The 144,179-nt window shown below is 44.9% G+C and overlaps 4 protein-coding genes and 3 non-coding genes across 7 annotated transcripts; 4 read left to right on the top strand and 3 right to left on the bottom strand.

Moving 5' to 3' along the window:
* The first annotated feature begins 15,788 nt into the window (after nucleotides 1-15,788).
* On the top strand, nucleotides 15,789-15,862 carry trnat-ugu (transfer RNA threonine (anticodon UGU)). Its single transcript has one exon. It is a non-coding gene; the product is annotated as a tRNA-Thr (tRNA).
* Nucleotides 15,863-29,503: 13,641 nt separating this feature from the next.
* On the top strand, nucleotides 29,504-65,476 carry LOC137364975 (histone H2B-like). The gene is made up of 3 exons (XM_068027847.1): nucleotides 29,504-29,641; nucleotides 48,203-48,358; nucleotides 65,132-65,476. The coding sequence occupies exons 1-3, from the start codon at nucleotides 29,504-29,506 to the stop codon at nucleotides 65,471-65,473; spliced, it is 636 nt and encodes a 211-aa protein (XP_067883948.1). The 3' UTR covers nucleotides 65,474-65,476.
* Nucleotides 42,403-42,485, top strand: trnal-uag (transfer RNA leucine (anticodon UAG)). Its single transcript has one exon. It is a non-coding gene; the product is annotated as a tRNA-Leu (tRNA).
* An 864-nt stretch (nucleotides 65,477-66,340) lies between the features above and the next one.
* Nucleotides 66,341-66,718, bottom strand: LOC137364990 (histone H2B 1/2-like). The gene has a single exon (XM_068027863.1). It carries the CDS (start codon nucleotides 66,716-66,718, stop codon nucleotides 66,341-66,343), a length of 378 nt encoding a protein of 125 aa, XP_067883964.1.
* A 28,219-nt stretch (nucleotides 66,719-94,937) lies between these two features.
* LOC137365004 (histone H2A-like) lies at nucleotides 94,938-95,327 on the bottom strand. The gene has a single exon (XM_068027875.1). It carries the CDS (start codon nucleotides 95,325-95,327, stop codon nucleotides 94,938-94,940), a length of 390 nt encoding a protein of 129 aa, XP_067883976.1.
* An 886-nt stretch (nucleotides 95,328-96,213) lies between these two features.
* Nucleotides 96,214-96,591, bottom strand: LOC137365016 (histone H2B 1/2-like). Its single transcript, XM_068027888.1, has one exon. It carries the CDS (start codon nucleotides 96,589-96,591, stop codon nucleotides 96,214-96,216), a length of 378 nt encoding a protein of 125 aa, XP_067883989.1.
* Nucleotides 96,592-112,217: 15,626 nt separating this feature from the next.
* On the top strand, nucleotides 112,218-112,291 carry trnat-agu (transfer RNA threonine (anticodon AGU)). The gene has a single exon. It is a non-coding gene; the product is annotated as a tRNA-Thr (tRNA).
* The last annotated feature ends 31,888 nt before the right edge of the window (nucleotides 112,292-144,179 follow it).

Below are 144,179 nucleotides of genomic sequence, written 5' to 3'. Positions count from 1 at the left end.
GGTTGACACCTCATTTTTAGGTCTGCTTGGTGCTGTTCCTGACATGCCCTCCTGCACACTTCATTGAACCACTATTGTTCCCTTGGCTTGATGGTAATGGTAGAGTGAGGGATATGTCAGGCCATGAGGTAACATATTGTGTTTAAATCCAATTCTGCTGCTGCTGATGGCCCACAGTGCCTCATGGATGCCCAGTTTTGAGCTGCCAGATCTGTTCATTTCTTCCCTCAGAAATAATTGGAAAACAAATTCCTAAGGAATGCATGAACTAAATAAAAAGGAGAGAGAAATAAATACTGACAAAATAGATGGCAGCATTTGGAAGGTAAAAAGATTTCAGTTTTATTATTGATGAGTGAGAGGAATATATCACACTTTGGGGCTTCTGGAAGTGGATTTACTGATAATCTGGGGAATTGATCGGAAACTGCTTCATAGTTGGTGAAACAAACTCCCGCCCTTGGGGTGGAGCCAACAGCTGCATCCGTCCAATAATAAACAGAGTAGAAGTACTGCATCAGGTCTTGTTCGCTCAGTTGGTAGAGCATGAGACTTTTAATCTCAGGGTCTTGGATTTGAGACCCTTGTTGTGTGGTTGTTCTTCCCTTTTTCAGACTTCATCGGCAGAGAGTTCAAGGAGTGTTTGAAATTAAATTCAACAACTTCATCAGATTTCAACTACCACCCCCCCCCCCGCGCCCCGGCCCCCTCCCAGTGTAGTTGACAGGACCCTCAACCTCTGCCCTCCGCCTTCCCCTCCCTCCCAGAACTGCGACAGGGTTCCCCTTGTCCTCACTTTCCACCCCACCTGCCTCCACATCCAAAGGATCATCCTCCACCATTTCCGCCACCTCCAGCGTGATGCCACCACCAAACGCATCCTCCCCTCCCCTGTCAGCATTCTGCTGGGATTGTTCCCTCCACAACACCCTGGTCCAGTCCTCCATTACCCCAACACCTCGTCCCCTTCCCAAGGCACCTTCCCATGTAATCGCAGGAGATATAATACCTGCCCTTTTCCCTCCTCTCTGCTCATTATCCAAAGCCCGATACACTCTTTTCAGGTGAAGCAGCGATTTACTTGTACTTCTTTCAATTATGTATACTGTATTCACTGCTCACAATGCGGTCTCCTCTAAACTGGGGAGACCAAACGCAGATTAGGTGGAACACCTCTGCTCAGGCCGAAAGCATGACCCTGAGCTTCTGGTTGCTTGCCATTTCAACACTCCCCCCTGTTCTCATGTCAACATTTCTGTCTTTGGCCTGTTCCAGTGTTCCAGTGAATATCAACGCAAGCTCGAGGAGCAGCACCTGGCTTTCGATTCAGCACTCTCCAGCCTTGTGGACTGAACATTGAGTTCAATAACTTCAGAGCATGACTGGTGTCAGGCAACCACAAGCATTAACACACTCTTTGCCTTTGTCCCAGGACAGCTTTGTTATTTAATCTCTCCTGCCCTCTGCCCTATCAAACACCTTCCCCTTTGTTCTCTCCCACATGCCCCTCCCCTTCACTTGTTTAAAACCTAATTCTTTTTTAACCTTTGTCTGTTCTGATGAAAGGTCACAGACCTGAAATGTTTTCTCTGTTTCTCTCTCCACAGATGCTGCCAGACCTACTGAATATTTCGAGCACTTTTTGTTTTTATTTCAGATTTCCAGCATCTGCAGTATTTGGCTTTTATTATGTCAGAAAGTCTTTCCTTGATTCAGGACTCTTACCTCTCTCCAGAATCTCTCTGCGAAAGATTGAACTTTATCTCATTTCACTCACAGCTCAGGGTCAGTGCTGCTCAGTGGGACTTCTGGCTGTCTCCCGCTTCACAATCCATCAGTACTGAGATAACAATGGGGAATATTACTCACATGTTGTGTTCTGTAACTTTTTACAAACACTTTAATGTATATATTGTCTTCCAAAGCAGTGACAGAATGGTGGCTTTAGTGTGTTGTTGAAATAGCTTTGTTGAGTTAGTGCTCGAATAACAGTTAAACAGTTCTTGGTTCAATCCCAGGTTTTGGCACTTTCAACCTCTCCTGTGTCTTTTTCTTTGGCTCAATTGTCAAGCTGCATGATTTACTCTGAAATTAGCACCAGAGAACCAAGGCACCAGCGAGCATGAGGAGCTGAAATTAGCACAGATCAAATCCACTTAATATTTCTGACTGAAGATGGTTGCAAATGCTTCAGCTTCATCTTTTGCACTGACGTGCTCAGCACCACCATCATTGAGGATGTGAATGTTTTGGAGCCTCCTCATCTTGTTAGTTATTTAATTATCCACCACCATTCACGACTGGATGTGGCAGGACTGTGGAGCTGTGATCTGATCCTGAGGGAGATATCCGTGCGTGGAGTGGCGGGATGTATGGAGAGTGATCCTGACAAGGGTGTCCGAGACTGGAGTGGAAGCTTTCTGTGGAGGTGCAGGAGTCCGCCATTCAGCCCCAGTGTTTTATAAAGGTTTAGCATAACTTATTTGCTTTTACTCTATGCCTCTAGTAATAAAGCCAAGTGTCCTGTTTGCTCTGAGCAACCTTTTCAAACCTTGATCAAAAAAGATTGGTGTACATTGTCTCATTCTTCCTCCCAAACTGTATCACTTCACACTTCTCTGTGTAAAATTTTATCTGTTATGTGAAAGCCCATTTTACCAGTGTGTTTAAGTTCCTCTGAAGTGTGTTACTGTCACTGGCATAGGACGCAATTCACGAGCATTCTTTGATGCTATCTCCATGTAAAGAGCAATCTTACACGCTCGCTCAAATGTGGGATTTTGTGCGTTTAGTATCTTTTCTCATCCGCCAAGATAGCACAAATCTGTCTCAAAATGTACGGTCTAAGAATGTGTCAAAGTTGCCCTGTAGTGATAAATTCTTCAGTGCCACAATGTACTCACCAACTGTTTCACTACTTTATGCTTTCTCATTCCAAATTTGTAGATTTCCGTAATCTCGCGTGTCTTCGGGTTGAGCCTCACTTCAGCAAAGAAACAGAAAATTATGATTCAAAGATTACACTGTCAATTATTCACTTCTCTGTCTTCTCCTGAACTTCGAGTTCAGATTTGTTTGTGAAGTTGAGTCACACGTTAAGAAAGCACAGTTTTTGTCTTTGTGAAGGAAGTGATTTGGGAATGGCTGTTTGAAACTGTCGCTTCTTGCACAGACATTCAGTGCAAATACTCAATCACCCACAATTTCCTCGAGAGAAATTTGTTCACAATTGCATTCGACATGGAAACTGCCTCAGCATTAATCTCACTGAAGCAGAGTGTGACCATGTTGTATGTTTCAGAGTGTTGGTGCCGTTATGTGTCACTTTTAACCGAGACTGGGACACAACACAAGGTTGATCCAAGGTTGGAATATATTATCATTCAGGAGCAAGAAAAATCGAAAGGAACTAAATAAGAAAACCCAGTGTCCAGATTTGCTCTTACCTTCCAAGAGTGGAGAGGCGAGGAGCAGAGCGGACCTGTGGGGGGAACACCGGGAGTGGAGCCTGTAAATTGACCCCGAGGATCAAGGCCCAGTCTCTTACCTTCCGGGAGCGGAGAGGCGAGGAGCAGAGCAGACTTGTGGGGGGAACGCGGGAGCGGAGCCTGTAAATTGACCCCGAGGATCGAGGCCCAGTCTCTTACCTTCCGGGAGCGGAGAGCAGTCGAACCTCTTCCAATGCGCTGGAATATTGAACAGAAAAGGCAAACAGTGACATCAGAGGAGAGCTGCAAGCCGATTGGTTGGTAAGTAGCAGCTGTTTGAATATCTTAAAAAATAAGGTGAAAGTTGTTTTTTTTTGTTGGGATAAAAACCTCTGGTGATTAGGTGAGTACTACTAAAGTGTTTTTTTTAAGGACTTTAGATTGAAGTGGGTAGAACAATTACCCTAGTATAATTAGTATTTTTTAATGAAGGTAGTAACTAATTAACCTAAGGGTAAGTCATGACAGGAGAGTTCAGCCCCGTGATATGCTCCTCCTGTGCTTTGAGGGAAATCAGGGACGCTTCCAGTGTCCCTGGTGACCATGTCTGCAGGACGTGTATCCAGCTGCAGCTAGTGGCTACCCGCATTACGGAACTGGAGCTGCAGGTGGATTTACTGTGGTGCATCCGCGATGCTGAGGACGTTGTGGATAGCATGTTTTGTGAGGTGGTCACAATGCAGGTAATGGCTGCACAGGCAGAAAAGAGATGGGTGACCACCAGACGGAGTAGCAGGTAGTGCAGGAGTCCCCTGTGGCCATCCCCCTCTCAAACAGATATACCGCTTTGGATACTGTTGCGGGGGGATGACCTCCCAGGGGAAAGCAGCAACAGCCAAGTTTGTGGCACCACGGAGGAAAAGTGTTGCAAGAGCTATACTGATGGGGATTCTATAGTAATGGGCGCAGATTGGCGTTTCTGTGGCCACAAACGAGACTCCAGGATGGTATGTTGCCACCCTGGTGCTAAGGTCAAGGATGTCTCGGAGTGGCTGCAGGACATTCTGAAAGGGGAAGGTGAGCAGCCAGAGTTCATGGTCCATATTGGTACTAACGACATAGGCAGGAAGAGAGATGAGGTCCTGCAAAGTGAATATAGGGAGTTAGGCAGAAGGTTAAAAAGCAGGACCTCTAGGGTTGTAATCTCAGGATTATTCCACGTGATAGTGAGGGTAGGAATAGGAGGATAAGGCAAATGAATGCGTTGCTGAAGACTGGCGAAGGCGGGAGGGCTTCAGCTACTTGGATCATTGGGATCTCTTCTGGTGCAGAGGTGACCTGCACAAGAGGGACGGGTTGCATCTGAACTGGAGGGGGACCAATATCCTTGCAGGGAGGTTTGATCGTACTAATCAGGAGCGTTTAAACTAGTCTTGCTGGGGGTGGGATCTAAAGTAGTAATCTCTCAGATGAGATGGTTGAGGCAAATGTAGAGGTTAAAGCAAGCAAGTCCAGTAGGCAGGCTGGGCAGGGGCAGGACAGGGAGCGTGGAAGGTCTGGTAGGCTAAACTGCATTTACTTTAATGCAAGAAGCCTTACAGGTAAGGCAGATGAACTCAGAGCATGGATCTGTCCATGGGATTGTGATATTGTAGCTATTACGGAAACGTGGTTGAGGGATGGGCAGGACTGGCAGCTCAATATTCCGGGGTACCGAAGCTTTCGGCATGACAGAGGTGGAGGTAAGAGAGGAGGGAGAGTTGCACTATTGATTCGGGAGGACATCACAGCAGTACTTAGAGAGGATATCCGGGGGGAATGTCCAGCAAGGACCTGTGGGTAGAAGTTAGAAATAATAAAAGGGTGATCACTTTGATGGGATTATACGATAGGCCCCCCAATAGTCAGAGGGAAGTGGAGGAGCATATATGTAGGGAAATCACAGATAGGTGTAGGAATTATAGGGTTGTAACAGTAGGTGATTTTAACTTCCCTAACATTGACTGGGACTGCCTTAGTGCTAAGGGATCAGATGGGGAAGAATTTGTTAAATGTGTCCAGGATAGCTTTCTGAAGCAGTATATGGATGGCCCTACTAGAGAAGGGGCTACACTCGACCTCCCCTTAGGAAATGAGGATGGGCAGGTGGTTGATGTGCCAGTGGGGGAGCACTTTGGGACCAGTGACCATAACTCTATTAGCTTCAAGATAGTTCTGGAAAAGGATAGGGCTGGTCCTCAGGTTGAAGTCCTAAATTGGGGGAAGGCTAATTTCGATGGCATCAGACAGGAACTCTCAAAAGTTGAATGTGAGAGGCTGTTTGCAGGTAAGTGGGAGGCTTTTAAAAATGAGATAGGAAGAGTTCAGGGCAGGCATGTTCCTGTTAGATGGAAGGGCAAGCTGACAAGTTTAGGGAACCTTGGTTGACGAGGGATATTGAGGTCTGGTCAGGACAAAGAAGGAGGCATATGTCAGGTACAGGCAGCTGGGATCGAGCGACTCACTCGAGGAGTATAGGGGATGTAGGACTACACTTTAGAAGGAAATTAGGAGGGCGAAAAGGGGCCATGGGATTTCCCTGGCACATAAGATAAAGGAGAATCCTAAAAGATTCTGTAAGTATATTAAGAGTAAAAGGGTAGCTAGGGAGAGAGTAGGTCCCCTTAAGGATCAGTGTGGCAATCTATGTGTGGAGCCACGGGAAATGGGCGAGGTCTTAAATGAATATTTCTCATCCGTATTTACCGTGGAGAAGGTCATGGAAGCTAATGAGTTCAAGGGAAGGAACACTGATATCCTGGAGCACATCAACATTACAAAGGAGGAGGTGTTGGAGGTTTTGAAGTGCATTAAGGTGGATAAATCCCCAGGGCCTGACCAGGTGTATCCTAGGATGCTATGGGAAGAAAGGGAGGAGATTGCTGGGGCCCTGGCAGAGATTTTTGTATCATCGTTAGCCACAGGTGAGGTACCGGAAGACTGGAGGATAGCTAATGTTGTGCCTTTATTAAGAAGGGCAGAAGGGATAAGCTAGGAAACTACAGGCCGGTGAGTCTTACATCAGTGGTGGGAAGGTTATTGGAAGGGATTCTGAGAGACAGAATTTATATGCTTCTGGAAAGGCATGGTCTCATTAGCGATAGTCAGCATGGCTTTGTGCGTGGGAAATCGAATTTGATTGAGTTTTTCAAGGAAGTGACCAAGAGGATTGACGAGGGCAGGGCAATGGATGTTGTCTACATGGACTTTAGCAAGGCCTTTGACAAGGTCCCACTTGGTAGGCTGGTCCAGAAGGTTCGAACAAATGGGATCCAGGATGAGCTAGCAAATTGGATGCAAAATTGGCTTGGTGATAGGAGGCAGAGGGTGGTAGTGGACGGTTGTTTTTCAGATTGGAGGCCGGTGACCAGTGGTGTGCCGCAGGGATCGGTGCTGGACCCCCTGTTGTTTTTCATATATATTAATGACTTGGATGTGAATGTAAGGGGCATGATTAGTAAGTTTGCAGAAGACACCAAAATTGGTGGTATACTGGACAGTGAAGAAGGTTGTCTAAGGTTACAACAGGATATAGATCAACTGGGAAAGTGGACAAGGGCTTGGCAAATGGAATTTAATGCAGACAAGTGTGAAGTGATGCATTTTGTGAAGTTAAGCCAGGGCAGGACATATACAGTGAATGGCAGGGCTCTGGGGAGTGTTGTTGAGCAGAGAGACCTTGGTGTGCAAGGACATAGTTCCCTGAAAGTGGCAACACAGGTAGACAGGGTGGTGAAGAGGGCGTATGGCATGCTTGCCTTCATCAGCCGAGGCATTGAGCACAAGAGTTAGGACGTCACGTTACAGTTATACACAACGTTGGTTAGGCCATATTTGGAGTACTGTGTGCAGTTCTGGTTGCTGCATTACAGGAAAGATTTGATTAAGCTAGAAAGGGTGCAGAAAAGATTCACAAGGATGTTGCCTGGTTTGGAGGGCATGAGTTATCAAGAGAGATTGGACAGGCTGGGTCTGTTTTCCCTGGAGCGAAGGAGGCTGAGAGGAGACATGATAGAGGTATATAAAATTATGAAAGGCATAGATAGCATAGATAGCCAGAGTCTGTTTCCCATGCGAGGGGTGACTAAAATTAGAGGGCATAGATTTAAGGTGAGAGGGAGGAGGTTTAAAGGAGATCAAAGGGGTAAATTTTTCACATAAAGAATTGTGGGTATCTGGAATGAGCTGCCTGAGGAGGTGGTGGAGGCAGGAACAGTAGTGACAATTAAGAGGCATCTGGACAGGTACTTGAATGAGCAAGGCATAGAGGGATATGGAATTAATGCAGGCAGGTAGGATTAGTATAGATAGGCATTATGGTCGACATGGATGCGGTGGGCCGAAGGACCTGTTTCTATGCTGTACGACTCCATGACTATTTGAGAATCTGAAGATCCGCTTGGGGAAAGCGAATCAGAGCAGAATGAAGGGTGAACTGTCCGACTGACCAGAAGAGATGAAGACACAGCTCAGTCAGCACGTTCCCCTGGTTTATGATGCTGGAATATTTCTCACACAGAAATTATTCAACCCAATGACAAACATTCTGACAGCTGATAATTTATGCGACTGATTTAAGGACTGTCTCTCATGTGGTCACCGAGTGACGGTGAAAAGATATTAAACTTTGTTCTATTCAGTCCAGCTGCGATGAACTTTGAATGTTTCCGCCTTTTATAAACATTATTTGAAGGGTCTCGGTAACAATGTTCAGTGTTGATGAGAGTGCGGTCTGGGTGAGCAGCTGCTGAGTGTGACAGGGTCAGGACTGGATGCAGGAAGTTCTCTGACAGTCTCTCTCTCTCTCTCTCTGATGGGTTTGAGTTGATTTACAACTGGCAGCTGTTGGTGTTTCGATAAATGAAGGAAGTTCTCTAACCATTTTTGGACAGACAGTGCAGCATAAGAATGTAAAGGGTTAATGCTGAAGACAGTGGGATCAACCTCTCCCACTGTCAGAGTGATGATGCAACAGTCACATGAGATGAGGTTTGGGAGAAGAGAGAGCAGCACCAAGGATGCCAGCTTAGGAGGCTTGATGAGTGTGCATATAGTATTGTGTAAATTAGAAAAGAGTTCTTAGTTCTTTCAGCAGGAAATGTGTCCAGATAATATTGAGAAACTCACAATTTTATTATTCAGGAGTTGGAACACAGATATTAATTCCAAGTGACAGTTCTGGGTTCATTTCACAAAAAAAGTAGTGAATAATATTGCTCACTGATTGAAATCCCCCAGTGAGGAGACAGTTAAACAGGTGATCTGTTGGGGCATCCTTCAATCCAAGGTTTCGGCAGCATTTCATCTCCCTTTTTGGTGAAATTCTCTGTTATTTGCAACTTTTTTATCCAGCTTTGATGATCAAGTGAAAAAACTGAAAAAAGTAAACAGTTCCATCCTTTCTTTTCTTCCTTCTTCCCTTCTTTCCATCAGTTTCTCTTTTCTGTCCCAGATCAATATAATGATGAGAATCCCAATTTAATCTGTTGTTTCTGGTGTTTTATCCATTCCAATTAAAATTCAACATTCCAATCAAATCTATTTGTTATTCCACAGTGTCTCTCCATGTGCTTTATTCTGTTGTATTCTCTCACAGTCTGTTTGATGATCAATGTTACATCTCACTCTCTGTTCTGGTGAAGATCAGAAGCAGTAATATCTGTTTACACCACCTGACAAGTCAGTCTGAGGCTGTGTCTCTCTGATCATGTGGAGTTAAAGCAATTCTTCCAGTCAGTTAGTTTAGTTGTCATTTCATGAGAAATTAGAAGTCATCATGACTTCGTCAGTGACATAATGGTTCAGGTGTCTGAGTGATGTTAATCATGGTGTGATCAAATGTTTGTATGTTCCAGTCTTTCCGTGGTGAGCTTTCACACTGAGTAGAAACGTGTTGGACATGGTCTGGAATGTTTCACACCGCTCCATTCCCAACAGGCCATCATGACCTGATGTGATGGAAATTTCATTTACTTACAGAAGTTACATTTCCATCATTGCACATCTGGCTGCACAGTCAGGATCTGAGCTGATGGTGACCATCACGCCAAAGCTGTTGACAAGGTGGCGGAGAGGTGAACATGATGGATTGCTAATCCATTGTGCTTTGCGCGTGTGGGTTCAAATCCCATCTTTGCTGTTAGTTTATGAACTGTCTAGTGCATTGTTGTTTCCAAGGGGGGAAATTTTGTGTTAAGTCGGCCTGCAAACCTGTTCTTGTCAATATCTTGGCGGCACAGTGACACAGTGGTTCGCACCGCAGCCTCACAGCTCCAGCGACCCGAGTTCAATTCTGGGTACTGCCTGTGTGGAGTTTGCAAGTTCTCCTTGTGTCTGTGTGGGTTTCCTCCGGGTGCTCTGGTTTCCTCCCACATGCCAAAGACTTGCAGGTTGATAGGTTAATTGGCCATTATAAATTGCCCCGAGTATAGGTAGGTGGTAGGGAAATATAGGGACAGGTGGGGATGTGGGAGGAATATGGGATTGGTGCAGGATTAGTATAAATGGGTGGTTGATGGTCGGCACAGACTCGGTGGGCCGAAGGGCCTGTTTCAGTGCTATATCTCTAAACTAAATATCTAGAAGGTGATTCCAGAATTGTTTATACTGAATTAAAATTGAGACAGACAATTGGAATTCTTCACCAAATTGGACTGGAATGAAGATCAAATTGGGATCACGAATAGGAGGAAGATTTTTCCCTCCCTCCCTTCCTTCCATCTTTACTTTCTCTGGATTTACACCAAATGAAAGACTAACGGGAAAAGCAAACGGCGAGGGAGCAGAAGCAGAACATTATCCTTTGGCAAGAAATTTATTTTCAAATCTTCTTGATAGATTAAGTGAGTGAGCAATGCTTTGGCAGATGGAGTTTAAAATGAGGGGTCATTTAGGACCTACGAAAGATAGATCAGAGTGTTTTTCATAAGTGGTGAGATGTTAGAAACTGGAGAAGCAGAGACCCGAGTGCTGAATCACTAAAAGCTAGTGGACTGGTAGAAAATAATGTGAAAGGCTAATGGAATCTGAAGATTGGAACTCATGTTGTAGTTATATAAAGCTCTGTGCTCCTGAAGTAAATGTCCAAGCCTGAATTGTGGGGAATCTTTGGAGAGTGATTTGGTTTTTATTCATTCTTGGGCGCGAGTATCGCTGATAAGTCTAGCATTTATTACCCATCCCTAATTGCCCTTGAGAATGTAGTGGTGAGCTGCCTTCTTGACCCACTGCAGTCCATATGGTGTAGGAACACCCACAGTGCTATTGGGGAGGGAGTTCCAGGATTGTGACCCAACAATAGCGAAGAAATGGCGATATAGTTCCATGTCAGGATGGTGAGTGACTTGGAGGGGAAACTGCAGGTAGTGAGTTCCCATGCATCTGCTGCCCTTGTCCTTCGAGGTGGTAGTGGTCACGGGCTTGGAAGGTGCTGTTGAAGGAGACTTGGCAAGTTACTGCAGTTCATATGGAGATGGTACACACTGCAGCCACTGTGTACTGGTGGTGGAGGAAGTGAATGTTTAAGGTGGTGGGTTAGGTTCTGATCAAGTGGGATGCTTTGTCCTAGATGGTGTTGAGCTTCTTGAGTGTTGTTGAGTGAGGTGTATTCCATCACACTCCTGACTTGTGCCTTATAGATAGTGGACAGGTTCTGGTGTATCAGGAGGTGAGATACTTGCTGCAGAATTCCCAATCTCTGACCTACGCTTATAGCCGCAGCATAGATGCGACTGGTCCAGTTTAGTTTCTGATCAATGGTAACCCCCAAGATGTTTATGGTGAGGGATTCAGCGATGGTAATGCTGCTGAATATCAAAAGGTGGATGGTTTGATTTTCTCTCATTGGAGATGTTCACTGCTTGGCACTTGTGTGGCCAGAAGGTTGCTTGTCACTTATCAGCTGAAGCCTGAACGTTGTTTTGGTCTTGCTGCCTGTGGGCACAGACTGCTTCAGTATCTGAGGAATTGTGAATCAGCAGGGAACATTCCCGCTTCTGACTCTTCTGAGTCAACAATGAAACAGCTGAGGATGTCTGGACCGAGGACACTACCCTGAGAAACTCCTGAGGCAATGTCCTGGGCTGAGATGATTGGCCTCCACTAACCACAACCATCTTGCTTTGTGCGAGGTACGACTCCACCAAGTGGAGAGTTTTCCCCCGATTCCAATTGACTTCAATTTTGCTAGGGATCCTTGATGCCACACTCACTCAAGGGCAATCACTCTCACCTCTCCTCTGGAATTCCACTCATTCGTCTCTGTTTGAACCAATCTGCAATGAGGTTATAAGAACAGAAGAAATAGTAGCAGGAGTAGGCCATTTTGCCCCTCGAGCCTGCTCCGCCATTCAATAGGATCATGGCTGACCTGATCATGGCCTCACTCCCACTTTCTTCCTGCTCCCCATAACCCTTGACTTCCTGGTAGATAAAAGTCTGTCGAACTCAGTCTTGAAGACATTCAATGATCCAGCCTCCATTGCTCTCTGCAAAGATTAATGAATCTCTGAGAGAAGAAATTCCGCCTCATTTCCTTCTTAAATGGAAAACCCCTAATTCTGAAACCGTGTCCCTGAGTTCTAGATTCCACCATGAGGGGAAACATCCTCTCAGCACCTACCCCGTCAAGCCCCCTCAGAATCTTATATGTCTCAATACGATCACCTATCATTTTTTCTCAGTTCCAATGAGTACAGGTCCAGCCTGCTCAACTCTCCTCATAAGACAACCCCTTCATCACAGGAATCAATCCAGAGAACCTTCTCTGAACTGCCTCCACTGCAAGGATATCCCTCCTTAAATAAGGAAACCAAAACTGTACACGGTACTCTTGGTGTGTTTTCACCAACACCCCTGTACATTTGCAGCAAGACTTCTCTACTTTTGTCCTCCATTCCCCTTGAAATAAAAGGTAACATTCCATTTGCCTTCCTAATTATTTGCTCTACCTGCATGCCAACTTTTAGTGATTCATGTACAAGGACACCCAGATCCTTCTGAACCGTAGCATTCTGTAGTCTCTTGCAATTTAAGTAATATTTTGCTTTTCCATTCTTCCCACCAAAGTGGATAACCTCACATTTTCCCATATTATACTCTACCTGCTAGTATTTGCTTGGAGCCGAGAGACCGTGGCAGAACCTAAACTGAGCATCGATGAGCAGATTATTGCCAAGTGTGTGGTGCTTGATAGCACTGTTGATGACATCTTCCATCACTTTGCTGATGATTGATAGTAGACTGATGGGGCGGTAATTGGTCAGATTGCATTTGTCCTGATTTTTTTTATGGAGAGGGCACACTTGGGCAATTTTCCACATTGTCAAGTAGATGCCTGTGTTGTCGCTCTACTGGAACAGCTTGGCTGAGAGTGATGCTAGTTCTGGAGCACAAGTCTTCAGTACTGGAGCCGGAATGTTGTTAGGGCCCATAGTCTTTGCTGTATCGAGTGCCTTCATATGTTTCTTGCTATCATGTGGAGTGAATCGAATTGGCTGAAGACTGGAAACTGTGATGCTGGGGACCTCAGGAGGCCGAGATGAATCATCCACTGAGCAATTTCTGACAGAAGATTGTTAGAAATGCTTCAGCTTTGGCTCCAGCATCATTGAGGATGGGGATGTTTTTGGAGCCTCCTCATCTCATCTGTCCACCATCATTCATGACTGGATGTGGTAGGACTAAGGACCTGTGATCTGATCGTGAGGGAGATATCCTTGCATGGAGTGGTGGGATCTATGGAGAGTGATCCTGACAAGTGTGTGTAAACCTGGAATGGAAGCTTTCTGTGGAGGTACAGGAGTAGGCCATTCAGACCCAGTATTTTATAAAGGTTTATCATAACTTATTTGCTTTTACTCTATGCCTCTATTAAGAAAGCCAAGTGTCCTGTTTTCTCTTAGCAGCCTTTTCAAACCTTCTAAGATTGGTGTACATTGTCTCTTTGTTCTTGCACCCACTTTAGAATTGTAACATTTCATTTATATGGCCTCTCCTTATTCTTCCTCCCAAATTGTATCACTTCACAATTCTCTGTGTAAATTTTATCTGCCATTTGAAAGCCCAATTTCCTTTTTTTTTTAAGCTCCCCTGAAGTGTGTTACTATCACTGGCACAGGATGAAATTCCCGAGCATTATTTGATGCTATTTCCATGGAAAGTGCAATCTGACACGCTAGCTCAAATGTCGGATTTTGTGTGTTTAGTATCTTTTCTCATTCACCAATATAAGCACAAATCTGTCTCATAATGTACCGTCTAAGAATGTGCCAAAGTTGCAATGTAGTGATAAATTCTTCAGTGTCACAATGTACTCACCAACTGTTTCACTACTTTTCTGCTTTCTGGTTCCAATTTTCTAGCTTGCCGTGAACTCTAGTGGCTTAGGGTTGAAATGTTCCTCTAACTTGGTGATGATTGTTTTGAATGGCACATCCTTTGCCTTGATGGGAGCAGGAAGCTTTGTTAGCTGGTCATACACTTCCAGGCTAATTTCCATTAGCAAAATTGCTTTCTTGCCCTCAAGAATTGCTTTATTCTGTGTCTTGACCTCCATATTTTCATCTTCACATTCCAATTAGTTATTAGCTCTGAAAAACATTTCAATTCTTTCAATATATGAACTGAATGGTTCTCGAGCCCTCTCATATGTTCCGAGCCATGTATCCCATGGGTGTAGCCATATTTTCACAAAATATCACTTTGAATCGGATGCACACTAAGACCCTGCGGCATCTCATTCAACTGAGGAGACAGTCTGTGGCCCAGGCTTCACACAATCCACCCAAAATCTCCACCATCCGAGCAGGTAGCTCACCAGGAGCTGGCTGATCTTGTTCACTGCCGTCCCTGCTGCTGTTTGCTGCCAATATTTTCGGACTTTTATCTCATCCTCATCACCATTTTCTCTGATATATTCAGGGGGCATCAGCAGAGAAAATGTACACCAAGTGTGGGAAGTGCAAGGAATTGTTTATTTACATCATTACCTCATGAACATAATATACAAATACATTACATGTGTGAATCACATCTTGATCACTATTACCTTTATACCAGATGTGTCTGAATAAATGGAACCCCGTCACAATAAACACTGTCACCTTTCAATGTTTAGCGGAGAGGTTTGACGGCCTGGTGTGTGTGATTCCCACATTAATGTGTTTGTACAAAGTTCGGAGAAAGACGGAGATATGAATAATTTGTTGGGAAATCTTTAAGCATATCTCCATGTCTCTCACGCACAAAGAACTGCAAACACATGGATTCAGAAAGAACCTGAGTGCAAAATCAACAGAAAAAAACACAGCCAGAGAGACTTGCAATAACCTGTTGCTCAGAGAAAGTACATGATGTTATGGAAGGGACTTTGAATTTTTTTTTTGTGAATTTTATTTTGTTGAGGAAATTTTAATCAAACTGAATAAATGTAAGACCAGGTCTTTTTCAAGAGGGCACTGAAAGTATTAATTTGACAACTATGTTGACAAGTTGTCACAACTCAAGCTAAATGAAGAACAGAATCCCTGGTAACGGGGAAATGTGGACAGAGAAGTCAGTCGTGCCTCTTGATTGGACAAGCCCGGCAGCAGCAGCGCGCACCAAAGAGGGCAGAAAAATCGCAAGCTTTTGTTTGGAGCAGTCATTGTGTTTTACCTTCTGGAGTGAGCAGCTGATAAAGTTAGCCAGAAGAAGTGTCAAGGAATGAGAGAAGACCGCAACCCACCTTGTTTTGCAGCAAATCTTGAAAAGACTCTGAGAAGTTCACTGTGTCAATTCGTCTCATATTCTGTCTTTGAAGAAAGCCTGCTAAAATTAATTCTCAACTCCGCCTCTAAATAAACTCTTCTAAAAGAACCTAGTGACCATTGTACATGTACTCGGAAATTAGACTGTATGTCAATTTTGGAACAACATATCTCATCTGCTGTTTTCTTCAGAAATGAGCAAGTAATCAGTCCAAGTGTTTTTTTTTTTGTCTTTAACAGAGCCCTGAATTGTATAGAAAAATCCCTTTTTTTTCAGTATGTGTGTGTGCGTGTGTTCAGCTGAGGTAAGAAAGGGACTTTAAATGTTGGTTAAGGTAAAAAGGGAACTTTTAAAATTTCCACCTGTGTGTTTATGCTTTACTTCATGATTAGTTAAAACTTGTTCTATAAGAAACTGATAATTTTGTTGTTCATTAAGTGTCTCCTATTCTGGGAAAAATAGAGAATATCAGTAAGTGGGAAAAGTTAAAATTTTTGTTGTGACCTGTGGAGAAGTGGGATGAGAATAAATAGTAACCACCTCAGATTTCAATTGCGACATCACTTGCGATCTGTCTCTGTAGCTTATTTGGTTAAAGTACCTGTCTTGTAAACAGGAGATCCTGGGTTCGATTCCCAGCGGAGCCTTATTTCATATTTGCAATATGCTTGAGAAGTTTCCGGATCAACATTTATGTCTGTGTCTTGTGAACTTTAACTTAGTATTCAAATTACATGATGAATTTCATTCACAGGAGATAACAGCCTTTGTGAAGGATGTGAGTTTGGAATGGCTCTTCCTCCTCGGACAGAAATTCAGTGCTGATATTTCAAAGGCAACTTCTTTGATACAAATTTGTTCACAGTTGCATTCGACCTGGAAAAAAAGCTCGACCCTAATCTCACTGAAGGAAAGTGTGACCGTGTTGTATGTTTCAAAGTGTATGTGTCATTATGTGTTGCTTGTAACTGAGACTGGGACACGACACAAGTGGGAGGGTTGATCTGAGGTTTGGAATATTTCTCAGTCAGGAACAAGAAAAATCAAAGGAACCAAATAAGAAAACCATTGTCTCATGTGGTTACCGAGAAACGGTGAGAAGATATTCAACTTTGTTCTATTCAAAACAGCTGTGAACTTTGACCTTTCCTGCCTTTTCTCAACAGTATTTGAAGTGTCTCGGTAACAATGATCAGTGTTGAGGAGAGTGGGGTCTGGGCGAGCAGCTGCTGAGTGTGACAGGGTCAGGACTGGATGCAGGAAGTTCTCTGACAGTCTCTCTCTCTCGCTGATGGGTTTGAGTTGATTTTCAACTGGGAGCAGCTGGTTTTTCGATAAATGAAGGAAGTACCCTCTCACCATTTTTTTCTGACTGACAGTGTAGGATAAGGGTGTAAAGGGTTAATGCTGAAGACAGTGGGATCAACCCCTCCCACTGTCAGAGTGATGATGGAACAGTCAAATGAGATGAGATTTGGGAGAAGAGAGAGCAGCACCAAGGATGCTAGCTTAGGAGGCTTGATGAGTGTGTATATAGTATTGTGTAAATTAAAAAAGAGTTCTTAGTTCTTTCAGCTGGAAATGTGTCCAGAAAATATTGATAAAGTCACAATTTTATAATTCAGGAGTCGGAACACAGATATTAACTCCAAGTGACAGTTCTGGGTTCATTTAACAAACGAAGAGAATAATATTACTCACTGCTTGAAATCCCCCAGTGAGGAGACAGTTAAACAGGTGATCTGTTGGGGCATCCTTCGATCCAAGGTTTCGACAGCACTTAATCTCCCTTTCTGGTGAAATTCTCTGTTATTTGCAACTTTTTTTATCCAGCTTTGCTGGGTGAGGGAAAAAACTGAAAAAAGTGAATAGCTCCATCCTTTCTTTTCTTTCTTCTTCCCTTCTTTCCATCAGTTTCTCTTTTCTGTCCCAGATCAATGAGAATCCCAATTTAATCTGCTGTTTTATCCATTCCAATCAGAATTCAACATTCCAATCAAATCTATTTGTTATTCCACAGTGTCTCTCCATGTGTTTTATTCTGTTGTATTCTCTCACAGTCTGATTGATGTTCAATGTTACATCTCACTCTCTGTTCTGGTGAAGATCAGAAGCAGGAATATCTGTTTGCACCACCCACCAAGTCGGCCTGAGGCTGTGCCTCGCTGATCATGTGGAGTTAGGAACATAGGAACATAGGAGCAGGAGTCGGCCATTCAGCCCATCGAGCCTGCCCCACCATTCAATATGATCATGGCTGATCGTCCACTTCAATGCCCTTTTCCCCACACTTTCCTCATATTCCCTTATGTCATTTGTATTTAGAAATCTGTCAATCTCTGCTTTAAACATACTCAATGACTGAGCTTCCACAGCCCTCTGGGGTAGAGAATTCCAAAGATTCACAAACCTCTGAGTAAAGAAATTTCTCCTCATCTCTGTCCTAAGCGGCTACTCCCTTATTTTGAAATTCCTTCCCTTGGTTCTCGGCTCCCCAACCAGGGGTCTTAGCTGCATCTACCCTGACTGTCGTTTAAGTATTTTGTCGGTTTCAATGAGATCACCTCCCATTCTTCATAAACTCTAGAGAATACAGCCCCAGTTTCTCCAACCTTTCTTCATACAACAGTCCCACCATCCCTGGAAGAAGTCTGATGAACCTTCGTTGAACTCCCTCCACGGCAATAATATCCTTCCTAAGGTAAGGAGACCAAAACTGTATTCCAAGTGCGGTCTAACCAAGTTTCTGTACAATTGAAGCAAGAATTCACTACTCCTGTACTCAAATCGTCTTGTGATAAAGGCTAACATACTATTAGATTTCCTAATTGAGTGCTGCACCTGCATGTTAGCTGTCAGTGACTTATTGACATGGACACCCAGGTCACCCTTATATTCTATACCTCAGCTAATAAAGAAAAGGATTCCATATACCTGCTGAACCACCTTATTGACCTGTCCTGCTACCTTCAGGGATCTGTGGACATTCGCTCCAACGTCCCTCACATCCTCTGCACCGTTCAGTGTTCTCCCATTAATTGTGTATTCCTTTGCCTTTTTTGACCTCCCAAATGCATCACCTCACCCTTGTCCAATTTGAATTCCATTTGCCACTATTCTCCCCACCTGCCCAGTCTATTGCTATCTTCCTGCAGCGTACAGCTATCCTCCTCGCTATCAGCAACACGGACAATTTTCATTTCATCTGCAATCGTCTTGATTATGCCCTCTACATTCATGTCCAAATCATTAATATATACCACAAAAAGCAGGGAACCTAGTTCTGAGCCCTGTGGAACACCACTTGAAACAGTCCTCCAGTTGCACAAACACCCGTACCCAATTCCTTTTTGCTTCCTGCCACCGAGTCTATTTTATGTCCAGTTTGCTACATTCCCCTGGATCCCATGTGCTTTTATTTTTTTTAACCAGTTTGCCATGTGGGACCTTGTCAAAAGCATTGCTAAAATCCATGTAGACCACATCAACTGCACTATCCTCACAATCCTCATTGTTACTTCTTCAAAAAATTTACTCAATATAGTCAGACAGGAGCTTCCCTGAACAAATCCATGCTGATGATACTTGATTAATCTGTGCCTTTCTAAGTGACAGTTTAAACTGTCTCTCAGAATTAATTCCAATAATTCACCCACTATTGAGGTTAGGCTGACTGGTCTTTAATTATTCGGTCTATCTCTTGCTTCCTTTTTCAACAATGGTGCAATGTTAGCAATAAAAACAAAATGTACTGCAAATACACAGCAGATCTGGCAGCATCTGTGGAGAGAGAAGCAAAGTTAACATTTCAGGTCAGTGACTTTTCATCAGAACAGATATGTTAACTTTGCTTCTCTCTCCACAGATGCTGCCAGACCTGCTGTGTATTTCCAGCACTAATAGTTTTTATTTCAGATTTCCAGCATCTGCAGAATTTTGCTTTTATTGCAGAGACCTCCAATCCTCTGACATCACACCTGTATCCAGTGAGGGATTGGAAACTGATGGTCAGACCTTCCACTATTTCCTCACTGGCTTCTTTTAACAGCCTGGGGTACATTTCATACGGCCCTGATGATTTATCCACTTTCAAGGATGCTCATCCCATTTATACTTCTTCTCCCCCTCAGTTTATCATGTCCAATGCTTCACACTCCTTCTCCTTAATTATAATGTCTGCATCACCCCCTCATTTGTGAAGACAGTAAAGTATTCATTAACAAACATACCAACATCTTCAACCCTGACACATAGGTTACTTTTTAGTTCTTTGATGGGCCCTACTTTTTCCTCTGTTGCCTCTTACTCCCATGTATTGAAGAAATATCTTTGAATTCGTTTTGATTTTGCTTGTCAAAATTCTTTCATGCTCTGTGTTTTTCACCACTGCTCCCAAATGCCTGTAGTCATGTCAAAGCACAACTTGTCAGAAGTGGGATTTAAACCCACCCCTCCAGAGAGCGTTATGATCTGAATGCACCATTTCAGACTGCTTGACCATCCTGTCTACCCCATGTGGATGCTTAATGCTGAGGTAGTTATCCATTCTTTGTGAAAGTATTTGTGAGATTGTGGAAATGTCTGGAAGAGGAAAGACCAGCGGAAAAGCTCGGTCCAAGGCCAAGTCTCGCTCCTCCCAGGCTGGACTGCAGTTCCCGGTGGGCCGTGTTCACAGGCTCCTGAGAAAAGGCAACTATGCTGAGCGTGTGGGTGCGGGAGCCCCGGTCTATCTGGCTGCTGTGCTCGAGTATCTGACCGCTGAAATCCTCGAGCTGGGTGGTAACGCGGCCCGGGACAACAAGAAGACCCGCATCATCCCCAGACACCTGCAGCTGGCCGTCCGCAACGACGAGGAGCTCAACAAGCTGCTGGGAGGAGTGATCATCGCACAGGGCGGGGAGCTGCCTAATATCTAGGCCGTGCTGCTGCCCAAGAAAACCAGCGCTCAGAGCTTCCAGAAAAAGGAAAGCGGCCAAAATGTCATCTAATAACCCAAAGGCTCTTTTCAGAGCCACCCATCGTCTCTGTGAAAGGGCTGATTACTGTCTAATTCCAGCATGTCAGTAACAGGACAGAATAAGATCTATTTAAAATGTTTAAGCAACTATTTCAGTGGCTTCTCACTTTCCCCCTGATCCCTGTGTGAAGGGGAATTACCAAAAGTCTAATTTATTCCTTTCCACACCAAGTTTGAGTTATTGGTCCCTTAAGGATTGCTGAATGGAGTCTTTTACCGCCAGTTACAGATAAGAAGTGGGAAAAAAAATGACAGGTTAAAACTGTGCGTAAAATAGCGCCAGGAATTTGTGGCGAAAATAGCGGAATAAACAAAGGTTTTTAAAGGTTGGTGGAAAATATTTTACGAACAACTTTAAATAGATTTTCCAGTAATCGCTTCTTTCCGACACTGAAGTTGGCGCCTTTTGCGAATTCAAACTTTCTGCCAGGTCGACAATTTAAACCAATGTAATAAAAACAAGAAATGCTGGAACCACTCAGCAGGTCTGGCAGCATCTTTGGAACGAGAAGCAGAGTTAACGTTTTGGATCCGGAACTGTTCGCACCCACACTGTTTGGGATCATCTTTTCCCTGCTGCTCTCATATGCATTCAAGTCTTCAGAAGAAGGAATTTTCCTCCACACATGATCAGGTGGCAGGTTGTTCAACCTTGCCTGTCTAAGAGCGAAGACCAAAGTACGGAAAGTCCTCATCAGGGAACTCCTCTTTGCTGACAATGCTGCATTAACATCCCACATTGAAGAGTGTCTGCAGAGTCTCATCGACAGGTTTGCGACTGCCTGCAACGAATGTGGCCTAACCATCAGCCTCAAGAAAACGAACATCATGGGACAGGATGTCAGAAATGCTCCATCCATCAATATCAGCAACCACACTCTGGAAGTGGTTCAAGGGTTCACCTACCTAGGCTCAACTATCACCAGTAACCTGTCTCTCGATGCAGAAATCAACAAGCGCATGGGAAAGACTTCCACTGCTATGTCCAGACTGGCCAAGTGAGTGTGGGAAAATGGCACACACAAAAGAGAAAGTAGAACTTAAGCTGTTGCTGTACCTGTTAGAAAGATAGTCTAAGTTACTCTGAAGCCATCTTCCAATGTCATCTACATGTAAGCAGGATTTTAAAGGATAAGATGTAGTTTTTAAAAGTCACTTCAATCTTACTCGAGTCTTTACAAAGAAGCCAGGTAAATATTGATAAAATGTCATATATATTTAGAGATCTTTTAAAAGCACTTCAATCTTGTTAATAAAAAGTCAGATGTAAATTTAAGAACTCTGATCAGGCCATGCTAAAAAGTTACATACAATTCAGAAACAAAATACAACATTTAAAATATCTGAACTCCCTCTGAAAGTTGACCCCTGCTGCTGGTGGTGTCTTCCTGGAATAGTGGAACTGTTGTGTCAACAGAAAAGTCCTTCCCGAGCAGGCCCAAAGCCTGTTGGTACCGGCTTTAATCCAACCCAGGTAAAAAATCAGGGTACATTGTGGGCAATGAGCCCAAATTGCTGAACTACAGGTCCCTGTCACTTTAAAGAGTGGGCTGGTGCGATTATGATCAGAGGCTCCTTTTAAGCACATTTCTCACCACCACAACTTCCAGATGCTGGTGTTAGTGTGTGCATGTACTGGCAGTTGCAGTGCTGTTCAGACCCTCAATAGCAGTGAAAGTCTCAGAGTTCACCGCTGTTGGGGCTGTAAAATCCAGGCCAATATCGCACAGTCCTGTTAGATTTGCTCTCCCTCTGTACAAAATCAAACTCCACACAGTGTCTTTCACTCACTCCTGTTTCCAGCCCTGATGGTGCAGAAATCCCCTCTCAAAGGTACACAATCCAGTTGATTTCTGATCAAATACTTCATTCCTCATTCAATAGAGGAAACAGAGACATGAACAGGAGTCAGGTGCAAGAAAGTTTCACCAACAGAGCAAAGAAAGGCACCAACAAAAGTCACACCTACTTTCCAAATCATTTCACTGTAATATTCTTTCACTTGTTTTGTAAGATGACTGCAATAAATCTGAAAATGAGCACCATGAGGTTTGTGTTCACTAGTCATTTGTTCTCCTGTGTTTGTCTGTCAGGTTTGTAATTCAATTTGTATTGGATTTTGAAGAGAATCTCTTTTCAGATGATTGCACATCGTATTGTGTTTAAAGCAACCAAATTGTAAAATGGAAGATAATGAATGTTTCAATACCTGTGTGACCAGATTCTTCCAATGCTTTTCAACAGTTAGATTGATGATGCTTGTAATCTGTATCCTGTGGAGAATGGGAGAGGAGAACAAAAACATGGTGCATGAACAGGACAGACTGTGTAAAATGGGAGCACAGAAATACTGCCACCTCATTGAAAGTTAATGAGATTTATTCGAAGTCAGACAATGAACAAGTGAATACATTAATTGTCCACTTTCAATCTAAATGGGACTGAGGTTCCAACAGAGAGGTTTTCTGGAAAATACTTGCTGCAGTTTTAAAATTGATGAACTGGAACATTTTATACTAACTTTCAAATAACTGGAGTGATTGTATAGTTCTCATAGTGGAGAGAAGGAGTTGTTTATAAATATAAGCAGAAAGACACATTTGCGGATTGGTGAATGAGCTTTAACTTTCTGAAATGTATTTGTCCATTGGTTGCAGGTCACTGGAAATTCTTTTTTACATTTCAATTGTAGCAGCAGCAGTTAGCAGCAAAATGTCTGATTAATCAGAGTAGTGGGTCTGGGAAACACTTAAACAGCCGAGACCCTGTAAAACAGAACTCCAAGTAATAGTTTAAATAAGGCACTGAACTGACAGAGCGGTAATGGCCTGCTCAGGTCAGGAAAAATACCCGACCCGAACGCGACAGAACCACATTGGATCAAGCCCGACCCGGCCCGAGTATCTCCATTTATTCCCACGCCTGAACCGACACGTGCCTTCCCCGACCACCGGAATGTTCACTTTACCTACCTCCCGATTCCGAATCTCCAGGAAGCTGCAGCATGAGCGCAATGACATCATCGAGATGCTCACTTGCTCACTGCGCAGACTCAGAGTTTCCCTCCTTAATGTCCCAGACTCCCAGCTTTGGTTGGCTTTTCAACTTTTGACTCTTATTAAACTCAACTTCCCAGCAGAGTTAAATGTAATACTTACTATGTGTGTCCAACCTGGACCCAGCCTGACCTGAACCTGGCCCGACCCGACCCGAGCCCAAAAGCCAGACCCGGAAGAGCGACCCGACATGACCCGAACCCGACACAGGTCATCGGTCCCGTCGGGTTCAGGTCGAGTCGCAGGCCTTTACAAAGTGGAGGTCAGATGAGGATTGAATTAATTTCAATCACTGAATCTAAACAAGAAGTAAATCTGTCAGGAATGGAACATTTTGCTTCATCTGTGAGCTTGTGGCACAAAGATAGTGCGTCCGATTACAAATCAGAAGATTGTGTGTTCAAATCACGTCAGGCTCAGTTGTGTTTTATAACAGCTCAATTCCTGGATTTTATATCAGAAGAGAGTTCGATCCATTGGAATGTTCAGTGAATGGTTGAAATTTAAGATCAACTTTAATAGATTAAAGTCCTGATTTCTGGTTCCATTTCCATGCTCAGTTCTTATTTCACACTGTTTTATATCAGAACAATGTTTCAGGGATGTGATGTGTCCATTGTTTGTCCAATCGCTCTGTCACCCAGTGTGAGAAATGAAACACAAACCGCCCAGCGTGCGGCTCAAACCCATACCTGGCTCTGTCTATAGGCCGCTTAGTTCAGTTGGTTTGGACGCAGTGTTGATAACAACAAGGCTGTGGATTTGATCCCCATGTGCGCTGTCACATGGTCAGTCATTAATTTGACACATTTTTGGAACACGTAAAATCCAACTTTTAGATGCAAACAAGTTTACATAAAATGTCAAAGGGAATTTATTTTGAATAACATCCATTGCATCTTTGTCACTGGTCTGGAGTAACACAGAATTCTTTCCAATTATCTTCCGTTTGCTGATAAACATTGAACTCGTGGCCTGTTCTCGTTAATGGTCACGAGCAGCAAAAACAGACAGAGTGAGTCTGACCACCGAGAGATGTGGAAAAGGCTTCAGTTTGGGACAAATGCAGCAAATCAAATGTTCATCCGGCCTCAAGAGAGTCAAAAACTGGGGAAAAGGACACAAGGAGATAGAGAATAAGCTACAGCAGACAATGTAAATATTTCCCATCTTTGATATCTCTCTATTCCAATCCAACCTTCAGAGTTGGGTAAATAATTTCAGTGTAAATTGTGCAGCTCAAGAGTCAAAACCAAAGGGTGATGCAGAATAAAGGAAAACTGCCAAAACCCCAGATTGAACCAGGGATCTTCAGTCTAACACACTCCCAACTGAGCTATTTCAGTCTCACAGGCTTGGGATGATAAGTGGCAAGTAACATTTGCACCACACAAGTGCCAGGCAATGACCATCTGCAACAAGAGAGAATCTAACCATCTCCCCTTGACATTCAATAGCATTGCAATCACTGAATCCCCCGCTATCAACTTCATGGAGGTTACCATGGGTAGCCATACAAATAACGTGACTACAAGAGCAGGTCAGAGGCTTGGAATCCTGAGGTGAGTAATTACAGTGCAGCTGTTGGCTCCACCCCAGGGGCTGAATTTGTTCTGTAAACCATGAAGCAGCTTCCTCTCAAATCCCAGGTTTATCAATAAATCCTCTTACATAAGCCCCAAAGTGTGATATATTCCTCTAACTCATCCATGACTCTTGACTCCCCAAAGCCTGTCCACCATCCACAAGGCACAAGTCAAGAGTGTGATGGAATAATCTCCACTTGCCTGGATGGGTGCAATTCCAACTCAAGAATCTCAACACCGCCAGGACAAAGCAGCCCGCTTGATTGGCACCCCATCTACAAACATTCACTCCCTCCACCATCGGCACACAATGGCAGCAGTGTGTACCGTCTACAAGATGCACTGCAGCAATGCACCACGACTCCTTAGACAGCACCTTCCAAACCAGTGACCTTTACCACCCAGAAGGGCAAGGGCAGCAAATGCAGGGGATACCACCACATGCAAGTTCCCCTCCAAGCCACACACCATCCTGGCTTGGAACTATATCGCCGTTCCTTCACTGTCGCTGGGTCAAAATCCTGGAACTCCCTTTCTCACAGCACTGTGGGTGTACCTACCCCACATGGACTGCAATGGTTAAAGAAGGCAGCTCACCACCACCTTCTCATGGGCAATAAATGCTGGCCTAGCCAGCGATGCCCACATCGCATGAATGAATGAATAAAAAAGTGAAGTCTCCCTTGTGTCATTGTTTTGGTAGAAAATATAACCCTGGTGGAATTGCCCCTCCTAATCACACCTCACTTCACAGAACATAGAAAATGGAGAAAATTTATGGCACAGAATGAGACCATTTAGCAATCGTGTCTGTGCCAGCTGAAAAAGAGCGATCCAGCCCAATCCCACTTTCCAGGTCTTGGGAATGGGATCTGAACAGATGTCAGAGCTCACATTATCTGAATGTTCTGTTGAAGTGTTGGTGAGCTGATATACCAGGGGAGATTCACACTGTTCGACACAGTGTGAAATACATTCAAGTATTTATAAAACATTGTAACATGTGAGTAATAATCCCCATTGATTTCTCAGCACTGATGGATTGTGAAGTGGGAGACAGCCAGAAGTCTCACTGATTCACACTGACCCTGAGCTGAGAATGAAACGAGACAAAGTTCAATCTTCAGCAGCGAGATGCTGCAGAGAGGTCAGAGTCCTGAATCAAGGAGAGACTTTCTCATACTGCTGTTGAATCTCATTTCAAACACTCCTTGAACTCTCTGCCGAGGAATTCAGAGCTGGAGAATGCCTGTAAAATCAGCCTAAAAAGGAGAAATTGTTTCCAATGGTAAAAGGGTCAGTAACCAGAGGATGTATTTATCAGGCGATTGAGAAAAGAACCAGAGGCGAAATGAGGAATGATTTTTATACGGTGATGTGTTGTGATCTGGAATGCACTGTCTGATCGGGACTTGAAAGCAGATTCAGTAGTAACTTTGAAAAGTGATAGGGGTAAATACTGGAAGGAAAAATGTACAGATTACAGGAAAAAGCTGAGCAGCAGGACTAATTGGATAGCACAACCAAAGAGACAGCACTGACACAATGGACCAAATGGTCTCCTTCTTTGGGTATCATTCTATGGTTTTATGAACATAATGTTGGTACAATTGCCTGAGTTGGAAGGGAAGTGAACCCAGATTCCGGGAATTCTAAACACCAGACCCAAACCAACTGAACAAGCCTGTTGTTTAATCTCTGTTTTTCACACCAGCTTCTCCTCGCTCTTTCTGTGTTTCCTGCCTGGTCTGTTCCGCTGACCTTCATTCCTGACACTCTCTTGAGAATGGCCAACTCACTGCGCCTCTCACTCACACCGTCACTCCACCCCTTCACCCACTTCCAAACCTCTCTGTTGAACAGCACCTCACATCTGCTCCTCTGCTCCATTAATATAACAGGAAAACATTTTCAAACAGACATCTCCAGACAGTGAACGTTCCAGTCAGACAAGGTAAAGATCAGATTCATTCACTTGAAACACAGAGAGAGCAGCTCTCCCTGTTCAGTCTAAGGAGCAGATGTAGTTTCACTCCCATTAGTCTTAGAGACATGAGCCAGAATTTTATGGGACCGTTGGAGACGGGAATGGAGGCTGGGGAGGGGGAGGGGGGGGTGTATAAAATAGGGATGGAAGACGTCGGACCGGATTTTTCTGTCGGCGGCTGACATGGAGGGCAGACTTCGCACATCCACACGGCAAGAAGGCATTTAAAGTATTTATGAGTCCAATTATCAGCAATTTTATTCACTGGATCCAATTGAACGAATCGCACACGGGAACCACGGGGCTTCAGAGCCTCGCCTGGTTAAAGGAGGTGACTGGGAGGTGGGAGCTGAGTGTTGTCTTCACTGGGAAGCTATCGGGTGAGGCAGCGTCACTTGGCAGCAATGGTGGAGGGGGAAAGGGCATCGGGAAACACTGTCAGGAGTGGGGGCCAATGTGCCAGCTCTGCGGGGGGAGCACCACCAGGGTGCCATTGGGGCAGTGCCACCTCAATGAGGGTGACAAGTGAGGTAAATGTGGCTGGATGTTGTTTACTGTGAAGGCCTTGCACTAAGGGAGGGGCAACTTGTCATGGGCCTCATTCACCCTGGATTCGAGGCTCCCATTGAGGAGGAGTAGAGAGGAAGCGCAGGCACCAGCAGGGACACCACAGCAGCTTGGGGGCCCATAGGAGTGTCAGCCTCGAACAGGAGGCTGGAGAAGGAGGCAGAGGAACACGTCAGCCGAGGTTCAACTACCTGCAGATGTCCGAGTGACAGTGTCTCCACAGAATGCACCTCTCCACGGAGGTTGTCACTGATCTCTCGGCCATGATGCAGCTGTGCCCCATGGGACTTGGTGGGCACCTAATGCCGGTATCACTGAAGGTCACCGTGCCACTGAACTTCTGGTCAACCAGATCATTGCGGGAATCCACTGGAGATATGTGAGGAATCTCACAATCTGTGGTGAATCAGTGCATCAAGGAGGTCACCAATGTCCTCTTCAGGAGGACCGGTGACTTTGTGCACATCGATCCAAACAGTCAGGCTAAGAGGGATATAGGATTCGGGGCCATCGCTGGATTCCACCAGGTGTAGGGTGTCATCGAATGCACCCATGTGACCATCATGGCTCCTGCAGACCAGCCAGCAGCCTTCAACAGGAAGGGCTTCCATTTGTTCAGTGTGTAACTGGTCTGTGACCATCACAAATGGATCCTACAGGTGTGTGCACAAATCCCGGGAAGCAGCCACAACGCCTGCATACCAAGGCAGTCGCAGGTGCCAGAACTTTTCCGTGGCCCCATGCGCTTTCTGAGATGGATCCTTGGAGACAAGGGCAACCCAGTGAGGACATGAGTACTGACACCTGTGAGGAACCCACACAAGGATGCAGAGGAGAGGTACAACACCTGCTGCGGGTCAACCCGAGCGACCATCAAGGAGGCCATTGGTCTCCTGAAGATGAGATTGAAGCGCCTGGATTGTTCCAGTGGAGTCCTTCAGTATGTCCCGGCGAGGGTCTCGTAAATCGCGGTGGTTTGCTGAGAACTGCACAACCTGGCACTACAGAGGGGTGAGGTGTTGACTCGTGAGGATATCATGGAGTGTGATGTCTCCTCTGATGATGAGGATGTGGAGGAGGATGCTGCTCAGGCAGTGCCAGATGAAGGACCTCAGGAACAGCAGGAAAGCCACCTTGAGATACACACAAGGGAGACACGAGGCACCCTTATACATTCACGTTTCCATTGAGCCTTACCACCTTCTGGAACCAAGGTAATAAATCCTGAGCTTCAAGCAGCCCTATTGTCACCTCTTTCCTTCTACACTACAGCGCCCAGGTACACATCGCACAGTGACAAGGCCGAAGCTTTGTGAGCTCGGGGTTTGGTCCCTCACTTCCAGCCCCTTGGGAGGAAGGGTTTAAATGAAGTCCCAAAGGGCATCAACAATAGGAAGGAGACATAGTGAGAGAACATCATTTCTTTCTTCCGTGTGACACCAAACGCAACCCTATCCATCTGGAATGTACATTCACCCGTGAATCCCTCAGTGAATCTAGGTGCTCTTCTTAAATCTTTTCCGGGTGCTCCTACGTGGTGCTCCCCCTGCTCTGTCAGCTGAGGTGGAGACAGGCTGCTGACCTTGCTGCCCCATGGCTTGGGATGACATTGGTGGCCGTCCTCTGGCTGCCTGAGGCCTGGAGGGCCCCGCACACTGAGGGCCTCCTGCACAGGTACAGGGACCCCCTCTGTCATCGAGGATGATGGAGGCACTGGCATCACTGGTGTCACTGGCAGAGGGACTTTCGAGCTACTGTCCATACCAGGAGCACGCTGAGAGGAGACCCCAGATGTAGCAGACAGCTGCTCCTCCCCCTTATGAGACACACTTGTACCTCCCTGCTGACCTGAGAGGGATGTGGACCTGGTGGAGAATTCAGGTGCCTCGTCCCCCCTCTCACCTTGTCACCGCTGGATGGAGCTCATGAACAAAGTGATGGAGTGCAGGTCTGCGCACATCTCCGGCAGCCACTGATTGGTCTGCTGGATCTGGCCCTCCATGAGAGTCACCAATCTCTCAATGGAGGAAGCCAGACACACCCCCATCAGAGACAGTGCAGCACCCAAGGCCTGGATGGGCTCCTCCATCGCCCTTGTTTGGGTACACATAGCCTCTGGAAACTCTGCCAGATGTTACCTGACCTCACGCTGCAGTTGCAGTATTTCCCGTGTTGCTGGTGACACCAGAGGCATGTCATCAGCCTGGGGCTCAGTATGGGCCTGGCCTCCCACAGACCGCCAACGGTCAGTGGCCTCGGCTGTCACAGCCTCCGTCAGCTGCCCGGGCCTGTCTGTGATGTGCTCATCAGTTTGCGTGAGCGTTTCTGTTCTTGTAGAGGGTGCAGGGGAATGATGTGATGGTGCACCATCTGAGGCTCCCTCCTCCTCCTCAGACGTGTCCGGCTGTCTCCCAGTCTCTCCAGCTCTTTGCTTTTGTCATTCATCTGGGCCTTCATGAGAAAACAGGAACATTGAAGGGTTAGGGTCTGCCCATCGTGACATTCCAACCACCCCTACTGTGCAGCTCCATTGATGCACTGGTGAACAGATGTGCAGTGTGGCTCCTTTGCAGCGGATGCTCCCTTGTGCCCCAGGAGATGTTCACTCACTCTCTTGGGTAGGTGTCCCTGTCTCTCCATCAGCTATGGAGCAGCTGTTTTGCTGCCCTGCCTGTTCCATGGCCTCCTCCTCCATCGGGATGAGGACATGGAGATAAGGCATCCACCGCCAGTCTTGACACACTCTTTCCGATTGTGGGATGTCTTCTCCTGCAGCCACTATGATGAACAAAGTTAGTCTCCCAGCGGGGACAAGCCCAACATCTCTGATGGTGATATTCCAGCAGTCCATGATGTGGACACACACATGCCTCCTGCATGCGGCCCCTCTTGAGCGACTGTGTGAGGTTATACAATGACTGACGTGTGCCTCGCGCCAAGATGCAGCCAAGCCTCAGGCAGCATGTCCTGCTGCCCTTCCCCAATACACATGACTGGGTGGTCACTCCCTTTCCACCAAACACTCCCTCTCACTCTGCCACATGCAATGTCCAAAGGGTCCAAAGTGTTTTGAGTTCTCACCTGAGCAGCCTGGATCAGGTCATTGACCCACTTACTGCACTGGATCCATGTCCTGGGGGTGAACCCACGTCTGCTGACCTCACCGACTATCTCCAGCCAGCTTTGCTTGGTCAGGTGGGCAGGTCTCCACCTCCCATCCCTGGGGAAGAGGATCTTCCACCTTTCTCTTGCCACCTGGAGGAGAACCTGCAGGGAGGCATCGATAAACCGTGGAACCATGGTCACTGCAGGCTCGCATTGAGCTCCTCACCCATCAGGCAGCAGAGGCAGCAGAACGGGTCCTGGGGCATCAGAGGCAGCAGAACGGGTCCTGGGACATCAGAAGCAGCAGAACGAGTCCTGGGGCAGCAGAGGCAGCAGAACGGGTCCAGGGGCATCAGAGGCAGCAGAACGGGTCCAGGGGCATCAGAAGCAGCAGAACGGGCCCTGGGACAGCAGAGGCAAAAGAACGGGTCCTGGGACAGCAGAGGGCTCTCAGGAAGACACTCCTTTAAACCAGGCAGCAGTGAATGCAGGGCTGGCAACCCTTTAAATATGGTGCCAGCATCTGACGTTGTGTCAGATGTCGGTGCCATCGGCACCTCGTTCCCTGCCTCTGGTCCTTGTTTACATAGGCCCCACGCCTCCCCTTCATTAATTGGTTGGCTGCTCCGTGATCGGAGTCGGTCGGCCACATATCACTCGTGTGGTGACGACACCCGCTTCCGGTGCCTCTGCCGAGAGCCACACCGTTAGTTTAAAATTCAGCCCATGGGGTCAAGAGTGGAAAATCTCCCCTCTGATTCTCTCTGCTTAAAATGAAGGAGACACAAAATTAAAACTGATGAAACCAGGGATTGTATCCTGGTTCTTCAATCTAGTGTTCTCCCAACTGAGCTATTCCATCCTCACTGTGAACTCATCTTCATTGGAGACAAATATAACTCCAGGTGGAATTTCCCCACCCGTTCATTCCTCACTTCAGGGGAATGGGACCCGACCAGATCGTGGAACTCAGATTATGTTAATGTTCTGCTCTTGATATCTTGTGTTTGAGACACTTTTATTCAGGTTCATGGAAAAATTCTTCCATCATCCCTTCTCCCACATTCTCTCTCTCTCTCTCATTCATTCTTTATTCCTCACAGTCCAGAAAGGGTTAGGAATCAGAGCTCACTCCCGAACCATCTGCACACAGACCTCTGTCTGTTACCCTGTTTGATCCAAGAGACCAGTCAATAAATTACACTCTTTATAAGCACAGAAAGCTGCCTCACAGTGTTGGACACAGAGTTAAATACACTGAAGTCTTTTGAAAAAAGTTCATCTTACGGGTTGTGTTACTGAGCCCACAGAGCAGGACGGGCCCAGGCTCCAGCCCCAGCCCAGCCTGTGCTGTGTCAGCTGATGTCACCTGGTGTGATACTGAGCCACATGGAGCAGGAAAGGGCCTGGTTGTACTCATGGCCTGTGTTGAGTTCACTGAACCCACCCAATGTGGCAGGAGCCACACAGAACAGAATGGGCCCAGGCTCCTTCCTCAGCCTGAGGAATGATACTTCTTCTCACACGGTGTTGTACAGAGCCTCACACAGAACAGGGAAATCACAGGCTCCACCCCCGGCCTGTGGTATTTTACTTTGTCACTCCTGGTATGGTACGGAGCCGCCAGAACAGGAAAGATCCAGCTTCCATCTCCGGCCTGTGCTGAATTAGCTGATCTGACCTGGTTGGCACTGAACCACAATCAGGGGAGGATGGGCCTAGGCTCCATGGCCTGTGGTGTGTTAGTTATTCTCATTTGGTGAGGTACTGAGCTCCATATAGATCAGGAAGGACCTGTGCTCAGTGAGCTGATCTCACCTTGTGTCGTCCTGAGACCCACACACAGAGCAGGACGGACCTAGGCCTAATCCTCAGCCTGAGTTTGATTAGCTGATCTCATCCAAAAGATTTTGATAAGGCTCCACACAAGAGGCTTCTCTACAAGATGAAAGTCCCTGGTATCAGTGGTAATATATTGATCTGGATTGGGAACTGACTGGCAGGACGTAGGCAGAAAGTAGTTACAGATGGATCTGGATCTGTTTGGAGACCAGTTCCCAATGGTGTCCCACAGGTATCGGTGTTGGGACTGTTGCTCTTTATTATTTTTATTAATGATCTGGATGTAGGTGCCGGGGGCACCATCTGTAAATTTACAGATGATTTGAAGATCTGTGCTAGTGTTCAGACTGTAGACGATGCTCGACTGTTTCAGGCTGATCTTAATGTGTTGGGAGATTGGGTTCATGACTGGTAAATGATGTTTAATTTGGGTAAGTGCAGTGTTATTCATGTGGACAGGGCGAATGCTCAACATTCATACACCCTTCAGGGAAAAACATTAAAGCAGGTGGAGAAAGAAAATAATTTTGAGCAGAGATCTGGATGTTCTAGTGCACAGATCTCTAAAGGTACAGCAGCAATGCTGTGAAGTGATAGCTGGAGCAAATAGAGGGTTGGGCTGCATTCAGAGGATAATTGCATATAAGATGAGGCATATTCTTTCATGGGATGTGAGCGACACTGGCAAGTCCAGAATTTGTTACCCATCCCTAATTGTCCTTGACAAGATGGCGGTGAGCTGCCTTCTTGAATTGCTGCACTCCATGTGGTGTAGGTACACCCACAGTGCTGTTAGGAAGGGAGATCCAGGATTTTGACCCAACATCAGTGAATGAACAGCGATATATTTGCAGATCAGATGGTGTGTGACTTGGAGGGGAGCTTGCACATGGTGGTGTTTCCATGCATCTGCAGCGCTTGTCCTTCAAGGTGGTGGAGGTCTTCGGTTTGGAAGGTGCTGTCTGCGGAGCCTTGGTGAGTTGCAGTCGTGCATCTGGTAGATGGTACACACTACTGCCACTGTGCGTCAGTGGTGAAGGGAGTGAATGTTTAAGGTGGTGAATGGGCTGACAATCAAGGTAGCTGCTTTGTCCTGAACAGTGTCGAGTTTCCAGAGTATTGTTGGAGCTGTACTCATCCTGGCTTGTGCCTTGTAGATGGTGGACAAGTTTTGGAGAGTCAAAAATCATAGAATTGTTACAGTGCAGAAGGGGGCTATTCGGCCCATCGTGTCTGCATAGAATCATTGAACATAGAAAGTTTACAGCACAGGAAGGCCAAATATCGGGCCACCCAGCGGAATCCCATTGTCCAGCATTTGGACCGTAGCCCTGCAGGTTCAGGCACTTGAGGTGCACATCCAGACTCCTCTTAAATGAGTTGAGGGTTTCTGCCTCAACTACCCTTATAGGCAGTCAGTTTCAGACCCCTCGCACCCTCTGGGTGAAACAACGTTTCCTCATCTCCCCTCTAATCGTTCAACGAATCACTTTAAATCTATGCCCCTTAGTCATTGACCTCCCTGCTAAGGTAAATAGACCCTTCCCATCCACTCTATCCAGACCCCTCACAATTTTATACATTTCAATCAAATCTCCCCTCAGCCTCCTCTATTCAGCCCCAGCCGATCCAATCTTTCCTCAGAGCTGCATTTTTCCAGTCCTGGCAACATCCTCGTAAATCTCCTCTGTAACCTCTCTGGTGCAATTACATCCTTTCTGTAATGAGGTGACCAGAACTGCACACAGAACTGAAGTTGTGGCCTAACTAATGATTGATACAGTTCCAGCATAACCTCCCTGCTCTTATATTCTATACCTCGGCTAATAAAGGAAAGGATTCCATCAGCCTTCTTAACCAACTTATCAACCTGTCCTGCTACTTTCAGGGATCTGTGGACATTCACTTCAAGGTCCCTCACTTCCTCTACACCTCTCAGTATTCTCCCATTAATTGTGTATTCCTTTGCCATGTTTGACCTCACCAAATGCATCACCTTGCACTTCTCCAAGTTGAATTCCATTTGCCACTTTTCTGCACACCTGACCAGTCCATTTTCCAGCTCTCCTAATGAGCATTTCACCTCGTGCCGAGAGCTGAATTATTCATTGCAGAATTCTCACTATCTGTTTTACCCTTGTAGCCACAGTATTTATATGAATGGTCCAGTTAAGCTTGTGTCAATGGTTACCCCCAGGATGTTGATGGTGGGGGGATTCAGCGATGGTAATGCTGTTGAACATCAAAGGGAAATGGTGACATTCTTTCTTGTTGGAGATGGTCATTGCCTGGTACTTATGTGGTGTGAATGTTACTTGCCACTTAGCAGCCCAAGCCTGAATGTTGTCCAGGTCTTGCTGCTCCTGGACACGGACTCCTTCAGTATCTGAGATGTCCCCAATTTGTCCTTTTATGAAACCTTGGTCAGGACTCACTTGGAATATTGTATCCAGTCTTGGTCTCCTCACATGATGGGTGATATTGAGGCTTTTGACAGGGTACAGAGGAGAGACATTAAACTAATTCCAAGTTTCAGACATCTTGGTTATCAAGTTAGACTAAAAGAGTTGGGACCCGACACCTTAGAGAAACCTAGACTGAGGGGTGATCCGATTGAGGTTCGTAAGTAATGAAGGGTCCAATTTAGCATGGGAGAGGAGTCATAATTGTATATTGTAAACGGCCAGATGTCACCCGGATCACATTAAATTTCATTTTCAGCAATGGGTTAATGAACCAGGATGGCCGAGTGGGTAAGGTGCTGGACTTGAAATCTAATAGTTGTATGTTGTGTGTGTTCAAACCCCACTCCTGGTATCTGTGCTTACAAAATGTTTCTTGTTGTTTCCCTGACTTTTGCCTTGCACCATCATCTCTTCTGTCATTTAATCACTCCTGCCTTCCAACCGATCACAGCTTCCTATTATTTGCCCCAGCACCGTTCCTTGTCACTGCTCTTGCTTATAAGCTGGTAAACCTTGAACTTAATCTCCTCTGTACCCTCACAATGACCTTCTCGTCTTTCCTGAACTGTGGTTCCTCACAGGATCCGCTGCCTCTCCGACTCCCCTCCAGGTAACTGAAGGCCCTGAGCCTGAGTCTTGCTTTATACGCTTGCTGGTAGTTGAGTCCTTGCATGTCCAGACTCCTCCAGGAAGGGCTTGCCATAATCTTCCAATCTTCCCTGGATAAAGGGATTGGAGAGTGGCAAATGACACCCTTATTCAAGAAAGGGTGTAAGGACAGTCCAAGCAACTCCATGCCAGTTAATTTAATATCAATGCTGGGTAAGGTTTCAGAAATGATAATCAGGGAAAATATCAATGGACTTTTAGAGAGGTTTGAGTTAATTAAGGATATCCAGCATGGATTTGTAAAATGCAGATCATGCTTCACTAATCTAATTGAATTTTTTGATGAAGGAGCAGAGAAGTATGATGAAGGAAATGCAGTGGATGTTGTTTCTATGGATTTTACGAAAGCATTTGATAAGGTATCACATAAAAGGCTGGTTAACAAAATTGAGGCTCATGGAATAGGAGGGTCAGTGTCCAATTGGTTAAAAAATTGGATTAAGGGCAGAAACATGCAAGTTGTAGTAAATGGTTTCTTTTCAGACTGGGGGATGGTAGACAGTGGTGTTCCCCGAGGGTCAGTGCTGGGATCACTGCTTTTCTTGCTATGTATAAAATATGTGGATCTTGGAATACGGAGTAGAATCTCAAAATTTGCTGACAATACCAAAATTGGAGGTGAGGCAAACAGTGAGGATGATATGAACCGCCTGCAATAGGCCATAGATAGGCTAGCAGAATGAGCAGAGAGGTGACGGATGGAATTTAATACTGTTAAGTGTGAGGTGATGCATTTTGACAGAAGGAATAGGGAGAGGCAATGTATACTTAATGGCACAGTTCTAAAGAGTGTTCAGGGACAGAGGGACCTGGGGATGCATGTGCATCGATCTTTGCAGGTAGCAGGGCATATTGAGAGAGCAGTAGTAAAATATATGGCATCTTGGGCTTTGTACAAATATACAAGCATACGAACATATGAATTAGGAGCAGGAGTAGGCCACTCGGCCCTTAAAGCCTGCTCCACCATTCAATAATTTCATAGCTGAACTGATGACCCACATTTCCAGCTACCCCTGACCACCCCCTTGCTTATCAAGAATCTATCTACATCTGCCTTAAAAATATTCAAAGACTCTGCTTCCACCGTGTTTTGAGGAAGAGAACTGCAAAGACTCACAACCCTCTGAGAGAAAAAAATTCTCCTCACCTCTGTCTTAAATGGGCGACCCCATATTTTTAAACAGTGACCCCTAATTTTAGATTCTCCCAGAAGGGGAAACATCCTTTGTACATCCACCCTGTCAAGACCCTCAGGATCTTATGTGTTTCAATCAAGTTGCCTCTTACTCTTCTAAACTCTGGCGGATACAAGCCAAGCCTGTCCAATTTTTCCTTGTAAGACAGCCCACCATTCCAGGTATTTGTCCAGTAAACCTTCTCTGAACTGCCTCCAATGCATTCACATCCTTCCTTAAATAAGGAGACCAGTTCTGTAGACAGTACTCCAGATGTAGTCTGACCAATGCCCTGTATAGCTGAAGCATAACCTCCCTACTTTTGTATTCAATTCCCCTCGCGATAAACGCGAGCATTCTATTAGCTTTCCTAATTACGTGCTGTACCTGCATACTAACCTTGGGCGATTCATGCACCAGGACACCCAGATCCCTCTGCATCTCAGGGCTCTGCAATCTCTCACCATTTCGATAATATACTTCTTTTTTATTCTTCCTGCCAAAGTGGACAAGTTCACACTTTCCCACATTGTACTCCATTTGCCAGGTTGTTGCCCACTCACTTAACCGATCTACATCTCTTTGTAGCCCCCATATAAGAACATAAGAAATAGGAGCAGGGGTAGGCCATTCAGCCCCCAAAGCCTGCCCCACCATTTAATAAGATCAGGGCTGATTTGCCCCAGACCTCAACTCCTCTTTCGTGCCAGCTCCTCATAGCCCTCAACTCCCCAATATTTCAAAAATCTATCTACCTCCTCTTTAAATGCTTTCAGTGATTTAGCCTCCACAACTCTCTGGGGTAGAGAATTCCAGACATTCCCTACCCTCTGAGAGAAGAAATTCCTTTGCATCTCAGTTTTAAATGACTGTCCCCTCATACTGGAACTATGTCACCTACTTTGAGATTCCCCCACTATTGGAAAGATCTACCCTGTCAAGCCCCCTCAGAATCTTATACATTTCAATTAGATCACCCTTATTCTTCTAAACTTTAATGTATAAAGGCCTAACTTGTTAGCCATTCTTGATAAGTCAACCCTTTCTCCCAGGAATCAGCCGAGTGAATCTCTTTTGACTGTATCCAATGCCAATATATCCTTTCTTAAATACGGGGACCAAAACTGTACACAGCACTCCAGGTGTGGCCTCACCAACACCCTGTACAGCTTTAACAAGACTTCCCTATTTTTAAACTCCAGCCCCCTAGCAATAAAGGTCAAAATTCCATTTGCCCTCTTAATTACTTGCTGCACCTGCATGCGAACTTTTTGTGTTTCAATCACAAGAACACCCAGATCCCTCTTTTTTGGAGTCTCTCTCTATTTAAATAATAGTCTGCATTTTGATTCTTCCTACCAAAGTGTATGACCTCACACTTTCCTACATTAAACTCCATCTGCCAAGTTTTTGCCCACTCACTCAACCTATCTATATCCCCTTGCAGATTCCTTATGTCTTCATGACAACATGCCCTACCTATTTTTGAATCATCAGCAAATTTGGACATATTACACTCTGCCCCCTCCTCCATGTCATGAATATAGATAGTAAATAATTGAACCCCAAGCACTGATCCTTGTGGCACTCCACCAGTCACATCCTGCCAATGAGAAAATGGCCCATTTATGCCTACTCTTTGTTTCAAGGAATTGGTAACTCGAATGTGCATCATCACTTCAGGAAGTGATGTCATACAGTATGTGACAGAGTAGGAGATGGGATGATCCCCGGTAAGATGTGCCTGTAATACTCTTCTGTAAATTGTATATAGTATTGTCAGTCTTCAATAAAAAAGTCAAATTATTTGTTGCCGTTGATCAGTGTGTGATTGGTAAGTCTGTGTGAAGAACAGGGGTTGGCAACATGTCTGCACATGGACACCAGTGTCCACGTTAAAACAGTTCGGTCCGTGACTGATAATTTCAGGGATGAGAAATTTCCCAGTGGCTTCTTCTTCCAGACCAGTCTGACTTTCAATCAAATCGCAGCCGTCAGTTTCACAGCTGACAGGTCCTGCGAGCAGAGACAACGTTTCAGAACCTCGGACAAGTTCGGAGCTTTCCGGCAGTTCTGATTTCATTGAAAAGCCCTCCAGAAAAACCCGAGCTTGTCCGAGTTTCGGAAGTGCTGTCTCTGCTCAAAGCACCTGTCAGCTGTGAAACTGACGGCTGCGATTTTTTAACAAAGACTAACCAGAAAGCTGAGAGTTCTCGCTCTCTGCAACTGTCAGAGAGAGGGAGAGAGAGAGAGGAGAGTAAGAGGGAGAGAGGAGACCGGGGGTGGGTGTCGGCAGAGAGAGAGGGGCAGAGAGAGAAAGGACAACCTGAAAGGTTTACCCCGTATCCTTAGATTATGACCCCTGGTTCTGGACTCACACCCAAATCCCATGAACGAATAAAAAAAGTCACAACTGTGATTGGCTCTTGTAGCGGACTCTGGTAAACAGACAATATTCGGAGCGCCGGCCCCAGACTGTTTAACACTGACTGAGCTGAGAAAATACAACTCACCCCCGAGAATCCGCAGCACAGACCGAGCGGAGAGGAAAACCTGTCCTGGGAACTCTACATTCAGGGAACAGTTTGTCCTGTGAATATGCAGATGTGAATATTGTGGAAGAGAGATTGTATTAAAGGGGAGGGCGGGTTAGTCTGAAGCCATTGTGTTTGTGGGTCCGCTCTCATCGCCGGATTTCAGAGTAATTCTTGTGTAAAATCAAATGATTTTCCAGTCAAAGAACCGCCCTGCTCCCTGCTCAGCCCCAAAGTGGGAATTCGGGATCATTTTTTTTTTATTTCAAGATTTCAGTTGAAAAGTAGAGAACATGTCAGCGAGGGGTGAGAGAGGGCGGTCAGTGCAGCAATAAAACCAGGTTAAATGGAAAATGGAGTCCTCAATCCAAGTGAAAGCTTTTCAACAGCAAACATACTGGAGTGAGAGACAGGAAAGATCTAGTCTGGAAGTCTAGAGTCTCTGAATTTCAATGGAATTGGAGAGTTTGTGAGGAGAGAGAAACACAGAGAGACAGCAGGAGCCGAGAGTTGACAGCAGCTTGTCTCCACCCCGTCCTCTCTCTGCCTTTAAGTTGCTCTGTGCCGCCATCACCGGCTTCATTTCTGACCCAGTTCACATTGACAGAGAGAATTTGTGCAGAGTCCCGGACATGACCGATAGTGCAGCCGCCCAAACGGCTCCTCCAGCCGCCGCCGCCGCCCAAGTCAAGACCCCCAAGAAGAAGAAGGCGGCTCCCCGGAACAAGCCAGCCGGTCCCCCGTTGGGCGAACAGATCCTCAAGATTGTGCCGGCTTTCAGCGATCGCAAGGGGATGTCCCTGGCCGCCATAAAGAAGGCTCTGGGTAGCAGCGGTGTCGATGTGGAGAAGCTCAGGACCCAGATCAAGCAAAGTATCAAGAGGAATGTGAACAAAGGCTCCCCGGTGCAGAGCAAGGGACAGGGAGCCTCCGGCTCCTTCAAAATCAGCAAGAAGGAAAACCCAGGGAAAAGTGGGAAAGAAGGTGAAGAAACCAGCAGACAAGAAATCTTTAGTGAAGAAACCAGCAGACAAGAAATCTTTAGTGAAGAAACCAGCAACCAAGAAATCTTTAGCGAAGACACCAGCAGATAAGAAATCTTTAGTGAAGAAACCAGCAGATAAGAAATCTTTAGTGAAGAAGTCAGCAGCCAAGAAATCTTTCATGAAGAAACTAGCAGACAAGAAATCTTTCATGAAGAAACCAGCAGACAAGAAATCTTTAGTGAAGAAACCAGCAGACAAGAAATCTTTAGTGAAGAAACCAGCAGCTAAGAAATCTTTAGTGAAGAAACCAGCAGCTAAGAAATCTTTAGTGAAGACACCAGTAGACAAGAAATCTTTAGTGAAGAAACCAGCAGACAAGAAATCTTTAGTGAAGAAACCAGCAGACAAGAAATCCTTCGTTAGAAACCAGCAGACAAGAAATCATTGGTGAAGAAACCAGCAGCCAAGAAAGTGACAACAAAGAAAGTAACAGCCAAGAAAACGAGCAGCAAGGCGGCGGCAACGCCAAATAAGGCGGTGAAGAAAGCAGCGCTTCAGAAAAAGTCTCCTGCGAAGAAGGTCAAAAAATGCAAGAGTGCGGCGGGCGGAAAGGCGCTGAAGAAAGTGCAGACATGGAAGAGCAAGGTCAAGCCGAAAGCAGTGAAGGCTCAGAAAGCAGGGTCTGGAAAGAAGTGAAAGAGCGCGGGAAACTTGTAAATATCTGAACACAAAGGCTCTTCTCAGAGCCACCCACATCTCTCAGGAAAGAGCTGATCCCCTGATCAAATGATCCCTGTCCCGGCCCCGTCTGCAGATTCCACATGGAAATGATTTGGAGTAAATCCAGGATCCCTGGTGACTCGCTGACATCCCCTCCACCCAGCCCTTATCCCACTCTCTGTAATAAAACAGAAGGACGTCCGGCCCTCACTCTAACTGGAGATGTGTTCGGTGTAGTCTCAGTTCACAAATTCAGGGGGAGAGTCCTGTAAGGTTGCTCGGTCACTCTGACTGAAACCGCCAGTTCCCCGGGGCTGCAGCCACTGACACTGCGGGGAGAGGATCCCCGACTCTATCCCGTCGCCGGGGGAACAAACAACTTTGTGTCCGGAGAATAGGGAGGGCCGGGGAGAAGGTACATATTAAAGCGCTGCAGTGGTCTCAGCTCCTGTGTGTGCACAACTCTCACTGATTCCGTCCTCTGGGAACAGTGCGGTTGAAACAGATCAGGTTAGGAGAGAAACACACAGCCCGAGAATGGCCTCTTTCTTCCTGCAGTTACTCTGTTCTGGGAGCAGATTCTCATTGAGAAGCGGCGCTCAGATCACCAGAGAGAAAAAAAAACACAATTCAAACTGTCCAAATGAAAAACAGAGAATTAACCCGGACACTTCCATTATTAAATTAATTCATCAGCTCCGAACCAGTTCCCGTTAATGTACCGGGATGGTCTCGGGATTTATCAAATCGAAGGCAGCGGGATTTATTAAATTGTTGATTGTACACCCTGTAGTTCACTTCTTCACTTAACTGGAGGGGGAGATGTGTGAGCAGAGAAACAGAGCGAAATCCAGAGAGGGAACTGAAAACACACCTGGACAGATGTGAAACAGGTCAATCCACTGTTCCAATAACTCCATCACTGACTCCCTCCTGACAGTAACTGGACCTTTCACAGAGACTGTGGGTGGCTCTGAAAAGAGCCTTTGGGTTATTAGATGACATTTTGGCCGCTTTACTTTTTCTGGGAGCTCTGAGCGCTGGTTTTCTTGGGCAGCAGCACGGCCTGGATATTAGGCAGTACCCCGCCCTGAGCGATGGTCACCCCTCCCAGCAGCTTGTTGAGCTCCTCGTCGTTGCGGACGGCCAGCTGCAGTTGTCTGGGGATGATGCGGCTCTTCTTGTTGTCCCGGGCTGCGTTCCCGGCCAGCTCGAGGATTTCAGCGTTCAGATACTCGAGCACAGCAGCCAGATAGACCGGGGCTCCGGCACCCACACGCTCATCATAGTTACCCTTTCTCAGGAGCCTATGAACACGGCCCACCGGGAACTGCAGTCCAGCCCGGGAGGAGTGAGACTTGACCTTGGCCCGAGCTTTCCCGCTGGTCTTTCCTCTTCCAGACATTTCCACAATCTCACAAATACTTTCACAAAGAATGAATAATTTCCTTAGCATTAATAGCACATCACCGGCAGTCAGGATGGCCGAGCGGTCTAAGGCGCTGCGTTTAGGTCGCAGTCTCCATTGGAGGCGTGGGTTCGAATCCCACTTCTGACAAATTGTGTTTTGACTGAACTGGAGGCGTTTGGGAGCAGCGGGACAGAGCAAAGAGAAAGCATGAAAGAACATGGACAAGCAAAATAACAATGGACCCAAAGATGTTGCATCAAAACATTCGAGTAAGAGGCAACTAAGCAAACAGCAGGGCACAGAAAAGATCAAAAATGTAACCTTTGTATCGGGGTGGAAGATGTTGCCAATATCCTTAATGAATACATTCCTGTCTTCTCAAATGAGAGGGTGATGCAGATATTGTTATGAAGGAGGAGGAGTGTGAAGTATTGGACGTGATAACTTAAGGAGAGAGGAAGTCTTAATGGGAGGAGCATCCTTGAATGTGGATAAATCACCAGGACCAGATGAAATGTACCCCAGGCTGTTGACAGAAGCCAGGGAAGAAATAGTGGAAGGTGTGACCATCGTTTTCCAGAGGATTGGAGGTCTTGTAACGTTGCAATAAGAGCAAAATACCACGCAGATCAAGCATGGCTGAGCCTTTAGAGTAGAGAAACAGGGCTGAATTCCCTGAACCAGTGCTACAGCTTTCAGAATAGAAGGAGCCTATACAAATCTGATGGGTTCCACTTAAACAAAAGAGCTGGAGGTGTTGACAGGCAGAACAGATAAAATGTGGAGGAGTGTTTGAAGCAGATTCTGTGTGGTTACTGTAGTTGTACTATGGAGTTATTTCAAGGAGGTGATTCTGAATGTAATGGATCAACGTGGACCCATCCAAGGCAAAGGCACACTGAAAGTGGCAACACAGGTGGATAAGGTAGTCAAGAAGGCATACGGCATGCTTGCCTTCATCGGTCGGGGCATAGAGTATAAAAATTGGCAAGTCATGTTGCAGCTGTACAGAACCTTAGTTAGGCCACACTTAGAATATTGCGTGCAATTCTGGGCGCCACACTACCAGAAGGACATGGAGGCTTTGGAGAGGGTACAGAGGAGGTTTACCAGGATGTTGCCTGGTCTGGAGGGCATTAGCTATGAGGAGAGGTTTAAAAAACTCGGATTGTTTTCACTGGAACGACGGAGGTGAAGGGGCGACATGATAGAGGTTTACAAAGTTATGAGCGGCATGGACAGAGTGGATAGTCAGAAGCTTTTTCCCAGAGTGGAAGAGTCAGTTACTGGGGGACATAGGTTTAAGGTGCGAGGGGCAAAGTTTAGAGGGGATGTGCGAGGCAAGTTTTTTACACAGAGGGTGGTGAGGGCCTGGAACTTGCTGCCAGGGGAGGTGGTGGAAGCAGATACGATAGCGACGTTTAAGAGACATCTTGACAAATACATGAATAGGAAGGGAATAGAGGGATATGGGCCCCGGAAGTGCAGAAGGTGTTAGTTTAGGCAGGCATCAAGATCGGCGCAGGCTTGGAGGGCCAAATGGCCTGTTCCTGTGCTGTACTGTTCTTTGTTCTTTGTTCTTAGCTTCCCTGTGGTCCAGCCTGGTTGAATGGAACTGAAGCAAACAAATCATCCGGAAGAGGAAAAGATATGTAAGGCCATGAAAGCACAGAATTCAGATGGATGCAATACCAGATGGTATGGCAAGAGTGTAAAACAGCAACAGACTGGTGAATAAAACTTTCCCATTGAATAAGACAAGAGAAGAGAAGGGTAATAATAGTGTCAGAGGTGAGTTGTGATACTATTCACATTCTACCTTGATCTGAATAGGACTGTTGAAGGGAATGATTGAGAAGAATAGAGGAGAAATGAAAAGAAAGGAGAAATAAACAAAAGGTCTTTTGATTTTAGAATGCTTGTTTTTGGAAATGACAGACTGTAAAGTGTGTGTGTCAGAAGATATAGAGCGAAGTTGGGTATGACAAGATCACAGGAAAGTTGTGCCCTGAGACAAGGTGTGTGTTGACAGGAAAGCTGCTTTCTTTTGCACAATATGTAATTTATTCATAAAATTTGTGCAATTACATTGCAAAGCAGTTCAAATTTAATATTACATAAGGTACAATACAGATCAGTTTCTTTCAATAAAGTACATGAGGTATCTCACTATCCCTGCCTGCACAGGTTATATTTACAGTATTTACATTACACATCAAACATTCTCTGGTGCAAACAGCCCGAGGGGATTTACACAGGTTCCAGCCTCTCGCTGCACTCGGGCCTTAGACTGTCCCCTTTCTATTGAGACTCCATGGTGGCTTCCCCAAACTTTAATGCCGTCCCACAGCACATAGTCTTGGATGTTGCAATGTGCCAGTCTGCAACACTCGGTCATGGACAGCTCTTTGCACTGGAATACCTGTCCCACGGCCGGGCTCGTTCTTAACAGAGATCATTTCAAATGAACATTTCCTAAATCCGTGCTTTCTCTCTCGCAATAAGAGAACAGGATGTCTGGCAGATTCAGTGTGAGACGATAACACTGCCGGGTAAAGGCCGCTTTCCTACTCCAATCTTAACACAGGAGATTCCCCAAACAGCTGCAGTAAGGTGCTGTAAACTGCTGGAAGCGGATGTGTGTGGAAATGGTGATGTTACTGAGGAGGTTTCTTGGTATAGAATGGACTATGTTTAGGTGGGAATATTACTGAGTGTTAATTGTAGCGGGACCATATTTAAAAACTCTGGCTTTCTGGAAAGCCTTGACTATGAAGGTCGAGTCTGGAAGGGTTTGCGTGGAGAGCTGGGTTTCGGTTCTACTGTTAATAAAGGGTTTGAAATTGGCAACCCGGAGGAAACTGGAAGTGGAGCTGAAAGATGAGGGGCCGTTCTCTCTCTGTCTGTCACTCTGGGTGTCTCCTTCATTCTCGCTCTCTGTTTAATCTTCACTCTTGTCTCCTCCCCTCCCTGCTCTCACTCTGCCTTTCTCAGCCAGGTCCGGGCGGCCTGTAAAAAAAAGGAAGCTGACGAAATCAGTCTCTTTAATTGTGCACTGATTTGAGGCAAGAATTATCATGGTGGCTGTGGTGGGGAAGAGACGGTCGCCCACCTTCTCCTGGAATGTGTCTTTGCAAAGCAGGTGTGGAAAGGGATGCAGTGGTTTTTGTCGAGGTTCATCCCAAGCAGCTCGATAACACAGGAGTCTGTGCTCCACTGGCTGTTCCCAGGGACGCACACCAAGACAAACATCAACTGCTGCTGGAGGACTATCAAATCGGTGAAAGACGCCCTTTAGTCTGCCTGAAACTTGCTGGTCTTCCAGCGCAAAGAGTTGTCCACCACCGAATGTTGCAGACTGGTACATTCCAATGTCCAGGACAACGTGGTCAGGGACGCACTTAAGCTTGGGGCAGCCGCAGCAAAGGCTCAATGGGGAAAGACCACTGTGTAAGGTCCCCCCACCAAGCTGAGCGGAGGGGCTGGATCCATGGGAAACCCCTCGAACCGTCTCGGGAAAATTTTGTGTGCTGTAAATGTAGAAATGTATATGGCATGACAATGAAATGGAAGAGTTGTGAGGCAACTCGTGATTGTATAGAAGGAAACTGATCACCTTTGCACTGTTCGTATTTTTTGACTTGATGCTGTTTTGAACTGTTTGGGAATGTAATTTTTACAGATTTTTATGAATAAAGTATAGTTTGGAAATTAAAAAAAAAAGTCTGGCAGTATACCAGAGTATGGTCCATGAGGAAAGGCATCATCACCCTCATCTACAAGCGGAAGCGGGAGGGGGCAGAAATCAGAAATTGGCGGCTCATCTCACTGCTTAACATCGACTACAAGATTCTGTCAAAAGTCATTGCCAGTCGATTCAAGTCTGCTCTGGAGTTGGTGATTGACCCTGATCAGACCTGTACTATACCAGGCAGGAAGATCTCTGATAGTCTTGCGCTACTCAGGGAGACGATCACCTATGTACGGGACAGGAGGGTGGACACCTGCCTCATCAGCCTGGACCAGGAGAAGGCTTTTGACAGGATATCGCACCCTACATGATGGACGTACTTTCCAAAATGGGGTTTGGGGAGGGAATCTGCAATTGGATCAAACTGCTCCACACAAACATCAGTAGCGCAGTCTCAATCAATGGGTGGGAATCAGAATGTTTCTCAATCCAATCTGGAGTCAGGCAGGGCTGTCCTCTCTCCCCTGTCTTCTTTGTTTGCTGTATTGAACCCTTTTCTGAGTCTATTAAGAAGAATGCGAGTATCAGAAGGGTAACAATCCCAGGCAGTGGAGGCACTCAGGTTAAAACCTCCCTGTACATGAATGACGTCGCCGTTTTCTGCTTGAACCCGCTGCCTGTGCGCAGACTGATGAGCATCTGTGACCAGCTCGAACTGGCCTCGGGTGCCAATGTTAAACACAGCAAGAGCGAGGCCATGTTCTGTTGGAACTCAGCTGACCGATCCTTTGTCCCCTTCACCATTAGGTCAGACAACCTGAAGGTGCTGGGGTATGATTCGGAAGGGCCGGGGCGTGCACCAAAACCTGGGAGGAACGAGTAGCCAGGGTACAACATAAGCTGAACATGTGGGAGCAGCGATCTCTCTCCATTGTGTCAGGTTACTGTACGTGGTGCAGGTCTAGCCCATACTGCACTCCTGCACTGTGGTGATCACCTGAGCCATTTTACGCTTCATCTGGGGATCCAAAATGGACCAGGTCCCGAGGGACACAATGTTCAAACCTCTGGAGAAAGGAGGGAAAAATGTACCCAACATCGCCCTCATCCTGATGGCTACCTTTGTGTGTGGCTGTATCAAGCTGTGTGTAGACCTCCAGTACGCAAACTCCAAGTGTCACTCCGTGCTGAGGTTCTATCTGTCCCCAGTGTTGCGAAGGATGGGCCTGGTCATATTGCCGTGGAACGCTCCATCCAGTTGGACTGTGCTGTAACACCTATCCTTCATGGAAAAGTTTCTGTGGAAAAACACCTTTGACCACCAATCCATCAGGCACTGGTCTGCACGGAATGTTCTCAAGGCCCTACGGGAAAAGAAGATGGTGGATCCTGTCGGATGGTTCCCCGAGCAGACTTCCAAAGTCATTTGGCGGAATGCCCCATCACCAGAACTTTCAAACAAGCACCAAGATGTAGCTTGGCTGATGGTGAGAAGAGTCCTCCTCGTCCGATCCTTCCTGCACGCCCGAAGTCTCAACCCCTCTGCACAATGCCCTCGAGGTGGCTGTGATGGGGAAGAGACGGTTGCCCACCTCTTTCTGGAATGAGTCTTTGCAAAGCAGGTGTGGAAAGAGATGCAATGGTTTTTGTAGAGTTTCATCCCAAGCAGCTCTGTAGCACAGGGGTCTGTGCTCTACGGGCTGTTCCCAGGGACACACACCGAGATAAACATCAACTGCTGCTGGAAGACTATCAATTCGTTGAAAGATGCTCTTTGCTCTGCCTGAAACTTGCTGGTCTTCCAGCGCAAAGAGTTGTCCACCACCGAATGTTGCAGACTGGCACATTCCAAGGTCCAGGACTACGTGCTGAGGGACGCACTAAAGCTTGGGGCAGCTGCAGCAAAGTCTCAATGGGGAAAGACCACAGTGTAAGGTCCCCCCACCATAGTGAACTGAGGGGCTGGATCCATGGGAAACCCCTCGAACTGTAGCCAGAAATTTTTGGTTGCTGTAAAATGTACATGGCATGAGAAATGAAATGGAAGGGTTGTGTGCAACTCACTCCTGTATTGAAGGAAACTGATCTCCTTTCCACTCTCTGTATTGTTTGACTTGGTGCTTTTAGGAACTGTTTTGTAATGTATTTTTTTTACAGATTTTTATGAATAAAGTATATTTTGGAAGTTAATAAAAGAAAGTCTGTCAGAGGTAAAGGAGGGAAAGGACTAGACAAAGGCGGAGCACAGCGACACCGCAAAGTGCTTCCTGATAATATTCAGGGCATCACCAAACCAGCAATCCGCCGCCTGGCTCGCAGCGGATCTCGGGTTTGATCCATGAGGAGACTCGCGTGGTGTTGAAGGTTTTCCTGGAGAATGTGATCAGGGATGCGGTCACCTACACTGAGAATGCCAAGCGCAAGACGGTCACTGCAATGGATGTGGTGTTCGCTCTGAAACGGCAGGGCCGCACAACTCGACCCTTTCCAGCAAACACACAACAAAGGCTCTTCGAAGAGCCACCCACCGTCTCACAGAGAGAGCAGTGAGCTGGAAACGGGAGATGGGATAGGCTGTTCAGAACTGACTGCAATAAATCTGTGCTGTGTTCGGGTATAAAACTAGAATCCCCGAAATTGACATTTCAGTTGCAGCAAGGATGTGCAGTGGATTTGATTTTCTAAACGGGCTGTGTAAACAGTGCCCGAGACTCGACAGTTAGTTATTTCCCCAGTCGACACATGCTCTCAGTGAAAAGCCACATCACTCCTCCAGAATCGCTCATTGTTTTCATAGAATTTCAAAATGATTTCGCTGCAATGAGGGAATCCGGGAGTTTTGCAGCAGCCGTTGAATCGGTCACTGGAACCAGACCCACTTGTGATGTTATTTCCGCCGACACGTTGTTTCCTGCAGTGAAACTGACAGGGTTTGTGAAACTGATCAGTTTCAGCTCAATCATTCAGGGACCTGGAATTCCCGCAATTTGAGCCCGCGCTCACTTCTGATTGGTCACCCTCTTCCCATTCGCATTTCTTAACCAATCGCAGAGCCTCGCATTAGGGAGAATGCAGCAAATCATTGGCTTAAATTGTCGAAATTGGCACAACGTTTGAATTCGAAAAAGGCGCCAATTTCAGTGTCGGCAAAAAGCGAATTACTGGAAAATCTATTTAAAGTTGTTCGTCAAATATTTTCCACCAACCTTTAAAAACCTTTCTTTATTCCACTATTCTCGCCACAAATTCCTGGCGCTATTTTACGCACTGCTTTAACCTGTCATTTTTCCCCCACTTCTTATCTGGAACCGGCGGTAAAAGACTCCATTCAGCAATCCTTAAGGGACCAATAACTCAAACTCGGTGTTGAAAGGAATAAATTAGACTCTTGGTAATTCCCCTTCACACAGGGATCAGGGGGACAGTGAGAAGCCACTGAAATAGCTGCTCATAAACATTTTAAATAGTTCCTATTATGTTCTGTTACTGACATGCTGGAATCAGACAGTAATCAACCCTTTCACAGAGACAGTGGGTGGCTCTGAAAAGAGTCTTTGGTTTATTAGATGACATTTTGTCTGCTTTACTTTTTCTGGGAGCTCTGAGCGCTGGTTTTCTTTGGTAGCACCCCGCCCTGAGCGATGGTCACCCCTCCCAGCAGCTTGTTGAGCTCCTCCTCGTTGCGGATAGCCAGCTGCAGGTGTCTGGGGATGATGCGGGTCTTCTTGTTGTCCCGGCCGCGTTACCGGCCAGCTCGAGGATTTCAGCGGTCAGATACTCGAGCACAGCAGACAGATCGACCGGGGCTCCAGTACCCACATGCTCAGCATAGTTGCCTTTTCTCAGGAGCCTGTGAACACGGCCCACCGGGAACTGCAGTCCAGCCCGGGAGGAGCGAGACTTGGCCTTGGCCCGAGCTTTCCCGCCGGTCTTTCCTCCAGACATTTCCACAATCTCACAAATACTTTCACAAATGGATAATTTCCGCAGCATTTACTTTACTTAAAGACTGAGAACTCTCCTCAATGGTCGGTACTTAATTCCATTTGCCTATATTCTTCACCAGTCAGGTCACTGACCAACGGAAGAGGGCGGGATTTACCCGCCACGACATCAGAAGCAGAGAATTTGTCAATTTCAAAAAGCCCGCCAATTTCATTGCCGGAAAGGAGCGGATTAAAATAAATGTCATCCTTAGTCAAAGATTTAAAGTCCCATCTCTTGATTTTGTTTTATTCAACTTGTAAAATGTTATTTAAATTGTGACTCATTCGACAATCGCTTTCAAACTGTCCCGGGTGGGGACTGCATTGGCCTGAAGTGAAATACTCAGTTTAGTTTTCAATCAGAGCCCAGTGTCCTTCTCTGAAAAGAGGAAGCCGGATCAAGTCCTCAAACGGCCCTTAACTTGCTCTGTAATAATCCCATCCCAGGCTGTTACACTGCGGAGAGTTGCTGTTGATAAAATGATTAATCAGTGAAGGGATGAAGGTCGAATCCTTACCGCTGAAATCAACTGTTAATGCGGTCATTCAGGGGCTGTGAAAAACCAGAATAAGAGCAGCTTCAAGCACAAAAAGTGAAGGCGGGTGATCAGATTATGGGTTCGTGTTCGGTTAATAACAGGAGATACAAACACAGCAGTGGGATCGTTATTATATTATACATTGTCTTAAAGTGATTTCATAGAGATGTCGGATGCAGCTTTTTCAGAGATTGTTGGTGGATCTTAAAAGAGTCGTTGTGTTTGGGATGTTATTCAGTCCATTGTGCAGTTTTACTTGGAGCTGGTGTACTTGGTCACCGCCTTTGTCCCTTCCGACACGGCGTGCTTGGCCAGCTCCCCGGGCAGCAGCAGGCGCACGGCGGTCTGGATCACCCGGAGCTGATGGTGCTGCGCTTGTTGTAATGGGCCAGGCGGGAAGCCTCACTCGCGATGCGCCCGAAAACATCGTTCACAAACTAGTTCATGATGCTCATGGCCTTGGAGGAGATGCCGGTGTCGGGATGAACCTGCTTCATCACTTTGCAGATGTAGATGGAGTAACTCTCCTTCCTCCGCTTCTTGCCGCCCTTTGTTGACGGTTTATTTAAGGTTTTCTTGGCGCCCTTCTTAGGAGCTGCTTTCTTCTCTTTTTTTTATTTCCAAAATATACTTTATTCATAAAAATATGTTAAAAATACATTGCCAAACAGTTTCAAACAGCACCAAAAAATACAAACATTGCAAGGGAGATCAGTTTCCTTCAATACAATCATGAGTTGCTTCACAACCCTTCCATTTCACATTTGTCATGCCAATTACATTTTTACATTTACAGCAAATGAAAATTTTCCCGATACAGTTCGAGGGGTTTCCCAGGGGTCCAGCCCCTCAGATCAGCTTGGTGGGGGGACCTTACCATTTTCAGTTTCAGATACAGAAATAAACCAAACCCCTTCCGAGTGCGGATGAAATAGACAATCCCACAGTTCTATGCTAATAAGGGATGGGAGAAAGTAAAGATTGTGATTGGGTGATTGGCAGTGATGTCAGAATAGTTTTATATCTGCAACCAATCACAAACTCCCTCACTGCATTCAGGAATGACATTTCCCAAAGACTCTCTCCAGCCCCAGTTTCTATTGAAAAATCCACCGGGAAATGACGCCTGGCTGCGAGGGTCTCTTATTCTCAGCAGCTTCTCACATTCCGGCCTCTAAGTTGAGCGCTTTGTTGGGGGGAAATATTTATTCAGGCAGTTTCAACAGCTCAGAGCTGACACTGGGTTAGAAACCAGAAATGGCAATACGGGTCACAAACAAGGAGTTTATGCTGAACCTTTATAAATCTCACTGGTTATTGGCCTCAGCTGGAGCATTGTGACTAATTCTAGGTTCCACATTTTAGCAGGGGTATCAAGGCCTGAGAGAGAGTGCAGAGGAGATTGACTAGAATGGTTCAAGAGATGCGTGAAAGGATAGCAAAGCTTGGGTCGTTCTTCTTGGTGCAGAGATGTTAATGTAATATTTAATAGTTGTGTTCTACTTTCTAATGGGTTGAAGAGGAACTGTTCCCACTGGCAGAAGGGTCTGTAACCAATGGACACAGAATTGTTAAAAGAATCAGGGGGAGATCAGGTGATATTTTAACACGCGTTCTGATGATCAGAAATGTACTGCTTGAACAGGGAGGTGAAAACAGATTCAATAATAACTTTCCTGAGGGAATTGGATCATTACTTGATGGGGAAATTACAGGGCAATGTGAAAATGACAGGGAGGTGGGACTGATTAGATAGATATTTCAAAGAGCAGCACAATTGTTCAAATGAACTCTTTCTGTGTTGCAAAAATTGAGATTATTGCTGTTCAGAAACATCCTGACACATCCTGAAACATCATGTCGCCTTTCAGTTCACCAGTTTTAAACACCTGGAACTGAGCTAAGTATTTTATTGGCTGTGATTATAGCATCAGAGACCAAAAGACAGTGGCCCAGTCCCAAAGTCCACAGAAAGACTCAATGTATTGCTCCATGTGAGCGATGCTGTTAGAGCAGTGAGCATAGCTGCCTTCCAAACAGCTGGAATAAAAACAGAAAATGCTGGAAATACTCAGCAGGTCAGGCAGCATCTGTGGAGAGAGAACAGAGTTAATGTTTCAGGTCAATGACCTTCCAAGCAGCTGTGCCCGGGTTTGATTCCCAGCCATTACAGTTTGGCGTTCCTTAAATTCCTCAGATGAGAAACTGAAAGACAGGAACTGAGTTGGGTGCTGTCTCGAAGGAATTTTGTTTCCCAAAGCAAGAAGTGTATAATTTGAATAAACATATTTCCAACGCTGATTTCCATCAAATTAAAGTTAAATTGAACTCTGATTTTACTCCTTTTTATTGATAATTATTATTTGACCTGAATCATACAGTGGACTCAGAATAGAATTACTCAGATTCATTTTCCCACAGCTATTCCCGTTCGTTAGAAGAAACAATTCCTGGATTCTGGAAGCTGTGGATTAGAGGGTAACAAACATATCCACACTATTCAAGAAAGGAAGGAGAGAGAAAGCAAGGAACTAGAGGCCAGTTTGCCTGACATCAGCAATGGGGAATATGCTACAATCTATTATTACAGACATGGTAAATGGTGATGTGGAATATCAGAATATGCTTGGGCAGAGTCAACATGGATTTATTAAAAGGAAATTGTCAATGATAAATTATTAGAATATGTTGATGTTGTAACAGCCAGGGTAGATAAGGGGAACCAGTGGATGTAGTCTGTTTGGATTTTGAAAAAGCATTCAATAAGTTATCAAACAAGTGGTTATTACACCAATGTAGGTCCCATGCAATTTGGGGATAATATATTAGTATAGATTGAGTAGTAGTTAACAGACAAAAAACAGAGAGTAGGAATAACCGAGTCATTTTCGGCAGGAAAGCTGTAAGTAGTTGGATACTGCAAGGATTGGTGCTCGGGACTCAGTTATTTACATTCTGTATCAATGACTTAGATGAGGTGACCGAATGTCATGTTCTCCATGTTTGCCGATGATATAAAGTGAGGTGGCAAAGTAAACTGTGAGGAGGATGCAAAGGGGGAAAAAAGGGATTTAGACAGACTAAGTATGTGGGCAAGAATGTGAGAGATGGAATATAATGGGGAGAAGTGTATGGTTACACACTTTGGCAGGAAAACAGCAATACAGAACATTTTTGAAATGAGACTGGGAAATGTTTACATTCAGAGGGACCCGAGTGTCCTTGTCCAGGAATCACAGAAAGTTAACGTGCAGGTACTCAACCAATTAGGAAAGCAAATGATATGTTTGTCTTTACTGCAAAGAGATTATAGTATGAGTATTTATTGCAATTATACAGCGTGAGATCACGCTTGGAGTGCTGTGCAGTTTTGGTCCCCTTATCTAAGGAAGGATATACTTTCCTTAGAGGGAGTACAGAGACGTGCCACTCGGCTGCTTCCTAGGATGAGGGGATTGTCCTATGAGAAGAGATTGAATAGACTAGGCCTCTATTCCCCAGAATTCAGAAGAGTGAGAGGTAATCTCACTGGCAGATAAAATGCTCAGTGGCTTGACATGGTAAATGCTGGGAGGATGTTTCCTCTAGCTGGGCAATCTAGAATGAAGGGTTACAGTCTCAGTATAAAGGGCTTGGTCATATTTGACAGAGAAGAGGAGATTTTTTTTTCAGTCAAAGGGTTAAGAATCTTTGGAATTCTCTATTCCAGAGAGCTCTGGATCCTCAATCATTGTGTATTATCAAGAGAGATCGATAGGTTTTTGGATACTAAGGGAATCAAGGGGGCTGTGCCAGTGTGGTAAAATGGAGTTGAGGTAGGCGATCAGCTGTTATCTTATTGAATGGTGGAACTATTTCGATGGGCAGAGTGGCCACTCCTGCTCTTATTTCTTCTGTAAACTTTCATTCCCTCCCAGGGATTGTTTTATTCTTCAAAAAGAGAAATAGTGCAGCCGCTAGAACTCTGAATAACAGAAGATTCTGGAAACACTCAGCAGTTCCAGCAGTATCTGTGGAGAGAGGAAGGGAGGAGCAATGTTTCAGGTCTATAGAAGGGTCACAAAACTGGACCATTAACCCGGCTTCTCTTCTCCACAGTTGTTTCCGGACTGGCTGAGTGTTTTCAGTATTTTAGCTTTTTTTCTTTCTATATGTTATCTCTTTCCCTTTTGACTGTTTGCTGTGAAACTTTCAGCATTGTGCTCAGTTCTTTATGTCGTTATGTTTTCTTTATTTGAAGTAATGCAAATAGTATCCTGAAAAATCAGACAGAAATACTGCTCAATGTAGTGTAATATATAACAGGGCACATTTACAAATATCAGATCAATGTAGTAAACATTTTTATTAAGAATTGATTACTTTTATTTTCAGTATAAAAATGTGAAGCAATATGAGTTTATTACAAAGTTTATTACCTCACATTACCTGCTTATTAACCCTGACAGACTGTGCCAATTTCTGCTTCTATGTTGCAGTTCTCCCTTTCAGCTAGCAAATGTCAGCAATCTGTGATATAGTGCAGTTTACAGGTCAGACAGTCAACACTACATGCAATAATTGTACAGATTATGCAGGACAGGTGGGATTTAGAAATACTGGGAATGGAGATGAGTTGTTATTACACTGAGTTTGCCCAAAGATTAGAGACACCATTGTGGCAAATTAGTCTGTTGTCCTGTACATGAGAATGAGAATCATTCTGTATTCGTGGCTGTCAGTCTCTATTACTGAGTGGGAGTGTGGGATTCATGCTGCATTGGTCAGTCTCTGGTACAAAGTGTGATATTCACTCTGAATGTATAAGGCTCTGGAACTGTTTGTGTGTGTGGAATTCATTCTGTATCTGTCAATCTCTGGTACTATATATGAATGTGGCATATATGTTATAGCTCTCAGTGTCACTGTATGTGTGTGTGGGTTTCATTTGATATCTGTCAGCCTCTGTTTCTGTACACGACTGTCAGATTCATACTGTGCCAAAATGTCCCTGTTGCTGTATGTGACTGTGTGATTCATTCTGTATCTGCCATTCCCTGGTACTATGTGCCAGTATAGACTCATTCTGTGTCCCAGTCACAAGCACTATATTTAAGAGTGCGATTAATTCTGTACCTTTAGGTCACTGATATTATATGTAAGTGTTGGATTTCTGTTGGATCTCTCAGTTATTGTTTCTGTTGTGAATTTGGGATGAACATAACATCTGTCAGTCTCTGGTACTGCCTGTGCGTGTGTGTTTTGTTCAATATCTGTCAGTCTCAGGTACTGTCCGCGTGTGTACTTTTTGTTCAATATTTTCAGTTTCTGGTACTGCCTGTGAGTGTAGGTTATGTTCAATGTCTGTCAGTCTCTGGCACTGCCTGTGAGTGTAGGTTATGTTCAGTATCTGTCAGTCTCTGGTACTGCCTGTGAGTGTGGATTTTGTTCAGTATCTGTCAGTCTCTGATACTTCCTGTGAGTGTGGGTTTTGTTCAGTATCTGTCAGTCTCTGGTACTGCCTGTGAGTGTGGGTTTTGTTCAGTCTCTGTCAGTCTCTGGTACTGTCTGTGAGTGTAGGTTATTTTCAGTATCTGTCAGTCTCTGGTACTGCCTGTGAGTGTGTGTTTTGTTCAGTATCTGACAGTCTCTGGTACTTCCTGTGAGTGTGAGTTTTGTTCAGCATCTGTCAGTCTCTGGTACTGCCTGTGAGTGTGGGTTTTGTTCAGTATCTGTCAGTCTCTGGTACTGCCTGTGTGTGGGATGCATTCAGTAGCCATTAATCTCTGGGTTAGTTTGTCATTCTGGATTCACTCGACACAGAATTACATAGTATTTACAGCACAGTGACAGGCTTTTCTGCCCAAGTGCTGGTAGTTCCAATGAGGTTACTCCAACCCTACTTCATCTAATCCTATCAGCAAATCTCTCAAATTGTTTCTGCCTCATTTAATCATTTAGCTTGACGTTAAATGTAACAATGTTCAGCAGCTCAAGTGCTGTCAAAGCAGGGTAAAGAAGTTTCCCCTGAGTTATTTATTTAATTTATTATTGACTATTTCATATCGACAGCTTCGGACTCCACCACAAGTGGGAAACATCTCTACCTCTACCCTCACAAAACCCTTCATATTATTAAATGCTTCTATTAGGTGACCACTCAGAGAAAAGAGCCCAGGCTTGTTCAATAGTATGAACTCCTGTGGAACATATAGCTCATTTTGCATTTATGGAATAAATACTGTATCTCAGTCTGAAACTGTATGTGATTTTAGATTAGCATATAATGTGTAGCTCAGGCTGCAATAAATAACTGAGACAATATCTGTCACTCTAACACTATAGTTTAGTGGAGTGCTATGTTATCTGTCATTCAGTCTGTTCTGATAGAATATATAATGTTACCTTTAAGTCTGAGGCAATGGGGGGGGGGGGGGGGGGGTCAGGTACAGGGTCCGGAGGTGCCCAATCGGGGCGGTTGGAGCTTTGAGGGTGGCCCTCCATGGGGAACAGGGTGCCTAATCAGGAGGACCCCCCGCAGCTCGCAAGAAAGACGCCTGGTTTTATCAGGCAGTGTTCTTGGTGCCTTTGCCACACTGCCTCCCCGCCCCCAACCCAACCGAGGATAAAATACCTGCAGCAGAGAGAGGAGGCCCATAAGTGGCTGTTAATTGGCCAATTAAGGGCCTTGATTGGCCTGGGGCAGACAGGCTGTTTCTCCCCACCGCCGTTCCGTGTAATATTGCAGTGGGTGTGGGAGGGGGTCAGAAAATTTCCATCAGATTGGAAGTTGGCAAATGTTACAATGCTTTTCAGGAAAGGAGGGAGAGAGAAAACTGTGAACTACAGGTCAGTTAGCCTAATATCAGTCCTTGGGAAAATGCAGGAAGTCTGAACAATGCACTGAGAAAAGCATTCAAACAAGTCAACATGATTTTCCTGAAGGGAAATCTTGATTGACAAATTTATGAGAGTTTTTTGAGGATGTAACTAGCAGGGTAAAGGGAAACTAGTCGTGTTCCTGGATTTCCAAAAGGCATTCAATAAGGTGCTACATAAAAGGTTAATAGAGAAGATAAGGGACTCATGGAATTGTGGGTAATATATTAGCATGGATAGAGGATTGGTTAATGGACAGGAAGCAAAGAATGGGTATAAACAGATTGGCAGGCAGTGAATAACGGAGTGTCGCAAGGATAAGTGCTGGGGTCTCAGCTATTTACAATCTAAATTAATGACTTAAATGAAGAGACAGAGAGTAATGTATCTAAGTTTGCTGATGATACAAAGGTAGGTGGAAAGGGAAGCTGTGGGAGGACATAGAGAGGCTGCAAAGAGATATAGACAAGTTCAGTGAGTGGGCAAGAAGATGGTAGATGGAGTATAATGTAGGGAAGTGTGAAGTTCTTCACTTTGGTCATAAGAATAGAAAAGTAGAATATTTGATAAAAGGTGTGAAACTTGTAACTGTTGGTGTTCAAAGAGACTTGAGTGTACTTGTCCAAGGAATACAGAAAGTTAGCATGCAGGTACAACAAGCAATTAGGAAGGCAAATGGCGTGTTGGCCTTTAATGCGAGGGGATTAGAATACAGCAAAAAAGAAGTGAGTTACAATTGTACCGGATTTCGGTGAGACCACATCTGGAATACAGTGTGAAGTTTGAGTCTGCACACATAAGAAAGGATATACCAGAACTTTCAAACAAGCACCAAGACGTAGCTTGGCTGGTGGTGAGAAGGGCCCTCCCCGTCAGATCCTTCATGCACACCCGAAGTCTCGCCCCCTCCGCACAATGCCCCCGCGTTGGCTGTGGTGGGGAAGAGACGGTCGCCCACCTCCTCCTGGAATGTGCCTTTTCAAAGCAGGTGTGGAAAGAGATGCAGCGGTTTTTGTCAAGGTTCATCCCAAGCAGCTCTGCAACACAGGAGTCTGTGCTCTACGGGCTGTTCCCAGGGACGCACACCGAGACAAACATCAACTGCTGCTGGAGGACGATCAATTCGGTGAAAGACGCCCTTTGGTCTGCCCGAAACTTGCTGGTCTTCCAGCGCAAAGAGTTGTCCACCACCGAATGTTGCAGACTGGCACATTCCAAGGTCCAGGACTACGTGCTGAGGGACGCACTAAAGCTTGGGGCAGCCACAGCAAAGGCTCAATGGGGAAAGACCACAGTGTAAGGTTCCCCCACCAAGCTGGACTGAGGGGCTGGATCCATGGGAAACCCCTCGAACTGTATCATTAATATTCTCAATTGCTGTAAATGTAAAACTGTAATTGACATGGCAATTGTGAAACGGAAGGGTTGGGAAGAAACTCATGACAGTATTGAAGGAAACTGATCTCCCTTGCAATGTTTGTATTTTTTGGTGCTGTTTGGAAACTGTCTGGCAATGTAAATTTTACAGATGTTTATGAATGAAGTATATTTTGGAAATTAAAAAAAAAAAGTGCATTGGAGGCGGTGCAGCAAATGTTCACTAAATTAGTCCCTGGGATGAGGGGATTGTCCTATGATGAGAGGCTGAGTAAATTGGGCCTATACTCTGGAGTTTAGAAGAATGAGAGGTGATCTCATTGAAACATATATAATTCCGAAGGGGCTGGATAGGGCAGACACTGAGAGATTGTTTCTGCTGGTCAGAGAATCTAAAACATGGGGACACAGTCCCACGATAAGGGGCTGATCATTTAGGACTGAGATGAGGAGAAATTACTTCACTCAAAGGGTTGTGAAACTTTGGAATTTTCTACTCCAGAGGATTGTGGATGCTCCATCATTGAATACATGTAAAGCTGCGATAGACAGATTTTTGATCTCTCAGTGAATCAGGGGATAAGGCGAGCAGGCGGTAAAGTGGAATTGAAGCCTAAGATCATCCATGATGGTACTGAATGGCGGAGCAGGCTCCACGGGCCACATGATCTACTCCTGCTCCTATTTTGTGTGTTTTTATGTTCTGACTACTTCTGCTGTCGGTGATTGTGGAATTGATGTCTCTGCTCTCTGTGAGTGATACTGCACTTACTGTGTGTGAGGAGCTGGCTGCATTTCCCCTTGTGTCGAGGAATCACTACATTTATTCAGCTTCCTCAAGTATTGCCTGTAGAAAGAAAAAGTATTTATTATAATTCAGGAAGAGATGTGGTGGAAGTTACAAGAGAGACCAAAACAATTTTTCAATGAATAATCATTGTGAACAATCACAAAGGAAACCGAGGAATACAAACAGAGTCAGTGTCTGATACCACTGCAGTCCTGCAGCCCCCAGCAACTGCATACCAGGGGCTTTGGCCATTTTACAACAATTAAATAACATCCAGAAACAATCCACTGGGCCATGAATGGGACTGACCAACGGAGCAGGGACTTTTACACAGGTCAGATTTCCTGTTCCCGCTCCCATGGTCTAACAGTTCAAATGAAACCAAACAGCCGCTGTTTAAAATGTGTCCTTCACACTTCTCACCTGGTGCCCACATCCTGACTGTCCGCTTCTGTTTCCACACTTCACTGTCCAATAACAATAAACTGTGGGAACAGGCTATATCCCTCTCATTCCGCTGGCGCGGACCTGATGGGCCGAATGGACTCAATCTGTGCCGGAAGTTTTCCACGTTTCTGGCTGAAGTGCTGCAGAAATCTGGGCCTGCGCTCCCCTCCCCCAGCACTGCCTGTGAGCGGAAGAAAATGGTTTAAAACAGCCGCGAATGGAGAGATCCCGGTCCTGGGGGAAGGGAGCAAACAGCAGCCTCCTTCCAGCAGCACATCGCTTTGCGAGCATGTCCGCAGAAAGACTCAGAGATCAGCATCGAGTCCGGGGCAAGTTCAGGGGCAGGCGGAGTGGATCTGGAACTGGTCTCGGAACATGGAGTGAGTGGAGAGGCCATTCTCCGGTTGTGTGTGGACAAGGGGATGGAGACAGAATGGGAAGAAACTTATTGTAGTGGAGTGAAACACTGACAATATTTGTGTTGCGGTGGTTCTTTTGCGGGTATCCATAATGATTATTATTTGAGAGATTAAATTCATTAAAACTCTATATCTTTGATCTCACCTGTTTTTTAGTTACAAACATACTTTTGTTCAAACAGGGAAATGATTGAATGAACCAGAGTAAATGGGCTATTTCCTCCACCCAAGTTACAAGGAAGAGTGTCACCAGCTCCTTCTCACAAACAATACGTACATTATAACTCGCAAAGCGCAGAGACACAGACAGGTCATCAGTTCCACAGTCGCAGACAGCAGAAATAGTTCCAGAGACACATTTTCAATCCATCAATCAAATAGAGCAGGAAAGACAGACGTTGTTTCCATGTCACCCCAACTCATTACCACTGACAGGTAGATACATAAATCCCAGTCCAAATTCTCACCCACTATCAAATTATCAGTGTGTCAATCCCACAAAAGTGCAACCTCAGCTACAAATTAAACACACAGAGAACTGACACGTTGTTCCTGTTTCAAAGTTACAGAATTAACCTCAATAATGTACTCTGAGATTCAAGTTAAATACCAGCCCAATATTTACACAGGTTATGAGTTTATTATCAGTATTAATTCCCATCATGTTTCCAGACATATACATTAGACTCAAGTCCATAATCAGATTGAGAGATTCTGAAATATCGTATAACCTGAGATCCAAACTCAGATGCCAGTTTAAAACTCATCCGGATTGTGAAACTAAAAGATACATTATAAATTTGATCAGTATAGTCTGAGCTCTAAATTACATAGCAGTCCTGAAACCTCGTACAGTGGCAGATGGAAGATACTGTACAATTCCAGACTGAGCTCATTTTACATGCAAGTCCAAGATACTCACTCAGACTGAATGGCACTGATCAAATTGATCAGTACAGCCTGAGTTACACTTGCACACCAATCCTGTATCAGATTGTAGGATACATTATCTTTCACTATTGTGTTCACAGTGACAGATATTTAATACTAAGCAAAACCTCAAATATATTGTCTGCTTAAAACCTACCACATCAGTGGCCTGTTGCTGTGCTGACATTTTATGGAGAATAAATCCAGACTTGCCATCAGTCCCAGGGACGGAAGATTATACAATGAATCCCACACTCACACAGAGTACCAGATACTGACAGATAGAGAGTGATGCTGAAACACATGCCCAGTGCCAGATGCTGAAAGATGGAGGTTGATTGCTGCACTCACTCACAGTACTTCAGCCTGAGTCATCTAAAGCAACCTAACACACAAAAAATAGCAGTGAGAGAGTAAGAAAGAGTCCAAAACTCACATAGCGTACCAGACACTGATGGATACAAACTGACTACTACACACACAGCGATATAGGATTGGCTAACTCACAGGAAACAGAGAGTGGGGACAAATGGGGCATTTTCAGATTGGCAAACTGTAACTAATGGATTGTCACAGGGACCAGTGCTGGTGCCTCAACTATTTATGATCTATTATAATAATTGCATGAAGGGACCGAGTGTACTGTTGCCAAATTTATGGATGGTACAAAGATAGGTAGGAAAGAAAGCTGTGAGGAGGACATAAAGTGTCTGCAAAGAGATATAGATAGGTTAAGTCAGTGGGCAAAAGTTTGGCAGATGGAGTATAATATAGGAAAATGTGAGATTGTCTACTTTGGCAGGAAGAATAGAAAAACAGAATATTACTTACATAGAGACAGACTGCAGAATGCTGCTGCACTGAGGGATCTGGGTGCCAGGTACATGAACTACAGAAAAGTTAGCATGAAGGTACAGCAAGTAATTAGGAATGCAAATGGAATGTTGGAATTTCTAGCCAGGGGAATGGAGTATAAAAGTAGGGAAGTTTTGCTGCAACTGTACAGGGCATTAGTGGCATCCCAACTAAAGTACTTCATACAGTTTTGGTCTCCTTACTTAAGGAGGGATATACTTGTATTGGAATCAGTTCAAAGAATGTTCACTAGGCTGATTACTGGGATGAAGGGTTGACTTGTGAGAAAAAGTTGAGCAGATTGGGCCTCTACCCGCTGGAGTTTAGAAGATTGAGAGGAGATCTTATTGAAACCTATAAGATTCTCAGTGGGCTGGACAGGTAGATGCTGGGAAGATGTTTCTCCTTGTGGGGGAATGTAGAATTATGGGCCACAGTTTCAAGATAAGTGGTCTCCCATTCAAGAAAGAGATGAGGAGGAATTTCTTCTGTCAGAGGGTTGCTCATCTTTTGAATTCTGTTCTCCAGAGGACTGTGGAGGCTGGGTCATTGAATATATTCAAGGCTGTGATAGACAGATTTTTTGATGTACAAGGGAGTCATTGGTCAATGGGCACAGGCAGGAAAGTGGAATTAAGTCCTCAATCAGAACAGGCATGATCTTATTGAATGGCAGAGCAAGATTTATGGGCCACATGGCTTTCTGGAAGCGCTCCTGAGTGTCATTGTCGATATCTGCCCTTGGTGACAGGAGGTTCCCAAGGTATGAGCAGTGATCCACATTGTCCAGTGATTCGCCGTGGATCTGAATAGTTGGGGGCAGTGTCGGGGAGCAGGCTGGCAGAGGACCTTAGCTTTCCGGATGTTTTGCTTCAAGCCAATTCTTTCATACGCCTCCATGAATGCAATCGATGAGGGTTTGAAGCTTGGCCTCTGAGTGTGCGCATATGCAAGCATTGTCAGCACACTGCAGCCCGATGACAGATGTTGGAGTGGCCTTGCTTCAGGACTGCAGGCAATGTAGTTTCAATAGTTTCCCACTCGTCCTGTAGAGTAGATCTGCTTACACGAACTAAGGAACAGCTGATGGGCTGAAAGAGTGCAGGAAATACAGCAACTTGCTGACAGCCACGACATGTGTGGATTCTTCAGCACCGTCAAGACCATTTATGGCCCAAATTACCAAGGACCTACACTACTGAGAGTAAAGAATGGAGTGACACTGATCAAGGTCAGAGAGGCAGTCAGCACTCGTTGGAAGTAGCACTTTGAAGATCTTCTCAATCGCAACTCAATCCTTGATGCAAGTGCCACATTCCACAGCATGTTACCCACCATGACGTCAGCACAATTCCAGCCCAACAGAAATTGAAAAGGCAATCTAACAGGTAAAAAAAAATAAAGGCCACCGGCATCGATGGAATTCCCTCTGAAAATCTAAAATACGACAGAGAAGAACACTTAACACAAATACATGGTCTCATTTCCCTCAGCTGGAAGGACGAGAGCACGCCAGGGATCACTGAGATGCTGTCATTGTGATCATCACCAAAAATGGTGACAAGACCGACTGTGGTAATGACAGAGGGGTATCCCAGCTCTTCACTACAGGGAAGGTCATCACAAGAGTCCTTCTCAACTGTCTCTTCCCCGTGGCTGAAGATCTCCTACTGGAATCACAATGTGGATTCTGTCCATCAAGAGACACAATGGACATGATCTTCACAGCAAGACAACGCCAAGAAAATGTAGGGAGCAGCAGCAACCTTTCTACCTGGTCTTCTCTGACCTGACAAAGGCCTTCGACTCTACCAACCAGGAGGGATTATGGAACGTCCTCCTCAAATTTGGCTGCCGGAAAAATTCGTCACCAACCTCCAACGACTGCATGATGACATGCAAGCTGTAATCCTTCCCAACGGACCTACCACTGACCCAATCCCAATGCAAACTGGGGTCAACTAAGTCTGTGTCATCGCACCAACGCTCTTTTCCATCTTCCTCGCCGCAACACTCCGCCTCAACTCCTCACACTCAAACACAGCAACAGAGACTGACAGATACAGAATGGATGTCATACTCAAACACAGTACCAGAGTCTGACAGATACAGTAGTGCAGTGGTTAGCACTGCAGCCTCACAGCTCCAGGGACCCGGGTTCGATTCTGGGTACTGCCCGTGCGGAGTTTGCAAGTTAACCCTGTGACCGCGTGGGTTTTCGCCGGGTGCTCCGGCTTCCTCCTACTGCCAAAGACTTGCAGGTTGATAGGTAAATTGCTCATTGTAAATTGCCCGTGTGTAGCTTGGGATTACTGCGGGGTTAGTATAAATAGGTGGTTGTTGGTCGGCACAGACTCGGTGGGCCGAAGGGCCTGCTTCAGTGCTGTATCTCGAAATAAATAAATACGGAATAAATCCATACAGCACAAGAGACTAAGAACTGCTGAAAGACAGAACACTCTCAAACACAGGAGCAGAGAATAAAAGAAATGGAATTAATTGCACACTCACATGCAATAGTAACGACACAGAATCATCAATAAGCGTCCTCTGAACAACATGCAGAACATTCACAGGGAGCTGCTCTTTCAATGTAAACTGCAGCTGGAGAGAGTCTTTGTGAAACATACTTCCTGATTGCAGGACGAATGTTTGTGATTGGCTGCAAAGTTTGAATGTGATTGGATGGTGAAGGACACCAATTATAGTATTACAATATTAAACCATTGTGACATCTCTCCCAATCACCCAATCACAATCTTTACTTTCCCCCATCCCTTATTAGCATAGAGCTGTGGGATTGTCTATTTAATCAGCACTCGGAAGGGGTTTGGTTTATTTCTGTGTCTGAAATTGAATCTGAAGATGGTTGAGGAGAAGAAGAAAGCAGCTGCTAAGAAGGGCGCCAAGAAAACTGTGAGTAAACCGTCAGCAAAGGGCGGCAAGAGGCGGAGAAAGTCGAGGAAGGAGAGTTACTCCATCTACATCTACAAAGTGATGAAGCAGGTTCACCCCGACACCGGCATCTCCTCCAAGGCCATGAGCATCATGAACTCGTTTGTGAACGATATTTTCGGGCGCATCGTGGGTGAGGCTTCCCGCCTGGCCTATTACAACAAGCGCAGAACCATCAGCTCCCGGGAGATCCAGACCGCCGTGCGCCTGCTGCTGCCCGGGGAGCTGGCCAAGCACGCCGTGTCGGAAGGGACAAAGGCGGTGACCAAGTACACCAGCTCCAAGTAAAACTGCACAATGGACAGAAAAACATCCCAAACACAACGGCTCTTTTAAGAGCCACCCACAATCTCTCTGAAAAAGCTACAACTTCATCTCTCGGGTTTTGATTTGTTTTGTTTTTTTATGCGAAGAGTCTGGAAATTTCTAATTGCCTTTCTGATCTCTTTTAGCCCCATGGATTCTGGGTGATTCAGTTTCACTGTCTGAGATCTTTGTGTCTCTACTTAATAATGCCGCGTAAATTAATTTCTGATCACTGAGCCCATGTGCGCTTTGATCTCGGACTATTCTCCGTCCTTTTTGAAACAGTCTGTAAGCGGCGGCAGAAAGTCTCTTTCACAGCATTCTGGAAGCGGACACATTTCAGGTCAATCTTTGTCAAGATACCGCATCACTGATTCTAGATTGAACCTATTTGTGGGAGACAAAAGCGGAGAGAAAGTGTTTTACTGTCAGGAGTTGAAATGTGAGACTGAGGTTTCCTACAACAGCGGGGTTTCTAGAAAATGTACTTAATAATTATTGAGGCCGAGCTTGAACAAGAGAAACAAGTGACTGAGAACTGATCTGTCAGCTTATTGATGAAATAGTACAACAGCGAAAATGAACGCGCACATGGGGTCAGTGATCAGTAATTAATTTACACGGCATTATTAAGTAGAGACACAAAGATCTCAACAGTGAAAGTGAATCACCCAGAATCCATGGGGTTAAAACAGATATCACAAAGGCAATTAGAAAGTTTCAGACTCTTCGTATAAAAAAAAACAAATTGATACCATAGAGATGATGTTGTAGCTTTTTCAGAGAGATTGTGGGTGGCTCTTAAAAGAGCCGTTGTGTTTGGGATGTTTTTCAGTCCATTGTGCAGTTTTACTTGGAGCTGGTGTACTTGGTCACCGCCTTTGTCCCTTCCGACACGGCGTGTTTGGCCAGCTCCCCGGGCAGCAGCAGGCGCACGGCGGTCTGGATCTCCCGGGAGCTGATGGTGCTGCGCTTGTTGTAATGGGCCAGGCGGGAAGCCTCACCCGCGATGCGCTCGAAAATATCGTTCACAAACGAGTTCATGATGCTCATGGCCTTGGAGGAGATGCCGGTGTCGGGGTGAACCTGCTTCATCACTTTGTAGATGTAGATGGAGTAACTCTCCTTCCTCGACTTTCTGCGCCTTTTGCCGCCCTTTGCTGACGGTTTCCTCACAGTTTTCTTGGCGCCCTTCTTAGCAGCTGCTTTCTTCTTCTCCTCAACCATCTTCTGATTCAATTTCAGACATAGAAATAAACCAAACCCCTTCCGAGTGCGGATTAAATAGACAATCCCACAGCTCTATGCTAATGAGGGATGGGGGAAAGTTAAGATTGTGATTGGGTGATTGGCAATGATGTCAAAACGGTTTTATTTTGTAATTCTCTAATTGGTGTCTTCCGCCATCCAATCAGAATAAATATTTGCAACCAATCACAAACACCCTTACTGCAATCAGGAAGTATATTTCACAAAGTCTCTCCCAATCCCAGTTTCTTGTCAAACAGCCGCTCCCTGTGCAGAGCTCCCTGGAAATGCCCTGGCTGTTGTTGGGAGGACATTTTTTTGACTGATTCTGTGTCGTTGTGTCTCTGCTATTGCATGTGAGTGTGCAATTAATTCCGTTTATTTTACTCTCTGCTACTGTGTTTGAGTGTTTTATGTAATTTGGTCGCTCTCAGTCTCTGGTTCCGTGTCAGTGCGCCATTTTCCCACACTCTCTTGGCCAGTCTGGACATAGCAGTGGAAGCCTTTCCCATGCACTTGTTGACTTCTGCATCGGGAGACAGGTTACTGGTGATAGTTGAGCCTGGATAGGTGAACTCTTGAACCACTTCCAGAGCGTGTTCGCCCATATTGATGGATGGAGTATTTATAATGACCTGTCCCATGATGTTCGTTTTCATGAGGCTGATGGTTAGGCCAAATTCGTTGCAGGCAGCCGCAATGCTGTCAATGAGTCTCTGCAGACACTCTTCAGTGTGGGATGTTAATGCAGCATCGTCAGCAAAGAGGAGATCCCTGATGCAGACTTTCTGTACTTTGCTCTTCGCTCTTAGACGGGCAAGGTTGAACAAACTGCCATCTGATCTTGTGTGGAGGAAAATTCCTTCTTCTGAAGACTTGAACGCATGTGAGAGCAGCAGGGAGAAGAAGATCCCAAACAGTGTAGGTGCGAGAACACTGCTATGTCCAGACTGGCCAAGTGAGTGTGGGGAAATGGCACACTGACACGGAACACAAGAGTCCAAGTATATCAAGCCTGTGTCCTCAGTACTTTGCTCTACGGCAGCGAGGCCTGGACAACGTACGTCAGCCAAGAGTGACGTCTCAATTCATTCCATCTTTGCTGCCTCTGGAGAATCCTTGGCATCAGGTGGCAGGACCGTATCTCCAACACAGAAGTCCTTGAGGCGGTCAACATCCCCAGCACATACACCCTACGGAGCCAGCGGCGCTTGAGATGGATTGGCCATGTGAGCCGCATGGAAGATGGCAGGATCCCCAAGGACACATTGTACAGCAACCTCGTCACTGGTATCAGAACCACCGACCATCCATGTCTCTGCTTTAAAGTCGTTTGCAAACACGACATGAAGTCCTGTGACATTGATCACAGGTCGTGGGAGTCAGTTGCCAGTGATCGCCAGAGATGGCGGACAGCCATAAATGCGGAGCTAAAGTATGGTGAGTCGAAGAAACATAGCAGTTGGCAGGAAAAAAGACAGAAGCTCAAGGGGAGAGACAACTGTGCAACAGCCCCGACAACCAATTTTATCTGCAGCACCTGTGGAAGAGTCTGTCACTCTAGAATTTGCCTTTATAGCCATTCCAGACACTGCTTCACAAACCACTGACAAGCTCCAGGCGCTTACCCATTGTCTCTCGAGACAAGGAGGCCAAAGAAGAAGAAAAGAAGTCTCCGGTGCTGTGTGGATTCATTCTGTATCTATCAGACTCTAGGACTGTGAGTGTGATATCCATTCTGTATCTGTCAGTCTCTGGTACCGTGAGTGTGACATCCATTCTGTATCTATCAGACTCTAGGACTGTGAGTGTGAGGAGATGAGGTGGAGTGTTGCGGCAAGGATGATGGAAAAGAGCATTGGTGCGATGACACAGCTTTGCTCGACCCCAGTTTGCATTGGGATTGGGTCAATGGTAGGTCCGTTGGGAAGGATTACAGCTTGCATGTCATCATGCAGTCGTCAGAGGATGATGATGAATTTCTCTGGGCAGCCAAATTTGAGGACGTTCCATAATCCCTCCTGGTTGGTAGAGTCGAAGGCCTTTGTCAGGTCAGAGAAGACCAGGTAGAAAGGTTGTTGCTGCTCCCTACATTTTCTTGGAGTTGTCTTGCTGTGAAGATCATGTCCATTGTGCTTCTTGATGGACAGAATCCACATTGTGATTCCAGGAGGAGCTCTTCAACCACGGGGAGGAGGCAGTTGAGAAGGACTCTTGTGATGGCCTTCCCTGTGGCGGACAGCAGGGATACCCCTCTGTAGTTACCACAGTCAGTCTTGTCACCTTCTTTAAAGATGATCACTATTACAGTGTCTCGGAGATCCCCTGTCATGCTCTCCTCCTTCCAAATGAGGGAAATGAGACCATGTATTTGTGTCAAGAGTGCTTCTCTGCCAGATTTTAGAATTTTGATGGGAATTCCATCTATGCCAGCGGCCGTATTGTTTTTTAGCTGTCAGATGGCCTTTTCAATCTCTGTCAGCCTGGAATTGTGCTGACAGCACGGTGGGTAGCATGCTGTGGAATGCGGTCAAGGGCACTCACATCAAGGACTGAGTCACGATTGAGGAGATCTTCAAAGTGCTCCTTGCAACGAGTGCAGACTGCCTATCTGTCCTTGATCAGTGTCACTCCATTCTTTTGCTCTCAGTAGGGTAGGTCCTTGGGTACGTGGGCCGTGAATGGTCTTGACTGTGCTGAAGAATCCACACATGTCGTGGCTGTCAGCAAGTATTTGTTGTTCCAGTGTTCTTTCAGCCCATCAGCTGTTCTTTAGTTTGCATGTGTAGATCTACTCTACAGGACGAGAGGGAAACTATTTAACCTATGTTGCCTCCAGTCCAGATGTAAGGCCACTCCAACCTCTGTCATCAAGCTGCAGTATGCTGACGACGCCTGCGTATGCGCACACTCAGAGGCCAAGCGTCAAACCCTGATCAATGCATTCACGGAGGTGTATGAAATAATTGGCCTTAAGCAAAACATCCAGAAGACAAAGGTCCTCTACCAGCCTGCTCCCCGACACTGCCCCTCGACTATCAAGATCCACAGCGAACCACTGGGCAATGTGGATCACTGCTCATACCTTGGGAACCTCCTGTCACCAAGGGCAGATATCGACAATGACACTCAGCATCACGTCTAGTGTGTCAGCGTAGCCTTCAGTCCTCTGAGGAAAAGAATGTTTGATGACAAAGAACTCAAATCAGACACCAAGCTCATGGTTGACATGGCTGCAGTGTTACCTGCCCTCCTGTATGTGTCAGAAACATGGATATTGTACAGCAGACATCTCAAAGCCCTGGAGAGCTATCACCGGTGGTGATTCCGCAAGATCCTGCAAATTCAGTTGCAGGACAGGCGCTGCAATATCAGTGTCCTCTCTCAGGCCAACATCCCCAGTATCCAGACACTGGTCATGGCTAGTCAGTTATGTTGGATGGGCCAAATCATCCCCATGCCTGACGCCAGAGTCGCAAAACAAGCTTTCTACTCTGAACACCATCAGGGCAAGAAGCTACCAGGAGGGCAGAGGAAACATTACAAGAATTTCCTTCAAGACATCCTGAAAAACGTGACATCTGCACTGATTCATGGGCATCTCTTGCCTGAGACCACCCAAAATGGAGAAGAAGCATCCGCGAAGGTGCCAGCCAGTTTGAAATTCGTCGACATGCCCAGGAAGCAACGAAATGCAAACAGTGGAAGGAGTATTTGGAAATTGGAGAATCCCATTCACCCACTTCACCAAGCACCATCTGCCCCACCTGTGGCTGAGTGTGTGGATCAAGAATTGGACTATTCAGTTACCTAAGGACCCACAACCCTGGAGTGGAAGAAAGTCATCCTCATTCCCAAGGGAGTTCCGAAGAAGAAGTTTAGTTTGACATCCATTCTGCATCTGTCAGTCTCTGGTATTGAATATGAGTGTGGGATTCATTCAGTATCTGTCGGTCCCTTGTACTGTGTTTGAGTGCAGTTTTCAGGCTGTATCTATTAGTATCTTGTGTGTGAGTTTTGTATTCATCTGCATCTTTCAACCTCGAAGACATTATTTGAGTTTTGTAGTCATTCTGAACTGACCCTTGGTAATGTATGTGTGTTTGAGGGTAATTGTTTACCTGTTAATCTGTTGTCCTGTACATGAGCGTGAGATTCATTCTGTATAACTCTATCTCTGTTCTTGTTGTGTGTGTGTGTGATTCATTCTGTATAACTCTATCTCTGTTCTTGTTGTGTGTGTGTGATTCATTCTATATGCTCCATCTCTGGTATCACATATATGTGTGGTATCAATTCCATTTCTGTCATTTCTGGTACTGTATGTGAGTGTTTACTTCATTCTATAACTGTCAGTCTCTGGCACTGTCTGCATGTTCTGGATCCATTTTGTAACTATCAGTCTCTCGCGCAGTGTGAATGTGGAATTAATTTTGTATCTCTCCATCTCTAGTGTCATGTGTAAATTTGGAGTTCATTCTGAATTGGTCATTGGTACTGGATCTTCCATTCTCTAGTACAGTTTGTGAATGTGGGATTCATTCTGTACCTGTCACTCACTGGTACTTTGTGAAAGTGTGCAATACATTCTGTATCTGTCGGCCTCTGGTAGTGTGTGTGATTGTGGGATGAATTAATTAGCAGTCAGTGGTGCTCGATGTGAATGTGGAAATCATTCTGTAACTCAGTCTGATATTGTTCTGTGAGGGTGGGAATCACATGTATCTTTCAATCCCTGGTGCTGTGTGTGAGCATGGGATTTATTCTGTACCTGTCAGTCATACTGTACGTATCTGTGGGATTTATTCTGTACCTTTCAGTCTCTGGTATTTTGTACGAAAGTGGGATTAATTCTAGATCCACTGCCACACACTGGTTGAGTGTGTGTGTGTGTGTGTGTGTGTAAGAAGATAAAAAGATACAAAATAGGAGCAGGAGATGGCCATTTGGCCCATCGAGCCTGCTCTGCCATTCAATAAGATCGGGGTTGTTCTGATTGTGGCCTTAACTCCACTTTCCTGCCTGCGCCCATGACCATTGACTCCCTTGTAGATCAAAAATCTGTCTATCACAGCCTTGAATATATTCAATGACCCAGCCTCCACAGTCCTCTGGAGAACAGAATTCCAAAGATGAACAACCCTCTGAGCGAAGAAATTCCTCCTCATCTCCTTCTTGAATGGGAGGCCACTTATCTTGAAACTGTGGCCCCTAATTCTACATTCCCCCACAAGGAGAAACATCCTCTCAGCATCTACCTGTCCAGCCCACTGAGAATCTTATAGGTTTCAATAAGATCTCCTCTCAATCTTCTAAACTCCAGTGAGTATAGGCCCAAACTGCTCAACTGTTTCTCCTAAGACAATCCAACTTCCCAAGTATCAGCCGAGTGAACCTTATCTGAACTGATTCCAATGCAAGTATCGCCCTCCTTAAGTAAGGAGACCACAACTGTGTGGAGTACTTTAGTTGGGATGTCACTAATGCCCTGTACAGTTACAGCAAATCTTCCCTACTTTTAAACTCCATTCCCCTCTCTAAAAATGCCAACATTCCAGTTGCCTTCCTAATTACTTGCTATAGCTGCATGCTAACTTTTTTGTAATTCATGTACCTGGACACACAGATTCCTTGGTAATATTCTGTTTTTCTATTCTTCCTGCCAAAGTAGACAATCTTACATTTTCCCATATTATACTCCATCTGCCAAACTTTTTCCCACTGATTTAACCTAGCTATATCTCTTTGCAGACACTTTGTGTCCTTCTCACAACTTGCTTTCCTCCCTGTCGTTGTACCATCCATAAATTTGGATTTACACTCGGTCCCTTCATGCAAGTTATTAATAAAGACCATAAAGATTGAGGCACCAGCACTGATCTCTGTGGCACTCCATTAGTTACAGTTTGCCAATTTGAAAATTCCCCAATTATCCCCACTCTGTTTCTTGTGAGTTCGCCAATACTGTATCCATGTGCATGCAGTTTTCAGATTGTGTCTATCAGTGTCTGTTACTCTGAGTTTTGGACTCTTTCTCAATCTCTCAGTGCTACTATTTGTGTGTTAGGTTGCTTTAGATGACTCAGGCTGAGGTACTGTCAGTGAGTGCAGTAATCAACCTATACCTTTCAGCATCTGGCACCGAGCATGGGTTTCAAAATCACTCTCCAACTGTCAGTGTCTGGTACTCTGTGAGAGTGTGAGATTCATTAAATAACCTTCCGTCACTGGGACTGGTGCAAGTCTGGATTTATTCTACATAAAAATTCAGCACAGCAACAGGCCACTGATGTGGTAGCTTTTAAGCAGATAGGTAGATACATAAATCCTGTTTGAGGTTTTGCCTAGTATTAAATAGTATCTGTCACTGTGAACACAATAGTGAAATATAATGTATCCTACAATCTGATGCAGGATTGATGTGCAAGTGTAAGTCAGGCTGTACTCATCAATTTGATCAGTGCCATTCAGTCCAACTCTGAGTGAGAATCTTGGACTTGCATGTTAAATGAGCTCAGTCTGGAATTGTACAGTATCTTCCATCTGACACGATATGAGGTTTTAGGACTGGTACGTAATTTATAGCTCAAACTATACTAATCAAATTTATATTGTATCTTTTAGTTTCACAATCTGGATGAGTTTTAAAGTGGAATCTGAGTTTGTACCTCTGCAATCTGATTATGCACTTGAGATTTGTATCTAATGTATATGTCTGGACACATTATGGGAATTAATACTGATAATAAAGTCAAAACCCGTGTAAATATTAGACTGGTATTTAACTTGAATCTCGGAGCACTTCATTGAGATTATGTCTGTAACTTTGAAACAGCAACCATGTGTCAGTTCTATGTGTATTTAATTTGTAGCTGAGGTTGCTCTATTGTGAGATTGACACACTGATAATTTGATAGTGGGTGAGAATTTGGACTGGGATTTGTGTATCTACCTGTCAGTGGTACTGAGTTGGGGTGACATGAAAACAACGTGCGTCTCTCCTGCTCCATTTGATTGATGGATTGAAAATGTGTCTCTGGATCTGTTTCTGCTGTCTGAGACTGTGGAACTGATGACCTCTCTGTGTCTCTGTGCACCGTGAGTGATAATGTACGGACTGTGTGTGAGAAGGAGCTGGTGACACTCTTCCATGTAACTTGGTGGAGGAAACATCATATTTATTTTGGTTCATTCAATTATTTGCCTGTTTGAACAAAAGAATGTTTATAATTCAAATACTGGTGAGGTAGAAGATACAGGATTTTAATGAGTTTAATCTCTCATAATAATTATAAACGCCCACAAAGGAAGCCCAGCCATACAAATATTATCATTGTTTGACTGCACTGCAGTAACAGGTTCTTCCCATTCTGTCTCCATCCCCTTGTCCACACACAACCCGAGAATGGCCTCTCCCTTCCCCCACTCACTCCATGTTCCGAGACAAGTTCCTGCTCCACTCCTCCTCTTACAAACAGCCCCCGCCTGCCCCTGAACTTGCCCCGGACTCGATGCTGATCTCTGAGTCCATCTGCGGACACGCTCCCAAAGCGATGTGCTGCTGGAAGGAGGCTGCTGTTTGCTCCCTTCCACCGGGACTGGGATCTCTCCATTCGCGGCTGTTTTAAACCATCTCCTTCCGCTCACAGGCAGTGCTGGGGGAGGGGAGCGCAGGCGCAGATTTCTGCAACAATTCCGCAAACAGAAACATGGAAAATTTCCGACACAGAATGAGGCCATTCGGCCCATCATGTCCGTGCCAGCGCAAAGAGAGCGATTCAGCCTCATCCCACAGTTTGTTGTTATTGGACAGTGAAGTGTGGAAACAGAAGCGGACAGTCAGGATGTGGGGATTTACACAAAGAGAATCTATTGTAGGCACCAGGTGAGAAGTGTGAAGGACACATTTTAAACAGTGGCTGTTTGGTTTCGCTTGAACGGTTAGACCATGGGAGCGGGAACTGGAAATCTGACCTGTGTAAAAGTCCCTGTTCCGTCTGTCAGTCCCATTCATGGCCCAGTGGATTGTTTCTGGATGTCATTTAATTGTTGTAAAATGGCCAAAGGCCCTGGTATGCAGTAGCTGGGGGCTGCAGGACTGCAGTGGAATCAGACACTGACTCTGTTTGTATTGCTGGGTTTCCTTTGTGATTGTTCATAATGATTATTAATTGAAAAATTGTTTTGGTCACTTTTGTATCTTCTACCACATCTCTTCCTGAATTATAATAAATACATTTCCTTTCTACAGGCAAATACTTGATGGAAGCAGAATAAATGTCGTGATTCCTCGACACAAGAGGAAGTGCAGCCAGCTCCTCACACACCGTAAGTACAGTATCACTCACAGAGAGCAGAGACATCAATTCCACAATCACCGCCAGCAGAAGTAGTCAGACTGGCACTGATCCCAAGTTCCAGAGACCAACAGTCAATGCAACAGTCACACAGAGGAGGAAAGATTGAACTTGTTTCCATTTCACCACAACTCAGTCCCACTGACAGGTAGATACATCAATCCCAGTCCAAAATCACACCCACTATCAGATTGCAAGGCACTGTGTCACTCTCACAAGACAGCAGCCTGAACTACAAATTCAATGTCAGATGGAACAGACTAACAGTACCTGATTGTAAAATACAGAATTAATCTCAATAATGTACCCAGACTGCAGACTGAGCTCCATGTTACACACCACTCCACAAATCTCACTAATAGTCAGAGTGGAAGACACAGTATTCATTCCATTACTGCAAACTGAATGAACCTGACCATTACATACCAGGACATAAAACATATTGAAAGATAAAAGGACACAGTCCTGAAATGTTAATTCTGTTTCTCTGTCCACATACGCTGCCTGAACTGTTGAGTATTTTGAGCATTTTTGTTTTTTAAAATTTCATATTTCCAGAATCTGCAGAATTTTGCTTTTATTTTAGAGTTAAAGAAACATTGCATTGTGAGGTGAGAGTGACTGCCCTTGACATCAAGGCAACCTTTGACCATTAATGGCACCAAGGAGCCCTTGCAAAACTAGTGTAAATGGGAATCATGGCAAAACTCTCTGCTGGTTGGAGTCATACCTCGCACTACGGAAGATGGCTGTGGTTGTTCAGGTCAATCATCTCAGTCTCAGGACATTACAGCTGGAATTCCTTAGGCTCGTGTTCTAGGCCCAACCATCTTCAGCTGCTTCATCAATGACCTTCCCTCCATCACAAGGCCGAAAGTGGGGATGTTCACTGATGATTGTGCAATGTTCAGCACCATTCATGACTCTTCAGCTACTGAAGCAGCCCGTGCCCAGATGCAACAAGACCTGGACAACATCCAGGCTTGGGCTGCTAAGTGGCAAGTAACATTCGCGTCAGATAAGTGCCAGGCAATGACCATCTCAAACAAGAGAGAATCTAATCATCTCCTCTTGATGTTCAATGGCATTACCATCACTGAATCCCCCACCATCAACATTGGTGGGGGGGGGGGGGTTACCATTGACCATAAACTGAACTGGACCAGCCACATAAATGCCGTGGCTACAAGAGCAGGTCAGAGGCTAGGAACTCTGTGGTGAGTAACTTACCTCCTGTCTCCCCAGACCTATCCACCATTCACAAGACACAAGTCAGGAGTATGATGGAATACTCTCCACTTGCCTGGATGAGTGCAGCTCCAACAACACTCAAGTAGCTTGCTTGATTGCCCCCAAGCACCACCTTCAACAATCACCCCATTCACCACTGATGCACAGTGGCAGCAGTGCGTACCATCTACAAGGTGCACTGCAGCAACACACAATAGCTCCTTTGACAGGACCTTCCAAACCTGGAACTTCTACTACTGAGGAGGACAAGGGCAGCAGTTGCAAGGGAACACTACCACTTGCAAATTCCCCTCCAAGCCACACAACATCCTGACTTGGAACTATGTCGCCATTCCTTCATTGTCGCTGGGTAAAAATCCTGGAACTCCCTTCCAAACAGCACTGTTGGTGTTCCTACATCTCAAGAACTGCAGCGGCTCAAGAAGGCAGCTCACCACCACTTTGTCAAGGGCAATTTGGATTGGGCAATAAATGCTAGCATAGCCACTAATGCCTACATTCCACAAACAAATGAAAAAAGTGAGGAAATAGTGAAGGGCTTTTTTAGAATACATGGAGACATGCTTCCACTTGTGGTGGCGTCTGAAACAAGAGCCAACATATAAAATCGTCATTCATAAAACCAATGAGGAATTCATGAAAAATGTATTTACGCAGTGAATGGTTCGAATCTGGAATTTGTTATCACAGGGAGAGGTTGGGGTGAATAGCATCAATGCACTGAAGGGGAGGTGGAACAAATGAACAATTGTATGTGTAGAAAGGAATCGAGGGATATACATATCGAGCTTCATTTAAAAAAAATTTTTGCACATGAAGCAGGGATGGCTGGAAATATATGTCGAGCAGAGAGCAGTTGGGACGATCCCAGTGCAGTGTTTTGTCTGGATGGATCTGCCCAGAACACTTGCGATGCAGGAGCTGGGAGCTTCAGTACTTCAGTGGAGGCAAATAATGACACCGGTTTTCATTTGTGGATGTTCTTAATGATTATTGATTGAGAAATTAAATTGACCTCTTTGATATTATGCACCGCATCTGTTCTTGAGTTATCAGATATATTTTTTTCTTCATACAGGCAAATACTTGAAGATATTGTGATGAATGTGATGGTTGCTGCACTCGAGGCACAAGGAACAGTGCAGCCAGCTCCACTCACACACAGTAGGTACATTATCACTCAGAGTACAGATAGTTCATCAGTTCCCTGGTCTCAGAATGCAGAAATAGTCAGGCTCACATTGATCCCAAGTTCCAGAGACACATTTTCAATCCAACAACCAAACAAAGCAGGAGAGAAAGAAGTTTTTTCCATTTCACCCCGATTGAGTCCCACTGACAGTCAGATACTTCAATCCCACGTCAAAATCAAACCCACTAGCAGATTGAAATGCAATGTGTCAATCTAACAAAGAACAAAGAACAGTACAGCACAGGAACAGGCCATTCGGCCCTCCAAGCCTGCGCCGATCTTGATGCCTGCCTAAACTAAAACTTTCTGCACTTCCGGGGTCCGTATCCCTCTATTCCCATCCTATTCATGTATTTGTCAAGATGCCTCTTAAACGTCGCTATCGTACCTGCTTCCACCACTTCCCCCGGCTGCAAGTTCCAGGCACTCACCACCCTCTGTGTAAAGAACTTGCCTCGCACATCCCTCTAAACTTTGCCCCTCGCACTTTAAACCTATGTCCCCTAGTAACTGACTCTTCCACCCAGGGAGAAAGATTCTGACTATCCACTCTGTCCATGCCGCTCATAACATTGTCAACCTCTATCATGTCGGCCCTCCACCTCCGTCGTTCCAGTGAAAACAATCCGAGTTTATCCAACCTCTCCTCATAGCTAATGTCCTCCAGACCAGGCAACATCCTGGTGAACCTCTTCTGTACCCTCTCCAAAGCCTCCACGTCCTTCTGGTTGTGTCGCGACCAGAATTGCATGCAATATTCTAAGTGTGGCCGAACTAAAATTCTGTACAGCTGCAGCATGACTTGCCTATTTTTATACTCTATGCCCCGACCGATGAAGGAAAGCATGCCATATGCGTTCTTGACTACCTTATCCACCTGCGTTGCCACTTTCAGTGACCTGTGGACCTGTACGCCCAGATCTCTCTGCCTGTCAAATATAATGCAGACTGAGCTAGCAATTAAATATCAGATAGAATTGGCACAAGCTACTGATTGAATGGCACAGAATCTAACCTAGTGATGTACCCTGAGATTTAAATTAAATATCATACCCAAAGCTCACACCCATTCATTACAAAGGATGTTTAAACATCCCCACCCATAGTGTACCCTGAGGTACAAGTTACATACAAGTCCAACATTCATTGCAGTGAATGTTTCAAAGGTGCTGAAAGATATTGTCAGCTAAGACACAAATTAAATACCAGTTCAGACCTCGCCCACACTGTGAAATTGAAAGAGACAGAATCAATTCCATCAGTGTAGATTGATATAAACATTACATACCATTCTAAAAAGTGATGCAATATCAAACTAAAATACAGTATCAATTCCACCAGACCCCCACCACCCTCTGGCTAAAAAGTATTTTCCTCATCTCCCCTGTGATCTTTCTGCCAATCACTTTGAATCTATTCCCCTAGTCACTGATCTCTTTGCTCAGGTAAACAGGCCCTTCACTTCAATTCTATCCAGACTCCACAAATTTTGTACATGCCAGTCAGATCTCCCCTCAGCCTTCTCTGTGCCAAGGAGAATAGCCCCAGCCTATCCAATCTTTCCTCAAAGCTGCATTTTTCCAGTCCCGGCAACATCCTCGTAAATCTCCTCTGTACCCTCTCTCGTGCAATTACATCCTTTCTGTAATGAGGTGATCAGAACTGCACAGAGTACTCAAGTTGTGGCCTGACTAATGATTTATACAGTTCCAGCATAACCTCCCTGCTCTTATATTCTATACCTCAGCTAATAAAGGAATGGATTCCATATTGTCTTCTTACCACCTTATCGACCTGTCCTGCTACCTTCAGGGATCTGTGGACATTTACTCCAAGGTACCTCACTTTCTCTACACCTCTCAGCATTTTCCTCTTAATCGTGTATTCCTTTGCCTTGTTTGACCTCCCCAAATGCATCACCTCACACTTCTCTGGATTGAATTCCATTCGTCATTTTTCTGTGCATCTGACCAGACCATGAAGATCTTCCTGCAGCCAACAGCTATCCTCCTTGCTATTTACCACACAGCCAATCAAAATTTCAATCAAGTTGGTCAGACAAGATCTTCCCTTAACAAATCCATGCTGACTATCCTTGATTAATCTGTGCCTTTCTAAGTGACATTTTATCCTGTCACTCAGAATAGATTCCAATAATTTGCCCACTACTGAGGTTAGACTGACTGTCCTGTAATTATTCGGTCTATCCCTCACTCCCTTTTTAAACAGAGGTACAATGTTCACAGTCTTCCAATCCTCCAGCATCACACCTGTATCCAGTGAGGTCTGGAAAACGATGGTCAAACCTTCCGCTGTTTCCTCTCTTGCTTCTTTTAACAGCGTGGGGTACATTTCATCCATCCCTAGTGATTTATCAACTTACAAATATGCTATTTGTATGTCCTGTCACTAATATGTCCTCTCTCCCTCTATTGATCACATCCAATACTTCATACCCTTCTTCCTTAACTCCAATATCTGCATCATCACCCTCTTTTGTGAAGACAGATGCAAAGTATTTATTAAGAACAGTGCCAACGTCTTCTGCCCCTACACATAGGTCACCTTCATGATCTTTTATGGGCCCTACTCTTTCCATAGTTATCCTTTTTCTGTTAATGTATTGATAAAACATCTTTGTGCGAACCTTGATTTTGATTGCCAATATTCTTTCATGCCCTCTCTTAGCTTTCCTAATTTCAATGCTGATATCCCCCCTCCACATTCTATACACCTCTCGGCTTTCAGCAGTATTGAGTTCTCTGAGTCGGGCATAAGCTTTCCGTTACTGCCTTATAATACTACCTTATAAAATCCATGGGGCTCTAGATTTGGCCTTCCCACCCTTTTTCCTTGTGGGAACATATTGACTCTGAACCCCTGGAATCTCCCCTTTGAGTGCGTCCCACTGCTCTGACATTGATTTACCTTCAGGTAGTTGTTTCCAGTCCACTTTTGCTAATTCACTCCTCAGCTTAGTAAAGTTGTTCTTGCCCCAACTGAGAACTTTAACTCCTGTTCTATCCTTGTCCTTTACATAATTATGTTAAAACTGACTGAATTATGATCACTACCACCAAAATGCTCTCCCACTGCTACTCCTTCCACCTGCCTATCTTCATTTCCTAAAACTACATCTAAAACTGCACCCTCTCTTGTTGGACTTGCTACATATTGGCTAAATAAGTTCTCCTGAATGCACCTCAAGACTTCTGATCCCTCAGTTTCTTTCACACTAAAAGTATCCCAGTTCATGTTGGGGTGGTTAAAATCCCCTACTATTACTGCCCTATTGTTCTTGCACTTCTCAGAGATTTGCCTACATATCTGCTCTTCTATCTCCTGTTTGGGTGTCTATAGCACACTCTCAGCAGTGTGATTGCCCCTTTTTTGTTCCTCAGCTCAATCTATACGGCCTCATTTGATAAACCTTCCAACATATCATCCGTCTTCACAGCTGTAATAGTTACTTTGAGCAAAACTGCCACCCCCCCCCCCTCCTTTCTTATCCCCCTCCCTATCACATCTGAAAACCCTGTAACCAGGAATGTTGAGCTGCTATTCCTGTCCCTCCTTAAGCCATGTTTCTGTAATAGCTGTGATATCATACTGCCACATGTCTATTTGTGCCCTCAGCTCATCTGCTTTATTTTCTATACTCCTTGCATTGAAATAGATATGCTTGAGCACTGCCAAACTCTTTTTAAATTTTCTAACCTTTGTTTCCTCTTTCTTCCAGACTCATCCATTAATTTTGTGACTTCCATTTTCATTTCTGATTTTGTCCCATCTGACTCTACCTTCCGGTTCCCATCCCCCTGCTAAATGAGTTTAAACCCTCGCCAACAGCACTCGCAAAATGTCCCGCAAGGAACTCTGTCCAGGCTCTGTTCAACTGCAATCCGTGGAACCTGTCCCAAGAATCTAAAGCCCTCCCTCCTGCACCATCTTTCCAGACACACGTTCATCTGTCTTATCCTTTTATTACTGTACTCACTTGCGCGTGGCACTGGGAATAATCCGGAGATTACTACTTTTGATGCCCTGCTTGCTAATTTCTTACCTAGCTTCATAAATTCTGACTGCAGGACAACATCCTTATTTCTACCTATGTTGTTGGTTCCGATGTGGACCACAAATGCTGGCTGTTCACCCTCAACCTTCAGGATGCTCTGTAACTGCTCAATGACATCCTTGACCCTGGCACCAGGGAGGCAACACACCATTCCTGGATTCACGTCTGTGGCCACAGAAACAGCTGATTGTTCCCTTCACTATTGAATCATCTATCACTATGGCTTTTCCAATCTTCCCTGTATCCACCTTTGCAGCTGAGTCACCCATGGTGCCATGGACTTGGATTTGGCTGCACTCCCCTGGTGAAGCATCACTGTCCTCCGTATTCAGAAGTGAATACCTGTTGGAGAGTGAGATGCACTCGGGATGTCCTGCACTTCCTGCCTGATTCTTTTTGACTGCCTTGTGGTCACCCATTCCCTCTCTCCCTGCGTACTCTTAAGCTGTGGGGTGACCACATCTAAGAACATGCTTTCCATGTAACTCTCCTCATGAATGCACAGCAGTGTCTCCAGCTGCTGCTCAAGTTCCAAACCCAGAGCTCAAGCAGCCGCAATTGACAACACTTACTTGCACAAATGTTTTTTTTATTTCCAAAATATACTTTATTCATAAAGATCTGTAAAAAATACATTACAAAACAGTTCCAAACAGCACCAAGTCAAAAAATACAAACAGTGCAAAGGAGGTCAGTTTCCTTCAATACAGGAGTGAGTTGCCTCACAACCCTTCCATTTCATTTTTCATGCCATATGCATTTTATGGCAAACGAAAATTTTCCCGCTGCAGTTTGAGGGGTTTTCCATGGATCCAGCCCCTCAGTTCAGCTTGGTGGGGGGAGCTTACATGGTGGTCTTTCCCCATTGAGCCTTTGCTGTGGCTACCCCAAGCTTTAGTGCGTCCCTCAACACGTAGTCCTGGACCTTGGAGTGTGCCAGTCTGCAACATTGGACAACTCTTTGCGCTGGAAGACCAGCAAGTTTTGGGCAGACCAAAGAGTGTCTTTCACCGAATTGATAGTCCTCCAGCAGCAGTTGTGGTTATCTCGGTGTGTGTCCCTGGGAACAGCCCGCAGAGCACAGACTCCTGTGTTACAGAGCTGCTTGGGATGAACCTCGACAAAAACCAATGCATCTCTTTCCACACCTGCTTTGCAAAGACACATTCCAGAAGAAGCTGGGCAACCATGTCATCCCCACCACAGCCACTTCGAGGGCATTGTGCGGAGGCGGTGAGACTTCGGGCGTGCAGGAAGGATCTGACGGGGAGGGCTCTTCTCACCACCAGCCAAGCTACACCTTGGTGCTTGTTTGAAAGTTCTGGTGATGAGGCATTCCGCCAAATGATTTGGCGATCTGCTCTGGTAACCATCCGACAGGATCCACCATCTCTTTTTCCCGTAGGGCCTTGAGGACATTCCGTGCAGACCACTGCCTGATGGATTGGTGGTCAAAGGTGTTTTCCGCAGAAACTGTTCCACGAAGGATTGGTGGTACGGCACAGTCCAACTAGATGGAGCGTTCCACGGCACTGCGACCAGGCCCTTCCTTCACAACACTGGGGACAGAGAGAATCTCAGCTCGTAGTGACACTTGGTGTTGGCGTATTGGGGATCTGCACACAGCTTGATGCAACCGCACACGAAGGTAGTCATCAGGATGAGGGTGATATTGGGTACATTATGCCCGCCCTTATCCAGAGGTTTGAACATCGTGTCCCTTTGGACCCGCTCCATTTTGGATCCAGAGATGCAGCTGAAAATGACTCGGGTGATCGCCACAGCGCAGGAATGGGGTATGGGCCAGACCTGTGCCACTTACAGCAACAACGTGAGCGCCTCGCACCTGATGACCAGGTTCTTACCCATAATGGAGAGAGTTGCTGCTCCCACATGCTCAGCTTGTGTTGTACCCTGGCTACTCGCTCCTTCCAGGTTTTGGTGCATGCCACGGCCCTTCAGAACCATATCCCCAGCACCTTCAGGTAGTCTGACCTGACGGTGAAGGGGACAAAGGATCGGTCAGCCCAGTTCCCAAAGAACATGGCCTCTCTCTTGCCGTGGTTAACGTTGGCTCCCAAGGCCAGTGCGAACTGGTCGCAGATGCTCATCAGTCTGCGCACAGACAGCGGGTTCGAGCAGAAGGCCGCGACGTCATCCATGTCCAGGGAGGTTTTAACCTGAGTGCCTCCACTGTCTGGGATTGTCACCCCTCTTATGCTCGCATCCTTCCTGATAGACTCAGCAAAGGGTTCAATACAGCAAATAAACAAGACAGGGGAGAGAGGACAACCCTGTCTGACTCCAGATTGGATCGGGAAACTTTCCGATTCCCACCCATTGATTGAGACTGTGCTACTGATGTTTGTGTAGAGCAGTTTGATCCAATTGCAGATTCCCTCCCCAAACCCCATTTTGGAAAGTACGTGCATCATGCAGGTGTGCGATATCCTGTCAAAAGCCTTCTCCTGGTCCAGGCTGATGAGGCAGGTGTCCACCCTCCTGTCCCGTATGTGGGTGATCGTGTCCCTGAGTGGGTAAAGTACAGGTCTGATCAGGGTGGATCACCAACTCCAGAGCAGACTTGACTCGACTGGCTATGACTTTTGACAGTATCTTGTAGTCTACATTAAGCAGTGAGATGGGCCGCCAATTTCTGATTTCTGCCCTCTCCCCCTTCCCCTTGTTGATGAGGGTGATGATGCCTTTCCTCATGGATTCTGACATGCTGCCGGCTTGGAGCATACTGTCGTATACTTCCAGCAGGTCCGGGCCGACCCAGTCCCACAGGACCAAATACAACTCAACCGGTAAGCTGTCGCTTCCAGGAGTTTTACTTATCTCGAAAGATTTGACGGCCTTAGTCAGCTCATCCAGAATTAGCGGTTTGTCCAGTCTCTCCCTCCTGCTGGCATCTAAGACCTCTGTGATAGATGACAGGAAGGACTGGGAGGCTCTGCTGTCTGTGGGCTTCGCGTCATACAGCCCAACATAAAAGGATTTGCTGGTCCTTAGTATGTCGGACTGCGAAGACGTTACCGAGCCATCCTCTTCCTTCAGGCTGCTGACAACAGAGCTCTCTGTGTGTACCTTTTAGAAGAAGTAACACGAGCACATCTCATCCTGCTCAATGGAGCGGACTCTGGACTGGAAGATGATCTTGTAGGCCTCCGTGGCAAAGAGCGAGGCCTGCTGGCTCTTCACCTCATGAAGGTCCTCCTTGACCTTGACCCCCATCGACTGAAGCCAGAGCAGATTTTGCATACTTTTCTGGAGTCGTGACATTTCCATCAGTCTATCTCTCTCGCCCTCTGAACCCCTTTGAAGATAAAGAACCTCTTGATATTCTCCTTGATCGTTTCCCACCAGTGAACTGGAGACTCAAAGGTGGGGTTTCACGGTCCTCCAACCTTTGTAATCCCTTTTGAGTTCCTCAACATTCTCTGGGGTTAGCAGTGTAGCATTGAGCCTCCATGTCCTCCTGCCAACCCGCTGGTCATCCTGTAAGTGAAAGTCAGCCAGTAAAAGGCAATGCTTGGAGAAGAACACCGGCTTGACGTCGGTGAATCTGACCGTGAAAACACGGGACACAAATAGGAAGTCAGTCCTGGAATGGGCAGACCCGTCCGTTCTTGACCATGTGTATCTATGCTGCGCTCTGTCTGCAGGTTTGCTGAAGACGTCGTGCAGTTTGGCATCTTTTACTGTTTCCATTAAGAATCTGGACATAGCATCCAGTTTGCTGTTGTCTCTGCCGGATCCTCCAGGTGCATCGATGATGCCTTTGAAGTCACTGCCTAGGATGACCGGCCTGGACGTCGCCAGCAGCAGTGGGAGATGCTGGAAGACGGTCAGCTGCTCGCTGCATTGAACCGGGGCGTAGACGTCAATCAACGAGAGCGGAGTATTGTTGTACATTACATCTGCTACGAGGTGATGACCGCCAAATGGTTCTCCAGGACACGGGAAGCATCCAGGAGCTTCCACATAGCACAGGAGGTGCACTCTCGAGGTTGAAACCCCCCTGCCATTCCTTTACATTCACTGTTTTTCGGCTGCCACATACGATGATGGGCCAAGTGGTCTCTTTCTCTGCCTTAAACCTTCTATGATTCTATGATGCTCACTAACATTATCCCCTTTTCATATACAGCACCACAGAGAGAGAGAGAATCAGTCCAACCATTCGTAACAGTGTGTCCATATCACACTGTATTACACATTCTTATGTATCATCAGAGACAGTATTAGTAACACAATAAAGTGCATACATATCATCCTAAATAATGGTATCCCAAACATATGTACAGCATTAGAGAGGGAGTGTCAATAGTGCATTTTCTATTCGTGTGTCCATATCACACCCAATAACTGGGTCCCACGTTTTTATAGAGCACTAGAGACAGAGCTGAAAGTGAATAAGTGAGAGAGAGATCCCCATCAGCAGTTACAGGCTGACCTGGAAGCCTCATTTTATCTTGAAAGATCCGTGGGAGACAGACGGTGCAGTCTCATCTCTAACTGATATTGTATCAGAAACAGACACATTATTATTCCTAGACTCTGGGTAACAGTTAAAGAGTGAGGTGAACAATGTTCCAAATTTAACGCTCTTGGCCCTGTTGATCTCTGTAATCTCTCAGCTCACACCGTTCGATATGACTGTCAGTGAGGGACAGTTTCAATGTGATGACATTAATCTGGGACTGTTACTGTCAGATATTAACTCCTGCGCGATCGCAGCAAACACAGCGACTCCCTCGGAGGATTGCTTTGAGAAGACGGGTGAATGAAGAGCAAACACACTGCAGGGAATGATCTCAGACTGAGCTTCAGAAAGGGGGAATCCCCCAGCTTGAAACGTTCTCTGACCTTTCCCCACAGTCCCAGTTCCTTTGCTCAAACTCGGAGAAAACTGAACTGGGGAAAGTTCCAGTTTATTTTTGTCAGTTCCGATGAAGGGTCACTGACCCGAAACATTAACTCTGCTTCACTTTTCACAGATACTGCCAGACCTGCTGAGTGGTTCCAGCATTTCTTGTTTTTATTTCAGATTTCCAGCATCCGCAGTATTTTGCTTTTCTTCCAATTTATTTTTTTTTGCAAATGAGTGGGGAAAGAAGCGCATGCGCGATGCGCCTCCTCCAGCCGTGTCCTTCTGCGTCATTTAATTAGTGAGCGGAAGAAGTTTGTTTGAAACAGACGGGAATGGAGACTTAGAGCCCCGGGGTAAGTGAGTAAACCGCAGTCTCCTTTCAGCAGCACATTGCTTTGAGAACCTGTCCGCAGAGGGGCTCAGAGATCAGCATTGACTACGGAGCAAGTTCAGGGGGAGTTGGGGGCTGTTTGGAAGAGGCGGAGTGGAGCAGGAACATGGAGTGAACGCGGAAGGAGAAGCCTTTATCAGGCTGTTTGTGGACAAGGTAACGGAGACAGAGCAGGAAGAAGCTGCTGTTGAAAATCATTGTTGTTTTCTCTCCTCAAACCTGTAATGCATGTTCATGGTTTAGCTCCAGTTTCACACTGTGTTGTTATTGAGCAGTGAATAGAGGGAACAGAGCCAGACAGTAGGGATGGGGACAGTTATGCAAACAACACCTATTGCTGGCGCCAGGTGAGTAGTGTCAAGGAAACATTTTAAACAGCAGCTGTCGGTTTCCGTTGAACGATTGATCCAAGAGAAACAAGGAAATGGCAGATACTCTGAACAAGAATTTTTCATCTGTCTTCACAGAAGTAGACACAAAAAACATCCCAAGAATAGTAGAAAATCAAGGGGAGTAAGGAGGGGGGAACTTAAAACATCACCATCGTGAGAAAAACATGTTTTTGGAAAACTAATGGGACTAAAGGTTGACAAGTCCCCTGGATCTGATGGCCTACATTCTAAGGTTTAAAAGAAGTGTCTGCATAGATAGTGGATGCATTGGTTGTAATCTTCTTAAATTCCCTAGATCCTGCAACAGTTCCAGTGGATATTAAACTGCAAATGTAATGTCCCTGTTCAAGAAAGCAGTAAAGAGAAAGCAGGCAACGATAGGCCTGTTAGCCTAATGTCTGCCATTGAGAAAATGCTGGAACCAATGATTAAGTCAGTCATTGCAGAAAACATAGAAAAATTGGAGCAGGAGTAGGCCATTCGGCCCTGCTCTGCCATTCAAAAATGATCAAGTCTGATCATATAATTCAGTACCCTCTTCCCGCTTTCTCCCCATATCCCTTTTGTATTAAGAAATATATCTATCTCCTTGTTGAATATATTTAATGACTTGGCCTCCACTGCCTTCTGCAGTACAAAATCATGAGAGGTATAGACAGGGTTGATAGCAAGAAGCTTTTTCCCAGAGTGGGGGATTCAATTATTAGGGGTCATGAGTTCAAAGTGAGAGGGGAAAAGTTTAGGGGGATATGCATGGAAAGTTCTTTACGCAGAGGGTGGTGGGTGCCTGGAACGCGTTTCCAGCGGAGGTGGTAGACGCGGGCATGATAGCGTATTTTAAGATGTATCTAGACAGATACATGAATGGACAGGAAGCAAAGAGATACAGACCCTTAGAAAATAGGCGACAAGTTTAGATAGAGGATCTGGATCGGCGCAGGCTTGGAGGGCCGAAGGGCCTGTTTCTGTGTTGTAATTTTCTTTGTAGAGAATTCCACAGGTTCATCACCCTCTGAGTGAAGAAATTTCTCCTCATCTCGATTCTAAATGGCATACCCGTATCCTGAGACTGTGACCCCTGATTCTGGACTCCCCAGCCATCAGGAACATCCTCCCTGCATCTAGCCTGCCTAGTCCTGTTAGAATTTTATAGGTTTCTATGAGATTCCCTCTCATTGTTCTAAACTCTAGTGAATATAGGCCTAGTCTACCCAATCTCCCCTCATACGTCAATCCTGCCATCCCAGGAATCAGCCTGGTAAATCTTCTTTGCACTCCCTCCATGGCAAGAACATCCTTCCTCAGATAAGGAGACCAAAACTGCACACAATACTCCAGATGTGCTCTCACCAAGGCCCTGTATAACTGGAGTAAGACTTCCTTGCTCCTGTACTCAAATCCGCTTGCAATGAAGGCCAACATTCCATTTGCCTTCCTAACTGCTTGCTGCACCTGAATATTTGCTTTCAGCGACTGGTGTACAAGGACACCCAGGTCTCTTTGCACCTCCCCCTTTCCCAATCTGTCACCATTCAGATAATAATCTGCCTTTCTGTTTTTACAACCGAAGTGAATAACCTCACATTAATCCAAGTTATACTGCATCTGCCATGCATTTGCCCACTCACCCAACTTGTCCAAATCACATTGGAGCCTCTTTGCATACTCCTCACAAGTCAGTTTCCTCCCCAGCTTTGTGTCGTCTGCAAACCTGGAAATGTTCCCTCACCCAAGTCATTAATATATATTGTGAATAGCTGGGGCCCAGGCACTGATCCCTGTAGTACGCCACTCGTCACTGCCTGCCACCTGGCAAAAGGCCCGTTTATTCCTACTCTCTGTTTCCTGTTTGTCAACCAATTCTCAATCAATGCCAGTATATTACCCCCAATTCCATCTGCTTTAATTTTGCACACGAACCTCTTATGTGGGACCTTATCAAAAGCCTTCTTAAAATCCAGATACAATACATCCCCTGGTTCTCCCTTATCTATTCTACTAGTTCCATCCTCAAAAAGCTCCAGTAGATTTGTTAATCAAGATTTCCCTTTCGTTAACCCATGCTGTCTTTGTCCAAACCCGTTTATGCTTTCCAGGTGTTCTGCTACCACATCCTTTATAATAGACTCTCGCACTTTCCCCACTACTGATGCAAGGCTAACTGGTCCGTAATTCCCTGTTTTTTCTCTCTCTCCTTTTTTAAATAATGAGGTTACATTTGCCACCCTCCAATCTGTGGAACATTTAGAAAATTATAATACAATCATGCAGAGTCAACATGGATTTATGAAAAGGAAATCAAGTTTGCCAACATTATTAGCGTTCTTTGAGGATGTAAGAAGCAGGGTAACTGAAGGGGAACCAGTAGATGTAATGTAGTTGTATTTTGAAAAGGCATTCGCTAAAGTGCCATGCAAAATGTTACTACACAAGGTAAGAGCTCGTGGTGTTAACGGGTACTATATTATTTATTTTATTTATTTAGAGATACAGTACTGAAACAGGCCCTTCAGCCACCGAGTCTGTGCTGACCATCAACCACCCATTTATACTAATCCTGCATTAATCCCATTATCCTCTCACATCCCCAACTTCCCTCAATTCCCTTGCCACCTACCTATACTAGGGGCAATTTATAATGGCCAATTTACCTATCAACCTGCAAGTCTTTGGCTGTGGGAGGAAACCGGAGCACCTGGCAAAAACGCACGCGGTCACAGGGAGAACTTGCAAACTCCGCACAGGTCGTACCCAGAATCGAACCCAGGTCGCTGGTACATGCTAACTAACAAGAAACAGAGAATTAGGATAAATGTGTCACTTTCAGGTTTGCAAACTGGAACTCGTGGAGTGCCACAGGGATCAGTGCTGGGGCCTCAACTACTTACAGCCGAGATTAATGATTTGGATGAAGGGATCGAGTGTATTGTAACTAAATTTGCTGTTGATACAAAGAAAGGTGTGAAAGCAAGTTGTGCGGAGGACACAATGAGTCTGCAAAGAGATAAAGACAAGTTAAGTGTGTGGGGAAAATTTGGCATATTAAGTATAATGTGGGAAAATGTGAGGATTTCCACTTTGGTATGATGTAGAGAAAAGCAGAATGTTATTTAAATAGAGAGAGACTGCAGAATGCTGTGGTATAGAGGGATCTGAGTGTCCTCTTATATGAATCACAAAAAGTTAGCATGGAAGTACAGCAAGTAATTAGGAAGGCTATTGGAATTTTGGCCTTTATTGCAATGGGGTTGGAGTAGAAATGTAGGGAAGTCTTGCTACAACTGGACAGCGTGTTGGTGAGACCACACCTTGAGTGTGTATACAGTTTTGGTCTCCTTATTTAAGGAGGAAAATACTTGCATTGGAGGTAGTTCAGGCAAACATCACTAGGTTGATTCCAGGGATGAAGATGTTGTCTTCTGAGGAACGTTTGACCTGGTTGAGCTCCACTCATTGGAGTTTAGAAGAATGAGAGGTGATCTTATGAAACATATAAGATACTGAAGGGGCTTGACAGGGTATTTACTGAGATGATGTTTCCCCTCATGAGGGAATCAAGAACTAGGGGGAACAGTTTCAACATAAGGGGGCTCCCAGTTTCGATGGAATTGAAGAGGAATTTTTTTTCTCAAAGGGTTGTTGTTCTTTGGAATTCTCTACCCAAGAGGATGGTGGAGGCTGGTCATTGAATATATTCAAGGCTGAGTTAGACTGACTTTTGATTTACAAGAGAGTGAAATGTTATGGGGACAGGCAGGATAGTGGAGTTGAGACTATGATCAGATCTGCCATGATCTTATTAAATGTTGGAACAGACTCGAGTGGCGGAATGTCCTAATCCTGCTCCTAGTTATTATGTTCTTGCATTATAATGCCAGGTGGAATTAAAAACCTGACTTGTGCAAATATCCCTGCTCCAGCAGGTATTTCCATTTATGGAGCAGTGCAGATGTTGGGTTGTTCCTGGATGTCACTAAATTGTTGTAAAACTACCAAAGAAAACCTGATCAGCAGATGCTGAGTGCTGCAGTGGAATCAGACACTGACACTCTTTGTATTACTGATCATCCTGTGTGGTTGATCATAATGATTATTAATTGAAATATTACATTCATGTCTTGTCTAGCTTCCACCTCAATTGATCTTGAGTTACAAGAGATATTTTTCTTTCTTTCTGTCAGCAAATACTTGAAGGAACCAGAAGGATTGTGATGATTCCCCGGCACAAGGATATGTACAGTCCACTCCTTCTAACACAGAGTAGGTACATTATCACTCCCAGAGAACAGAGACACAGACAGGCCATGATTTCCACAGTCACAGCGAGCAGAAGTAGTCAGATTCACACTGATCCCAAGTTCCAGAGACACATTTTCAATCCAGCAGACAATCAAACAAAGCAGGAGAGGCAGAAGTTGTTTCCAATTCACCCCAACTCAGTACTGCTGAAAGGTAGGTCCATCAATCTTAGTTCAAAATCACACCCACTATCAGATTGAAAGGCACCGGATCAATCCCACAAGAGTGCACCCTAAGCTACAAATTAAATATGAGGTAGAGCAGCTGATGGAAAGGGGTAGAATGAATCCTAATAATGTAGCCCAGACTGCAGACTGAGTGACAGATTACAATGTAGTACAAACATCTGATACAGTATCAAAAGGAAAGTTACAGTATTATGTCAATTAGTGCACACTGCACTACACATTACATACCAATCCAATAATCTCTCTAAGAGCTGTACTGAATGATATCGTATCAATTGAATGATTCTGATTATACCGAGCATGCCATGTGTGAGTTTGAAATGTATGTTGTCATTCACAAATGTGTTCATACAGTTACAGACTAAATACTAGTCCAAAAAGCTCAGAGCACAACTGAGTAAAACACACAGTTATAATGTTCAGTGCTCTATATTTTAAAATACCAGTGAAACAAGAAAATAGTGATACATTATGGTGTCAAACAAATAGTTCTCAATACCATCGCTGAGATACATATTAAGCACAGGTACAGAAGAATTCCACACTCATACAGCACCAGCGTCACAGAGATATAGAATGTATCACGTTTGCAGACAATACCAATAGCTGAGAGATACAAAATTAATCCCACTGTAATGGACTGTCCTAGAGACAGACACATAAAAAATAAATTGTAACACATATTCAGTACCAGAGACTGCCAAATGCAAAATGAGCCCTGGATATGCACATGCAGACTGTGCCAGAAACTGACTGACACAGAATGAGACCCATACTCATACGTAGTACCAGAGGCTAACAGGTAAAGAATAAATACAATATTCACTTCCAGTACCAGAAAATAATATATGCATAACAGATATCACTCATCTACATTAGCAGAGATTGACAGACAACAGAATGAATCCCACAATCTCATTCAGTACCAGATACTGACAGGTACAGAATGAATCCCATACACACTTTTCCAGGCACTGAAAGACATAGGAAGAATTGCACAGTCACATACAATAGCAAACACTGACAGATACTGTAGGACTCACTTGCTCACAATCAGTACCAGATACTGTTGAAAAGATAGTTAATCCCACACTTGCATTCATTGCGAGAGACTGAAAGATACATAAAAAATATCCACACTCACATAGAGTAACAGAGACTGACATGCAGAACTTGAAACACACATATGCATAGTAGCAAAGTCTGAAAGGTATTGAGTCAATCCCATAATCAGATACAGTGTCAAAGACTGATAGGCATATTTGAGTTCACTTCCATAGAATACCAGAGATTTTCACGTACAGAATGAACCTTATTTCACATTCAGTCTGAATACTGACAGATACACAATGAATCCTGCAATCATGTTCAATACCAAGTTCAGGTAGACACCATATATATTCCCCACTTATTTACAGTATCATAGACTGACAGACACAGAGTGAATCACAAAATCAATTAATTTCAGAGACCATCAGATAGAGAGTTAATCTCACTCTCACAGAAAGAACCAGAGATTGACATATATACATTGATACCCAAGCTCACATAAAATGACAGACACATAATTAAACCCATGGCATATATAGTACTTTAGACTGACACAAAGAGAATGAATCACACAGTCACATTCTGACTGTAAAGACTGGTGCATACAGAATGAATCTCACACTCACATTTATTTCCAGCCACAGACAGATACAGAATGATATCCACATTCAGCCACAGTAGCAGATAGATACAGAAGCTGCCACGCATACAATACTCATGATTGACATACAGAATGAATCACACAATCACATTTAGTTTCATAGACTGATACTCAAATAATCTCACACTCAGACACAGTACCACAGACAGATAGATGTAGAACTAAACTCGCTGTCACAGAATGTACCAGAAAGTGTCAAAATTAATCTCATACAGTTCAAAAGATGGATGGAATTTGTCTCACACTCAATGTAATCACCTACACTGAGCACGCAAAGCGCAAGACGGTCACTGCCATGGATGTGGTGTACGCTCTGAAACGGCAGGGCCGCACAACTCGACCCTTTCCAGCAAACACACAACAAAGGCTCTTCTAAGAGCCACCCACCGCCTCACAGAGCGAGCAGTGACCTAGAAACGGGAGCTGGGAAAGGCTGTTTAGAACAGTTCAATCAATCTGAAATATTTCAGATTTCCAGCATTCGCAGTATTTTGCTTTTAATTCTTTGTTCAATCAATCTGCTGTGTTCGGGATGAAAAAAAATGGAATCCCCGAATTTGACATTTCAGTTGTAGCAAGGAGATGCAGTGGATTTGATTTTCTAAACGGGCTGTGTAAACAGTGCCCGAGGCTCTACAGTTAGTTATTTCCCCAGTCGACCCATGCCCTCAGTGAAAAGCCACATCACTCCTCCAGAATCACTCATTGTTTTCATAGATTGTCAAAATGATTTCGCTGCAATGAGAGAATCCGAGAGTTTTGCAGCAGCCTTCACTGGAACCAGATCCACTTGTCATGTTATTTCCCCCGAGACGGTGTTTCCTGCACTGAAATTGACAGGGTTTGTGAAACTGATCAGTTTCAGCTCAGTCATTCAGGAACCTGGAATTCCCACAGTTTGAGCCCGCGCTATCCCGAGCTCACTTCTGATTGGTCACCCTCTTCTCATTCACATGTCTTAACCAATCGCAGAGCTTCGAATTAGGAAATACAACAAATCACTGGCTTAAATTGGCAGACAGTTTGAATTCGAAAAAGCCGCCAATTTCAGTGTCGGAAAGAAGCGAATTGATGGAAAATCTGGCGTTAGTTTAAAGCTGTTCGTAAAATCGCGCCACGACTTTGTGCTGATAAAAGCGGAATAAAAAAAGTTTTTGATGGGTTATATATATTACGTAGTTTTAATCAGTGATTTTTTTGTCTGCTTCTCTGTAACTGGCGGTAAAAGACTCTATTCAGCAATCTGTAACGGAACAAATAACTCAAAATTGGTGATTAATTAGTAAATTAGACAGGCTTTGAGGGGACAGTGAGAAATCACTGAAAAAGATGCTTAAACATTTGAAATAGTTCTCATTCGGGCCTGTTACTGACATTTTGGAATCAGACAGGAACCAGCCCTTTCACAGAGACTGTGGGTGGCTCTGAAAAGAGCCTTTGGTTTATGAGGTGCCATTTTGGCCGCTTTACTTTTTCTGGGAGCTCTGAGCGCTGGTTTTCTTGGGCAGCAGCACGGCCTGGATATTAGGCAGCACCCCACCCTGAGCGATGGTCACCCCTCCCAGCAGCTTGTTGAGCTCCTCGTCGTTGCGCACGGCCAGCTGCAGGTGTCTGGGAATGATGCGGGTCTTCTTGTTGTCCCGGGCCGCGTTACCAGCCAGCTCGAGGATTTCAGCGGTCAGATACTCGAGCACAGCAGCCAGATAGACCGGGGCTCCGGCACCCACACGCTCAGCATAGTTGCCCTTTCTTAGGTGCCTGTGAACACGGCCCACCGGGAACTGCAGTCCGGCCCGGGAGGAGCGAGACTTGGCCTTGGCCCGAGCTTTGCCGCCGGTCTTTCCTCTTCCAGACATTTTCACAAATACTTTCACAAAGAATGGATATTTTCCGCAGCATTTACTTTACTTATAGACTGAAAACTCTCCCCATTGGTCGCTACTAAATTCACCTCATTTGCCTATATTCTTCACCAATCAGGTCACTGACAAACAGAAGTGGGCGGGATTTACCGCCACAACATCAGAAGCAGAACATTTGTCAATTTCAAAAAGCCCGCCAATTTCATTGTCGGAAAGGAGTGGATTAAAATAAATGTCATCCTGAGTCAAATATTTAAAATCCCTTCTCTTTATTTTGTTCTATTCTACTCTTTCCGTCACCAATTACAGACGCGGGTTTAAAATGTTGTTTAAATTGTGGATCTTTCTCCAATCGCTTTCAAACTGTCCCGGGAGGTACTAAATCCCTGTTCACAGCATTTCCCTGAAGGGAAACATTCAGTTTATCTTCAATCAGAGCCCAGTGTCCTTCTCTGAAAAGAGGGAGCCGGATCGAGTCCTCAAAATGCCCTTAATCTGTTGTGTAATAATCCCATTCCGGGCTGTTACAGTGCGGAGAGTTGCTGTTAATAAAATGATGAATCAGTTCACATTTCAGGAATAGAGTGAAGGGACTGAGGTCTGACCCTTACCGCTGAAAGCAGCTGTTAATGCGGTCATTCAGGGGCTGTGCAAAACCACAATAACAGCTTTAAGCAAAAAAGTAAAGGCGGATGAGCGGATTATGGGTTTTAGTTCGGTTTATGGGACAGCAGACAAAAACACAGCAGTGGGACATTTATTATGTTACACATCGTCTGAAAATGATTTCATAGAGATGATGTAGTTTTTTCAGAGAGATTGTGGGTGGCTCTGAAAAGAGCCGTTGTGTTTGGGATGTTTTTCAGTCCATTGTGCAGTTTTACTTGGAGCTGGTGTACTTGGTCACTGCCTTTGTCCCTTCCGACACGGCGTGCTTGGCCAGCTCCCCGGGCAGCAGCAGGCGCACGGCGGTCTGGATCTCCCGGGAGCTGATGGCGCTGCGCTTGTTGTAATGGGCCAGGCGGGAAGCCTCACCCGCGCTGCGCCCGAAAATATCATTCACAAACGAGTTCATGATGCTCATGGCCTTGGAGGAGATGCCGGTGTCGGGGTGAACCTGCTTCATCACTTTGTAGATGTAGATGGAGCAACTCTCCTTCCTCGACTTTCCCCGCCTCTTGCCGCCCTTTGCTGACGGTTTATTTAAGGTTTTCTTGGCGCCCTTCTTAGCAGCTGCTTTCTTCTTCTCCTCAACCATCTTCAGATTCAATTTCAGACACAGAAATAAACAAAATTCCTTCCGAGTGCGGATTAAATAGACAATCCCACAGCTCTATGCTAATGAGGGATGGGGGAAAGTAAAGATTGTGATTGGGTGATTGGGAGTGATGTCACAATGGTTTTTTATTGTAATTCCACAATTGGTCTCTTTCGCCATCCAATCAGATTAAATATTTGCAACCAATCACAAACACCCTTACTGCAATCAGGAAGTATATTTCACAAAGACTCTCTCCAGTCCCAGTTGATATTGAAAGAACGCTCCCTGTGTGGAGCTTCCTGGAAATGTCCTGGCTGTTGTTAGTAGGACATTTATTGACTGATTCTGTGACGTTGTGTCTCTGCTATTGCATGTGAGTGTGCAATTAATTTCCTTTTTAGTCTGGGCGACTGTGTTTGAGTGTTTTATGTAATTTGGTAACTCTCAGTCTCTGGTGCTGTATGGATTCATTCTGTCTCTGTCAGGTACTGTGTTTGAGTGTGAGGAGATGAGGTGGAGTGTTGCAGCAAGGAAGATGGAAAAGAGCATTGGTGCCGATGACACAGCCTTACTTGACCCCAGTTTGCACTCGGATTGGGTCAGTGATAGATCCATTGGCAAGGATTACAGCTTGCATGGCGTAGTGCAGTATGTTTTAGGAGGACATTCCATAATCCCTCTCGGTTGGTAGAGTCGAAGGCCTTTGTCAGGTCAGAGAAGGCCATGTATAAAAGTTGCTGCTTCTCCCTACATTTTCTTTAAGTTGTCTTGCTGTGAAGATTATGTTCACTGTGCCTGTTGATGGACAGAATCCACATTGTGATTCCAGTTGGAGCTCTTCAGCCACGGGGAGGAGGCAGTTGAGAAGGACTCTTGTGATGACCTTCCCTGTGGTGGACAGCAGGGATACCCCTCTATAGTTAACACAGTCGGTCTTGTCAACTTTTTAAAAAATTATCACAATTACCGCATTGCGGAGATCCCCTGACATGCTCTCCTCTTTCCAGTTGAGGGAAATGAGACATGTATTTGTGTCGAGTGTTTCTCTGCCATATTTTAGAATTTTGATGTGAATTCTATCTATTCTGGCAGCCTTATTGTTTTTTGGCTATCCATCTCTAGTATCATGTGTGAATGTGGGATTCATTCTGTACCTGTCACTCACTGGTACTTTGGAAAGTGTAAGATACATTCTGTATCTGTCAGTCTTCGGTATTGTATGTGAGTGTGGAATACATTCTGTCAGTGGCACTGTGTGTGAATATTTGATTCATTCTGTCAGTCTCTGGAATGTTATGTGATTTGGGACTTCGGCTGAATCTGTCAGTGGTTCTGTATGTGTGGAATTCAAGCCATATCTGTCAGTATCTCAGTGTGTGTGAGTTCATTCTTTATGTGTCAGTCTCTGGTGATTTATGTGAGTTTGGCAGTCACTGAATCTGCCAGGTACTGTAGGAGTATTTGAGAATGATTTTGTATGTGTCAGTCTTTGCTACTACATCGGAGTGTGGGATTAATTCTGTATCTGTCAGCCTTTGGTAGTGTGTGTGATTGTGGGATGAATTAATTCGCAGTCATTGGTGCCCAGTATGAATATGGAAATCATTCTGTAACTCAGTCTGATATTGTTATGTGAGGGTAGGAATCACGTGTATCTTTCAATCCCGGGTGCTGACTGTGAGCATGGGATTCATTCTGTACCTGTCGGTGGTACTGTATCTATCTGTGGGATTAATTCTGTACCTTTCAGTCACTGGTATTGTGTATTAAAGTGGGATTAATTCTAGATCCGCCACACATTGGTTGTGTGTGTGTGCGTAAGAACATAAGAAGATACGAAATAGGACAGGAGTAGACCATTTGGCCCATCGAGCCTGCTCTGCCACTCAATAAGATCATGGCTGTTCTGATTGTGGCCTTAACTTCACTTTCCTGCCTGCCCCCATAACCATTGACTGTGTTGTAGATCAAAAATCTGTCTATTGCTGCGTTGAATATATTCAATGACACAGCCTCCACAGTCCTCTGGAGAGCAGAATTCCAAAGATTAACAACCCTCTCAGAGAAGCAATTCCTCTTCATCTCCTTCTTGAAAGAGAGACTGCTTATCTGAAACTCTGGCCCCTAATTCTACAATCCCCCACAAAGAGAAACATCCTCTCAGCATCTACCTGTCCAGCCCACTGAGAATCTTACAGGTTTCAATAAGATCAACTCTCAATCTTCTAAACTCCAGTGAGTATAGGCCCAGCCTGCTCAACTTTTTCTCATAAGACAATCAAACATCCCAGCAATCAGCCGAGTGAACCTTCTTTGAAGTGATTCCAATGCAAGTATATTCCTCCTTATTTAAGGAGACCAAAACTGTATGGGGATGGGATGTCACTAATGCCCTGTAAAGTTATGTCAAAACTTCCTTACTTTTATACTCCATTCCCCTTGCTAAAATTGCCAATTACTTGCTATACCTTCATGCTAACATTTTTGTAATTCATGTACCTGGACACCCAGATTCCTTGGTACAGCAGCATTCTGCAGTCTCTCTCTATGTAAATAATATTCTGTTTTTCTATTCTACCTGCCAAAGTCGACAATCTCACATTTCCCCATATTATACTCCATCTGCCAAATGTTTTCCCACTGACTTAACCTATCTATATCTCTTTGCAGACACATTTTGTCCTCCTCACAACTTGCTTTCCTACCTATCTTTGTACCATCTACAAATTTGGCAACAATATACTTGGTCCCTTCATGCAAGTTATTAATATAGACCATAAATAGTTGAGGCCCCAGCACTGGCCCTGTGGCACTCCATTAGTTACAGTTTGCCAATCTGAATATGCTCCACTTATCCCCACTCTCTGTTTTCTGTGAGTTAGCCAATCCCATATCCATGTGTGTATAGTTTTCAGTATGTATCTGTCAGTGCCTGGTACTCTATGTGAGTTTTGGACTCTTTCTCAATCTCTCAGTGATACTATTTGTGTGTTAGGTTGCTTTAGATGACTCAGGCTGAGGTACTGTGAGTGAGTGCAATAATCAACCTATACTTTTCAGCATCTGGCACTGAGCATGTGTATCAGCATCACTTTATCTGTCAGTATCTGGTACTCTGTGTGAGTGGGGGATTCATTATATAACCTTCCGTCCCTGGGACTGTTTGCAAGTCTGGATTCATTTTACATAAAATGTCAGCACAGCAACAGGCCACAGATGTGGTTGGTTTTGAGCAGACAATATGTTTGAAGTTTTGCCAAGTATTAAATATCTGTCACTGTGAACATAATAGCGAAAGATAATGTATCTTTCAATCAGATACAGGATTGATGTGCAAATGTAACTCAGGCTGTACTAATCAATTTGATCAATGCCATTCAGTCTGACTCTGAGGGAGAATCTTGGACTTGTGTGTAAAATGAGCTCAGTCTGGAATTGTACAGTATCTTCCATCTGACACTGTATGAGGTTTTAGGACTGGTATGTAATTTATAGCTCAGACTAAACTCATCAAATTTGTATCTTTTAGTTTCACAATCCGGATGAGTTTTAAACTGGAATCTGAGTTTGTATCTCAGGTTATACTATATTTCAGAATCTCTCAATCTGATTATGCACTTGAGATTTTGACTTGTATCTAATGTACATGTCTGGACACATTATGGGAATTAATACTGATAATAAACTCGTAATGACCTGTGTAAATATTGGATCTCAGAAAATGTTTTTTTTTAGAATTAGAATTAGAATTCGAACATTACAGCGCAGTACAGGCCCTTCAGCCCTCGATGTTGCGCCGACCTGTGAAACCATCTGACCTGCACGATTCCATTTTCATCCATATGTCTATCCAATGACCACTTAAATGCCCTTAAAGTTGGCGAATCTACTACTGCTGCAGGCAGGGCGTTCCACGCCCTTACTACTCTCTGAGTAAAGAAACTACCTCTCACATCTGTCCTATATCTATCACCCCTCAACTTGAAGCTATGTCCCCTCGTGTTTGCCATCACCATCCGAGGAAAAAGACGCTCACTATCCACCCTATCTAACCCTCTGATTATCTTAAATGTCTCTATTAAGTCACCTCTCCTCCTCCTTCTCTCCAACGAAAACAATCTCAAGTCCCTCAGCCTTTCCTCGTAAGACCTTCCCTCCATACCAGGCAACATCCTAGTAAATCTCCTCTGCACCCTTTCCATAGCTTCCACATCCTTCCTAGAATGCGGTGACCAGAACTGCACGCAATACTCCAGGTGCGGTCTCACCAGAGCTTTGTGCAGCTGCAGCATGACCTCGTGGCTCCGAAACTCGATCCCCCTACTAATAAAAGCTAACACACCATATGCCTTCTTAACAGCCCTATTAACCTGGGTAGCAACCTTCAGGGATTTATGTACCTGGACACCAAGATCTCTCTGTTCATCTACACTGCCAAGAATCTTCCCATTAGCCCAGTACTCTGCATTCCTGTTGCTCCTTCCAAAGTGAATCACCTTGCACTTTTCCACATTAAACTCCATTTGCCATCTCTCAGCCCAGCTCTGCAGCCTATCTATGTCCCTCTGTACCCGACAACATCCTTCGACACTATCCACAACTCCACCGACCTTAGTGTCATCTGCAAATTTACTAACCCACCCTTCTACACCCTCTTCCAGGTCATTTATAAAAATGACAAACAGCAGTGGCCCCAAAACAGATCCTTGCGGTACACCACTAGTAACTAAACTCCAGGAAGAACATTTGCCATCAACCACCACCCTCTGTCTTCTTTCAGCGAGCCAATTTCTGATCCAAAGCTCTAAATCACCTTGAACCCCATACTTCCGTATTTTCTGCAATAGCCTACCGTGGGGAACCTTATCAAACGCCTAACTGAAATCCATATACACCACATCCACTGCTTTACCCTCATCCACCTGTTTGGTCACCTTCTCGAAAAACTCAATAAGGTTCGTGAGGCACGACCTACCCGTCACAAAACCGTGCTGACTATCTCTAATGAACTTATTCTTTTCAAGATGATTATAAATCCTGTCTCTTATAACCCTTTCCAACATTTTACCCACAACCGAAGTAAGGCTCACAGGTCTATAATTACCATGGCTCTCTACTCCCCTTCTTGAACAATGGGACAACATTTGCTATCCTCCAGTCTTCCGGCACTATTCCTGTCGACAATGACGACATAAAGATCAAGGACAAAGGCTCTGCAATCTCCTCCCTAGCTTCCCAGAGAATCCTGGGGTAAATCCCATCTGGCCCAGGGGACTTATCTATTTTCACACTTTCCAAAATTGATAACACCTCCTCCTTGTGAACCTCAATCCCATCTAGCCTAGTAGCCTGAATCTCAGTATTCTCCTCGACAACATTTTCTTTCTCTACTGTAAATACTGGCGCAAAATATTCATTTAACACTTCCCCTATCTCCTCTGATTCCACACACAACTTCCCACTCCTATCCTTGATTGGCCCTAATCTAACTCTCGTCATTCTTTTATTCCTGATATACCTATAGAAAGCCTTAGGGTTTTCCCTGATCCTATCCGCCAATGACTTCTCGTGTCCTCTCCTTGCTCTTCTTAGCTCTCCCTTTAGATCCTTCCAGGCTAGCTTGTAGCTCTCAAGCGCCCTAACTGAGCCTTCACGTCTCATCCTAACACAAGCCTTCTTCTTCCTCTTGACAAGCGCTTCAACTTCTTTAGTAAACCACGGCTCCCTTGCTCGACAACTTCCTCCCTGCCTCACAGGTACATACTTATCAAGGACACGCATTAGCTGCTCCTTGAATGTTATTGAGGATAATTCTGTAACTTTGAAAAGGGAACCATGTGTCAGAACATAGAACATAGAACATAGAACATTACAGCGCAGTAGAGGCCCTTCAGCACTCGATGTTGCGCCGACCTGTGAAACCATCTGACCTGCACTATTCCATTTTCATCCATATGTCTATCCAAGGACCACTTAAATGCCATTAAAGTTGGCGAGTCTACTACTGTTGCAGGCAGGGCGTTCCACGCCCCTACTACTCCCTGTGTAAAGAAACTACCTCTGACATCTGTCCTATATCTATCACCCCTCAACTTAAAGCTATGTCCCCTCGTGTTTGCCATCACCATCCAAGGAAAAAGGCTCTCACTATCCACCCTGTCCAACCCTCTGATTATCTTATATGTCTCTGTTAAGTCACCTCTTCTCCTCCTTCTCTCTAACGAAAACAACCTCAAGTCCCTCAGCCTTTCCTCGTAAGACCTTCCCTCCATATCAGGCAACATTCTAGTAAATCTCCTCTGCACCTTTTCCAAAGCTTCCACATCCTTCCTGTAATGCGGTGACCAGAACTGCACGCAATACTCCAGGTGCGGCCGCACAAGAGTTCTGTCCAGCTGCAGCATGACCTCGTGGCTCCTAAACTCGATCCCTCTACTCATAAGAGCTAACACACCATATGCCTTCTTAACAGCTCTATTAACCTGGGTGGCAAATTTCAGGGATTTATGTACCTGGACACCAAGATCTGTCTGCTCATCTACACTACCAAGAATCTTCCCATTAGCCCAGTATTCTGCAATCCTGTTACTCCTTCCGAAGTGAATCACCTCACACTTTTCCGCATTAAACTCCATTTGCCATCTCTATGTCAGTTCCATGTGTATTTAATTTGTAGCTGAGGTTGCACTATTGTGGGATTGACACACTGATAATTTGATAGTGGGTGAGAATTTGGACTGGGATTTATGTATCTACCTGTCAGTGGTACAGAGTTGGGGTGACATGGAAACAACGTCTGTCTCTCCTGTTCTGTTTAATTGAGGGATTGAAAATGTGTCTCTGGAACTATTTCTGCTGTCTGAGACTGTGGAACTGATGACCTGTCTGTGTCTCTGCACTCTGTGAATGATAATGTACAGACTGTGTGTGAGAAGGAGCTGGTGACACTCTTCCTTGTAACTTGGGTGGAGGAAACATCACATTTATTCTGGTTCATTCAATTATTTGTCTGTTTGAACAAAAGTATGTTTGCAACTAAAATACAGGTGAGATCAAAGATACAGAGTTTTAATGAATTTAATCTCTCAAATAATAATGAGCCCCCACAAAGGAAGCCCAGCCATACAAATATTATCATTGTTTGACTGCACTGCAGTAAGAGGTTCTTCCCATTCTGTCTACTTCCCCCGTCTGCACACAACCCGAGAATGGCCTCTCCCTTCCCCCACTTACTCCATATTTCGAGGCCAGTTCTCGCTCCACTCCGCCTTTTACAAACAGCCCCCGCCTCCCCCTGAACTTGCCCCGGACTCGATGCTGATCTCTGAGTCTATCTGCGGACACGCTCCCAAAGCGATGTGCTGCTGGAAGGAGGCTGCTGTTTGCTTCCTTCCCCCGGGAACGGGATCTCTCCATTCGCGGCTGTTTTAAACCATCTTCTTCCGCTCACAGGCAGTGCTGGGGGAGGGGAGCGCAGGCGCAGATTTCTGCAACAATTCCGCAAACAGAAACATGGAAAATTTCCGGCGCAGAATGAGGCCATTCGGCCCATCGTGTCCGCGCCAGCTCAAAGAGAGCGATCCAGCCTCATCCCACAGTTTCTTGTTATTGGACAGTGAAATGTGGAAACAGAAACGGACAGTCAGGATGTGGGGAGTTGCACAAAGAGAATCGATTATCGGCACCAGGTGAGAAGTGTGAAGGACACATTTTAAACAGCGGCTGTTTGGTTTCACTTGAACGGTTAGACCATGGGAGCGAGAACTGGAAATCTGACCTGTGTAAAAGTCCCTGTTCCGTCGGTCAGTCCCATTCATGGCCCAGTGGATTGTTTCTGGATGTCATTTAATTGTTGTAAAACGGCCAAAGCCCCTGGTATGCAGCAGCTGGGGGCTGAAGGACTGCAATGGAATCAGACACTGACTCTGTTTGTGTCGCTGGGTTTCCTTTGTGATTGTTCACAATGATTATTAATTGAATAATTATTTTGGTCTCTCTTGGAACTTCCACCACACCTCTTCCTGAATTATAATAAATACTTTTTCTTTCTACAGGCAAATACTTGAAGGAAGCAGAATAAATATAATGATGCCTCAGCACAAGGGGAAGTGCAGCCGGCTTCTCACACACAGTAAGTACAGTATCATTCAGAGAGAAAAGAGACATCAGTTTCACAATCACTGCCAGCAGTACTAGTCAGACTGGCACTGATCCCAAGTTCCAGAGACTAACAGTCAATCCAACAGTCACACAGAGCATGACAGACTGAAGTTGTTTCCATTTCACCCCAACTCTGTCCCACTGACAGGTAGATACATCAATCCCAGTCCAAAATCACACCCACTATCAGATTGCAAGGCACTGTGTCACTCTCACAAGACAGCAGCCTGAACTACAAATTCAATGTCAGATCGAACAGACAAACAGTACCCGATTGTAAAGTACAGAATTAATCTCAATAATGTAACCAGACTGCAGACTGAGCTACATGTTACACACCACTCCACAAATCTCACAAGTGGCCAGACTGGAGGATACAGTATTAATTCCATTACTGCAGACTGAATGCACTGTTATCTACCAGGACATAAAACATATTGTAAAATGAAAGGACACAGACCTGAAATGTTAATTGTGTTTCTCCCTCCACAAATGCTGCCTGAACTGCTGAGTATTTCCAGCATTTTTGTTGATTTCATATTTCCAGCATCTGCAGACTTTTGCTTTTATTTTAGAGTTAAAGAAAGATTGCATTGTGAGGTGGGAGTGACTGCCCTTGACATCAAGGCAGCCTTTGACATGTATGGCAACAAGGCAGCCCGAGCAAAACCAATGAAAATAGAAATTGGGGCAAAATGCTCTGCTGTTTGCAGTCATACCTAGCACTAAGGAAGATGGCTGTGGTTGTTCAGGTCAATCATCTCAGTCTCCGGCCATTACAGCTGGAATTCCTTAGGCTCGTGTTCTAGGCCCAACCATCTTCAGCAGCTTCATCAACGACCTTCCCTCCATCACAAGGCCAGAAGTGTGGATGTTTTCTGATGATTGCCCAATGTTCAGCACCATTCATGACTCCTCAGATACTGAAGCAGCCCATGTCCAGATGCAGCAAGACCTGCACAACATCCAGGCTTGGGCTGATAAGTGGCAAGTAACATTGGCATCAGATAAGTGCCAGGCAATGACCATCTCAAACAAGAGAGAATCTAATCATCTCCCCTTGATGTTCAATGGCATTACCATCACTGAATCCCCCACCATTAACATTGACCATTGGTTACCATTGACCAGAAACTGAACTGGACCAGCCATATAAGTGCTGTGACTGCAAGAGCAAGGTCAGAGGCTAGGAATTCTGCGGCGAGTAACTGACCTCCTGTTTCCCCACATCCGTCCACCATTCACAAGGCACAAGTCAGGAGTGTGATGGAATACTGTCCACTTGCCTGGATGAGTGCAGCTCCAACAACACTCAAGTAGCCTGTTTGATTGCCCACATCCACCACCTTCAATATTCACTCCATTCACCACTGATGCACAGTGGCAGCAGTGCGTACCAGCTAAAAGATGCACTGCAGCAACACACCAAGGCATCTTCGACAGTACCTTCCAAACCTGGAACCTCTACCACCAACAAGGACAAGGGCAGCAGATGCATGGGAACACTACCACCTGCAAGTTCCCCTCCAAGCCACACACCATCCTGACTTGGAACTATATCACCATTCCTGCACTGTCGCTGGGTCAAAATCCTGGAACTCCCTTCCAAACAGCACCGTTGGAATTCCTACATCTCAAGGACTGCAGCAGCTCAAGAAGGCAGCTCACCACCATTTTGTCAAGGGCAATTTGGAATGGGCAATAAATGCTGGCATAGCCAGTGATGCCTATGTCCCAGGAACAAATGAAAAAAGTGAGGAAATAGTGAAGGGCTTCCATAGAATACATGCAGATATGTTTCCTCTTGTGGTGGTGTCTGAAACGAGAGCCAAAAATATAAAATCGACATTCATAAAACCAATGAGGAATTCATGAAAAAGGTATTTATGTAGTGAGTGGTTAGAATCTGGAATTTGCAACCACAGGGAGAGGTCGAGGCGATAATATCGATAGATTTAAGGGGAGGTGGAACAACTGTATGGGAAGAAAGGAATTGAGGGATATACATATGGGGCTTTATTTTTGTTTATTTGTGCATATGAAGCAGGATGGCTGGAAATATGTGTAGAGCATCGAGCAGTTGGGATGATCCCAGTGCAGTGTTTTGTCTGGATGGATCTGCCCAGAACACTTGTGATGCAGGAGCTGGGAGCTTCAGTACTTCAGTGGAGACAGATACTGACACTGGTTTTCATTTGTGGGTGTTTTTAATGATTATTAATTGCGAAATTAAATTGACCTCTTTGATATTATGCACCGCATCTGTTCTTGAGTTATCAGATATATTTTTTTCTTCATACAGGCAAATACTTGAAGATATTGTGATGAATGTGATGGTTGCTGCACTCGAGGCACAAGGAACAGTGCAGCCAGCTCCTCTCACACACAGTAGGTACATTATCACGCAGAGTACAGAGGTATCGACAGTTCATCTGTTCCCTAGTCTCAGACTGCAGAAGTAGTCAGGCCCACATTGATCCCGAGTTCCAGAGACACATTTTCAATCAAACAATCAAACAAAGCAGGAGAGAAATAAGTTGTTTCCATTTCACCCCAATTCAGTCCCATTGACAGTCAGATACCTCAATCCCAGGTCAAAGTCACCCTCATTAACAGATTGAAATACAATGTGTCAATCTAAATATAATGCAGACTTAGCTATCAATTAAATATCAGATAGAATTGGCACACAGTATTGATTGAATGGCACAGAATCTAACGTAATGCTGTACCCTGAGATTTAAATTAAATACCATACTCAAAGCTCACATCCATTCATGATAAAGGAGGTTTAAACATCCCCATAGTGTACCCTGAGATACAAGTTACATACAAGTTCAACATTCATTACAGAGAAAGTTTCTAAGGTGCTGAAAGATATTGTAACCTGAGACACAAATTAGATACCAGTTCAGAACTCACCCACACTGTGAAATGGAAAGATACAGAATCAATTCCATTAGTGCAGATTGATCTAAATATTATATACCATTCTAAAAACTCACACAATATCAAACTGAAATACAGTATCAATTCCATGAGTGTAGATTGATCTAAACATTGCCAGTCCAAAAATAAAACAGTATTAGATTAAGTAATGCTGACAGAAAGTGCAAACTGTGATGTAAATTAGATGCCTGAACTCACCCAGACTGCGGAATTTAAAAATACAGTCGACTGAGATACACATTATTTACCAGCCAAAAACATCTCAAACATTATCAGTGTGAAATAGATTATCAATTCCATTTGTGTAGATTGAAATCCACTGAACAAACCAGTAAAAAATCTCGTACAGCGGTATGGTGGTTTTGTGGTGACATTACAAGACGAGTAATCCTGAAGTCTCCACTAATGGTCCAGAGAAACAAGTTCAAATTCCATTACAACAACTGGGTAATTATAGTATCATCGAATCAAAGAAAGTTTAAGGCACAGAAAGAGGCCACTTGGCCCACCCAGTGTCTGTGCCAGATGAAAAACTTTCCACCCATTCCAATTCCACCTTCCAGCATTTGGTCTGTAGCCCTGCAGATTACAGCACTTGAAGTGTATATCCAGACTTCTTCTGAATGAATTGAGGCAGTGAGTTCCAGACCCCCACCACCCTCTGGCTGAAAAAAACTTTTCCTCATCTCCCCCGTAATCTTTCGACGAATCACTTTAAATCTGTTTCCCCCAGTCACTGACCTCTCTGCTAAGGTAAATACGCCCTTCACTTCAACTCTATCCAGGCACCTCAAAATTTTGTATGTTTCAATGAGATTTCTCCTCAGCCTTCTCTGTGCCAAGGAGAACAGCCCTAGCCTATCCAATCTTTCCTCATAGCTGCATTTTTCCAATCCCGGCAACATCCTCGTGAATCTCCTCTGTACCCTCTCGAGTGCAATTACATCCTTTCTGTAATAAGGTGATCAGAACTGCATACAGTATTCGTTGTGGCCTGACTAATGATTTATACAGTTCCAGCATAACCTCCCTGCTCTTAAATCTATACCTCGGCTAATAAAGGAAAGAATTCCATATGCCTTCTTACCACCTTAACGAACTGTCCTGCTACCTTCAGGGATCTGTGGACATTTACTCCAAGGTCCCTCACTTCCTCTACACCTCTCAGTATTCTCCCATTAATTGTGTATTCCTTTGCCTTGTTTAACCTCCCCAAGTGCATCAACTCACACTTCTGAATTGAATTCCATTTGCCATTTTTCTGTCCATCTGACCAGACCATGAAGATCTTCCTGCAGCCTGCAGCTATCCTCCTTGCTATTTACCACACAGCCAATCTTTGTGCCATCTGAAAACTCATACCCCCTACATTTACATCCATGAAGACTACATCAACTGCACTACCCTCATCTATCTTCCTTCTTAATTCTTCAAAATTTCGATCAAGTTGGTTAGACAAGATCTTCCCTTAACAAATCCATGCTGACTATCCTTGATTAATCTGTGCCTTTCGAAGTAACATTTTATCCTGTCTCTCAGAATAGATTCCAATAATTTGCCCACTACTGATGTTAGACTGACTGGCCTGTAATTATTTGGTCTCCCTCACTCCCTTTTCAAACAACGGTACAACGTTAGCAGTCCTCCAATCCTCCATCACGACACCTGTATCCAGTGAGGTCTGGAAAATGATGATCAGCTCTTCTGCTATTTCCTCTCTTGCTTCTTTTTAGCAGCCTGAGGTGCATTCCATCCGGCACTCGTGATTTATCAACTTTCAGATACACTAATCCCATTAATATGTCCTCTCTCCCTCTTCATCTCTTCACATCCATTCTTCACACCCCTCTTCCTTATCTACAATATATGCATCTTCCCCCTCTTTTGTGAAGACAGATGCAATGTATTTATTCAGAACAATGCCAGCATCTTCTGCTCTACACATAGGTTACCTTTTTGGTCTTTTCTGTGCCCTATTCTTTCCTTATTTATCCTTTTACTCTCAATGTATTGATAAAACATCTTTGGGTTCACCATGATTTTGATTGCCAATATTCTTTAATGCTCTCGCTTAACTTTCCTAATTTCAATGTTGATTTCCCCCCTCCACATTCTATACTCCTCTCGGCTTTCTGTAGCATTCAGTTCTCTGTGTTGGGCATAAACTTTCATTTTACTACCTTATTATACCCGTAAACTCCTTGACATCCATGGGGCTCTAGATTTGGCCTTCCCACCCTTTTTCTTTGTGGGAACATGTTGACTCTGAACCCCTGGAATCTCCCCTTTGAATTCTTCCCACTGCTCTGACACTGATTTACCTTCAAGTACCTGTTTCCAGTCCACTTTTGGTAAATCACTCTTCAGCTTAGGAAAGTTGGCCTTACCCCAATTGAGAACTCTAACTCCTGTTCTGTCCTTGTCCTTTCCATAATTATATTAAAACTGACTGAATTATGATCACTACCACCAAATTGCTGTCCCACTGCCGCTCCTTCCACCTGCCCCTCTTCATTTCCTAAAACTAAGTCTAAAACCTCACCCTCTCTTGTTGGACTTGCTACATATTGGCTAAAAAAGTTCTCCTGAATGCACCTCAAGAATTCTGCTCCCTCAATTCCTTCTACACGAAAAGTATCCCAGTTCATGTTGGGGTGGTTCAAATCCCCTACTGTTACTGCCCTATTGTTCTTGCACTTCTCAGAGATGTGCCTACATATCTGCTCTTCTATCTCCATCTGACTGTTTAGGGGTCTGTAGTACACACCCAGCAGTGTGATTGCCTCTTTTTTGTTCCTCAGCTCAATCTATGCGGTCTCATTTGATAAACCTTCCAACATATCATCCCTCCTCACAGCTGTAATAGTTTCTTTGACCAAAATTGCCACTCCATCTCCTTTTTTATCCCCTTCCCTCTCACGTCTGAAAACCCTGTAACCAGGAAGATTGAGCTGCCATGCCTGTCCCTCCTTTAGCCATGTTTGTGTAATAGCTATGATATCATACTGCCATGTGTCTAACTGTGCCCTGAGCTCATCTGCTTCATTTGCTATACTCCTTGCATTGATTTAGATATCCTTGAGCACTGCCAACATTTTTTGTTTTGAATTTTCTAATCAGTGTTTCCTCTCTCTTCCAGACTCCATTAATTTTCTGCCTTCCATTTTCATTTCTGATTTTGTCCCATCTGACTCTACCTTCCAGTCCCCATCTCCCTGCCAAACTAGTTTAAACCCTCCCCAACAGCACTAGCAAAACATCCTGCAAGGAACTCCGTCCTGGCTCGGTTCAGGTGCAACCCATCCAACCTGTCCCAAAAATCTAAAGTCCTCCCTCCTGCACCATCTTTCCAGCCACACGTTCATCTGTCTTATCCATCTATTCCTGTACATTCATCTGTCTTATCCATCTATTCCTGTACTCACTTGCACGTGGCACTGGGAGTAATCCAGAGATTATTACTTTTGATGTCCTGCTTGCTAATTTCTTACCTCACTCCCTACGTTCTGACTGCAGCACAACATCCTTATATCTACCTATGTTGTTGGTTCTGATGTGGACTACCACTGCTGGCTGTTCACCCTCCCCCTTCAGGGTGCTCTGTAACTGCTCAATGACATCCTTGAGCCTGGCACCAGGGAGCCTACACTCCATTCCTGGATTCACGTCTGTGGCCACAGAAACACCTAATTGTTCCCTTGACGATTGAATCACTATCACTATGGCTTTCCAATCTTCCCTGTACTCCCCTTTGCAGCTGAGTCACCCATGGTGTCATGTAATTGGCTCCGGCTGCACTCCCCAGGTGAAGCATCATTGTCCTCTGTATTCAGAACTGAATACCTGCTGGAGAGTGAGACGCACTCGGGGTGTCCTGCACTACTTGCCTGATTCTTTTTGATTGCCTGGTGGTTACCCATTCCCTCTCTCCCTGCATACTCTTAAGCTGTGGGGTGACCACATCTATAAACGTGTTATCGATGGACAAAGAACAAAGAACAGTACAGCACAGGAACAGGCCATTCGGCCCTCCAAGCCCGCGCCGATCTTGATGCCTGTCTAAACTAAAACCTTCTGGACTTCTCGGGACCATATCCCTCTCTTCCCATCCTATTCATGTATTTGTCAAGATGCCTCTTAAACGTCGCTATCTTCCCTGCTTCCACCACCTTCCCCGGTAGCAAGTTCCAGGCACTCGCAACCCTCTATGTAAAGAATTTGCCTCGCACATCCCCTCAAAACTTTGCCCCTCTCGCCTTAAACCTATGTCCCCTCGTAACTGACTCTGCCACCCTGTGAAAAAGCTTCTGACTATCCACTCTGTCTCTGCCACTCATCACTTTGTCAACCTCTATCATGTCGCCCCTCCACCTCCATTCTCAGTTTTGGGAAAAATAGAGTATATGACTGTATCAGTAAGTAGGAAAAGTTAAAATATGTTGCGACCAGTGGAGAAGTGTGATGAGAATAAACAGATTCTCCTCTGATTTCAGCCACACAAGCATTTGTGATTTGGCTCTGTAGCTTAGTTGGTTAAAGCACCTGTCTAGTAAACAGAAGAGCCTGGGTTCAACTTCCAGCAGAGCCTTATTTCACATTTGTGATATGCTTGAGAAGTTTCCTTCTCAATCATTTACATATCTGATTTGTGAACTTGATCTTGGAATTCAAATTACATGATGAATTTCAGTCACAGGAGAAAACAGCCTTTGTGAAGGATGTGAGTTGGGAATGGCTGTTCGTCCTTGTCCAGAAATTCAGTGCTGATACGCCAAAGGCAACTTCTTTGATACAAATAAAAGCAAAATACTGCGGATGCTGGAAATCTGAAACAAAAACAAGAAATGCTGGATTCACTCAGCAGGTCTGGCAGCATCTGTGGAAAGAGAAGCAGAGTTAACGTTTCGGGTCAGTGACCCTTCTTCGGAACTGACAAATATTAGAAAAGTCACAGATTATAAACAAGTGAGGTGGGGGTTGGGCAAGAGATAACAAAGGAGAAGGTGCAGATTGGACCAGGCCACACAGCTGACCAAAAGGTCACGGAGCAAAGGCAAACAATATGTTAATGGTGTGTTGAAAGACAAAGCTACAAATTTGTTCACAGTTACATTCAATCTGGAAAACAGCGCGACATTAATCTCACTGAAGGAAAGTGTGACCACGTTGTATGTTTCAGAGTGTTTGTGTCGTTATGTGTTGCTTTCAACCGAGACTGGGACATGACACAAGTGGGAGGGTTGATCCGAGGTTTGGAATATTTGTCAATCAGGAACAAGAAAAATCAAAGGAACCAAATAAGAAAACCTATGTCTCGTGGGTATTGAGAGACGGTGAGAAGATATTAAACTTTGTTCCATTCAATCCGGCTGCGATGAACTTTGAATTTTTCCGCCTTTTATAAACATTATTTGAAGGGTCTCTGTAACAATGTTCAGTGTTGATGAGAGTGGGGTCTGGGTGAGCAGCTGCTGAGTGTGACAGGGTCAGGACTGGATGCAGGAAGTTCTCTGACACTCTCTCTCCCTCTCTCTCTCTGATGGCTTTGAGTTGATTTTCAAGTGGCAGCTGTTGGTGTTTGAGTAAATGAAGGAAGTTCCCTCCACCCATTTGTTTGGACAGACAGTGTAGTATAAGGATGTAAAGGGTTAATGCTGAATCTAGTGGGATCAACCCCTCCCACTGTCAGAGTGATGATGTAACAGTCACATGAGATGAGGTTTGGGAGAAGAGAGAGCAGCACCAAGGATGCGAGCTTAAGAGGTTTGATGAATGTGTATATAGTATTGTGTAAATTAGAAAAGAGTTCTTAGTTCTTTCAGCAGGAAATGTGTCCAGAAAATATTCAGGAGTCGGAATGCAGATATTAACTCCAAGTGACAGTTCTGGGTTCATTTAACAAAAAAAAGGTAGTGAATAATATTGCTCACTGATTGAAATCCCCCAGTGAGGAGACAGTTAAACAGGTGATCTGTTGGGGCATCCTTCGATCCAAGGTTTCGACAGCATTTAATCTCCCTTTTTGGTGAAATTCTCTGTTATTTGCATCTTTTTTAAATCAGCTTTCATGGGTGAGTGAAAAACTCAAAAAAACTTAACAGTTCCATTCTTCCTTCTTCCCATCAGTTTCTCTTTTCTGTCTCAGATCAATATAATGATGAGAATCCCAATTTAATCTGCTGTTTCTGGTGTTTTATCCATTCCAATCAAAATTCAACATTCCAATCAAATCTATTTGTTATTCCACAGTGTCTCTCCATGTGTTTTATCCTGTTGTATTCTCTCACAGTCTGTTTGATGATCAATTTTACATCTCACTCTCTGTTCTGGTGAAGATCAGAAGCAGTGTTGTCTGTTTGCACCACCCGACAAGTCGGCCTGAGGCTGTGTCTCATCGATAATGTGGAGTTAGGAACATCGAAACATAGGAGCAGGAGCCGGCCATTCAGCCCATCGAGCCTGCCCCGCCATTCAATATGATCATGGCTGATCATCCACTTCAATGCCCTTTTTCCCACACTTTCCTCATATTCCCTTATGTCATTTGTATTTACAAATCTGTCAATCTCTGCTTTAAACAGACTCAACGACTGAGCTTCCACAGCCCTCTGGGTTACAGAATTCCAAAGATTCACATACCTCTGAGTAACAACATTTCTCCTCATCTCTGTCCTAAGTGGCTTCCCCCTTATTTTGAAATTGTGTCCCGTGGTTTTCGACTCCCCAACCAGGAGAAACATCTTAGCTGCATCTACCCTGACTGTCCTTTAAGTATTTTGTGGGTTTCAATGGGATCACCTCTCATTCTTCAAAACTCTAGAGAATACAGCCCCAGTTTCCCCAATCTCTCTTCATAGAACAGTCCCACCATCCCAGGAACAAGTCTGATGAACCTTCGTTGAACTCCCTCCATGGCAATAATATCCTTCCGAAGGGAAGGAGACCAAAACTGTACACAGTACTCCAAGTGCGGTCTAACCAGGGTTCTATACAATTGAAGCAAGAATTCACTACTCCTGTACTCAAATCCTCTTGTGATAAAGGCTAACATACTATTAGCCTTCTTAATTGCTTGCTGCACCTGCATGTTAGCTGTCAGTGACTTATTGACATGGACACCCAGATCACCCGTATATTTTATAACTCAGTTAATAAAGGAAAGGATACCATATACCTGCTGAACCACCTTATTGACCTGCACTGCTACTTCAGGAATCTGTGGACATTCACTCCAACGTCCCTCACTTCCTCTACACCATTCAGTGTTCTCCCATTAATTGTGGATTCCTTTGCCTTTTTTGACGCGTGCTCTCGTTGTTCCCTGCTCTCCGAGTGAACTCTTGCTCCCTCTCTCTCCTGGGCTCTTTATGCTCCACTCTGCTCTCATTGTTTCCCACTCTCTTAATGTATCAATATTTGTTTGCCTTGTGTTTAATTTAAAATATGGATTAACTGTATTTTACAGTTGTAGGTTTTATTTGGTAGTCCTGTGCAAGTTGTGGATTGGTATTTAATATTTAGCTCTGTGAAAACGATTGTGAATGAAAATATAACTTTCAATCTTATACATGGGCTGGTCTGCAAGCTCCAAGACCTTCATTTTGTAGTAATGGAATTGATACTGTATCTTTCAGTCTTAATCTCTGTGGGATTTTTGAACTGGTATGTAATGCATAACTTGGTCTAACATTCCGATGTACATTTTTGGGATTCAAAGGATGATAGGGAATAGGGGCATTAGGCCATTCAGCCCATCGAGCCTGCTCCAACATTCAAACAGATCGTGACTGATCATCTACCTCTACGCCATTTTTCCTGCTATCTCCATATCCCTTGATCCTGTTAGTATTTAGAAATCTATCGATTTCTGTCTTGAATATGTTAAATGATTGATCTTCCACAGCCCACTGGGATAAAGAATTCCACAGATTTCCCACCCTCTGAGTAAAGAAATTCCTGCTCATCTCAGTCTCAAATGGCCTGCCCTTATTCTGAGTCTGTGTCCCCTTGTTCTAGACTCACCAGACAGAGGAAACATCCTATCCATATCTACCCTGTCACACCCTGTAAGAATTTTGTAAGTTTCAATGAGATCACCTTTCATTCTTCGAAACTCCAGAGAATTTCGGCCCAGGTTCTGCAGTCTCTCATCATAAGACAATCCCACCATCCCAGGGGATTAGTCCGGTGAATCTCTGTTGCACTCCCTCTGTGACAAGTCTATCCTTCCTTCAATAAGGAAACCAAAATAGTACAGAATACTCCAGGTGCAGTCTCAGCCAGACTTTATGCAATTGAAGCAATACATCTTGAACCATGTACTCAAATCCCCTTTCAATGAAGCCAACATACCATTTGCCTTCCTAATTGCTTGCTGCACCTGCACACTAGCTTTTAGTGTCTCATGAACAAGGACACCCAGGTCCCTTTGGACATCGACACTTCTCAACCTCTCACCATTTAAGAAATATTCTGTCTTTCTGTTTATTCTACCAAAGTGGAGAAATTCACACTTATTCACATTATATTCCATCTGCCATGTTCTTGCCCATTCACTTACCCTGTCCAAATCCCCTTGAAGCCTCCTTGCATTCGTTCTGTACCTTTCAATCATGTAAATTTTGTCTGTTCTGTTTCAAGTTTTCTATTTAAAATGTAACCATGGTGACAGAGTTTATTTAGATCTGATAGTGAGTTTGTTTTTGGACTGCAATTGATGTATCAACCTTTCAGCTGCACTGCATTGGAGTGAAATGGAAACAACTTCTGTCTCTCCTGCTGTTGTTTGACTGTTGGATTGAAAATTTGTCTCTCTCGACTTTGGGATCAGTGTCTGTCTGACTACTTCTTTTATTTGTTCCAGTGGAACTGATGAGCTGGCAGTATCTCTGTGCTTTGGGAGTGATCCTGTACCGACTGTGTGTTGGATCGAGCTCGCTGCACTTTTCTTTGTGTCCAAGAATCATCACATCCAGTCAGGTTCCTTCATGTATTTTCCTGCAGGAATGAAAGAACTGGTGAGATAGAAGATACAAAAGCGATCAATGTAATCGTCCGAATAATAATCATTATGAACAATCGCGAAATGAAAACCAGGAACACAAACAGTGTCAGTGTCTGACTCCACTGCAGTACTGCAGCATTCAGCTTCTGTTTACCAGGTGTTTGCAGTGGATTTACAACAAGTTTGTGACATTCAGAAACAACACAAGCCCTGCACTGCTCAATGACTGGGACTGTCCGATAGAGCAGTGACCTTTACACAGTCACATTTCTATTTCAACGGAAAACAAGCAGCCACTATTTAAAATGTGCCTTTCACACTTCTCACCTGGTGTCTGCAATAAATGCTCTTTGTCTAACTGTCCACATCGTTATTGTGCAGCTATTTTCCCCCCACTGTTCACGATCCAACAAATAGTGAGAGACTGGAACTAAAGCAGGAAAATTCCCTCTCCTTTGGGTGGTGAAATTTTCAGTGATTTTCAATAGTGATTTCTTCCCATTCTGTCTCCCTGAGCCTGTACAGACACTGTCCGAGAATGAACTCTCCCTTCCCCGTGTCCCCGGCTCACTCCATGTTCTGGGAGCAGCTCCTGCTCCACAGTGTCTGTTACAAACACTCCCCGACTCCCCCTCAACTTCCAGCCACTCAATGCTAATCTCTGAGCACATCTGCGCACACGCTCCCAAAGCAGTGGCTGCTGGAAGCAGATGCTGTTTGTTCCCTTCCCCTGGGCCCGGGAAGTCTCCATTAGCAGCTGATTTAAAGCATCTTCCCCTGATTGAGTGAATGGCCTCACAGACTGGGTTGGGGAAAGGCTGCGCATGCGCTCCACTCCTCATTGTGACGTCTCACAGGGGGCGGGGCAACATCGCGCGTGCGCAGATCTTTGCAGCAATTCAGCGTTCAAACATCAATGGGAACTTTCCCCATTTCACCCTCATCAAAGTCCCAAAGAAAGTGAAGAGGGGCTTGGACTGGAGGGAGGGAGGGAGGGAGGGAGGGGCGGGGTAGGGGGAACCTAGAACCCAGAAAGCTGCCCACTTGCCCCATTTAGATGCTCAATTTGCGGTCATTCCCTGCAGGGGGTTTGTTATTATTGAGCCCCTCCTGGTAAAACAATCTGATAGAAAGAGGGGAGAAAGGAGGGAGCCGGTGTGTTTGCTGGGACCTTGCAGAATTCATTTCAGCAGCAAAAGTCCCGGGTTATATTAACCCGAGTGAAACACACTGTCAGTGAGAGGAAAACCGAACGGCCCTTTTCATCTTTTCATTGGAAACAAAGTAGAGCCGGAAGTGCGGCGAGCAGAGCTGACACACAAGCTCAATGACAGGAGAGCTCGGCCATCCCTGAGTTTCAGCTCCCAGCTCTTACATTTCCTCATCCACACTGTCTTTACTGTGGATGTTCAGGGGTTCCTTGTCGGATCTGAGGACTGTATCCATTAAACATTCTGAGCCAGGAGATCCACACACTCTCTGTTATCAAGATTTATGGGCAGGAATGTTTCAAAACTTTGTCTATTAAATCATTGTATTATTCACAGAACTCATGAGGCAATCGGTTCATTATTCAGGCCTTGAACTTGGTTTGGGTAGACTGAAAACTGAGAGGTTCAGCACCTTTCCACTTCTTTGCTACTGGCCGTGTGGCGTAATGGATAAGGCGTCTTACTTCGGTGTATTTAACGAGGTTATCAGAAGATTGTAGGTTCGATTCCTGCCACAGTCATTTTGGTCGATCAGTGTTTAGCAACGCAGCCTCACAGCTCCAGCGACCCGTGTTCAGTTCTGGCTAATGTCTGTGCGCAGTTTGACTTCTCCCTGTGACTGCGTGGGTTTCCTCGCACAGCCAAAGACTTGCAGATTGATCGGTAAATTGACCATTGTGAATTGCCCCTAGTGGAGGTAGGTGGTGGGCGATGTGGTCGGGAATATGGGAATAATGTGGGATTGGTATAAATGGGTGGTTGTTGGTTGGCAGAGACTTGGTGGGCCGAAGGGCCTGTTTCAGTGCTGCATCTATTACTAAATAACTGATTTTATTGATGAAATAACAGAAAAGGTTGATGAAGGGAAAGCAATGGATGTTGTCCATATGGATTTTAAGAAAGCGTTTGACAAACTACCACATAAAAGGCTGGGTAACAAAACTGAGTCTCCTGGAATAGGAGGGTCAGTATCTGCTTAGATTGAAAAATGTATGAAATATCAAGAAAAGCGAGTTGTGGTATTTGGTTGTTTTTCAGAATGGAAGATGGTGAACAGTGATGTCCACAAGTGTCAGTGTCAGGACCACCATATATATAAATGACTTGAATATTGGAATCACAGAATTGTTACTGCACAGAAGGAGGCCATTTGGCCCATCGTATCTGCACTGACTCTCCAAATGAGCAATTCACCTCATGTCACTTCCCCGTCTTCTCCCCATAATCCTGCACATTCTTCCTTTTCAGATAACAGTCTAATACCCCTTTGAATTCTTCAATTGAACCTGCCTCCATCACATTCTCAGGCAGTTCATACTTTAACCACTCGCTGTGTGAAAAAGTTTTCCTCATGTCGCTTTTGCTTCTTTTACCAATTACTTTAAATCTGTGCCCTCTCGTTCTCGATCCTTTCACAAGTGGGAACAGTTTCTCCCTATCCACTCTGTCCACACCCCTCATCATTTTGAATACCACTATGAAATCTCCTCTTAGCCTTCTTTTCTCCAAGGAAAACAGTCCTAACTTCTCCAATCTATCTTCATAACTGAAGTTCCTCATCCCTGGAACCATTCTCATGAATCTTTTCCATAATCTCTCCAATGCCTTCACATCTTTCCTAAAGTGTGGCACCCAGAACTGGACGCAGTACTTCAGCTGAGTCTTGTGTCTTATACAAGTTCAACATGACCTCCTTGTTCTTGTACTCTATGCCTCTATTACTAAAGCCGAGGATACTGTATGCTTTATTAACCGCTCTCTCAACCAATGACTTATACCCCCAGGTCCCTCTGCTCCTGCACCCCCTTTAGAATTGTACCCTTTATTCTACATTGTCACTCCATGTTCTTCTGACCAAAATGAATCAATTCACATTTCTCTGCATTGAACTTCACCTGTTATCTGTCCTCCCATTCCACCAACTTGTCTAAGTCCTTTTGAAGTTCTAGACAATCATCCTTACAGTTCACAATGCTTCCAATTTTCGTATCATCCATAAACTTTGAAATTCTGCCCTGTACACCAAGGTCTAGGTCATTGATATATATCAGGAAAGGCAAGGGTCCCAACACTGACTCCTGGGGAACTCCACTACAAACCTTCCTCTAGCCTGAAGAACATCCATTGATCACTACTCTTTGTTTCCTGTCACTCAGCCAATTCCATATCCATGTTGCTACTGTCCCTTTTATTCCATGAGTTATAACTTTGCTCACAAGTCTGTTGTGTTGCACTGTATCAAACTCCTTTTGAAAGTCAATAAAAGCAAAATACTGCAGATGCTAGAAATCTGAAATATAAACAAAAAGTGCTGGAAATACTCAGCAGGTCTGGCAGCATCTGTGCAGAGAGAAACAGAGTTAATGTTTCAGGTCAGTGACCATTCAGATGCTGCCAGACCTTTTGAAAGTCCATGTACACCACATCAACAGCATTGCCCTCATCATCCCTCTCTGTTGCCTCATCAAAAAACTCCAGCAGGACAGTTTAACATAACTTTCCCTTAAGAAATCCATGCTGGCTTTCTTGAATTAACCCACATTTGTCCATGAGACTATTAATTTTGTCCCGAATTATTCTTTCGAGAAGAGAGTGAGACGAGGTGAGTTGCTTTAGCAGAGAGCCAGCATGGGTTCGTCAGGCCGAATGGCCTCCTTCTGTGCTTTAGCCATTCTATGATTGTATGATTCTAGCAGCAACTGTTGGTGGAGAGGCAGTGATGCAGGAATGGGTTGACAGTAAGGGGAAAGTCTGGGCTGGTGTGTGTTTGCAGCATTTGCAGCTTGTGTTCGGGTTTGTTAATAAAGGTGATTTGGAAGCTGTGTTCCAAACTGAAGTGTTTATTGGAAGCAAGAAGTTGATGTAAATAAAGAGTAAAACGTGTTAAGATGAAGCGTGGTGTGATTGTGGATCGCAGTAAATATAGTGTTGGTGAATTATTTGTGTTAATAAACTTCCACTGCGCCCTCTGCTGCAGGCTGCTGTTTATATCCAGCTGTGTATTAGTGCTGTGTGTTAACCAGATAAATGTTTGTTTCAACGCTGTTTATAAAGGAATAGCATTGCACTCAAACATTCCCAGACATAGCAACACACGTACAAAAGTAAAATACTGCAGATGCTGGAAATCTGAAACATAAACAGAAAATGCTGGAAATGCTCAGTCGGTCTGGCAGCATCTGTGGAGAGAGAAACAAAGTTAATGTGAGCTAAGGAAACAGACCTGAACTCTTAACTGTTTCTCTCTGCACAGATGCTGCCAGACCTACTGAGCCTTTCCAGCATTTTTTGTTTTTATTACAGCAACACCTTTGATCAGCAGTAGCGGTGATAGTGCGTGCCAGGGGGCAGCCGGGAAGGTACGTTTCACGATAAAGTACTTACCTGGCGATTCGGCGGACACGGACACGGGTACTGCTGGGTAAGTGAACTTATATATTCGGGCAGTGGCTAAACCCGAAACACTACACGTGCAGTGTCTCCCACCTATCCTCCTCCTCCTACCAAATAAAAGGACTCTTGTGTGGAGGGTTTGGTCAGGTAAGGTTTTCCTTTATATTTTTTTATTCTCTGTTGTCAATTTCGAGCAGAGGGGATGGAAGCTAGGGCAGTTGCATGCTCCTCTTGCAGGATGTGTGAGGTAAGGGTCACCACTTGTGTCCCTGCTGACTTCACCTGTGAGAAGTGCACCCAACTCCAGCTCCTCACAGACCGCGTTAGGGAACTGGAGCTGGAGCTGGATGAACTTCGGATCATGCGGGAGGCAGAGGGGATGATAAAGAGCAGTTATAGGGAAGTACTGACACCGAAGTCACAGGATAAAGGTAGCTGGGTGACCGTCAGGGGAGAGAAAGGGAATAGACGCACAGTGCAGGGATCCCCTGTGGCCGTTCCCCTCAATAATAAGTATACCGTTTTGGATACGGTTGGGGGGGGGACCTACCAGGGGAAAGCCACAGCGGCCAGGTCTCTGGCACTGAGCCTGGCTCTGTCGCTCAGAAGGGAAGGGTGGAGAATAGGAGAGCAATAGTGATAGGAGATTCAATGGTTAGAGGAACAGACAGGAGATACTGTGGTCGCGAACGAGACTCCTGGATGGTATGTTGCCTCCTGGGTGCCAGGGTCAGGGATGTCTCGGATCGAGTCCACAGGATTCTTAAGGGGGAGGGGGAGCAGCCAGAAGTCGTGGTACATATCGGTACCAATGACATAGCTAGGAAAAGGAATGAGGACCTGAAAAGCGAATATAGGAGTTAGGTTGGAAGCTAAAAGGCAGGACGAGCAGAGTAGTAATCTCAGGATTGATACCGGTGCCACGTGCTAGTGAGGCCAGAAACAGAGAGCGAGTGCAGCTGAACACGTGGCTACAGAGCTGGTGTAGGAGGGAGGGCTTCAGTTATGTGAATCATTGGGATACCTTCTGGGGAAGGTGGGACCTGTACAAGAAGGACGGGTTGCATCCGAACTGGAGGAGCACCAATATCCTGGGCTGAGGTTTGCTAGAGCTCTTCGGGAGGGTTTAAACTAGTTTGACAGGGGGATGGGAACCGGAGCTATGGATAAGTGGATGGGGTAGCTGTTGAACAGGCAGATACAGAGTGCAGAGAGTCTGTGAGGAAGGTTAGACAGTTGACAGGGCAAAGTTGCAGCCAGTATGATGGGTTGAAGTGTGTCTATTTTAATGCAAGAATTGTCAAGAATAAGGGTGATGAACTGAGAGCATGGATCAGTACTTCGAGCTATGATGTTGTGGCCATTACGGACACTTGGATATCACAGGGGCAGGAATGGATGTTGGATGTTCCGGGGTTTAGATGTTTCAAAAGGAATAGGGAGGGAGGTAAAAGAGGTGGGGGAGTGGCATTGTTAATCAGGGATAGTATCACAGCTGCAGAAAGGGAGGTCATCGAGGAGGGTTTGTCTACTGAGTCATTATGGGTGGAAGTCAGAAACAGGAAAGGAGCAGTCACTTTGTTGGGAGTTTTCTATAGACCCCCCAATAGCAACAGAGACATGGAGGAACAGATTGGGAGGCAGATTTTGGAAAGGTGCAGAAGTAACAGGGTTGTTGTCATGGGTGACTTCAACTTCCCTAATATTGATTGGAACCTCCTTAGTGCAAATAGTTTGGATGGAGCAGTTTTTGTCAGGTGTGTCCAGGAAGGTTTCCTGACTCAATATGTAGATAAGCCGACTAGAGGGGAGGCTATGTTGGATTTGGTGCTTGGCAATGAACCAGGCCAGGTGGCAGATCTCTCGGTGGGAGAACATTTCGGTGATAGTGATCACAACTCCCGGACCTTTACTATAGTCATGGAGAGGGACAGGAGCAGACGGGATGGGAAAATATTTAATTGGGGGAGGGGGAATTACAATGCTATTCGGCAGGAACTGGGGTGCATGAATTGGGAACAGATGTTCTCAGGGAAATGCATGACAGAAATGTGGAGGTTGTTCAGGGAGCACTTGCTGCGACTGCTGGATAGGTTTGTCCCGATGAGGCAAGGAAGGGATGGTGAAGGAACCTTGGATGACAAGAAATGTGGAACAGCTAGTCAAGAGGAAGAAGGAAGCTTACTTAAGGTTGAGGAAGCAAGGATCAGACAGGGCTCTAGAGCGTTACAAGGTAGCCAGGAAGGAACTGAAGAATGGACTTAGGAGAGCTAGAAGGGGACATGAAAAAGTCTTGGCGGGTAGGATTAAGGAAAATCCCAATGTGTTCTACACTTATGTGAGGAACAAGAGGATGGCCAGAGTGAGGGTAGGGCCGATCAGGGATAGTGGAGGGAACTTGTGCCTGGAGTCGGAGGAGGTAGTGGGAGGTCCTAAATGAATACTTTGCTTCAGTATTCACCAGTGAGAGGGACCTGGTCGTTTGTGAGGACAGCGTGAAACAGGCTGATATGCTCGAACAGGTTGATGTTAAGAGGGGGGATGTGCTGGAAATTTTGAATGATATGAGGACAGATAGGTCCCCGGGGCCAGACAGGATATACCCAAGGATATTAAGGGAAGCGAGGGAAGAGATTGCCGCGCCTTTGGCGATGATCTTTGCGTCCTCACTGTCCACTGGAGTAGTACTAGATGATTGGAGGGTGGCAAATGTTATTCCCTTGTTCAAGAAAGGGAAGAGGGATAACCCTGGGAATTATAGACCAGTCAGTCTTACGTAGGTAGTGGGCAAATTATTGGAGAGGATTCTGAGAGACAGGATTTATGATTAGTTGGAAAAGCATAGTTTGATTAGAGACAGTCAGCATGGCTTTGTGAGGGGCAGGTCATGCCTCACAAGACTTATTGAATTCTTTGAAGATGTGACAAAACACATTGATGAAGGAAGAGCAGTGGATGTGGTGTATATGGATTTTAGCAAGGAGTTTGATAAGGTTCCCATGGTAGGCTCATTCAGAAAGTAAGGAGGCATGGGATGCAAGGAAAGTTGGCTGTCTGGATACAGAATTGGCTGGCCCATAGAAGACAGAGGGTGGTAGTAGATGGAAAGTATTCAGCCTGGAGCTCGGTGACCAGTGGTGTTCCGCAGGGATCTGTTCTGGGACCTCTGCTCTTTGTGATTTTTATAAATGACTTGGATGAGGAAGTGGAAGTCTGGGTTAGCAAGTTTGCCGATGACACGAAGGTTGCTGGAGTTGTGGATAGTGTGGAAGGCTGTTGTAGGTTGCAACGGGACATTGACAGGATGCAGAGCTGGGCTGAGAAGTGGCAAATGGAGTTCAACCTGGAAAAGTGTGAAGTGATTCATTTTGGAAGGTCGAATTTGAATGCAGAATACAGGCTAAAAGACAGGATTCTTGGTAGTGTGCAGGAACAGAGGGATCTTGGGGTCCATGTCCATAGATCGCTCAAAGTTGCCACCCAAGTTGATAGGGTTGTTCAGAAGGCATATGGTGTGTTGGCTTTCATTAACAGGGGTATTGAGTTTAAGAGCCACGAGGTTATGCTGCAGCTCTATAAAGCCCTGGTTCGACCACACTTGGAATATTGTGTTCAGTTCTGGTCGTCTCATTATAGGAAGGATGTGGAAGCTTTAGAGAGGGTGCAGAGGAGATTTATCAGGATGCTGCCTGGACTGGAGGGCATGTCTTACGAAGAAAGGTTGAGGGTGCTAGGGCTTTTCTCATTGGAACGAAGAAGGATGAGAGGTGACTTGATAGAGGGGTACAAGATGATGAGAGGCATAGATAGAGTAGATAGCCAGAGACTTTTTCCCAGGGTGGAAAGGGCTATCACCAGGGGGCATAATTTTAAGGTGATGGAGGAAGGTTTCAGGGAGATGTCAGAGGTAGGTTCTTTACACAGAGAGTGGTGGGTGCGTGGAATGCACTGCCAGCGGTGGTAGTAGAAGCAGATACATTAGGGACATTTAAGCGTCTCTTGGATAGGTACATGGATGATAGTAGAATGAAGGGTATGTGGGTAGTTTTGATCTTCGAGTAGGTTAAAGGTTCGGCACAACATCGTGGGCCGAAGGGCCTGTACTGTGCTGCACTGTTCTATGTTCTATAACACAGGTGTTGGGAGGCTCAGCCTGGCTACGCAATGTTACAAGGACGCTGAGTGACACCATCGACAACGGGACAGAGAGAAAAACACACAGAAAACTAATAGACTGTGAGGAAGCAAAAGTGAGGAACGGAGAGAGAGAGACAGACAACGAAACTGAGATGGAGAAACAAGGCATTTGTATGATTGTATTCTCCCTGTTGTCTAAAGGTATTTCGTGGTGTGTAAATATGTTTTCTGTTGTGTAAAGATGTACCCTGTTGTTGTGCAAAGGTTTTCCCTGTTATTGTTTTATTTTCTGTTACTGACTGTCTCCTCACTGTGACCATTTGTCCTGGTTTTATTGTGGCCAACATCACCATCTGGTGGTGGAGACGAGGCTCTGCAGGAAGGGGTTGACAAAGTGGGAGAGACTCGGCTGGTCCGTGTTTGCAGCTTGTGTTCGTGTGAGCAAATGTGATTTGTTACTGATTGATGTGTTCACTAGAAGGAAAAAGCTGATTGCAATCGAGCGCATCTTGTTATTATGGGGAAACACTTGATGTTTTGAAAGTGAACTGTTTGGGTTATTACCAAACAGAAATAGCAGAGTTAACGTTTCGGGTCAGTGACCCTTCTTCGGAACTTTCCACAGATGCTGCCAGACCTGCTGAGTGACTCCAGCATTTCTTGTTTTTGTTTCAGATTTCCAGCATCTGCAGTATTTTGCTTTTATATAAATAGCAGAAAATGGTTTCAATCCATCGACCTCTGGGTTATGGGCCCAGCACGCTTCTGCTGCGCCACTCTGCTAACTGCTATTTTAAATTTTAGCTGCCTGTTAGTGAAATATGTTCATTTCCCCAATGTTTTTATAAAAATAGGATTGGAGTCGGATTTCTCAAGAATCTCGGACTCAGCAACACACGTGCTGACGGACTCACCCTCACTGCACAATGACACAAGGACACAGAGTAACAGCACCGACAATGAGGCAGGCAGAGAAAGACACACAGAAAACCAGGAAGAGATTATCAGGACTCAGAAAGGAACAGACAGAGAAAGACACAGAAAACCGGGTAGAGATCATTCGGACCCAGAAAGGAACAGACAGAGAAAGACACACAGAAAACCAGGAAGAGATTATCAGGACCCAGAAAGGAACAGACAGAGAAAGACACAGAAAACCGGGTAGAGATCATGCGGACCCAGAAAGGAACAGACAGAGAAAGACACACAGAAAACCAGGAAGAGATTATCAGGACCCAGAAGGGAACAGACAGAGAAAGACACACAGAAAACCAAGCAGAGATTATCAGGACCCAGAAGGGAACAGACAGAGAAAGGTACTGAGCAAACCAGCAAGAGACAGCGAAAGACTGATGATTTATGTAATTGTGTTCTCTGTTGTGTAAAGATGTTCCCTGTGTTCTTTTAAAGATATTTCCTGCTGTGTAATATGTTCTCTGTTGTGTTACTGTATTCGCTGTTTATAAAGATGTTCTCTGTTATTGTGTAAAATGGTTCCCTGTTGGGTAAAGATCTTCTCAGTTGTGTAAATATGATCCGTCTTGTGTAAAAGTGTTCCCGGTTGTTTAAATATGTTCCCTGCTCTGTAATGTAGAGCTGAGTCTGCACTAATGGAATTGCTACAGTATCTTCCAGTCTGATACTGTATGAGGGCTGGAATGTGATCCAAAGCACAGTCTATACAAGTTAAATTGCTATTGTATCTTTTAGTTTCACAATCCGGGGGAGTTTTAAACTGAATTCTCAGTTTATATCTCAGGATATACTATCTTTCAGATTCTCTCAATCTGATATCACACTTGAGATTTAGACTTAAGAAAGGATGTACTGGCATTGGAGGAGTTCAAAAGAGGTTCACTCAGCTGATTCCTGGGATGAAGGGGTTGACTTATAAAGAACGGCTAAACAGGTTATTTATTCGAGTTCAGAAGAATGAGGGGTGATCTTTTTGAAACGTACAAGATTCTGAGGGTGCTTAACAGGGTGAATAAGGGTCTCTGACCTGAAACATTAACTCTCCTTCTCTCTTCACAGATGCTGCCAGACCTGCTGAGTATTTCCAGCATTTCTTGTTTTTATTAACAGGGGAGATGTTGAGAAGATGTTTCCACTAGTGGGGGAATCTCAAACTAGGCGACATAGTTACAGAATAAGGGGACACTCATTTAAAACTGAGATGCAAAGGAATTTCTTCTCTCAGATGGTAGTGAATGTCTGGAATTATCTACCCCAGACAGTTGTGGAGACGAGATCACTGAAAGTATTTAAAGAGGATGTAAATAGATTTTTGAAATATTGGAGAGTTGAGGGCTATGAAGAGCTGGCATGAAAGAGGAATTGAGGTCTGGGGCAGATCAGCCATGATCTTACTGAATGGCGGGGCAGGTTTGAGGGGCCGAATGGCCTACTCCTGCTCCTATTTCTTATGTCCTTATGTGATGTTATATCTAATGTATATGTCAGGATGCACTATGGGAATTAATACTGAAACTTATAAACTCATAATGTGTGTAAATATTGGGCTGATATTTCACTTGAATCTCAGAGGACATTATTGTGGTTAATTCTGTCAGTTTGAAAAGGGAACTCTGTGCCATAATGAAAAGAAGAAATGCTGGAAATACTCAGCAGGTCAGGCAGCATCTGTACAGAGAGAAGTTAATGTTTCAGCTCAGTGACCTTTCAGATTCTGCCAGACCTTTTGAAAGTCCATGTGCACCACATCAACAGCATTGCCCTCATCAACCCTCTCTGTTACCTCATCAAAAAATTACAGCAGGACAGTTAAACATGATTTTCCCTTAAGAAATCCATGATGGCTTTCTTGAATTAACCCACATTTGTCCATGGGACTATTAATTTTGTCCGAATTATTCTTTCGAGAAGTTTTCCCACCTCCAAAATTGAACTAACGAGGGAGTGAAATGAGGTGAGTTGCTCTAACAGAGAGCCAGCACGGGTTCGACAGGCCGAATGGCCTCCTTCTGTGCTGTAGCCATTCTATGATTGTATGATTCTCGCAACAACTGTTGGTGGAGAGGCAGTGATGCAGGAATGGGTTGACAGAAAGGGGAAAGTCTGGGCTGGTGTGTGTTCGGGTTTGTGAATAAAGGTGATTTGGAAGCTGTGTTCCAAATTGAAGTGTTTACTGGAAGGAAGAAGTTGATGTAAATAAAGAGTAAAACGTGTTAAAACGAAGCGTGGTGTGATTGGGGATAGCAGTAAATATAGTGTTGGTGAATTAGTTGTGTTAATAAACTTCCACTGCGCCCTCTGCTGCAGGCTGCTGTTTATATCCAGCTGTGTATTAGTGCTGTGTGTTAACAAGATAAATGTTTGTTTCAACGTTGTTTATAAAGCAATAGCATTGCACTCAAACAGTCCCAGACACAGCAACACACGTACAAAAGTAAAATACTGCAGATGCTGGAAATCTGAAATATAAACAGAAAATGCTTGAAATAATCAGCAGGTCTGGCAGCATCTGTGGAGAAAGAAACAAAGTTAATGTGAGCTAAGGAAACAGACCTTAACTGTTAACTGTTTCTCTCTGCACAGATGCTGCCAGACCTACTGAGCATTTCCAGCATTTTCTGTTTTTATTACAGCAACACAGGTGTTGGGAGGCTCAGCCTGGCTACACAATGTTACAAGGACGCTGAGTAACACCATTGACAAAGGGACAGGGAGAAAAACACACAGAAAACCAAGAATAGACTGTGAGGAAGCAAAAGTGAGGGACAGAGAGACAACAAGACTGAGATGGAGAAACAAGGCATTTGTATGATTGTATTCTCCCTGTTGTCTAAAGGTATTTCCTGGTGTGTAAATATGTTTTCTGTTGTGTAAAGATGTACCCTGTTGTTGTGTAAAGGTTTTCCCTGTTATTGTTTTATTTTCTGTTACTGACCGTCTCCTCACTGTGACCATTTGTCCTGGTTTTATTGTGGCCAACATCACCATCTGGTGGTGGAGAGGAGGCTCTGCAGGAAGGGGTTGACAAAGTGGGAGAGACTGGGCTGGTCCGTGTTTGCAGCTTGTGTTCGTGTGAGCAAAAGTGATTTGTTGCTGATTGATGTGTTCACTGGAAGGAAGAAGCTGACTGCAATCGAGTGCCTTTGGAAGCATCTTGTTATTATGGGTAAATACTTGATGTTTTGAAAGTGAACAGTTTGTATTATTACTAAGCATAAATAGCAGAGAATGGTTTCAATCCATCGACCTCTGGGTTGTGGGCCCAGCACACTTCCGCTGCGCCACTCTGCTAACTGCTGTTTTTAATTGTCGCTGCCCGTTAGTGAAATATGTTCATTTCCCCAATGTTTTTATAAAAATAGGATTGGAGTCGGATTTCTCAAGAATCCCGGACTCAGCAACACACGTGCTGACGGACTCACCCTCACTGCACAATGACAAAAGGACACTGAGTAACAGCACCGACAATGAGGGAGGCAGAGAAAGACACACAGAAAACCAGGAAGATATTATCAGGACCCAGAAAGGAACAGACAGAGAAAGACACATCGAAAACCAGGAAGATACTAACAGCACTCAGAAAGGAACAGACAGAGAAAGACACACAGAAAACCAGGAAGATATTATCAGGGTCCAAAAAGGAACAGACAGAGAAATGCACACAGACAACCAGGAAGATATTATCAGGATCCAAAAAGGAACAGACAGAGAAAGGTACTGAGCAAACCAGCAAGAGACAGCGAGAGACTGATGAACACCACTTGGAGGGAGCACTGAGGGTGGCAACGGCACAGAATGTAGTCTGGCTGGGGGATTTCAATGTCTATCACCGTGAGTGGCTCGGTAGCACCACTACTGACCATGCTGGCTGAGTCCTACTGGACATAGCCGCTCGATTGGGTCTGCAGTAGGTGGTGAGGGAACTAACAAGAGGGAAATACATACTTCACCTCATCCTCACCAATCTGCCTGCCGCAGATGCATCAGACCATGACTGTATTGGTAGGATTGACCACTGCACAGTCCTTGTGGAGATGATGTCCCGTCTTCACATTGAGGATACCCTCCATCGTGTTGCGTGCCACTACCACTGTGCTAAATGGGATGGATTTTGAACAGATCTAGCAATGTATAACTGGGCATCCATGAGGTGCTGTGGACCATTAGCAGCAGCAGAATTGTAGTCAACCACATTCTATAACCTCATGGCCCGGCATATTCCCCCACTCTAACATTACCAACAAGCTGGGGGATCAACCCTAATTCAATGAAGAGTGCAGGAGGGCATGCCAGGAGCAGCACCAGGCATACCTTGAAATGAGGCATCAGCCTGATGAAGCTACAGCCCAGGACTACTTTCATGCCAAACAGCAGAAGCAGCATGTAATAGTCAGGGCTAAGTGATCCCACAACCAACGGATCAGATCTACACCCTGCCACATCCAATGATGAATGGTGGTGGACAATTAAACAACCAGCAGGAGGAGGTGGCTCCACAAATATCCCCAACCTCAATGATGGGGGAGCCCAGCACATCAGTGCAAAAGATAAGGATGAAGAATTTGAAACAATCTTCAGCCAGAAGTGCCGGGTTGATGATCCATCTCGGCCTCCTCCTGAAGTCCCCAGCATCACAGATGCCAGCCTTCAGCCAATTCGATTCACTCAACGTGATATCAAGAAACGACCAAAGGCACTGGATACAGCAAAGGCTACAGGCCCTGACAATATTCCGGCAATAGTACTGAAGACCTGTGCTCCAGAACTTGCCGCGCCCCTAGCCAAGCTGTTCCAGTACAGCTACAACTCTGGCATCTACCCGGCAATGTGGAAAATTGCCCAGGTATGTCCTGTACACAAATAGCACGACAAATCCAACCCAGCAAATTGCTGCCTCATCAGTCTACTCTCAATCATCAGTATAGTGATGGAAGATGTCATCGACGGGGCACTTGCTTTGCAATAACCTGTTCAGTGACGCTCAGTTGGGTTCTGCCAGGGCCATTCAGCTCCTGAGCTCATTACAGCCTTGGTTCAAACAAGGACAAAAGAGCTGAACTCAAGAGGTGAGGTGAGAGTGTCTGCCCTTGACATCAAGGTAGCATTTGACTGAGTATGGCATCAAGGAGCCAGAGTAAAACTGGAGTCAATGGGAATCAAGAGGAAAACTCTCCACTGGTTGGAATCGCACCTAGCACAAAGGAAAATGGTTGTGATTGTTGGAAGTCAATCATCTCAGCTCCAGGACATTACTGCTGGAGTTCCTCAGGGTAGTATCCTCGGCCCAACCTTCTTCACTACTTCATCAGTGACCTTCCTTCAATCATAAGGTCAGAAGTGTGGATGCTCAGTGATGATTGCAAAATTTAGCACCATTCGCGACTCCTCAGATACTGAAGCAGTCCATGTAGAAATGCAGCAAGACCTGGACAATATCCAGGCTTGGGCTGATAAGTGGCAAGTAACATTCGCGCCACACAAGTGCCAGGCATTGACCATCTCGAACAAGAGAGAATCTAACGATCTCCCATTGACATTCAACTGCATTACGATCGCTGAATCCCCCACTATCAACTTCCTGGGGGTTCCCATTGACCAGAAACTGAACTGGAGTAGCCTTATAAATAGTGTGACTACATGAGCTGGTCAGAGGGTAGGAAGCATGCGGTGAGTAACTCACCTCCTGACTCCCCAAGCCTGTCCACCATTTACAAGGCACAAGTCTGGAGTGTGATGGAATACTATCCACTTGCCCGGATGGGTGCAGCTCCAACAACATTCAAGAAGCTCGACACCATCCAGGACAAAGCAACACGCTTGATTGGCACCCCGTCCACAACATTCACTCCCTTCACCACTGACGTACAGTGGCAGCAGTGTGTACCATCTACAAGATGCACTGCAACAATGAACCAAGGCTACTCAGGCAGCACCTTCCAAACCTGCATTCTCTGCTGCCTAGAAGGACAAGGGCAGCAGATGCATGGGAATACCACCACATGAAAGTTCTCCTCCAAGCTACACATCATCCTGACTTGGAACTATATCGCCATTCCTTCACTGTCACTGGGTAAAAATCCTGGAACTCCCTTCCTAATAGCACTGTGGGTGTACCTACCCCACATGGACTGCAGTGGTTCAAGAAGGAAGCTCACCACCACCTTCTCATGGGCAATTAGGGATGGACAATAAATGCTGGCCTGGCTGGCGACGTCCACATCCCATGAAACAAATAATTAAATACAATAACAGCTCATCTCAATTCCTAGTATTTCTAAATCCCACCAGTCCAACATAAGCTGAACAATTATTGCATGTTGTGATTGACGGTCTGGTCTGTAAACTGCACTGTATCACAGATTGCTGACATTTGCTAACTGGAAGTGAGAACTGCAAAATCGGGACAGTAGTTCACATAGTCTGTCAGTGTGAAAGAATCAGGCAATGTGAGGTAATAGAATTTGTCTCTAAATGTTACACTCATATTGCTTTATATTTTTATATTGAAAATAAAAGTAATCATTTCGTGAAAATAGTGACATGTTGTCCAAACTTTGGTAGCCAGTTGTTTTCGTCTTGCACTCAGCAGGGCAATCCTCAAGAATACCAATTTAAGGGAAAACAACAACTTTCTTCTGTATGAGAAGAGAGTGCTGATTGGTTGGCAAGTGAACTCTGATTGGTCGAGGCATTGCCATTCAGAATGCATCAGTTTATGGTAACTGACAGATAACTGCCCAGCTTTGTTTGAAATTTAAACCAGGCAGCTTGACTTTGATTGGTCAGGGCATTGCCCTGTGGAATGAGCCAGTGAATGGCTGTCACTTACTTTGTTTTGCTGAATCTGGCACAATGTGTGTGCATGTTCTTTCTGTCTGCAAAGAACAGGGCCCTGTGTATTAATATATGTAGTTTACAGTACACACCAATGCAACACACTGCGAGCCCAACTGACAGTCTTAAATCGGTTGTCAGTGTAATTCTTAGCACACTGAGAATTATTTAGCAAATGTTGTCCTATTGTGGAATCACATCACATGTTGGATACTGTGCTTTGAGTTTTGCAAGCACGGGTTGGTTGGGTAGGGCCCATTGTGAAGAGCGGAAGGGACATGTTATTTGATACAATCCACCAGTTTTGGGATGTACGGTCTAGAAACCTAGCATCACACAGGTATTGAAATTCATATATCACGTTACTTATTTGTGTGATAGGCAGGACGTCTCTTTTGCTTGACAGCAGCATCCTGTTAGTGGTGAACACCACCCTTGTTGCTCCTGCATAGTAACAGCAGGAAACAGCGAGCTTCACCTGTTACTCAAATACTGGGGATATATTACCCTTCCAGGGTAATTTGAGGAGACTGGGCACTTTTCAGGGCTCAAAATGACGGCCTTCAGCCCGGTTATAAGTTTGTGTGATATACAGTGAGAAATGATCTGATCAGTGTAGCCATTGTAATGCAGGATGTCTTTGATTCGCCCTATTTCAGCATCAAGCTTGCATGGTGAGCAAATGGCTCAGCCCTATTTATGAGGTTGTCGATAAGACCAATCTTATAGCGCGTGGAACTGTAATAATCCCAACGCGTGTATCGACCAGTGAAGGTAGGTTTGCGGTAGACCGTGGTAGAAAACCCCTTAGCAGATTTCTCAACTAGTACATCAAGGAAAGGGAGCTCATTTGACTGCTCCATTCCAAAGGTGAATTTGAGTGTCGGATGGAGCCCATGAAGACGTGCAAGGAAATTATTTCATGCAGCTGCGGATTCAAATATAGCAAACGTATCATCTACATATCGGAAATATGCAAGAGGTAGGAGGTTAGGTGTCATTCCCTTAAAAACAGGTTTGTCATGGAATCCAACAAAGATGTTTGTGAGAGCTGGGCCTAGAGGGGATCCCATGGCAACACCATCGATACATGGTGTCAATAAAACTGAACTCAACTGTGCAAGTTGCCGAGTTCATAAGTTCAATGAATACGGATTCACACAATGGTGACGGGTCTAGATTGCCATGATATAGCACTGCAGTGCAAATATCTATGGCTTCCTGAAGTGGTACATTGGTGAATAGGCTAGCAATGTCAAATGAACACATGGACACAGCATTGCTATCGATATGCAAGTCCTGTTTGGTCTTCACAAATGTGAAGGAATCCTTCACTGTGCATGTGGAGAACTTGCTCAAAAACTGGTTGTAACAGTTTGCCCAATCATTTGGCAAATTCATTTCAGGTTACTATTTACATTACTTCAAATAAAGAAAACCTAACTACACAAAGAATTGAGCACAACGCTGAAAGTTTCACAGCAAATAGTCAAATGGGAAAAGGATGAAATACAGAAAGAAAAAGACTAAAATACTGAAAACACTCAGCCAGTCCGGAAACAACTGTGGAGAAGAGAAGCTCGGGTTAGTGGTCCAGTTCTGTGACCCTTCTATAGACCTGAAACATTGCTCCTACCTTCCTCTCTCCACAGATACTGCTGGAACTGCTGAGTGTTTCCAGAATCTTCTGTTATTATTCAGATTTCCAGTGTGTGCAGTGTTTCTCTTTTTGAAAATAAAATATTCCCTGAGAGGAATGGAACTTTACATAAAAAATAGGAGTAGGCCATTCGGCCCATTGAAATAGCTCTGCCATTCAATAAGATCACAGCTGATCTCCTACATCAACTCCATCTTACCACACTGGCACAGATCCCTTGATTCCCTTAGTATCCAAAAACCTATCAATCTCTCTCTTGGATATACCCAATGATTGAGCATCTACATCTCTTGAGTCACAGAGACATACAGCATTGAAACAGGCCCTTCGGCCCACCAAGTCTGTGCCGACCAACAACCACCCATTTATACGAATCCTACATTCATCCCATATTCCCTACCACATTCCCACCATTCTCCTACCACCTATCTACACTAGGGGCAATTTACAATGGTCAATTTGCCTATCAACCTGCAAGTCTTTGGCTGTGGGAAGAAACTGGAGCACCCGGCGGAAACCCACGTGGTCACAAAGAGAACTTGCAAACTCTGCACAGGCAATACCCTGAACGGAACCGAGGTCACTGGAGCTGTGAGGCTGCGGTGCTAACCACTGTGCGTAGAGAATTCCAAAGATTCACTATACTTTGAGTGAAAAAAAATTCTCCGCTTCTCAGTCCTAAATGATTGAGCCGTTTATACTGAGACTGTGATCCCTAGTTCTAGATTCCCCAGCCAGAGGAAACATCCTCCCAGCATTTACCCTGTTAAATCCCTTAAGATTTTTAGGTGCCAGTCAGATTACCTCTCACTCTTCTAAATTCTGAGGAATATCGGCCTAGTCTACTCAATCTCTTCTCATAGGACAATCCCCTCTTCCCAGGAAGCAATCGAGTGACACTTTGATACACTTCCTTTAAGGCAAGTATATCCTTCTTTAAATAAGGGGACCAAAACTGTACACAGTGCTCCAGGTGTGATCTCACCGAGGCTCTGTCTAATTGCAGTCAAACTTCTTTGTTCTTATAAAAACTCTTCACAATGTTGAACACAACTATTAACTACCCCATTAACATCTCTGCTCTAAGAACAAGGACACCAGCTTCACACACCCCAGACCCCTATTCTTTCCACATTAGCTGAATTCCTGCATCTCTGATACATTCTAGTAAATCTCCTCTGCACCCTCTCGAAGGCCTTGCCATTCCTGCTAAAGTGTGGATCATGGAATTAGACACAATGCTCTCGCTGAGGCCGATAACCAGTGAGATTTATAAAGGTTCAGCCTCAATTCCTTGTCTGTGTCCCGTACTCCCATTTCTGGTTTCTGACTCAATATCGGCTCTGAGCTGTTGAAACTGCCTGAAGAAACATTTCCACCCAACAAAGCGCTCGGAATGTGAGAAGGGACAAAGTGAGTGACCAAGTACATCAACTCCAAGTAAAACTCCACCATGTAGTGAAAACACTCGAAACACAACGGCTCTTTTAAGAGCCACCCACAATCTCTCTGAAAAAGCTGCACCAACATCTCTCTAGAATTGGTTTATTTCATTGGTTTTAATGCTCAGTAACTCTCTGGAACTTTCTCACTGTCTTTGTGTTTTCTGTTTCAATCTGGTATGGAGATTCTGGGAAGATGAGTTTCACTGCCTGGGAGGATCTTTGTGGTTTTCCTGCAGAAACACAAAACAAAGTCTCTTTTCAGAGTCACCCACCGCCTCATAGGGACAGCAGTGACCTGGGAACGGGAGCTGGTGTGTGTTTTATGCCGGAAATAACAGTTAATGATTTATGTTGTGCTCTCGTTATCTTCCAATCTCTGAATTGAGCCTTTCCACCGCACCAGGGTTATGGGGAGAGTTTTCATCGTTTATTTTCCAAACGTACAGACGATGTTATAAAGTTGATGATTTACCCAGATGGTGGATTCTCCCCTCACAGTGAAAAGTAACATCACACCTTCACATCTGCCCATTGTTTTATAATTGAAAAATTAGTCAAATGGAATTATTTGTGATGTTATTTCCCCCGAGACGGTGTTTCCTGCAGTGAAACTGATCAGTTTCAGCTCAGTCATTCAGGGACCTGGAATTCCTGCAGTTTGAGCCCGCTGTCACCCCAGCCCACTTCTGATTGGTCACCCTCTTCTCATAAAGTCAGTGACAGCACATGAGGAGGCCATTCGCCCCATTAAGTCCATGTCGGGTTTCCAATCTGTTCAGTCCCCGACTCGATCCCCAAAGCCCGGCATAATCCCTTTGGGTCAAAATGACCGTGGCAGGACTCGAACCTGCAATTTTCTGATAGCATCATAAAATACACCGAATTCAGATGTCTTATCCATTAGGCCACACGGCCATTAGCTCATATGAGTGATTCAATCAAAGAACCTCGAAGCACAAAATACAAAAAATCATTGGTTGAACCTGTCTTGCCCGTAGATTCTGTACCCTGGAATACTGAGCTGCCAGTCCAGCCCCTCCCTCAACCATGTCTCTGTGATAGGAATAAGATCATAATCCCATATGCTAATCATCGCCCTCAATTCATCTGCCTTATTATTCAGACTCCTTGCATTAAAATAGATGCAATCCAGCCTTGCATTTTTCACTTGTGCCGTAACAGGTCTATATTTGCTCTGCCTTCCAGGCTGACTCAGTTTCTCTTTTAAATTTGACTGTGTTTAACCCCCTACTGTACCTCCACGCTGTATCCGACCCCCCTGCCAAATTAATTTAAACCCCCCCTACCCTCCAAAACATCACTGGCAAACCTCTCAGCAAGTATGTTGGTCCCGTTCCAGTTCAGGTGCAACCCGTCCAACTTGTACAGGTACGTCCCACCTTTGCCAGAAACAGACCCAGTGGTCGAGGAAAGGCCCTCCCTCCTGCACCATATCCTCAGCCAAGCATTCATCTGCTCTACCCTCTTACTCCTATACTCATTAGCATGTGGCATTGGGAGTAATCCAGAGATTACAACCTTTGAGGTCCTGCTTTTTAATCTGCTATCTATCTCCCTAAATTCTGGTTGCAGGACCTCATCCCTCTTTCTACCTATGTCATTGGTGCCAATGTGTACCATGACCTCTGACTGTTCACCCTCCCCCTTGTCCTGCAGCCACTCTGTGACATCCTTGACCCTAGCACCAGGGAGGCAACATACAAAAAATGGCAGGAGATCTCAGACCCGTATCATGCTCCTCTTGCTCAATGTGGGAGCTCAGGGACATGGCTGATGACCCTGACTCCTTCACGTGCAGGAGTTGTGTCCAGCTGCAGCTCTTGTTAGACCGCATGACGGCTCTCGAGCTGCGGATGGACTCACTTTGGAGCATGCGCGATGCTGAGGAGGTCGTGGATAGCACGTTTAGTAAATTGGTCACACCGCAGATTAGGATTGCTGAGGGAGAAAGGGAATGGGTGACCAAAAGGCAGAGAAAGAGCAGGAAGGCAGCGCAGGAGTCCCCTGTGGTCATCTCCCTCCAAAACAAGTATACCGTTTTGGATACTGTTGAGGGAGATGGCTCACCAGGGGAAGGCAGCAGTAGCCAGGTCCATGGCACCGTGGCTGGCTCTGCTGTTCCGAAGGGTGGGAAAAAGAGTGGAAGGGCTATAGTCGTAGGGGATTCGATTGTAAGGGGAGTAGATAGGCGGTTCTGTGGTCGAAAACGAGGCTCCCGAATGTTATGTTGCCTCCCAGGTGCACGGGTCAGGGACGTCTCAGATCGGCTGCAGAACATTCTAAAGGGGGAGGGTGAACAGCCAGTTGTCATTGTGCACATAGGCACTAATGATATAGGTAAAAAACGGGATGAGGTCCTACATGCAGAGTTTAGGGAGTTAGGAGCCAAGTTAAAAAGTAGGACCTCAAAGGTAGTAATCTCAGGATTACTACCAGTGCCACGTGATAGTCAGAGTAAAAGTGAAAGAATAGTCAGGATGAATGCGTGGCTTGAGAGATGGTGCAGGAAGGAGGGGTTCAGATTTTTGGGACATTGGGACCGGTTCTGGGGGAGGTGGGACTATTACAAATTGGACGGTCTACACCTGGGCCGGACTGGAACCAATGTCCTTGGAGGTGCTTTTGCTAACGCTGTTGGGGAGGGTTTAAACTAATGTGGCAGGGGGATGGGAACCAATTGAGGTCAGTTGACAGTAAGGAGGTAGTAACAAAAGCCTGTAAGGAACTAGATAATGAAGTCAGTGTGACTAAGGGGAAGAGCAGGCAAGGAGCAGATGATGAATATAAAGGGACTGGTGGTCTGAGGTGCATTTGTTTTAATGCAAGAAATGTAGTAGGTAAGGCAGATGAACTTAGGGCTTGGATTAGTACCTGGGAGTATGATGTTATTGCTATTACTGAGACTTGGTTGAGGGAAGGGCATGATTGGCAACTAAATATCCCAGGATATCTCAGCTTCAGGCGGGATAGAGAGGGAGGTAAAAGGGGTGGAGGAGTTGCATTACTGGTCAAAGAGGATATCACAGCTGTGCTGAAGGAGGGCACTATGGAGGACTCGAGCAGTGAGGCAATATGGACAGAACTCAGAAATAGGAAGGGTGCGGTAACAATGTTGGGGCTGTACTACAGGCCTCCCAACAGCGAGCGTGAGATAGAGGTACAAATATGTAAACAGATTATGGAAAGATGTAGGAGCAACAGGGTGGTGGTGATAGGAGATTTTAATTTTCCCAACATTGACTGGGATTCGCTTAGTGTTAGAGGTCCAGATGGAGCAGAATTTGTAAGGAGCATCCAGGAGGGTTTTCTAGAGCAGTATGTAAATAGTCCAACTCGGGAAGGGGCCATACTGGACCTGGTGTTGGGGAATGAGCCCGGCCAGGTTGTTGAAGTTTCAGTAGGGGACTACTTTGGGAATAGTGATCACAATTCCGTAAGCTTTAAAATACTCATGGACAAAGACGAGAGTGGTCCAAAAGGGAGAGTGCTAAATTGGGGGAAGGCCAACTACACCAAAATTCGGCAGGAGCTGGGAAATGTAGATTGGGAGCAGCTGTTTGAAGGTAAATCCACATGTGATATGTGGGAGGCTTTTAAAGAGAGGTTGATTAGCGTGCAGGAGAGACATGTTCCTGTGAAAATGAGGGATAGAAATGGCAAGATTAGGGAACCATGGATGACAGGTGAAATTGTGAGACTAGCTAAGAGGAAAAAGGAAGCATACATAAGGTCTAGGCGGCTGATGAAAGACGAAGCTTTGAAAGAATATCGGGAATGTAGGACCAATCTGAAACGAGGAATTAAGAGGGCTAAAAGGGGTCATGAAATATCTTTAGCAAACAGGGTTAAGGAAAATCCCAAAGCCTTTTATTCATATATAAGGAGAAAGAGGGTAACTAGAGAAAGGATTGGCCCACTAAAGGACAAAGGAGGAATGTTATGCTTGGACTCAGAGAAAATGGGTGAGATTCTAAACGAGTACTTTGCATCGGTATTCACCGAGGAGAGGGACATGACGGATGTTGAGGTTAGGAACAGATGTTTGATTACTCTAGGTCAAGTCGGCATAAGGAGGGAGGAAGTGTTGGGTATTCTAAAGGGCATTAAGGTGGACAAGTCCCCAGGTCCGGATGGGATCTATCCCAGGTTACTGAGGGAAGCGAGAGAGGAAATAGCTGGGGCCTTAACAGATATCTTTGCAGCATCCTTAAACACGGGTGAGGTCCCGGAGGACTGGAGAATTGCTAATGTTGTCCCCTTGTTTAAGAAGGGTAGCAGGGATAATCCAGGTAATTATAGACCGGTGAGCCTGACGTCAGTGTTAGGGAAGCTGCTGGAGAAGATACTGAGGGATAGGATCTATTCCCATTTGGAAGAAAATGGGCTAATCAGTGATAGGCAACATGGTTTTGTGCAGGGAAGGTCATGTCTTACCAACTTAATAGAATTCTTTGAGGAAGTGACAAAGTTGATTGATGAGGGAAGGGCTGTCGATGTCATATACATGGACTTCAGTAAGGCGTTTGATAAGGTTCCCCATGGCAGGCTGATGGAGAAAGTGAAGGCGCTTGTGGTCCAAGGTGTACTAGCTAGATGGATAAAGAACTGGCTGGGCAACAGGAGACAGAGAGTAGCAGTAGAAGGGAGTTTCTCAAAATGGAGACGTGTGACCAGTGGTGTTCCACAGGGATCCGTGCTGGGACCACTGTTGTTTGTGATATACATTAATGATTTGGAGGAAAGTATAGGTGGACTGATTAGCAAATTTGCAGACGACACTAAGATTGGTGGAGTAGCAGATAGTGAAGGGGACTGTCAGAGAATACAGCAGAATATAGATAGATTGGAGAGTTGGGCAGAGAAATGGCAGATGGAGTTCAATCAGGGCAAATGCGAGGTGATGCATTTTGGAAGATCCAATTCAAGAGTGAACTATACAGTAAATGGAAAAGTCCTGGGGAAAATTGATGTCCAGAGAGATTTGGGTGTTCAGGTCCACTGTTCCCTGAAGGTGGCAACGCAGGTAAATAGAGTGGTCAAGAAGGCATACGGCATGCTTTCCTTCATCGGACGGGGCATTGAGTACAAGAGTTGGCAGGTCATGTTACAGTTGTATAGGACTTTGGTTCGGCCACATTTGGAATACTGCGTACAGTTCTGGTCGCCACATTATCAAATGGATGTGGATGCTTTGGAGAGGGTGCAGCGGAGGTTCACCAGGATGTTGCCTGGTATGGAGGGCGCTAGCTATGAAGAGAGGTTGAGCAGATTAGGATTATTTTCATTAGAAAGACGGAGGTTGAGGGGGGACCTGATTGAGGTGTACAAAATCATGAGAGGTATAGACAGGGTGGATAGCAAGAGGCTTTTTCCCAGAGTGGGGGTTTCAATTACTAGAGGACACGAGTTCAAAGTGAAAGGGGAAAAGTTTAGGGGGGATATGCGTGGAAAGTTCTTTACGCAGAGGGTGGTGGGCACCTGGAACGCATTGCCAGCGGAGGTGGTAGATGCGGGCACGATGGAGTCTTTTAAGATGTATCTAGACAGATACATGAATGGGCAGGAAGAAAAGAGATACAGAACCTTAGAAAATAGGCGACATGTTTAGAGAGAGGATCTGGATCGGCGCAGGCTTGGAGGGCCGAAGGGCCTGTTCCTGTGCTGTAATTATCTTTGTTCTTTGTTTATACCATCCTGGAGTCACGTTTGCAGCCACAGAAATGCCCATCTGCACCTCTTACGATAGAATCCCCTATCACTATAGCTCTTCTACTCCTTTTCCTCCCCTCTTGTGCAGCTGATCCACCTGTGGTGCCACAGACTTGGTTCTTGCTGAACTCCCCTGAGAAGCTATTTCCCCCAACAGTATTCAAAGTAGAAAATCTGTTAGAAAGCGAGATGGATCCAGGGGACTCCTTCACTACCTGTCTAGTTCTTCTACTCTGCATGGTGGTCACCCATTCACTTTCTGCCTGCGCAGTCTTTACCTGCGGTGTGACCACCTCCCTATATGTGCTATCCACAATGATCTCAGCCTCGCGGATGCTCCACAGTATCTCCAGCCGCCGCTCCAGATCCGAAACGTGGATTTCGAGTAGCTGCAGCTGGAGACACTTCCTGCACACGTGTTCACCCTGGACACTGGAAGTGTCCCTGACTTCCCACATTGCACAGGAGGATCACTCCACATTGCTGAGCTGCCCTTCCATGACTTACCCTTAATTTATCCCCTTAAATTACCCAAAAATTAAATTAATTACACTAGGGACCTTGATTCTCCCCCAAAACACACGACCTCCTTTATTGAAAAAACTGTAGACCTTTCCCTTTACTTTTAGTTATTTACCCAGCTACTGGTCTCACTGCTGTTCCCTGCTCTGACTGTACAGAAATCCCCTCTCATAGCTGCACATTAACATTGGTCTCACTGCTGTTTCCTGCTCTGACTGTACAGAAATCCCCTCTCATAGCTGCACATTAACACTGGTCTCACTGCTGTTTCCTGCTCTGACTGTACAGAAATCCCCTCTCATAGCTGCACATTAACACTGGTCTCACTGCTGTTCCCTGCTCTGACTGTACAGAAATCCCCTCTCATAGCTGCACACTAACACTGGTCTCAGGTGAATTTTGAGTGATCATTAAATGATCCGACAATGGCGTGGCCTCGGTTAATAGCAGTTTGAAGCCGGATATCAGTTTTAAATTCCATCGGCTCATTCCAAAAACTGACCTTTAAACAAGTCAAAACACTGGAAACACACGATGGCTCATTCAACATCTATGGAGAGAACAAAGACGTTTACTCTTGGGGTTTGGACAATGAAGAGAAACATAGGAACTTGACGAGGACATTCAGCCTTTCGAGTCTGTTCCACCATTCAATTAGATATTTGCTGATCTGTATATTAACACCATTTGTCTGCTTGTTGAAGGAACCCTTGGTACCTTACCTAACTCAAATCAATCATATGTCAGAAATAAATAAGGAAACTGATTCATCGATTTTCTTAAAAGCAAAATACTGCGGATGCTGGAAATCTGAAATAAAAACCGAAAGTGCTGACAAGACTCAGCAGGTCTGGCAGCATCTGTGGAGAGAGAAGCAGAGTTAACGTTTCAGGTCAGTGACCCTTCTTCAGAACTGGCAAATATTAGAAATGTAAAAGATTATAAGCAAGTAAAGCGGGGGTCGGGCAAGAGATAACAAAGGAGAAGGTGTAGATAGGACAAAGCCACAGAATAGTTGACCAGAAAAAGGCAAACAATATGTTAATGGTGTGCTGAAAGACAAAGCATTAGTGCAGATAGGGTGTTAATGGACTGAAAAACTAAACAGCCACAATCACAAACATGAAAAAAACAGTGGGTAGGCACAGTAGAAACAAACTGAACAAACTAAAATAAAGTTTTCTTTTTTACTTTGCCGATGTCTTTGTCTATATTGTGGATCCTTCTTCAGACTGTCTTCTTTCACAATGGAGTTCTGACCTCTGGTGATGTTGATCGTAATCAGCTTCAACTTGCTGACAGTTTTGGAACTGAGCAGATTTTCTTTGCTTGTTTCTACAACATGGAACTCAGTCTGACATGTGGACCCCTGGGAGGATTTAAAAGTAACTTGCATGATCCCTAGGACTGGTGGAGGAGTATCTGATCCATGGGAGAAGATTTTAGATATCAGCTTGTTCAATTACAGTTTCTGTTTTCTCTGTTACTTGTGGAATGTCGGAGCATCCATCATGTTGATCATTGCTCCGAGTCAATTACTGCAGATATTGTCGAATTGCCTATGA

This window comes from Heterodontus francisci, unplaced genomic scaffold (genome assembly GCF_036365525.1).
Source record: "Heterodontus francisci isolate sHetFra1 unplaced genomic scaffold, sHetFra1.hap1 HAP1_SCAFFOLD_43, whole genome shotgun sequence".
Classification (NCBI taxonomy): Eukaryota; Metazoa; Chordata; class Chondrichthyes; order Heterodontiformes; family Heterodontidae; genus Heterodontus; species Heterodontus francisci.
Note: the sequence above shows the minus strand (reverse complement) of the source record. Positions and strands in the feature narration are given on the sequence as shown.

Coding starts and splice junctions, on each gene's coding strand:
- LOC137364975 (XM_068027847.1), top strand. CDS start 29,504: ATGGGCTCCTCCATCGCCCTTGTTTGGGTACACATAGCCTCTGGAAAC. Junction 29,642..48,202: donor TGTCATCAGCCTGGGGCTCA/GTATGGGCCTGG, acceptor TTATGAATAAAG/TATATTTTGGAAGTTAATAA. Junction 48,359..65,131: donor TGGCTCGCAGCGGATCTCGG/GTTTGATCCATG, acceptor GCTGCTAAGAAG/GGCGCCAAGAAAACTGTGAG.
- LOC137365004 (XM_068027875.1), bottom strand. CDS start 95,327: ATGTCTGGAAGAGGAAAGACCGGCGGCAAAGCTCGGGCCAAGGCCAAG.
- LOC137365016 (XM_068027888.1), bottom strand. CDS start 96,591: ATGGTTGAGGAGAAGAAGAAAGCAGCTGCTAAGAAGGGCGCCAAGAAA.
- LOC137364990 (XM_068027863.1), bottom strand. CDS start 66,718: ATGGTTGAGGAGAAGAAGAAAGCAGCTGCTAAGAAGGGCGCCAAGAAA.